General features: G+C 50.0%; 4 protein-coding genes across 9 annotated transcripts; all 4 read right to left on the reverse strand.

Moving 5' to 3' along the window:
• Nucleotides 1-3,483: 3,483 nt before the first annotated feature.
• Nucleotides 3,484-23,940, reverse strand: NCLN (nicalin). 3 transcript variants are annotated; one of them, XM_036282117.1, is made up of 15 exons: nt 23,636-23,940; nt 17,264-17,454; nt 16,244-16,388; nt 14,054-14,148; nt 13,045-13,125; nt 11,165-11,268; nt 9,955-10,043; nt 9,726-9,865; nt 9,110-9,288; nt 7,018-7,105; nt 6,894-6,932; nt 6,650-6,810; nt 5,642-5,695; nt 5,438-5,516; nt 3,484-5,276 (listed from the first exon to the last, which is right to left on the reverse strand). In XM_036282117.1, exons 1-15 carry the CDS (start codon nt 23,817-23,819, stop codon nt 5,217-5,219), a joined length of 1,689 nt encoding a protein of 562 aa, XP_036138010.1. In that variant the 5' UTR covers nt 23,820-23,940; the 3' UTR covers nt 3,484-5,216. The 3 variants fall into 3 exon arrangements, 2 of the variants coding, with proteins under 2 accessions (XP_036138010.1, XP_036138009.1); XM_036282116.1 differs by having other exon boundaries at nt 6,650-6,813; XR_004962037.1 differs by lacking the exon at nt 6,650-6,810.
• A 678-nt stretch (nt 23,941-24,618) lies between these two features.
• S1PR4 (sphingosine-1-phosphate receptor 4) lies at nt 24,619-31,164 on the reverse strand. 2 transcript variants are annotated; one of them, XM_036282119.1, is made up of 2 exons: nt 29,554-31,164; nt 24,619-25,756 (listed from the first exon to the last, which is right to left on the reverse strand). In XM_036282119.1, exon 1 carries the CDS (start codon nt 31,112-31,114, stop codon nt 29,957-29,959), a length of 1,158 nt encoding a protein of 385 aa, XP_036138012.1. In that variant the 5' UTR covers nt 31,115-31,164; the 3' UTR covers nt 24,619-25,756; nt 29,554-29,956. The 2 variants fall into 2 exon arrangements, with proteins under 2 accessions (XP_036138012.1, XP_036138011.1); XM_036282118.1 differs by lacking the exon at nt 24,619-25,756 and adding an exon at nt 27,086-27,610.
• Nucleotides 31,165-40,276: 9,112 nt separating this feature from the next.
• On the reverse strand, nt 40,277-64,916 carry GNA15 (G protein subunit alpha 15). Of its 3 annotated transcripts, none has more exons than XM_036241237.1 (7): nt 64,379-64,916; nt 54,342-54,526; nt 49,425-49,579; nt 48,587-48,715; nt 45,891-46,020; nt 44,604-44,757; nt 40,277-41,592 (listed from the first exon to the last, which is right to left on the reverse strand). In XM_036241237.1, the coding sequence occupies exons 1-7, from the start codon at nt 64,521-64,523 to the stop codon at nt 41,366-41,368; spliced, it is 1,125 nt and encodes a 374-aa protein (XP_036097130.1). In that variant the 5' UTR covers nt 64,524-64,916; the 3' UTR covers nt 40,277-41,365. The 3 variants fall into 3 exon arrangements, with proteins under 3 accessions (XP_036097130.1, XP_036097132.1, XP_036097131.1); XM_036241239.1 differs by lacking the exon at nt 64,379-64,916 and adding an exon at nt 60,442-60,540; XM_036241238.1 differs by lacking the exon at nt 64,379-64,916 and adding an exon at nt 55,264-55,521.
• A 10,094-nt stretch (nt 64,917-75,010) lies between these two features.
• Nucleotides 75,011-102,707, reverse strand: GNA11 (G protein subunit alpha 11). The gene is made up of 7 exons (XM_036241147.1): nt 102,528-102,707; nt 86,258-86,442; nt 83,766-83,920; nt 83,019-83,147; nt 79,809-79,938; nt 79,501-79,654; nt 75,011-77,742 (listed from the first exon to the last, which is right to left on the reverse strand). Exons 1-7 carry the CDS (start codon nt 102,661-102,663, stop codon nt 77,552-77,554), a joined length of 1,080 nt encoding a protein of 359 aa, XP_036097040.1. The 5' UTR covers nt 102,664-102,707; the 3' UTR covers nt 75,011-77,551.
• Nucleotides 102,708-121,487: the final 18,780 nt, after the last annotated feature.

Consider the following 121,487-nt stretch of genomic DNA (forward strand, 5'->3'; position numbering starts at 1 on the left):
GGGAAGAGAAACAAAGGAAGAAATGAAAACATGGACTATATCAAACTAAAAAGATTCTGCACAGCAAAAGAAACAAGCATCAAAATGGAAAGGGAACCCTCTCTATGGGAGACCATCATTGCTGATGATACATCAGATAAGGGGTTAATTTCCAAAATATATAGAGTACTCATACAACTGAACAAAAGGAAGACAAAGAACCCAATTAAAAAATGGGCAGAGGACCTAAATAGACATCTCTCCAAAAATGACATACAAATGGCTAACAGACATGAAAAAATGCTCAACGTCACTAATCATCAGAGAGATGCAAATTAAAACAACTATGAGGTATCACCTCACACCTATCAGAATGGTCACCATAAACAAATCATCAAACAACAAGTGCTGGCGAGGGTGTGGAGAAAAGGGGACTCTAGTGCACTGCTGGTGGGAATGCAGACTGGTGCAGCCACTAAGGAAAACAATATGGTGTTTCCTCAAAAAATTAAAAATTGAACTGCCATTTGACCCAGTGATCCCACTTCTAGGAATATACCCTAAGAAGCCTGAAACACCAATCAGAAAGAATATATGTAACCCTATGTTCATAGCAGCACTATTTACAATTGCTGAGATCGGGAAACAGCCCAAGTGTCCATCAATAGATGAGTGGATAAAAAAAGCTGTGGTACATATACATAATGGAATACTATGCAGCTGTAAGAAAGAAAGATCTCATATACTTTGAGACAACATGGAGAGACCTGGGGAGTATTATCCTAAGTGAAATAAGCCAATCAGAGAAAGATAAATACCACATGATTTCACTTATTTGTGGAATATAATGAACAAAAGAAGCTGACAAACAAAATAGACCCAGAGTCATAGAAATAGGATACAGACAGACAAACCTCAGAAGAGGAGGGTGGGAGAGGAGGGGGAAGAGATAAACCACAGAACTTACATGCATGTACACATAACCATAGACACAGACAACAATACTGGGGGCAGGGGTGGGTGGGATCAGGAGAAGGCGTCAATGGGGGGAAAAGGAGAAACATCTGTAACAAAAAATAAATTAATAAAAAAAAAAAAAAAAAATGACAAGCCCAGCCAGTGTGGCTCAGTGGTTGAGCGTTGACCCATGCAGCAAGAAGTTGCTGGTTTGATTCCCAGTCAGGGTACATGTCAAAGTTGTGGGCCATACCCCCAGTGGGGGCATGCAGGAGGTGGCCAATCAATGTTCTCTCATAGATGTCTCTCTCTCTCTCTCTCTCTCTCTCCCTTCCTCTCTCTCTAAAATCAATTAAAGAAAAAAAGAAAAAGAATGACAAGGAGCCCTGGCTGGTATATCTCAGTTGGATGAGTATCATCCCACACACCAAAGTGTTGCCAGTTCGATTCCCAGTCAGGGTACATACCTGGGTTGTGGATTTGATCCCTGGTTGGGATGTGTACAGGAAGCAACCAATTGATGTTTCTCTCTCTCTCCCTCTCTCTCTAAAATCAATAAAAACATTTTAAAAAAGAATTAAAAAAAACAAAACAAGAATTATAAGAATAGGGACAGTGGATTATACCTTTTTGGGCAGAAGGGGAAGAGACTGAGATGGTTAAGAGAGGTTAACTTGTGTTTTATTGCCTTAAAACAAGCCCTGGGAAGAGATCAAAGTCACTGGTCCCTCTGGGGTCCTGGTGGAGGATGTAGCATCCTCCTCAGAGGATGCCCTTGCCCAAACTGTTTGCTGCCACCAGGCTGATGGGGACCTAAGGTGATGTTCATATGCACCAAGGAAGCCCAAGGAATGATCTCGCACATGTCTGGCACAGGTGGCCTTATTTCATTTAATCTTCATAACCATCCTTGCGAAGAGAATGACCTTTCCAAATACAAGTCAGGCCCATGCTCCTCTCCTTGGGTCACCCCCTTCCCATGGTTCCCCATCACAGAGAATAAAATGCAAACACCTGCCTAGCCAGTGTGGCTCAATTGGTTGAGCATCATCCCATGCACCAAGACGTCACCGGTTTGATTGACAGGCAGGGCATGTGCCCAGATTGTGGGGCTCCATACCCTGTGCAGGAGGCAGCCAATTGATGTTTCTATCTCTCTCCTTCCTCTCTCTAAAAGTCAATAAAAACATGTTTTAAAAAATTTTAATGCCAACATCTCACCAAGGCCCTTTCGAGTGGCCTGACACCTCTTCCCTCTCTGTTCCAGCCACATGGGCCTCTTCACCATTCCTCCAATACACCAGGCACCATCCTGCCCCAGGGTCTTTGCTTGGGTTGTGCCCTCTGCCTGAACCACCGACCCAGATTTCCACACAGCTTAGTCCTTCTTGCCATTCTGATTTCACTCAAAAGCCCCTTCCTCAGGGAGCCATCACTGTCCACCAACCCATCCCCTGGCTATTTTTGTTACATCTAGCTCAGAGGACTGAAGGCCCCATGGTGGCTGGGACAGGGTCTCTTATTGTGGACATGCAGCAGGGGGCCAAATAGTGGCTGACTTCACAGTTGAATGAGACTAATCTGTAATGACATGATTAGTGGTCACCTGGGGACCAGGGCACAGGGAGGTTGCAGAGGGGATGAATGTGGTGATGGCCTCAATGTGGTGATGGCTTCACAGTGCATGTGACACCATGCACATTTGTGTGTGCATCTTCCATGGTCTGCAAAGAGCTATTTAAAAAGATAAATACTAAAGGAGAAAGATCTGTAACAAAAATAAATAAAAATGGATGTCTAACAAAAAATAAAGATACTTAAAAAAACTTTGAGTCCTATTTTCAAAGTAATATTGCATGTACTTATATTCACATATACCCATGTACACTGGGAAGCAGGATGAAAACACATGAGCATGTTGATGGCTGTCATCTCTGCCAACTGGGCTTTCTTTTTCTTGATTACAATCAGTGGGACTGTGTAAAAAAAAGGGAACAGCCTATGAGGAGGTGATGGGCTGATCTTTCCCCTGAAATGTGGGGTTTTATGCAAATCCATGCCAGGCCAAAACCACCTTCCAGCCCTAGTGGAGGAACAGCAGGGGCGGAGATGCTCAGAGCAACCGCCCCCATAAAGTCAGGGCAAGCTGCACACAGTATCCTAGTGGCTGTGCCCAAACCAAGATGTCCCCAGAGCCTGGCCAATGGGAAGGACTTCCACACAGCCTGCTGTTCCCATCTCTCATTGGGTTGAGTGGTATCACCTCAGATTCATGATCCCTGGGAAATTTAGAATGAAACCTTATTTGAAAGACATAATTAGTTGAGATTGTACTGGAGTAGGGTGGGCCCTGAATCCAATGACTGTGACCCTTACTTAGACACACACACAGAAGAGTCTATGAAGGTGAAGTAGACAGGAGCCATATGATCACAAGCCAAGGAATGCCAGAAGCTGGGGGAGCGTGGGGCAGTTCCCCTCACAGTCTGTGAAGAATCAGCCTGCCCAGACTCCCAGGAGCCCCCGGATAGGACACTTGATGCTGATTGTTCGATATGGCTTTATTTTCTGATCGTCCGACTGCATCTCACAACCAGCCTGAGTTTTGAACAGTCAGTAGTCCTGACATGAGGAGCCGCCCTGGGGAGGGAGGACACGCGCAGGGCAACTCCAAATGGTGCACCATCACTGTCACGTGGCGAAGAGTGAGTCCCCTCCATCTCATCCACTTCTCCAACTTGTGGCATGACCCCCAGAAGTGGCCTGGCATTTGGTGAAATCTCTGGAGGAGTCAGTCCACCAGGCAGGGGGGAGAAGGGGAACGAGGCAGAACCTGTGGCCCCCACACTGACCTCTCCCTAGGCCTGGCTTAGTCAACATCCCAGGCCTGGACAGGACAGCCAGGCGTGCCCAGGGATGGAGGGACTGGTCTGGCAAAGATGGGAGGCCAGAGGTGAAGGCAGAGACAAGAGTCCCCGAGGATCCCACTCCCTCCTGCTGGCAGGCTTTGGGGAAGGGCAGCGGCAGGCTGGGAAGAGGGTGGGGAGCCAGCCCTGCCTCTTTAGACCACTTCAGACCTCCATGGCGGGCTGGAGCCCCTTCTTCCCTGTCCTGACCCTCCCCATTAGCACTTAACACTTGCTTGATTATATTGCTCATGAATCAGTACACCTGCATCTCCCTGAGGTCCGTCCAGTGCTGGAGGCCTTCTCCCCACGAGAAGCTCACACTCCACGAGGCACCTGGTTTGTGGGGTGTGGGCTCAGTTGAGGCTCCCATGTTGCCCACACCTTCCCCCTCTGGATCCCACAGTTGCACATTCTTCAGTAAACACTCTCCCTTGACTCCCCCGCCCCCAACATGAACTTAGCTCCCTCAGGACACATCCTCCTTTTCACAGATGAGAAAACAGGCCCAGCTGGGTGAGTGAGTTAGCAGAGGGGCCTGTAGGTCTCCAGCCTGGGGCCTCTCCTCCAGGGCCTCCTCTGCTTCTGGTCCTGGGGCTTCCAAAGGCACCCGGTTCCCCCTTGAGACCAGGGGTTGGGAGCCAGGAGATGACAGAGAACACAGCCTAGGGGATACTGGCGCTCCCTAGGGTGCAATAAGAGGGAGAGGCTAGAGAGGCCCCGGTGGGGGGCGCAGTGAGAGGGAGAGGCTAGAGAGGCCCCGGTGGGGGGCGCAGTGAGAGGGAGAGGCTAGAGAGGCCCCGGTTGGGGGGAACAACCTAAAGGCCTTACAGGAAGGCAACAGAGTGGGGAGGCTTCTGGGTCTTCAGGGCACCAGCTGTCCACTTGGGTTCTGGGAGACATGTGCCTCAGTCCTGGCCCAGGGAAGAGACACAACCTTCTGAGAGAGGAGTTACAATATGGGGACCCAGAGACTGGTGCTGCCCTCTTCAGACAAACGTGAAGAGAATATTCAAGTCACCGAGGGGATGGAGACAGCGTGGAGAACAGATGCAGAGCCAGTGCCAGCCATGGTCAGCATCACAAGCAGGAGTGACCGCAAGGCTGTGCCGGACAAATTTCCCTTCATAGCACAGCTTAGTGCCCTGTGGGTGAAGAGCCATCTCTCGGGCCAGGGGCTTCCCAAGTCTGTGACCTGGCCTAGAACTCCACCGAAAGCTCCTCAAAGGGAGTTCGTAGGACAGAGAAGAGAAAGAATCCCCCAAATCCTCAAGAGCAACACAGAAAAGCTCTGTAATTCGGGGTCTCGGCGAGCCCTGTAGGCCGAGGATGGTGCAGGTGGCAGGCGGGGCCCACGGTGCTGGCTGGACCACGTCATTGTGTCTTGGCCTTCAGGAGCAGTCTCTGAACCGTTTTGTAGAGGAGGTCGAAGTGCTGGGGCAGTGGGAGGGCGCAAGTGAGGTCATGAGTGAAGGCGGGGACAAACCTCACCAAGGAAGTCCCAGGGACCTGTGGAGTCACATGCTTCTGGGCAGGATAGGAGCAAGGACTCGCCTGGCCAGGCCAACCCTCCCACCTGAGTTCCGTAAGCTCACCTGGACCGCTGTGTAGGTCATGCCAAGGTAGGCGCCGATGCAGACTGCCAGGAGCAGGTCAAAAATGGCTGGTTTGACCCTGGAGGGAGAGGAGTCGGGGTCAAGGGAGGATGTGGGGCAAGCCACTCCCTGGCTATCCTGTGGACCACAGTCCCCTGGATGGTAACCCAGTGAGACGAGGGCTCCTGGTCCAGAGCAGCTCACCTGTAGGCATTCATCACCTGCTTCAGCTGGTCGTAGAAGACAAACTCGGGGTCCCTGGGAGAGAGTGTGTTCTCAGTGGACTTGCCCCGACAGCCGGGCCAGTCCTTTGGCCCCCAGACACCAGACCACCCGGAGGTCCCACAAGCCCAGGAACATGGCAGGGAGCACCCTGTGTGTGTGTCTCCTCAAGGATGCTACTGTCCCTCCTGGGAAAGGACTGTTCTTTATTCTGAAGGTCCATCTCTCCTTTTGCTTATTTTGGTGTTAAAACATACTCCTTAAGAGTGAAATACAGAGACTATGGAAACTTTACTGGTCTAAGAAGCATTTGCAGAGAGCAGGTGACCTTGGCCCAGAATCCGAGATGCTGGCTCCAGGGCTGTGGATCCACTGTGAGCCTCAATCTCCGGTCTAGGCGCTCTGTCCCGGGAGTGCCATGACTCAGGAGGAAGGTGGAGGCCAGCAAGGGCAATGAGCAGTCTGGGGGACATCTCCTGCCTGTGGACATCCACAGGTGCCCCTCCTACCACAAGTCCTGAGGTGCCTGCTCAGCCCAACTGGGGAGCCTGGGAGACTTGAGTAGAAAAAAGGATAAAACCTAGGGGGCCACAGTGGGGAGGAGTACCCTAAGGGCAGACAGGGACCCAGGGCAAAGCAACCTGATGCCTAGAGTACAAAAAAAACAGAGGGTGGGCACAGGGCTGCCAAATAAAATATAGGACATCAGTTCTCTGCAGATTCAAATAAACGAGGAATAGACTCTTAGTATAATTATGTCCCCAAAACTGCATGGGATACACTTATACTAAAAAACAATTTGCTGTTTATCTGGAACTCAAATTTAACTGCTATCCTATACTTTTTTATTTAGCATTTTACTTTCCATCCAGTATTTTATTTATTTGCTCAATCTGGCACTGGGGGAGGTGTAGAAGACTTGAGATGAGCATGCTCGCTAGCGAGCTACATTTCCACAAGCTGTGACGGGGCGGGCCGTCTGCGCCTCACCGTTTGTCAGCCTTGATGTGGTGCTGCTTCACCTCCTTCAGATAGCGGCTCAGATAGTGCTCCAATGTGTTGAGGAAAGTGCCATCTTTGTCCACCAACTGGGCAGCCCGGGGCTGGTTGGTGAGCCAGTCCATCACCGAGTCCAGCTGCTCCTGCTGGATCTGCTGCCAGGGACATGGCCATGGTCATGGGACCCCTGCCCACCACTGCCCCAGGGCCCCTGCCCACCCAGCCCAGTGGTTACCATCTGCTCTGTGAAGACAGGCATGTCCGGGGGGGTCCCCTGAAAAGAGGAAGCGACAGGCTTTCAGTCCAAATCCATCTGGTGCACTGGGACAGAAGGCCTGCTGCCACAGTGGGGGCCTCACCTTCTCTGTTAGGTTGTAGATGACTCGAGTCAGGGCCTCTGCAATGAGCCTTGTGTTTCGGGTCAGGGTTTTGGAGTCAACCCGGGACCTTCAAGGGCAGATATGAAAAAAAAAAATCTATGTATATTTGGAATCAGCATCATTTATAATCACCAAAAAGCAAGAGCGATCACATATCTAATGACAATAAAAATAAGAGAAGTTACAGCCTCCTCAGGCAGGGCGGGCACCTCTGCATCTCAGATTCTTTTTTTAATTGTTTCTTTATTGATTTTAGAGAGAGTGAGGAAAGGAAAGAGAGATAGAAACATAGATGAGAGAGAGCATTGATTGGCCATCTCCTGCATGCACCCACTGGGGATCGGGCCCACAACCTGGGCATGTGCCCTGACTGGGAATTGAACCGGAGACCTCTTGGTGCATGGGTCAACGTTCAACCACTGAGCCACACCGGCTGGGCTGCACCTCAGATTCTGGTTTACATGTTGCCCTCCTCGAAAGGCTGCCCAGCGCCCCTGTGGGTTATCTGTAGGTGCAGAGAAGCAGGCCTGCCTCCTTGTTTCTACCTGAAATAACAGGGCCCCTCTGTTTCCTCATCTGGAACATGGGTGGTCAGGGCACCTGCTTCCTTAGGTTGTTAAGGGAATAGTCAATTAACACCCAGCAGTAGGGTAAAATGTCCCCCCAAATCCACACCCACCTGAACCTGGGAACATGACCTGATTTGGAGGATCTTTGCAGATGTAATATTTAGGTACAGGCCACATTAAAGTAGGGTGGCCCTACATCCAATGGTGGGTGACCTTATAAGAGAGAAATGTGTGACAACAGAGGCAGAGATTGGGGTGATACAGCCACATGCCAAGGGACACTGAGGATAGCTGGCAAAACAGACCAGAAAAGAACTTTGGAGGCAAAACGTCAGTGATCCAAATGGGTGTGAGATGCTGGGACCTCCCAGGGAGGGGTGAGTGTGCGTGGGTGGGGGGTGGGGGTGGCCTGGCTTATTCCCTGAGCTCTGTTCCTCTTTCCCTCCAACTCTCCTTTGCTTTTAGTTCCTTCTGTTCTGGAACACCCTTCTCCTGACTCATGTCCTTTGATTTTGGTGCCACCTCCTCTAAGAAGCCCTCCAGCCCCAAGACCAGCCAATGTTCCCGCTGTGCCTGTTCTCTCTCTCTGGGTCTTGTCACCAGGCTGAGCTAGGCCCCATCTAGGACCATCTTCTCATCCCCTGAGCTGACACGTGTCCAGGTAGCTAGGAATATGCCCAGGGTTGGCCAATCAAAGGGCATAGGCAGACTGTCCAGGCTCGGGACTTGGCAGCTGACACCACCATAAAACCCTGTCCCTACTGGAGGCTGACATGCCAGCAGGGGGAATCAATGGGATGTGAGGTCCTAAAACAATGGAAGCCAGAGGTACCCGGTGTCATAGAGAGAGACAAAGTTAAGAAAGGGGTTGGTAGGGAGGGCTCCTAAGGAAGCACAAAGGGCCAGGGAGACAGGGCACAGCTCTCCAGGCTGCAGCACAGCCATGCAAAGGCCGGGTGGCAGAAGCCACAGAGTGAACTGAGGTGCTTAGGGTCTAAGAGTCATGCATAGGCCTGGCCGGTGTGGCTCAGTGGTTAAGCGTTGACCCATGCACCAAGAGGTCGCTGGTTCAATTCTCGGTCAGGGCACTTGCCCAGGTTGTGGGCCTAATCCTCAGTGTGGGGCATGCAGGAGACGGCCAACTGATGTTCTCTCTCATCGATGTTTCTATCTTTCTCCCCCTCTCCCTCCCTCTCCCTAACATCAATAAAGAAAAAAAATGTTTTATAAATAAATAAATAAAAGTCATGTACAGGGGGCGGGGGAAGCCACTTGCTGTGTCCTCCCTGTCCCCAGCGGCCCCTTGCTGAGTTAGCACAGGTGAGCCACACTACTGTTTCTTGAGCTGCCAGGCTAGTGCCAGCCCTTCCCCAACACACATGGCAGGTTCACTTCCTCCAGGCACCCACGTCTACTGCCAGTCCCCCACTACAGAAGAAATGTTTTTGTTCGTAGGGCCCAGATAGCAGGGAGACAGCTATGAGATGAAGGGGAGGCCTCACCGCACATCCATAATGCTGCTGCGCTGGCCATCACGGTGGCTCTCCAGGTGGGACAGGGTGAAGGCAGGCAGCCGGCGGATGGCAAAGCGCTCATGTTCCCAGGCCAGGATGTCCTCTGCCAGGTTGATCTTCTTGTGTACCATCGAGAAACGCACCTCCGGAAATTGGTGAGCAGCTACCTGTGTGGTGTGGCATAATCAGGGAGTCCACCCATTGCCCTGGGGTCCCAACCACACCTCACCAAGTCTGCAGGGGAACACCTCGCACCAAGCTCATTCCACAAATGTTCACACAGGGTCCTGAGAGCCAGGAGGGTCCCATGTTCCTCCCTGAACCTCCCACATTTGGAAATGGAGAAAAACCCACTTGCCTCCCAGAAACCCTGAGGCTCACCCAAGGTCCAAGGGTTTGCAAAGTGCCTGGTCTGATGCCTGGCCAATGGTGAACACTAGCTAACAAGGCACAGTAGGACAGATATCCCAGCCTGGCCCGAGTCCCTTGTGATCTACTGCCGCCCTTGTCAGGGCCTCAGGGGGCTAATCTGTGAAATGGGCACGTGCCTGGCACTGGGTCAAGCTGCTGCCTGGAAGGCTCCCTTGTGCCCAGGGGTACCTACCATCTCCAACTCCCGCAGAAAGGCATGCTGCAGTGTTCCCTCCCTGGGTGGCTTGGACACGTGCAGGTGGAGGCTGTCCCCCCGGCCCACGGTGTCCAGGCAGAGAACGAAAGCCACATTGTCCTGGAGCAGGCTGGAATCTGTGGGAGCAGCAGGAGCTGACCAGGGTAGGGGTAGGGGAACCAGAAGCCCCTGACCCCATATCCTGGGCCAGCTGGGGGCCACTAACCTGTGTGGTCCAGGTTGTCTTCTAACCAGCGCTTGGTCCCCTGATAGTTAAATTTGCCCCCTCCAGAGGCAAAGAACAGGAGATTATACCTGGTGGGGGGAGTGGAGATGTCAGCTTTGGCAGGTAAGTGTCCAGGTCCTCAACAAGGAGGAGGTAGTCTCTCCCAAGTACAAAATCCTGACCAGTCCTTCAAGCAGGGCTCCCCAGTGCCCACTGCTGATATCAGGACCGGGTGAGGGGCCGTCCTTGGCACTACTGTGTATTGAGCATCATCCCTGGCCCCAGCCCACTTGATGCCAGGAATATGCCCGACTGTGACACCCACAGATGTCCCCATACATGGTCCAGTATCCCCTGGGCAGAACAACTACTCCAGAGGCTTCTCTGAGCTCTCAAAACCAGGAGATGACCTGGTTTCAACCGACCAGGAAACAGACCCAGAAAGAAAAAAGTGAAAGGGATTCAGCACTGCTTTTTCCTGCAGTGGGACTGAAGCCAGGGCTGTCACAGGACCACATTCCTGGGCCTCCCTCATCCTCCACCTCACCCATCCCACCAGGGCCACAGCAGTCCTTATAGGAGAGAAAAAGGCACAGAAAGAGAGAGGGCCATGTGAGAAGGAGACAGAGACTGGAGTTACACAGCCACAGCCAAGGAGTTCTGAGGACTGCAGGTAGCTCCCATAAGCTGGGGAGGGCAGGAAGGACCCTGCCCCGGAGCCTTAGTGGGGAGCACGGCCCTATGACAACTTGATCTTGGCCATCTGGCCTCCAAAGCTAGGAACATAGATGTCTACTGTTTCAGCTACTCTGTGTGTGATGCTTGGTGACAGCAGCTCTAGGAGACTGACTCTCACTGAGCCCCTTTTTGCCCCAGGGCAGCACAGTGTGTAGATGAAGAAATCGAGAATGACCTGGCCCAGTGTCCACAGTGTCAAGATAAGGAAACTAGTTTAAGTGACTATTTTTCAAGTGTTTCTATTACTACTTGCAGATGAAAGCGTCCCCAACATCTGCCTGGACTAACAGCAGCTGGGCCTCCTGGGTGGAACTCAGAGGGTGAGTGTGGGAGGGAGCTGGTCCCAGTAGCCCTCAATACACACTGTTATTTCTGGGGTTGGAACTGCATCTGGGCCACGAGGCTCAACTGTAACCAGTGTGGCCCAATCAGCATGCGGCCCCATCCCCTCTCCCACCCAGCCATCACTTACGCAGCATGGGTACGCTTATAGGTGTACAGCCTGGAGAAGAGGCGGGCAAGCTCCAGCAGCACGGAGATGCCACTCCCGTTGGAGTCTGCGCCATGTGACAGCCACTGTGGGCAAGCATGACGAGGTCAGCAGTCACCACGCCAATGGCCACGCACAGTACCTCGTTACCCTCCTCCCACAGCAGTTGCGACCCACTCTGCCCGTGCTGATCTTGTCCCCATTAAGAGCACAACTGGGATGGCTGCCCTCTTCTGCTTAGAACCCCAGAACGACAGCACCTTGACATGCTCAGGGATGAGCACTTGAACACTCAAGGCCCTTCTGAGTCTCCCTGCTCACTGCAACTCTGCCCTGTGCCCAGCAGAGAGCTGTGCCCCCAGTGCTGCCTCAGTCCAGCCTCAGCATGTGCAGGACCTCACATCCTTCACTGTGGGGGGAGTCAATGCAGGTTCCCTCCAGCTGGACCACCAGGCTTCTGAGCCTTGAAAGCCTCCCTCTCCATTCATCCGGATCCTGTGATTGAAAGCAGTACTCCCAATGGGGCAATGACTGGTTCTTGGGGAAATAAAAAATCTTGGATTCCATGGTTTGGGAACCTCCCAAGGTCAGTCCATAAACCAACATAGTGTATCTACAGTATTACAATTCATGGGGAAGGCACAACATGATGCTCAGCAAGAGAAGCCAGACACCAACAGCCACAGTGTGTGATTCCATTTACATCAAATGTCCAGACTGCTAATAAAGATGGGGCTTCTTTTTGGGGTGATAGAACGTTCTGGAATTAGGTAGTGGTGATGTGACTATACTAAAAATCACTGAACTGCATGCTTTAAAAGGGTAAATTATACATTATAGGAAACATATTTCAAAAAAGTATTTAAATTTCAGAGTGAGAAATTAGGACAAAACTGTCAGAAAGGTTTAATGAACGAGTGGAGAAGTGTTCTCTGCTGACGGTACAGGGCCAGCTCTGGGCCCAGCTGGTCCAGGTGTTCTCAAGGATGGCCTTGGCCTTCCAGGCCGTGTGGCCCCTGGACCAGCAGTTACTGGTCTGTGGCACAGTCATGAGCTCACACCAGGCTACAGGGCCACCCTGTTTGGTTCAACTGGTTATTCTTTCAAAGCAAGGCTTTGTTGACAAAGGAAGCAGATTTACCTTTTGGTGTGAGCCCCAATCTCACTGTGCTGGGGGCTCTGAAAACATGGCCCCAGGGATGCCCCAGAATCCACTGAGATCAGCAGCACCTGGAAGTGGATTCTGGGGCTTCCACCACCCTCGCTGACAGGGGACTCCCTGTCCCTAAACTGTCTGTGCAAACACAATTCATCCTATGCTTATGCTCTCCTCCTGGAGTCTGGGACCTCATTTGTGCCAGAGAGAGGGGCCCACGTGATCAGCCCCCCAGTGAGAACTGGGCACTGGCTCTCTATAAGCCCCCTGGGGAGCGCACCTCACACAAACTAAGTGTATCCTGTGGACCCCACCAAGAAGAGGACTGTGGAGCTTGCACCTGGTCCCCACCCTGATCTGCCCCTCACACCTTTCCCCTCAGTTCATTTTGCTCTGTCCTGTCTCTATACAAACCATGGCCATGAGAACGACCACCTGCTGAGTCCTGGGGTCCTCCTGGTGAATTATCAATCAAGTGTCTTGGAGATTCCGACAGACAGCTGGGCCCTGTTTTAGCCTCTGTCTCAGGTTCACAATGACACCCACCCTGCAGGGTCAAGAGGAGCTGAGGTAATGCCTAAAGAGCTCAAAGAGTGGGTGCTGCTCCTCTGACCGCAACTGCTGTCCACAGACAGCCACTTCTGCCTCTGAGCAGTGTGGGAAGAAAGGTGCCCACCCCCCTCCTCCAAGGCAAACGTATACGTACAGGGGCCACTCCAAAGGCGTCATAGTGAGCTACAATGACAATGGTGGGAAGGTCCTCTCCACCCAGCCCCGTCAGCCGCCCCTGTGGAGAGAGACAGTCTGTGAAGTGCCAGCCAGCTGGGGTCCTGACCACCGTAACAGTCTAGGCTGCCCCCACTCGTTGGGAGTGGGGTGGGAGAGTATTTTTAGCTTTGCTGGCTCTATGGTCTGTCATAACTAGTCAGTTATGAGTGATATGTGAACAAATTGACGTGGCTAGGTGCCAATAAAGCTTTATTTATAGAAATAAGCTGAGGGCCAGACTTGGCTGAGGACTGCAGCTTGCAAACCACAGCTCTAGCTACAGGAATCCACTCAATCTTTTTACGGCGTGTTTCTCCCCCTGAAAATCAAGCCCACCTTTCAAAGGCTGAGCTCCAAGCCACTGTTTCGGAAGGCAGAACACTGCTGAGAAGAAACATTGCAGTAAGGAATGGAGCCCCAAGAGCCCCATGGGGTCCAGGTCCCAGCACTGGCTGGAGACAGTGGGAGAGAGGCCAAGCACCCTTACTTCCTCCTTGTCCCCTGCTTCCCATGTGAATACAGTAATGGCAGAGGACTCATGGCAGCACAGACTTTCCAGAACCAAAGGTTATGGCAACCAGATGGACAGGTTGGAACAGAGCTCCAAATGTGAGAAGGGCCCACCAAATCCTCAGTGGCTCCATCTGCTGTGACCCTCTTGGAAAACTGGGCCAACTGCAGCTGAACCTAACCTCTGGGAGTCTGGTAACAAGGTCTCTGGCTAATGCAGGTTTTCTCTGCCCAAATCACCACCATCTCTTATGCAATTTTAAATAACATATTTACCTGATATATTGATTGCTCAGAGGCTGCGGCAGCTTCTCCTCACTGTAAATCAGTCTATTAGCCCTGTTAGCTGCCTTGCCCCTTCCACCCCAGTCTCTGCAGGGTGGCCTGCTCCACCAAGAACCCCTGGGTCTCGGCACAGCAACAGGGCTGGCACTCACCTCCACACTGGTGATGAGCCAGTCACTCACGGCCTTGCTCTGGACCCCGCTGGTGACCATTTGGAAGCCATTGGCGGTGGCAGTGTGGAGCAGCACTGGGGACAGGAGCAGGGAGGGGTGAGTCCAAGGGTTCCCCAACCAGAGCCAGCATCCTCATCACCCCAACACTCTGGACTCTAGGTGGTCAGTCTATCCAAAACTGTATGCAGAACTGACCATGTGAACTAGAATATAAGATGACTAGATATGGAAAAGAGCCTGGGTGTCCAGGATAGAAGGTGGTGAAATAGTCACCCCAACCCCAAGCAGGCAGGAAGTGTCCTTACTCTGCAGGACCCTTAAACCTCCATTCCAAATTTACAGAGGTGCGTACATGCCCTCTGACTAGCTTCCAAAGGACCAGCTCAGCATCCACAAAGACCATCACCCTAGAGGTGACCCAGAAACAAAAGTCCCCCATTGGACAATCACCAGCCCATCCCCAAAGGCCAAAACAGCCTAAGCTCCCAAAGATTTGTAACCCACTAGCTTGTGACCAGACACGAGGTGGTACCCACCTTGCTCAGCGTGAGCAAATGAACCGCTGTGGGCGCTACTTTTTCATTTTTGGCCAGGGACTAAAAACACCCATGAGTTCACCCCATTTCGAGTCTGCTTCTGTTCTTTACGCATTTATAAATACAGTTATAATGTGGGTAAGATATCATCACTGGAGGAAGCTGAGAGAAAGGTGCCCTCAGGAACTGTGATATTTTTGCAACTTCTTAAGTCTTCACATATTCAAAAATAAATGTTATTTCTCAGAAAGACAATTGTGATCAATATTTATGATTTTAAATCCTGTTTTTCTCACTTACCAATATAAAATAAGCATTTTTCCATGCTGTTAAAATTCTACCCTGATGTCATTTTTTTGTTGTTACTCCTCACCTGAGGATATTTTTCCATTAATTTTTAGAAAGAGTGGAAAGAAGGGATGGGGGGAGAGGGAGAGAGAGAAACATCAATGTGAGAGAGACACATCAATTGGCTGCCTCACTCATGCACCTGACCAGGGCTGGGGATTGAACCTGCAACCCAGGTAAGTGCCCTTGACCTGGAATTGAATCCGAGACCCTTTGGTCTGCAGGCCAATGCTCAAACTGCTGAGCCAAACTGGCCAGGGCTACCCCAAAGTCATTTTTAACAGCTGCATAATATTCCACTGAGTAGATTCTTCCCCTCTTCTGCTCTAACTAGAAATTTAGGTCTTTCCAAAAATTCACTCTTCTGCTGCCACAGTGCAGATGGATGATGTCAAGAATTTATCTGGACCAGGGGTTGACAAATTTTTTTTTTCTACAAAGGGCCAGAGAGGAGGCAGTATTTTCTGCTCTGCTCTGCCACTGCCATTCAACTGTGTGGCTGTAGTATGAAAGCCACCATGGATAATACATAAACAAATGAATACAGCTGAGTGGCAATGAAACTTTATTTACACAAATAGGCGACTAAGAACTATAGTTTGCCAACCCCCAATCTAGCGTCCCAGGAGGATCAAACCTTTGCCTAAGCTTAAACACATATTGCCAAACTGTTTCCCCAAGGAGCTGGGCTAAGTCTCCCAGTGTGGACAAGCCCTCCTGCCTTTTCTACTCCTGTCAGCTCTGAATATTTTTTTCCTGTTATACCTGCCATTTCAGTAGGTGAGAATAGAGTGTCAGGAGGATCCTTTTGGCTGAAATTCTTTCACTAATTTTGCTATCTCACTACCAACAGTAAACCACCACTGCTCCCAACTCACCACAGCATCCCTAGTCCATGGGGTAGGAGGAAGTGGGTTTTCTCCTCTCCCTAAGAATGCTGCTGACCCTGACATATTCAGCAGGTAGGATAGAGAAAACTGAACAGATGCCATGCTTTTCATAAACATCCAGGAGGTGAAGACAGGAAACACCTCCCTCTAAATTAGTGGGTCCTAATCTTTTGTTTGTGTGAAAATCAGCAGTGGGGTGAGGTAGGGGTTATAAAATGCAAAGTCCTGGCCCCCAGCCCTTAGACTGACACAGCAGGTCTGGGGCAGGGCCTGGTAACCTGCACTGTTAAATACAGGTGATGTGTTAAGAGTCTCAGAAGTGGCACAATGTGACCCAGTCCTCAACAGGGAAGGCTCCCCATGAACCCACTCTGCTCCTGAAGCCCCCAGCACACCTTCGGCGGCAGAGGCAGAGCCCTGGGAGGCGGAGGCGGCCTGAGTCTGCTCGTAGATTGAGAGCAGAGCCTCATCTTCCACAGCAAAGTACACAGGAACAATGGTCTCCATGGCCAGCATCTCAGGCTCAATCTCCATGAATTGCTGTGGAAGAGACACATGTCTAAGTGACGTATGGCCTTGGGAAGCGGGGTGTGCCCAATGGCTGTCTCTGAAGGGCAGATGGGCCAGGGCCTGAAAGAACACCTCCTCTGAAGCAGCTAACAAGTCTAGGATTGCACCAGAGAAAATGAAACGGCAGGAAATATGACAAAGACAAAGCGATGGGTGAAGTGTGAGGTGTGATGATACCCAGGGGCCTCCTGGATGGTATTAAGCAGGGAGGAAGTGCGCTGGGAGAACAGACGTTGGAGCCAGCTAGGCTGGGGTCAGGTCTGGTGTTACTATGGGCTAGTCCTGCCCTCACTGACCATCATGTCCTCAGCTGTAAGTGGGCAATGGGTGCTGGCTTCCCAAACTAATGGCAGGGACCCATATGGATAGTGGGCATAAACTGTGTGCTGGGCACTGAGCTGGTTTCTGGAAAACTTGAACTCCCCCATCTCACTCAATCCCCACTGCCCCACACTCCCTTCTCATCTGCAAAGCATCTTTATCGCAGACTCTTGGGGGATCCTATCAGACCCAGTTCATTCAAAGCAGACCTCTGCCCCTCAGCACTGCTGACATTGGGGACGGGTCACTCTCTGTGGGGGCCTGTCTTGGGCATTGTGGAGCACCACTGGTCCCACCCACTTGATACCAAAAGCATCCACAGTTGTGACAACCACAGGTGTCCCCTACAGAGTCACTCCAGGGGTATAGGGACCAATGATGAAGGGCAAAAGACACCATCCACTTCCTGAAGGACAAGGGCTCAGGGAGGTGAAATGATTTGCCTCACAGCTGACTCCAAACCTAGTCTTCCTTTTTCCACAGAAGCCTCTAGACCCTGGCAGAAGGTGGGGATGGGGGCTTACCCGAATGACGTCCTGGGGCACAGCGGCCATGGCTCGTGGCAGGATGATGACCACGGCGCCAGCCAACTGCCGCAGGGCCTTCTGGTACTGCTCATAGGAGAAGTCCAGCAGCCGCATGAGCACACAGCGGCGGCTCAGCACATCCGTATCGATGGTTCGTGCCTCCGTGTTGAGCACTGCGTTCCGTGTGCCTATGAGGGAGGGGGAGGGCACTCCCTCAGCAGGGTCCAAAACCCTTGTCTAGAGAACATAGACTCAGGAACCTCCCGAGTCCCACCAGCCCTCTGCCCACGTGACCCGATAAACATCTGCCACGACCAGCATCCCACTTCCCATGAATGTAGTGCCCACTTGAACCCTGGAGAGTCTCAGAGCCTTTTGAGAACCAAATAAAAGCTGAGACCCTTCCCCTTGGACAAATCCACAGGCCTATTCTCCCAAAGCTCCCAGAACCCTGGGGCAAACTCAAACTCTGGGCCTGGCTGACCTGAGCCCGATGGCCCTTTCCCGCCTGCTCTGGCCCCCTCCTGCCAGGCAGCCCCTCCCCTCCAGGGCTCTAAAGTTTCCTTGGTCGTTTCCCTGGGACTTCAGCACCACTTACAATGTTTACAGCTATATATTCCTCAAATTAAACTGGGGTTCCGGGCACAGGGACCTCATTCACTGCAGTGTACAACTGCCACAGCCACTCCTGTCCTGACAGGTTCTTGATGAACACCAGCCAGAACAAATGAACAAACACTAAGTCACCCTAATGAGCCTCAGAAAGCTCCAGACATGCCAGAGTCTCTCCCTCTCAGCACAGTGGACATTAGGGTTGAGTCATTCTCTGTGGGGAGCTGTCCTGGGCACTATGGGGGATTGAGCAGCACCCCTGGCTCCTACCTACTTGATGCCAGGAGCATCCCCAGTTGTGACAGCCATGGATGTCCCTAGACATCACCAGGTGTCCCCTGTGGGCAGTTCCCCGATAGAAACTTCTCGCTGCTCTACACATAATCACTACATTCTGCCCCTCTTCTAAGAGCTGGAGAAAAATCCAGAGACTCAAGGAAGACGGGAGAGGCTGCTGAGTCTCAGCCTGCACGCTGGCCACTCACAAGCTTCCCACAGGCAACTGAATTCCCCACCGCCCGATCTGACCAAAAGTGACAGGTCAGAACTAGCATATCGCAGAAAGCTTCTCTAAGGTCAGCAGGGAGCCCTCGGGCACACAACATGTGAACACTGCAGCTCTGAGAGAGTTCTGCTGGAGAAAAGTGTCCCGAAGAAGCCTTTTTGATGTTAAACGCAGGACTGTGAAGGGGGCGATAACATCTACATACCTCTCCACAGGTGCATGGAACACAGTGGCAGGCCCTTGGGGGCCATTGTACCTTTGGCTGCCCTCTGAACGTGCCTAACCAGATATCAAATCCGCAACCCAGGCATGTGTCCTGACCAAGAATTGAACCAGCAACCGTTCAGTGCACAGGATGACACACAACCAACTGGGCAAGGGGGCCATCTTTTCCAATGGACTGGTGGGTAAGAAGGCCTCAGTCAACCCCCCACTGTCAGGGCCACCTATATGCTGCTAGAAAATTGCCAGAAATCCCGATTCTTATGTCAAATCACCCAATGGTAAGGGCAAACAAGGAGTCCAGAACATTTCACATGCTGCAGGCTGTACCAGACCAAAGCAAGCAAGAAAACCCTAACCACATGAGGTCTGGATGGGGCCCCCAGGGCCTCCAGTTTGAGACCCAAGCAGTGATCACAGAGAAGGACGCAGAGAGGGGTTCTGGCTTCCCCAGGGGAGAAAGCCCTTGAGTTGTCCTGGAGGTGGAAGGAGTTCGGGGGAGGTGCCATCCATGTACTCACAGACACAGACCTATGCTAGTCTATACTAAGCCTCAGGCTCGGGGCCAGAAGCCTAGATCCCTGCCTCCACTTTCCAGGAATGAGCTCTGTGGAAAAAGTGAGAAGGCAGGAGAAGCCTTGCTTCCAATGGAGTGCCCTAAGGGGATGGTGGGAAGAGGAGGCTGGAAGACACAGAAAGGATAGCGTCCCAGGTGGGAATAGGGATGGCCATCTCTGGTGAAGGGGGCCTATGACCAAGGAGTAAAGGTGGGCCAGAGGCTCCCTACCTCTGTGAAACTTTTCTCTGCTTTAGGCAGGGGGAGGGCAGCAAAGACCTTCAAGATGCCCTTGAAGATCTTGGAATGCCCAGAAGACCCACCCTTCATTCCCTACCTGTTTTAGGTCCTCAGCCTGACAGAGACGGCTCAACTGTCAGGTAGGGGCATGAAGGCAGCCTGTGGAGTCTACTGTGTGCATCTTCTCACTGGGCCTGGTACTCCTGCAGGGCAGGAATCAGGACCCCAATTTCCAGAGGGAGGAAGCAAGGCCAGAGAGTGATAAGAGCAAAGCCAGAGACTGTCCCCCAGACTCTGAGCGCCCCAAAAGCAGAGACCATCTTTACTAATGTAAAGTTAAAGCCTGCACAGCCTCCCACACCCCTGCTCTAGACCAGCAGAGGTTCAGGATTGGTGGACAGCATTGAACATCTGGACAGAAGTCACTGGTTCCCACAGTGAGACCAGACCTGAGCAGAGCCTGCTCACTTTTCTATCAAAGGCCAAAGGATCAATCTCCCTGCCTGGCTGGGGCACACCAGCTCTGTCATAACTACTCAGTTCTGCTGTCAGAAACACATCAACTAGAGGGTGTGGCTGTGTGCCAATAAAACTTTATTTACAGTAACGGCTGAAGGGCCAATCACCTCCTAGGGCCTTGTTGAGCAGAGGGTATTGACAGAAATGGGCATGAGTGCTCTGCTAACCACAGTGCACCAGCACACAGCAAGTGCTGTTAAAGCAGCAGTCATCTCAGAAAGGCCAGAGTCCACCTGGTAGGGGGACGAGGCCACACCTGTAGCCCTGTACCTGGTATATTTCCCTCAGCACTATTCACAGCGCAGCACAAAGAGCACACGCCTTTCCTTCCTGGGCAGCTGCCCAGCTCTGTTTCTCAATAGAAATGAACAGGAAGTTGGGAAACGAGGGACCCACAGCCAGGATTGCACCAGAGGTGGGGCGCCTGGGGCATGCGCTCTAGGAGAGGGTATGAAAGACAATGGGGAGAATGCTATCAGCAGTGACCTAGCAGACCAGCTCTCAAAGGCACCACCAGCAAGGAGAGACCTGGGGCTTCTTCTGGCCATACCAGGTCTTCCAGCTGCTGAAGAACAAGCAGCAATGCCTCAGACCCCTGAGGAGTCTCCCCTCCAACAAAGAACTATCCCTCCACAGCACCAATATCCTGCCAGCTTCTCCCCAGGCAGCTATGGTCCGCCCCGCATCTGAGCCAGGGACATCGCAGGGTGTGTGAGGGTGTGAACATGAAAGCCCCACTCACAGGACCTCATCCAAGTTTCTCCAGTCAGGCCTCTGTTTCCCTACTCTGCAGACAAGAATACTTGGCTAAGATGGGTGGGCACCCCACCAGCCCCTCCCAACCACCCTCGGAACCCACCGTCTCTATAGATGCCCCATGTAGGACAGGTATCTAGGTTTTTCACTGGGAGCAACAAAGATGAGGGGGGCCGAGAAGGAGGGCATGTGGGAGGAGATACTAAGTCAGAAAAAAGAACGGGAGGGAATTCCAGGATCAGGAAAGGACTTAGAGAAAGCAGGTAAGAGTCTGGCCAGTGTGGCTCAGTGGCTGAGCATCGACCCATGAACTAAGAGGTTGCCTTAGTTCAATTCCCGGTCAGGACACATGCCCAGGTTGTAGGCCAGGTCCCCAGTGGGGGGCATGCAGGAGGCAGCCAATTGCCCTGGCCAGTTTGGCTCAGCGGTTAGAGCGTCGGCCTGCGGTACAGAGGAGGCAGCCAATCGATGTTCTCTCTCATTGATGTTTCTGTCTCTCTCTCCCTTCCTCTCTCTCTAAAACCAATAAAGAAATAAAAAGAGAGAAAGCAGGGAAGAGGAAAAGAAAGCTGAGGGAAAGGAGAGAGGAGGCCAGGGAGAGAAAAACCTCCCAAGGACCTGCAATCGAGGGAAATGGAGAGCATGGCTCTGCATTCAGAAAGATGGTACCTTGGCACCTGTTTGCTCCACAAATTCAGCCAGCATTTCTTGGGCAGGTTTAGAAGGAAGAGAAGAGGCCACATCAGGTGCAAGGGAGGACAAGGAGGCATCCAGGTTGTCAGAATACTGCTATCTAGGGGCCAGAGAGAGAAGCTGGGTGTGCTGAGAGGGGTAAAACAGGAGGCTCTTAACAAGGCTTCCAAGTGTGAATCATCTGAGTTAGGACAGAATGACAGGGGTGAGTGGAAGGAATGGAGACTCAGGATCTGGAGAAATTGGTGATATAGAGGTTTTAGGATTTGGGCCTTCTGGACTGTGGATCCCTCTGGGAAACCAACAAAAACCCTAGATCAGGATGGCAGCCACCAGGCACATGTGACGGTTTGACTTTATTACAATTAAATAACGCTAAAAATCACCTTATTCTGTTGCATGAGCCACATCTCAAGTGCCCAGTGTCCACCTGTGGCTGGTGGCTCCTGTATCAGTGAAAACACAGAACCCATCGACAGTCACACAAAGTCCCACTGCACGGCACTGGTCAAGACCTTCCTCCAGGAGAATGTCGATGCATAGAAATGTGTCCACAACATTAGGAGCTTCCAGCCCCCAGCCTTACCCCTCCAGAGCCTGACACTTCGGGTTCAGAACCATCACTGAAACCCCTCAGCACTATTTCTCCCCTCAGCACTGGGGCTGGATCACTGAGGCCAGATCGTTCTCTGTGTGGGGCTGTCCTGGGCACTGTGAGGTGTTGAGCAGTATTCCTGGCCCCTACCTACTTGAAGCCAGGAGCACTCCCAGTGTGACAATCATAAAGACATCACCCAATGACCCCGGGGTTGACAACGACTGTTCTAAACAGAAAGAACGTAATTTTGTGAATAGGAGGGATCTGAGAAGAAGTCTAGACATGTCTCCAAAGCCTGAAGCTTTCTAAAGGCCTGGCAAGGGCTGAGGGGGTGGGGGTCAGAGTTCTCCGGACCGTAAGCCGACGCTCTAACCGCTGAGCCAAACCGGCCAGGGCCAGAGTTCTCAAGTTGTGACTGAGATGGTCTAACAGCAGAGGGCAATCTAAAAGATCTAAGGCAGACCCCTCAGAGATGAAGGGACCAGGAGGACTGGAGGGGGGGGTGCTCCTTAATGAGGAAATTAGGCTTTGACTTGGGGGTACCTAAGGTACCAGGCTGGAAGAGAAACCAGAGACCAGAAGGTTCTGAAACAACAGATGCAGCTATAGGGCTGGGAAGAGACAAGGGAATGTGAGATGACTTGGGCCCTGGGGTCAGAACCACTGGCAGGTGAAGCAGGAGTGGGGAACAAGAAGCTGCAGAGGATTCAGGCCCAGGGGTCAGAGACAATACAGAAATCCTAGAGAGGGGGAGCAAGTGGAGTTCCAGGAAGCTGGGGGTGAGGAGGGTAAGCTGAGGGTGTCCCTACCAAGGGAGAGGTCAAGGCATGGGGTCCAAGGGATCCTTAGAAACCTAAAGGAATAGAGACTAAACTGGGGAAGGGGGAAGAGTCTGGCTAAAGAATTGTGAGGGATCCAGCTCATGAGTTGGAACCAGTGAGAGACTAGGACCTGGAGAGAAATGGGCCCTGACATAGGGCCAAGCCTTGGTTGACAACCTGTGCTCTGGAGTCCTGAGAGGAGCAGAATGCGAAGGCTGCACAGAGCACCGAGGTGGTGTGGAGACCAGGGGCTGGTTGGAACACACGTTGGGCGGCTCGCCTGGCAGACCCGGAGATGAGAGGCTCATCTCCAAATCAACCAGGCCAGAGGTTGAAGCTCTGGGCGCAGAGCATGACCCAGGGCTGATGGGCACCAGGGTGGTGTCCAGGGGAGGGGGCCTGGGCAAGGCGACTCTGGTCTAGCTGGTAACTGGAGGTGACCCAGGGGCCTAGGAGCAAGGGGCGCTTGGTCCGGGAATCGGAGGGTTCTGAGACAGGTAGCTCTTGCCAGGGACTGGAGGATGTGGGAGCCAGCGCGAGGTGGGGTCAGGGGGTGGTTCCTGGGGCACTGGGAGGAGAGCTGGGGGCCTAGTAGAGGTCCAGGTATCCAGGCTCTGATTTGCCTGGGTCTAGGTAAGGGTCTGGCAGCTAGATTCCAGCTGGATAGGCCGGAGTGGAGGCTCCTAGAATCCGGGGAGCAGAGACCGGGCTGAGGGAAGAGGGTACCTCAGCTCCGGAAGGCGGAGGACGCCGGGTGGGCCAGAGGCCGACTGGTGGGATGGAGGCCGAGGGAGGCGGGGACCCGGGGACCCGGGGAGGCCCAGAAGGGAGGTCGGGGTCCACGCACCGTAGGGCTGCCCCTGCAGGTCGTACTGCTGCATGCGGTACACGGTGAACTCGTGTGCCGCATCGGCAGCGGGCAGCGGCGGCGCCACCAGCAACAACACGGCGGGCAGGAAGACGATGAAGCCGAGCGGCAGGCACGACGCCTTCAGCATGTTCTCCAGAACCTCGCCCGCTTCCTCCAGCATCCTGGCCAGCGGGGGAGCCGCGCAGAGCGGCGGCGGGAACGGGACGGCGACGAGGACGGGAGGGACAGCGGGGACGGTAAGGACGGCGGCAGCGGCTGCTCCAGCAGATTCACCTCAACATGGGTAGCCGCCGGGGTCCTGCGGACGCTGCGCCGGGCAGTCCGCATCCGCCCTGGGGTCCTGCGGGCACTGCTGCGGACAGCCCCTCTGCCGCGCTGCCTCCTGGGAGGTGTAGTTCTCAGGCGGTGCGCAAAAGCCACCTGGGAGTTGTAGGCTCATTCAGTTACTTCCGAGTGCAGGTTGTGGTGGGCTGTTTGGCTAAACTGCTTAAGCTTCACATAAACTACAAGTGACGGAAATACAGAGCCCTAGACGGTTTGGCTCAGCGTCGCATGTTTAGCTCTTGTCAAGGGCACGTACCTGGTTGCAGGTTGGATCCCTGGTCCCGGTGGGGGTCGCTCGGGAGGCAACCAATGATGTGTCTCGCTCACATCTCTCTCTCTCTCTCTCTCTCTCTCTCTCTCTCTCTCTCTCTCTCTCTCTCTCTCTCTCCCCCTCTTTCTCTCCCTCCCTCTCTGTAAAAAAATATCCCGGGTGAAGATTAATAAAATAAAAGAAAGAAAATACAGAGACTAAAATATTTAACTGTCTTTGCTGTGGAAAAGGGGGAGGTGACTGTGGAGTAGAGCTTAATCTTGCTACTCGAGTGTTGGAAATGAAGGGCGGGGCTTGCCTGGTGCGCTGGGTCTCCTGGGAATTGTAGTCCCATTGAGCAAGCACGGGTGCTCATGGGAGCTGTAGTCTTCCTGGCAAAAATGAGAAAAATCACCTAAAACTTCCAAGGAATGTGGATGCTAAACTCCATGAGGGCAAAGACTTTGATCTGCTTTGTGCATTGCTGTATCCCCGGAACCTAACACAAGGCCTGAAACACAGTGGGTGGGCTACATAATTTTGGGATGAATAAATAAAGAAATTATGGAAGGTTCCTAAAGGGGTGACAAAATGGATTATGGGGCTTGTAGTCTGGAGCCTGAAATTCGTGCAGGGATTGGTGCATACTTATGCTTATTCATTTTGGGGTCATACTCATAGTAAAAATTATTTGTTATTCATCAGAAATTGAAATTTTACTGGGATCCCAAACTTGTATTTTCTAATCTGGCCATCCATCCTAAGAACCCTCTGTCTTGGGGCCAGGGATCTTGAGGAACATGAGTAACTCACCCCTTTGTACAGATGGAAAGACTGAGGTCACAGGGTGAAGAATACAATAGCCCTGGCCCACAACGAGGTGGCATCCCAGGCTCCAATATGGTGGCTTTTGTGCTGAGTAACAGCAATGGGTTCAAGTCCCAGCTCCTCCACTTCCCAGCTGTGTAACCTTGGGCAAGTCACCATCTCTCTGAGCCTCAGTTTCCTCAGCTGCCAAATATAATAAATAATCAAACACTCTCCCACTCCATCCAGGGGTTTGTAATAATTTAATCAGATAATCCACATGTACTGACTCAGAAAGAGGAAAGCATACATGAAGCTCTCAATAAGTGTTGCTGTTAAGAGAATGCACCTATTCGTGTAGCCCCAGGACTGTTGCATGTGCTCTGCCTGCAGAACACTCTCCCCGACTTTTTTGCATGGCTAGCTTCTTACAGAAATGTCGTTGGGCATTTATTAGCTCAGTGTTTGTCACCCCAGCCACAGTGGGACCTTTATGAGGAGAGAAACCAGATTGTTTATATCTAGAACCTCAGTGCCCAAAACAGAGCCTAATACACAGTGGTTAAGTGAACGAATAAGTGAGCAAATGAATGGATGAATAGCGAAAGCTCCAACACACCAGCCAACCCTTCCTAGCCATTCTTCTTCTTCCTCTGCTTCCAGCCAGTTCCCAGGCCTCTCCAGGGAGGCCCTAGGCCTGAGGAGTCAGGAGTGCCCTGGCAGAGCAGGAAAGAGACAAGAAGTCATTCTGGCCCATGTGCTCTTCATCACCAAAAGTTTATTACCTACTCCTTCCATCTGCCCCCCATTCTCCCAGGCCAGGCTATGAAGACACAAGACACACACACACACTCACCCAGAGACAGGTCAAGATAGGGACCTGGACATGGTTCAGACAATGAGACTTAGACCCTAGAGCTGCCCATGCTGCCTCCTCTCCTGAGCTTTGGTTTTTCTGTCTAAAATGTGGAGGTTCAACTATTCTGCTCTGTGGAGATGAAGCCACAGGCAACTCAAAGAATGAAATGGAATATTTGTTCTGAGTTGTCTGAGGAGAAAAGGAAGTGGCATTCATTCATTCATTCATTCATTCATTCATTCATTCAAGAGACAGTAACAAGCTGGGATCAAGACACCACCTGCTTGGCCCTGGACAGTTTGGCTCAGCAGTTAAAGTGTTGGCCCGCAGACCGGAGAGTCCCAGGTTCGGTTCCTGCTAAGGGCACGTACCTCGGTTGCAGTTTGTCCTTGGTCCTGGTTGGGGTCGTGTGGGTGGCAACCACTTGTTGTGTCTCTCTCACATCAATGTTTCTCTCTCTCTCTTCCTCCTTCTCTCCCTCCAGCCCTATCTGATGATAAATGCAAGAATGTCCTAAGGTGAGGATTAAAAAAAAAGAAAGAAAGAAAGAAAGAAAAAGAAACCACCTGCCTGGGTTTGAATCCCAGCTCTGCTGCTTCCCAGCTGTGTGGCCTTGAATAAGTTACCTAACCTTTCTAGGCCTCAGTTTCTCATATATAAAATGGAGTTAATAGAGAGATTTTTGTGAAGATTAAATTAGTTAATACAAAGGTGATTACACAACACCAGATGTCGAGTGATATATAAAGAGTTATTGTTATAATTCATTTAAAAGCATACACATAAGCCTGGCCAGTGTGGCTCAGTGGATTGATCATTGTCCCATGGACTGAGAGGTCTGGGTTTGATTCTTGGTCAGGGCACATGCCTGGGTTGCAGGCTTGGTCCCTAGTACAGGGCATCCGATCAGTGTTTCTCTCTTACATTGATGTTTCTATCTCTCTCTCTTCCTCTCTCTAAAAAAATCAATCAGAACATTTTTTTCCTTATTGATTTTAGAGAGAGTGAGGAAGGGAGAGGAAGAGACGGAAACATCGAAGAGAGAGAACATCAGTTGGCCGCCTCCTGCATGACCCCACTGGGGATTTGGCCCACAACCTGGGCATGTGCCCTGACTGGGAATTGAACCGGCGATCTCTTGGTGCACATGAGTCGATGCTCAACCACTGAGCCACACCGGCTGGACAATAAGAACATATTTTTAATAAATAAATAAATAAATAAATGAATGAATGAATAAAAACATACACATAATAGTTTGAGGGCCTTTTTTGCTTTGAGTTATCAACGTCCCAGGAGGTCAGGGGCTATCGGTGTCATTTGACAGATGAAAAAGCTGAGGTCCATGGTGTTCAGCAGAGTTGGGGAATGGTAATAGGTTACAGACACCTGAGCCATCTAACAAGCAGAAGACAAGGATTCCTTGGGATGATTCAGAGGAGGGCTGGGGTAGGGAAGAAGGAGGGGAAGAGGTTCCCGAGGCTCAGCAGAAGGTGTGCTGTTGAGTTCAGTGCTTCCAAAGCTCCAGGTCACTGAGCATATGATGTATGCTGGGCCCTGTGTCGGGTCCCAGGGACACAGCCGTGACCCCGCCACTACTATGATGTCCATTGTTACATAGCTTGCAATCCAGAGGAGGAGATGGATGCGTGACAGGGGTGATCAGAGCTGCAATGAGACTCACAAGCAGCAGCGGAAGTCCAGAGGAGGCCTAGGGGGGCAAAAATCAGAAGAGACTTCCTGGAGGATATGATGCTAAAGCTGAGACCCAAAGGGAGGGCAGGGCAAATGGAGCAACTAAGCCCTCTCAACACAGGCCCAGCACACAGACCGAGAGTTTTGGGGGTGGCCCAAGCTCCATTTACCCCAAATTCCACCAAGCCCCCACGCTGCCTACTGCTGTCTCTGATAAATACACCTGGAACAGGCATCAGGAAAACATAAGAATTATTCCATCTTATTGTGCACCCAGGTACATGCCAGGAACTCTTTCCAACCATGTCCAACAGAACTTCCCGTGATGAAAACGTTCTGCCTCTACAGTTCCAAAACAGTTGCTGTGAGCCACATGTCACTACTGAGTGCTTGAAATGTGGAAGCATGACTGCTGTCGGTTGAATATATATGTTGAAGTCCTAACCCCCAGGACCTCTGAATGTGACCTTAGACGTAATAGTTAAGGTGAGGTCATACAGGAGTAGGGTGGCCCTGATCCAATATGACCAGTGTCCTTATAAAAAAGAGGAAATTAGGACACACACACACACACACACACACGGAGAACGTCACATGAATAAGAAGGCAGAGATGACAGTAATGTGTCTACAAGCCAAGGGACATTAAAGATTGCCAGCAAACACCAAAATCTAGGAACAGATTCTCCCTCGTGGCCTCAGAAGGAACCAGCCCTGCTGGCACCTTGCTCTCACACTGCACCCCCCAGAACCAGGAGAGAATACACATCTGTGGTTTAAGCCCTCTCATCTATGGTGCTTTGACTCGGCAGCTCCAGCCAATCAATACACTGAGAAACTGAATTTTTAAATTTCCTTTTATTTTAGTTAATGATAAATAGCTGCACATAACTAATGGCTGCTCTATTGAACCGTACGATAAACGGTTTCCAGTCACCACACCCCCATCTTAGGGGGCTGCCCTGAGAATTTGGCAAGACAAGGACAGGAAGACCCTGGCTCAGTCCTGGGAGGGTGGAGAAAGCAAACATTCGACCAGTCAAAGGTGGCCATGTATTGAGGGTGTGCCCCTGCACCGTCCAATATGGCTGTCTCAAGTCCCACAGGCTATTTAAATGCAAACTAATTCAAAGTTCAGGTCTTCAATTTCCCTGGCCACTTACTGAGTGCTCAGTAGCCATGTGGGGTTCCTGTACTGGCTGGTGCAGATGTGAACCTTTCACCATCGCCAGACGTTTTGTGGGACACATGGATGCCACTCACTGTGGCAAGCACTGAGCATGTAACAACAATCTCGTGCTGTGGGTTCTACTTGTTACCAGCCCATTTTACAGATGGGGAAGGGGTGAAGCTGTTCGTGCTAAAAAGAACTCTAGAGAGTAGGTAAGTTTCCCGAGACCAGGAGAACCAGACCACTGCCTTTCTGCTGGCCCCCAGACTGGTTCCCAAAAGATGAAGAGCCCAGAGGTGGAGGAAGCAGTCTGCCACAGAACCAAGATGAGAAATGGGGCAGGAAAGAGGAAGTGAGCGAGAAGGGGCGTATGTCAACTGTCACTGCTTCCCATCCCAGTAGCCTCATAATGCTCAAATATTTTTAGCAAAGTGGTCTGGTCACACACAGGTGTGTGCACACACACAACAGCCTCAGACAAGAGGCCTGCCACACACAGAGATGTCTGTGCATATGCAGAGGCACAGCATATGCTCATGGGCACAACCCACTCTGTACCCCATCTTTCTCTCTCTCTCTCTCTCTCTCTCTCTCTCTCTCTCACACACACACACACACACACACACACTCCACCTGCCCTCAAAACCATACACCCCCACCAAACACACAGACCCAAGGCCTTCCCTGGCCACAGACATGCCTCCTTGCAGATTCCCAGCCACCCCACAGCCCTCATGCTATCGTCCCTCTGCAAAACAATGAATAAGAGGGAGGCGAGACATCTCATACCATCAGTGAACTTCCATGTTGCCAGGGCATCGATCCCACAGTCTGCCCCTCGTCGTCTGGGAGCCCCATTGAGGCCCAGAGAGAAACCAGGATTTCCCCAAAATCACACAGGAACTGGGGCATACATAGTAACCCCATTTGTCCTCATTCCAGGGCGCTGTTTCAATGAGCGGTTGCCTCCTTCTCCGAGGAGACCATGAAACACCCGCTTGGCATCAGCAAACCTGAAGGCTGCAGGGAGGACCAAAGGGCCTTGGGACACCATCCTCTCCATCTGGGTCTGCCTGTTGCCTCCCTACATCTCCCAGGCCCCCGGCCCACCCCTCCTGGGCCTTGTCCAGGCCGGGAGGTGGGCCTGCATGGGTATGCACCTGGAGGGTGGTCCATCTTCCCCTGCTGTAGCTCAGAGGCTCCTTACACTGGAGATGCTAGTCAGGGGCTCCCGCATCCGAAAGCTGAGCGACCGGGAGCCCCGAAAGCTGTCCCTGGGCCGCAGCGAGCTGTCAGTAGTGGAAGCTCCCGAGTGGGCCTCAGCAGCCCGGACCAGGCAGTCCCCAGGCCCTCGCAGGCCCAGCCTGAGGCACCCGCAGCAGAGGAAGCCTAGCACGGCCCGGCACACTTCCCTGCTGCGGAAGGAGTAGATCAGCGGGTTGACAGCCGAGTTCAGCACAGCCAGAGCCAGGATCCAGTCCATGCCCCTCAGGTACTCCTGCGCCCAGATGTTGGAGCCAAAGATGTCGGCCAGTAGCAGACCGAAGAGTGGACCCCAGCAGATCATGAACGCCACCAGGATCATGAGCACTGTGTTGAGCAGCCGGCGGGCCTTGCGACGGAATGGGGGGCGCGAGGCCTTCTGCCCATTGGCCCGCACCACCCTGAAGATGGCCCCATAGAGCACCATGATGGTGGCCAGGATACAGGCAAAGATGACCACACAAAAAAGGATGTAGGCCTTGGAGTAGAGTGGAAGCAGGCTAGAACAGTTCTCGAAGGAGCACACGCAGTTCCAGCCGAGCAGGGGCAGCAGGCCCAGCAGGGTGGCCAGCAGCCAGCACAGCCCAATGAAGCCCAGGACGCGGCCCTTCTTGGTGTCCCCGCTCTCGGCCACCGGCCGCACCATGGTAGCAAAGCGCTCACCAGCAGTGAAAAGCAGGCTGAAGGTGGATGCAGCCAGGGCCATGAAGAGTGTGCCCTCCCGCAGGAACCAGGAGGCTGGTGCCAGGTGGAAGGTGCGAGCCCCGGACAGCAGGATGTTGACCAGGTAGGCCAAGCCAGTGAGCAGGTCACTCAGAGTGATGTTGACCAGGCAGTAGTAGACCCAACGCCGGGACCGCATGCGGGTCACGATGGCCATCAGCACCAGAAGGTTCTCCAGCACCACCAGGCAGCTCATAGCCACAAAAAGTCCCTGCAGGAACCCCAGGCTCCCGTTCTCGGGCTCAGCCCGCCCCACCAGCCGGCCCGAGTGGTTGTAGTGCAGGACAATGAGCTGGCTATGCCCATGGGCTGCCAGCTGCTGGCAGGCCTCAGGGGTCTCCACTGGGGACCCCGTGGCATTCATGGCAGTCCCCCAGGGCAGACTGAGGCCCAGGGTGGCTGGCCCCAGGCAGGGTGGAGCTGCTGTCTTGCCCGATCTTGGTTTCCTGTTATTTGAAATTTCCTGTTATGTTCGAGGTACCCCCAGGGTGAGGGTGAGGCCTGGGTAGGGAGGGGCATCCCAACGGTCCGCTCCCACCCCAGGTCCTTGGAGGCCACTGCAGCTGCTGCTGCTTCAAGACCTCTGCCTTTGTCCCCTTCTGTTCCTCGAAAGCCCACAGGGGTAGGGGCCCCAGAGGGAGAAAAAATGCACCCTCCCAAAGGCACTTGCCACTTTTCCCAGCTAGGTGACTTTTTCCAGGACCTGGCTATTACATCACTATCTCCCCAACTGCTCCAACTGTGCCTGGCACACAGTAGGTGCTTAATAACTGTGTGTCAAGTGACTGCACACACATGAGCATGAGCATGCCGGCCACCTTGTGAAGGTGTGCATCCACCCCATTTTATCCCCACGACAGGGCCGGGATGGACTTGTAGTGCACTTACCCACAGAAGAGAAAACTGAGGCCTAAAGAGGTGGTACCAGCTATCAAGGGTCACACAGTGGGCCCTGGCCAGTTTGGCTCAGCGGTTAGACCGTCGGCCTGCGGTCCAGAGAGACCCAGGTTCGGTTCCCTCTAAGGGCACGTACCTCGGTTGCAGTTTGTCCCCGGCCCTCGATGTGTCCCTTTCACGTCAATGTTTGTCTCTCTCCCGCCTCCCACTCTATCTGAACAAAATTAATAAATAAATACATACATAAATAAATAAAAGAGCTAACATTTAATTTTTTTTAAAAAGGGTCACACCATGGGAGGTGACCACCTACAGACACACAGGGTTCTCCGGGGCCAGGGCTCTCCTTACCAGAATTTTAGGTTGTCTCTTCTGCCCCCTGAGCTGGTCCTACTAGGGGCAGAGCTAGGAACCCCCACCCAAGGCAGCCCCTCACCTTTGAGGAGAAGCGCTCATAGGAAAAATGGGGGCTCACCCCGCCCCCAACCCCACCATGTCCACTTGACTGGGCCCAGGATGACTCAATGTGAGATGGCTGAGGACTGAAGCCTGGGCACCAAGTGGGGATGAAAAGTGGGGGGAGTAGAGCCAGTCCTGGGAGACCTGTGAGGGTAAGGCACAGCCCTGCCCTGGGGTCTCAGGAGGGAGGCAGGCTCCCTTGCCTGGCCCTCAAGGGGCACAGGTATGCTCATAAGAGGCAGGGTAGGCAGGAGATCGGGAGAACAGTCCAGGTGACCATGGCCTCTGACCAACACGTCTCCCTTTGTTCACTGTTCAGCTGTGGGAGCAGGACCATTACAGGGAAGCTCAAACGAGGTGCTGCCTGAGGAGGCGGTAGAACATCTTGTCACTGGAGGTGACCAAGCAATAACGGATCTAAAGGGGTGGTTTTGGGAGGAGAGGCCACACAGGCAGCTATGTAGGCAGCTGGGGTGAGATGGGAAAGGCAGCCAAGTCTTTCCCAGGTACCACCCTGTGCAGTAGGACAGTTGGCTCTCAGGGACCACCTGACTTGGGCGCATAAAAGAGAGACACACTGCATGTTCTGAGGCTAAACCTGTACCCTGGATTGAGTCCTGATCTCAGGCTGAGCCTGGATTCCAGGCTGAGCCCTGATCCCAGACTGAGCCCTGATCCCAGACTGAGCCCTGGTCCTAGACTGAGCCCTGATCCCAGACTGAGCCCTGGTCCTAGACTGAGCTTTGACCCCAGGCTGAACCCTGACCTTGGATGAGTCTTAAACTTACTATGACCCTGACCCATGATCCTGGACCGAGCCCTGATCCCAAGCTGAGCACTGACTCTAATTTATCCCAAACCTCAACTAAACCCCAACCCCAGCTGAGCCCCTGACTCCTGGGCCAGGGAGCAAATTCAGGACTAAAGTACAACGCTGTGAGAGAGCAGCCTGACTAACAAGGCAGAACAATCCATCCCTGACCTCTCCTGTGAATTACTTGCTGCCTGGGAGAAAGGCCATACACACATCATGCCTTATTTAATCTTAAAATGATCTCTGTGCTGTAGAAGAACAAGCCCCCTCTAGAATCTGCCCTGAAACCACAGCTCTAACAATATGCAAGTTCACACACAGAACATTATTATTGTTGTTTGTAAATGACAAATATTAGCACCCCAAATGTCTGTACACGGGAGATAGGCTGATAAATTATGCTGCACCCAGAGCGGAGCACTACGCAGCTGTGAAAAGGAACAAGGATAACCTCTATGAATGAATGGAGTGATTTCCAGGTCATATTATTAAGTGGGGAAAAAAGAACAAAAGAGCCCGGCTGGTGAGGCTCAGTAGTTGAGCGTTGATCCGTGCACCAAGAGGTCACCAGTTCGATTCCTGGTCAGGGCACATGCCCAGGTTGTGGGCCTGATTCCTGGGGGGGAGGGGAGGTATGCAGGAAATGTCCAATCAATGTTCTCTCTCATCGATGTTTCTATCTCTCTCTCCCTCTCCCTTCCTCTCTCTCTAAAATCAATATAGAAGAAGAAGAAAAAAAGAACAAAAAATCTTAGGTCATATGGTACCTTTTGTGTACTAAAGAAGGGAGGATAAAATATACACATATTTGCTTGTTTTTGCAAAACAAACACAGAAGAGAAACCAGTAATCAGAGATTGTTTACCTATGGGTGGGAAGGATTGAAATTAAAAAGAGGGAATGACACCCTCTGAGTGTTCCTTTGCATAGTTTTTTATTTTTTATTTTTTTAATCCTCACCCAAGGACATTTTTCCATTTTTTGCACAGATAGAGTGGGAGGGAGAGAGAGAGAGGGAAACATCGATGTGAAAGGGACACATCGAGTGGCTGCCACCCGCACGACCAACCAGGGCCGGGGACAAACTGCAACCGAGGTACATGCCCTTAGCGGGAACCGAACCCGGGTCTCTCCGGACCGCAGGTGGATGCTCTAACCGCTGAGCCAAACCGGCCAGGGCCCTTTGCATAGTTTTTGAACTCAGTCAATGCTTCCTATAGTCAACAGGAATGGAGAAAAGAACTTTAAGATGGAATAGAAATAGAAATAATTAACATAATTGCATTTCAAATGGAAAACATAACCACACAGAAATAGAAAAGAACCAGTCCATGTAACTTTTGGACATAGTACTTGCTCTAAAGACAAAAGAAACTGCAAAGAGATTTTGAACTTAGTTTAGGAGATTTATTCTGGAGAGTGGTATGTGGGTAGTAATTCTGAAATCATCATGTGGGACAATGTTATGGGACTGAGCACAGTGCAATGGCATTGATATTAAGACCCAGATCTTGCCCTGGCCGGTTTGGTTCAGCGGTTAGAGTGTCAGCCTGCGGACCAAAGAGTCTCAGGTTTGATTCTTGTCAAGGGCACGTCTCTTTTTCACGTCGATGTTTCTCTCTCTCTCTCTCTCCCTCCCTCCCACTCTATCTGAAGATAAAATAGAAACATATCGAATGAGGATTAAAAAAAATTTTTTTTTTAAAAGAGCCAGGTCTTGCCCTTGCCGGTTTGCTCAGCGGTTAGAGCGTTGGCCTGTGGTCTGGAGAGACCCGGGTTCGCTTCCCGCTAAGGGCACGTACCTCGGTTGAGTTTGTCCCTGGCCCTCATTGGGTCGTGCGGGTGGCGACCACTCGATGTGTCCCTTTCACGTCGGTGTTTCTCTGTCTCTCTCTCCCTCCCACTCTATCTGAACAAAATATCAAAAAATGTCCTCGGGTGAGGATAAAAAAAAAAAAAAAGAGCCAGGTCTTCACTCAGAAGGAAGATGTAGATATGGAATGGGAGAATGCAAAAGAACCCCACAGGACTAGACAGGATTGAAAGTGTCAGTGTGGACACTTTCAAGCTGACCCCCAACAAAAATCTGTTTCCTGACTCTGTCCACTGAAACTCCCAAATAGCAATGGAGCATCAAACACATGGATCTTGGCTTCTGAATATCACCCCCTTCAAAAAAAAAAAATGGAGTGAGGCAGAGAGAGTGCAAGATGAGCCTGGAACATGTTTGTGTGTCAGAAAGTAAGAAAGTGCTCCGAGAAGGATGGGTATCTGTCACGAGATGCAGGAGCCAGACTGAGGGGCTGCTGCTGGCCAAACCTGGAGCTATGTGAGCACCAGCAATGAATGATCTTAAAATCAGAGAGACGGGAAGTAGATGGTGGGGGCTGAGGTGTAAGGGAGGGGGAGGGGCAGTTAGTACTTAATGGGGACAGTTTCAATTTTACAAGACGAAAGTTGTGGAAATGGATGGTGTAGATGATTTTGTGATGGGAACCTCTCACAGACACCAGAGAGGTGTTATCAGACAGCACCCTGAGTCGGAGGGAGAGAGCTGTCTCCAGCCTCGATTCTTGTCTTCTTGAATAAATGAATTTACACAAGAGACCTTGGTTGCATTGTGATAAATCCAATTTATTAAAAAAAATGAAAGCATGTACATTTATTAAAGAAGCAAGGCAAGCAAATCTATACATCTGGCTTATGAGGTGCAGATGGGCTCTCATCTAATCTGAAGAGCCAGTAGGGTGGGGGTTTCTGCCTTATATACCCTCCTGTCTATAGGTTTTTTTTGGTTTTTTTTTATCCTCACCCGAGGACATTTTCCCATTTTTTTGTTCAGGTAGAGTGGGAGGGAGAGAGAGGAACAGAGAGAGAGAGAGAAACATCGATGTGAAAGGAACACATTGAGTGGCTGCCACCCGCATGACCGACCAGGGCTGGGGACAAACTGCAACCGAGGTACATGCCCCTAGCAGGAACCGAACCCAGGTCTCTCAGGACCGCAAGTCGACGCTCTAACCGCTGAGCCAAACCGGCCAGGGCTGTCTATAGGTTTTTTGAAAAATTCCTCTGCTAGATATCCTGGTACAGATGAACTCTAGTCTCCTCTTTTCTTTGTTATGGCTTTTCCACAATTTATGAGAAGCACCTGGCAATTAAATCCCAAGACTGTTGTTGGCTTTTCTGTTTACACAGTGGGATGAGATAAAGCTGCGCTCTGATTTGTACTAAGTGGTCTTTGGTTACTGAGAATTTGAATTAGGATTCCTCCTCTTATCTCCTTTCCAATCCCCCTCCACTCCTACATTTTTTTTAGAGGAGGTGTTTAACCCTGTGTTTTTAAGGAAGACCCTGTTCCATGTGACCTGCAAAGCTTTTTGGCTCTGTTTAATTTTCCTGCCTCAGTTTCCCTATTCCACTTAGCTTTCTTTTTAATCCTCACCCGAGGACATTCTTCCATTTATCTTCAGATAGAGTAGAAGGGGGACAGGAGGGGGAGAGAGTAGAAGGGGACAGAGAGAGGGAGATAGAGTAGAAGGGGGACAGAGAGAGGGGAGGAGAGAGAGAGAGAGAGAGAAATGTGAGAGAGACACATCCACTGGTCGCCTCCTGCACGACCCCGACCATGGCTGGGACTGAACCGCAACCCAGGTACATGACTTTGACTGGAATCAAACACAAGACTCTTTGGTCCTTGGGCCGACGCTTAAACTGCTGAGCCAAATTGGCCTGGGCAGATTTTTATATACTTTTTATTTATTTTTAAAAATATGTTTTTATTGTTTTTTTTTTTTTATAGAGGGAGGAAGGGAAAGAGAGATAGAAACATCCATGTGAGAGAAACATGGATGGGCTGCCTCCTCTACACCCCCTACTGAGGACTGGGCCCACCACCCAGGCATGTGCCCTAACCGGGAATCAGCTGAGACCTCTCAGTCCATGGGACGACACTCAATCCACTGAGCCACACTGGCCAGGCTTTTCTAACTTTACATTGTCCTATAACAATTGCACAACAATGTAAATATGCTTAATGCCACTGAATGTTACACTTACAAGGGTTAAAATGGTCAATTTTATGTTGTGTGCATTTTACCACAGTAAAAAAAATTAGAAAGATTTATTTCCCTATGATCCAGTAATTCCACTCTTAGCATTTAGAAAAAAAATTACTCTTTTGTAACCATCATAGCATTAATTGACCCAGGCAATAATCAATAATAAATGCTAAAATTATTGGGTGGAATTTTGTTGGGGAGCAGGATATTTACACAATCTCAAAGTATCTTCCTACAGAGTACATATTAATTACAAAGAGAAAAATATCTTACCCAAGAAACTTGGTGAATGTCGCCTTGACCAAGAGATCTAAGTTAACATCACCAGAAATGCAATAAATAAACATGGCTGGTCTCTTAATATCACACACTGAGGATACATCATTTCTACAATATTTCAAAATATACGCTCTGCATCAGATCATAAGGAGGCATCAGACAAACCCATACTGAGAACATCCCACAGAATAATTGGCCTATACTCTTTGAAAGAGTCAAGGTCATGAAAGGTCATGAAAGTCAAAAAAGGCTAGGGCTGTCTTGTGGTAGGCAGTTAGACAGATATGAGCAGAGCAAGGACAATGGGCCAGGTGAAAAAGGTGACCAGGGCAGAAAGCCCCATATGCCTAGCAAAGAACAGTTGTAGAGTGGGGCCTCATCCCAGGTTGACCTTTCCTCCCCCAGTATATAGCTGGTCATGTGGTTTGGACCCCCTGACCCTTCCTCCCTAGAGATAACATCTAGACCTCTGTTGTATTTCAGCTCCAGGCCCAGAAAAGCAGCAAAACCAGACAAGGGACACCACCTCAGGACCAGCTGCATTGAATAATGACACCCTGCCCTGGAGCCTATCAATCAATCAGTGGAGACCCTGACCCTGAAAGGACACACCTGGACAGCTGCTGCTGTTGTCTACTGAGATTTCCCCCTGGGACCTCCCCTACGCTCTCCACGCCCAAAACCCTTAGGCCAGAGGACCTAGCAGGCTCCCTTGCCTTTTCCTTTCCTCCCCGCCCCCCCACCATGTCGCCGTTACCTTCTTCACTTTTAAGCTCCAAGGGCCCTTCTTATACCTCTATAGCTTGTTTCCTAAGCCCATTTCTTTGGCAAATCACTTCTTCTACCTCTGTGGTTTTCCAAACAAATGTTCTTATAATTGGAATCTTGGCTCTGAATTCTTTCCTAGTCAAAACCCAAGTACTGAAGTTTGTGAACCCAGGTCCGGTCCGACCCTAGCAGTCTAACACCTGGCGCCATTTTTGCTGCCACAACAAAAGAAGATCCAAAATGCATGAAACTAAATGCAATGAGTGGTCCCCAAGTGGATACTAGAAAGGGGGGAAGCTGCTGTAAAAGACAATATTGAGGAAATTTCCGCATGGGCTGTATATTAGATAATATTATTATATCAATGCTGGATTTCCTGAATTTGACTATCGCCCTCTGTTTATATAACAAGTTTTTTTCATAGGAAATACATGGTGCCTTGGAGTAAAGGTGCACGATATATCCCACATACTCTTAAATTATTGAGAAAATTAAGAAAAAGAATGTGTGCATATTCTTTATGGAATACATAATGCACTTTTAGATTTAGTTTACAGAGAACTATAAAGCAAAAGGTTAACCATAGGCAAATCTAGCTCAGGGGTTAGCAAATTTTTTCTGCAAAGGGTCAAAGAGTAAATAATTTCAGCCTTGAGGGCCAGACAGTGTCTACTGAAACTCTGCCCTCCATAGGAAAAGTTACCAGAGACCATATGTAAATTATGGGTGTGGCTGTGTGCCAATAAAACTATTTACAAAAACAGACATACAGCAGATGGTTTGCTGAACCCTGACCTAGATGAAGGGTAGATGGGAATTCATTGCAATAGTTTTATAACTTCTACAGGTTTAAATTATTTTCAAAATAAAAAGATGAGTGAAGAAAACATGGATTTCCTAACTTTGTGGTCAGTGTGCTCTCTGAACACCTCCATTAAAACGGATCAGGGCTCCTTGGAGAAATGGCCGAATGCAGAGCTGGGGCTGCGAAAGTATAGGACAAGAAAAAGGCATCTCACTGTGCCAAAACTAAGTTCTCTTAAGTGGAGAACTTTTAAGATCTCCAAGGTCGTGTCAAGAGGACTGAGGAGCCCACCCAAAGAGGTTCCACAGGCCACAAGCCAAGGGACGCCTGGGGCTATCAGAAGCTGGAAGAGGCAAGAAGGATCCTGCCCTAGAGCTTCAGAGGGAGTGTGGCCCTGCTGCTGCCTTGATCTCAGACTTCTGACCTCCATCACTGGGATGGATACATTTCTGTTGTTTTAAGCCACCCAGTCGGTGGTACTTTGTTACAGCAGCACCAGGAAAAACACCTGACCAGCACTCTTCAAAACTGTCAAGGTCACAAAAACAGGGAATGTCAGAGAAACCATCACAGCCAAAAGGAACTTAAGAAGATATGATGACCAAATGTCATGTGGGGTCCTGGGACTAAAAAAAAAGGATATTAGGAAAAAACTGAGGAAATCTAAATAGAGTATAAATTGTAGTTAATTATGTGTCAATACTGGTTCACTAATTGTCAAAGAAAAGTACCATATTAATGTAAGATGTTAATAGTAGGGGAAATTGGGTGTGGTTTTATAAGGCAACTCTCTCACAATTTTTCTGTAAATCTAACACTATTCTAAAACATAAAGTTTTTTTTTCTTTCTGTCAATCCTCACCCAAGGATATTCTTTCATTGATTTTTAGCTAGAGTGGAAAGGAGAGAAGGGGAGAGAGAGAAACATTGATATGAGAGAGACACATCGATTGGTTGCCTCCTGCACAACCCCGACCAGGGCTGGGGACTGAATCTGCAACCCAGGCAGATGCCCTTGACCAGGAATCTAACCTGCAACCCTTTGGTCCACGGGCTGATGCTCTAACCACTGAGCAACTGGCCAGGGCCATAATGTTTTGTTTTTTAATCCTCACCCGAGGATATTTTTTACATTAATTTTCAGATAGAGCTGAAGGGAGAGGGGGAGGAAGAGAGAGAGAAAGAGAAACATCGATGTGAGAGAGACACATCGATTGCTGGCCACCTGCACAACCCAACCAGGGCCGGAGACAAACTGTAACCGAGGTACATGCCCTTAGCGGGAATGGAACCTGGGACTCTTTGGTCCAGGGGCAATGCTCTTACCGTTGAGTCATACCAGCCAGGGCCATAACATTTTTAAGTAAAAAAAAAAAAAAAAAAGTGTTGAATGAATAGAATCTTGGCTGTGTGACCTCCCAAGTGTAAGACCTTAGTCAAATTCAGTTTCTTCATGCCTCAGCTTTCTCATCTGTAAAATGGGAATGATAAGGCTAGTGCTACATGGGGCATCCCTGAGGATGGTGGGACACCACGGTCTGGCATCAGTGGAGTCATTATCTTCATCTTCATCAGAGATGGGTGGGAGCTGCTGCTGGAATTTGGGGTGAATAGCAACACAAAGTGGACTTAAATAAACCCCCTCTGGGGAGAGAGGTTGGACTCCACGTAATGGCTCAAAGTTCACACTTTCCCTGACAGCTCTGGGCACTGTGCCCAGCACAAAACCTTTTTCCTTCCTTCTCCATGTTTCTATCCCACCTGGGACAGGAGACCTGAGAAGGGACCGCGAGGGGGACAAACACTACACCCCTAAGAAATCACAGGTCTCCAGAATAGCATTTCTTTAATGTCCAACTCACAAGGGGCCCTGCAGGTGAGGGAATAAATACAGTAGGTTTTAAGATGCAGCGCGCCCAGCCCCCAGCCTGGAAAGGAGGGGGATGCCTGTGGGTCTGTTTCCCTCATCTGCAAACCGTAACAGGACTTACTCTGAGTCACGAAGCTCTTAAAGGGGCACCGTTTTCCAGGGGTCTCTTCTCCCAGAAGGGAGGTCTCTAAGCTAGCCAGACCTCAAGCTGGGAGATGCCGTCTTCTGTCCACTAGAGGGCGCCAGAGTCAGGTTCCAGGGCCTGAAGGACAACTGCCCGACCCCTGGGGGTGTGCATCACCCCTAGGGGGTTCCAGACTCCTTTCCAGGAGGGGACACACCGGGAGGTGGGATCCTGAGAGAGCCCCACCCACACAAGTCCTCCATCCCCTGCTCTCCATCTTTTCCTCCACCCTGGGATCCCAAATGGCCTTGTGCTCCCTTTCCGAGGAAGTAAACTGAGTCAAGAGAGGGGATCCCAGGGGCTGTCCTGGAGTGGGGCAGAGGAGGGACAGTGACTAGCCTTCCATGCCCAACTCACTCGTGGTCCTCCCCCACCCGGGCCTGGAGCGACGCGGCGGTCTGGGGCTCTGAGCGCCGGCCCCGCCCGCAGGCCCTGGCTGCCACGCGCTCTTCCGAGCCAGGGGGAGGCGGAGCCTGGGTCACAGCAGGTTGATCTCGTCGAGGTAGCGGGCCAGCACCGAGTCCCGCACGTCCTTGAAGACTTTACGGATGTTCTGCGTGTCCGTGGCGCACGTGTAGTGACTGAAGAGGCGCCGGGAGCGCGAGCCCTTCCCGCTCCCGTCAGCGGCGTCCACACAGCCGTTGTACATGCGGGTGTACATGTCCAGGATGAACCTCTTGGCTGCCTCCGCGTCCTGCTTCGGGCCTACGGGCAGGGGTGAGGGCAGTCAGGGCACAAGACTCCTGAGGCAGGCGGGGACCCTCGCCCCTGGGACCAAGGAGGGCGGGGACTCTAGAGACTCTCTTCCCAACGCGGGCAACTTAGGGCTGCAGGAACCCCAGCCAGCACCCACTACAATTCTAGCAGGTGGATGCCATCTTTTAACTTTCTGGCAGGCCACATGACCTGGGGTGGACCAGTGAACCTCAGCTCTGGGATTCTGATTAGAACTTGTGTTGAAGAGAGACTCCCTTGGGCGGGGGGGGACTTGGAGCTTGCTAGAGGGATGGGAACCGTAGGGATGGGAACCAGAGCTGCAGAGACAGAGGCTGGTGCAGAAGGGGAAACTGAGGCCAAGAAAAGGGGAGCCCTGGTGAGGCACATGGGCCACTGTATTGAAAATACAGCATGAGTTAAGGGCCCAACACTTGGCTCTGCTACTTACTAGTTTGGCTACATGTTAATCCATGTAACCTATGTGAGCCTCAGTTTCCTGGTTTGTAAAATTGGGATCAGAACAGTCCCAGGCCTCCCAGGGTTGAAAACATTAAACGCTATCATGTCCAGGGCTCTGTGCTCAATAATCAGAAAGCGTCATGAGTGTGTGCTATCATTCTTTTTAGAAAGGCAGGTGAGCATAGTGTGTAAGACCTGCCATCTCTAAATCCAGATGGCCTGGGTTGGAATCCTGCCTCTGTCACTCACTGGCTGTATAACTTCTGGCAAGGGACTGTACCTCTCAGTGCCTCGGTTTTCCCATCTCTAGAGTGGTGAGAAGAATGAGTCCTACTGCACAGGGGGTTTTTTGTTTGTTTGTTTTGTTTTGTTTTTTTATCCTCACCCGAGGGCACTTTTTCATTTTTTGTTCACATAGAGCAGGAGAGAGAGAGAGGAAGAGAGAGAGAGAGAGAGAGAGAGAGAGAGAGAGAAATATCGACGTGAAAGGGACACATCGAGTGGCTGCCACCCACACGACCAACCAGGGCCGGGGACAAACTGCAACTGAGGTACATGCTCCTAGCGGGAACTGAACTCGGGTCTCTCTGGACCGCAGGCCGATGTTCTAACCACTGAGCCAAGCTGGCCAGAGCTGAGTGATTATCTTGACCAATAGAATGAGGTGGATGTAACTGTCTGAGGCTAGGTCATGAGCAGAGGTTTCCACCTGGGCTGAAGTCTGGCCATCCTGACACAGCCATGCTATGAGCTAGCCTGGATAAGGATACACCATTGGGGGCAGGGAGAGGGAGAGAAAGAGAAAACAGAGAGGGAGAAGGAGAGAAGGAGAGAGAGAGAGAGTTTTTTGTTTTTTGTTTTTTTTTATCCTCACCTGAGGATATTTTTCCACTTTTTGTACAGATAGAGTGGGAGGGAGAGAGAGAAAGGGAGAGAGAGAGAGAAACATCGACGTGAAGGGACACATCGAGTGGTTGCCACCCACACGACCAACCAGGGCTGGGGACAAACTGCAACCGAGGTATGTGCCCTTAGCGGGAACCGAACCCGGGTCTCTGTGTACCGCAGGCCAACGCTCCAACCGCTGAGCCAAACCGGCCAGGGCGAGAGAGAGAGTTTAAGAAGGAGGAGGAGGAAGGGAGAGGTGGAGGAGCACAGTCACCATACATGTGGTGCAAGAAGCCATCTTGGAAGTGCATCTCTAATCTCAGCCACCCCAGCTGATGACACATGGATCACAGGTGAACAACTGCCTCAACCTTTCCCAAATTCCTCACCCTCATAATCATAAGCAAAGTAAAACTTTGGGAGAATTTGTTACTCATTTGGGATACCTCTAGAGACTCCCTTTACCCTCACAGTGGCACTCTGGGGAAAGTGCTAGCTGATACGTGCCTTCCCTGATTCACCAAAACCTCACGCTCCCTCTGGAAGATACACTACATGGTGCCCAACACTCATTGTACTCCACTCTAGTGGGCCGAGGCCCTTTGCACCTTGAGTTGCACCAAAGATTTGTTCCCAAACTTGTATTCCTCCTGATTAATATGCACTTAATGAGACACTGCACAGATCTATTAGCTATAAGCACAGCATGAAAGAGGCTGGTTGTATCTATGAAAACTGAGCTGTGTGCTTTGGAAAGACTTGTTTGGAGATCAGTCACAGATTTAAAAATAAAAATGCCACCCTGGCTGGTTTGGCTCAGCAGTTAGAGCGTCAGCCCAAGGACCAGAGTCACGAGTTCGATTCTAGTCAAGGGCACGTACCTCAGTTGCGGTTCAGTCCCCGGCCCTGGTGGGGTCGTGTGGGAGGCAACCATTCAGTGTCTCTCTCACATTGATGTTTCTCTCTCTCTCTCCCCCTCCCACTCAAACAGAAGATAAACGGAGAAGTATCCTTGGGTGAGAATTTAAAATCAATAAAATAAAATAAATAAATAAAAATGCCCGGTCACTGTGGCTCAGTGGATTGAGTGTCGTTCCATGGACTGAGAGGTCCCAGTTCCATTCCCAGTCAGGGCACATGCCCAGGTTGGGGGCTCAATTCCCCAGTAGGGGGCGTGCAAGAGGCAACCGATAGATGTTTCTCAAAAAATCAATATAAACATATATATTTTTTTAAATGCTATCTAATTAGGTATAGCTGAGATGACTATGAAAGTTAGAAAAAGAAAAGTTGTCAAAAATCTAAACAGATTCTGGAAATAGTTGTCAACGTCTTCTGGGTATGCTTTATGACAATGACCTCTATCCAGCAGACCCACCTTCACAAGATCTATAATATATGTTTTCTGAGAATCCTCCACGTTAAGCAATTACATTGAGTATGAAGGTATCTGTTATTTTATCCCCATTCTACAGATGGGAAAACTGAGAACAGAGAGAGGTTGGACAGTGGAAGGATCTGAGTCTGGAACTCAGGTCTATCCAATCATATTTGAAACTCCACTGATTCCAGACTGGGGTAGGCCCTGGCTGAGCATCTCTCTCGGGAGCTTCTTTTGGGAGGTAGGATATAGAAAGTTCTAGAACACTTACCCTGGAAACTGGGGAAGTAGGTAGCAAGGTGGGAGGTGGAGATCTTCTCCTCCAGGATGTCGGTTTTGTTGAGAAAGAGGATGACGGATGTGCTTTTGAACCAGGGCAGTTCCAGGATCGTGCCAAACAGGGCCAGACTCTCCTTCATTCTGTTCTGGGTTGGGGGACACAGGCAGTTCATTGCTCAGGTTGGCCAGCTCGACATGAACAGGAGCCCTCCCCCTATGTGAAGATGGGTCTCAGGGGGTGTGGCCAGCTGCCTGTGTGTGCCCAATATGGTTTTGTGCCTCAGCTGGTTTGACTAGTGTTCCCCACATATTCATGTCCACCTGGAATTTCAGAATGTGATCTTATTTGGAAATAGGGTCTTTAAAAATGTAAGTCATTAAGAGGTTATACTGGATGGCCTTAAATCCAATTATTGATGTCCTTATAAAAAGAGGAAATTAGGACACAGCCACCCATATTAGGAGGACATTCTGTGATGATGGAGGCAGAGATGGGATGATGCATCTACAAGCTAAGGAACACCAAGGACCGCCAGGGACACCAGCAGTTGGGAGAACATGGAACATATTCTCCCTCATGGCCCCAAGGAACCAGCCCTGCCAACACCTTGATCTCAGACTGCAGCCTCCAGAACCTGGAGAGAATACTTTTCTGTTGTCTCTGTCGCCCTGTTTGTGGTCATTTGTTATGGCCACCCGAGCAAACTAGAACATGTCACGTGGTTGTATTGGAGTGAGAGCTATGTCAGAACGACCTCAAACTCGTTCTGTCTGATTCAGTCTGAAAGTCAGAATTATAGCACCTTCCTCTCAAATGCCCAAACTGTCTATGTGACACTTTAACCACTAAAAGCATACCTGCCAGAAATAACAGTGCCCGACCTCCATGCTGGATGTTAATAAGGAGAAGAGGTCATAAAAGAAGATTGATCCTCACCAGCATTTCTGAATAAAAGTGTGATATTATTTCCAGGACAGTCTGTGTTGTGCTTCCAGGGGGTCGTGTCTCAGAACATGACTGTCCCTCTGTGTGTGTGTGTGTGTGTGTGTGCGCGCGCGCGCGCACGCGCGTGTGCCACGTGAGTGTTTCTGGCATCACAAATGCTTGTGGATCTGAGTCCTGGGGCTCAATGGTCTGATCATGAAAGAGTGGAAGGTGAGGCTCAAAGCCACACTGGACACACACAGGCCCGCTCAAGCGTGGCACTGGGGCTTGCTGCCCGGCTGCGGGTCCCTGAGCCAATGGGAGGAGGAGAGCAGAGAAGCAGTGGCCCCTCACCTCTTGGTTGTTCTCCTCCAGGCACTGGTCGTATTCGCTCAGCGAGGCCAGGTAGATGAGGGCGATCACGTTCTCAAAGCAGTGGATCCACTTCTTGCGTTCTGACCTCTGGCCCCCGACATCAACAATCCTACCAGAATTGCCCCCTTTCAGAGCTCAGGCTTAGCCAGGACCCCACAACATGGTACCCCAGACCCCACTCTGAGACATGCCAAGATCAAAATGATGAGCAGCAAGAATAGGGGCCAGCCGTTGGGCCCACGCCTCTGTGTGTTATTGCATTTCACCCCCATGGTGTCACTATTACGTCCATTATACAGATGAGGACACTGAGGTGCAGAGAGGAGGAGGGACTTTCCCAAGCTCCTACTGCACTGGGTGGTCTGATTTCTACTCTCATGGTGAAGGACAGCAGGTCGGACACATCTGGAGTCTGCCCTGGTTCTGGCTGGTGGACCCAGAGGAAACTGCAGACCATCTCCACAACTCAAGTTTTCCCACCAGTAAAATGGGGCTGCTATGTTCTGGCTGGCCAGGGGACTGTCCAGTGGCAAGCACCATCCCCTCTCTGTGTGGCCCAAGGAGAGCACCAGGCCTCCACCCCCACACACCACAACAGAAGCACGAACCCTCCTGCCTTCCTGTGCTCCCTTCTAAGAAATGTGGGTCACTGATAACAAGCCCTGCGTCATTTCCCCGGGGATACGACTGTTACTCAGACAGCCAACAGGAAATGCCAGAAGCTTCAGAGCAAGAAGGGACTTGCCCGCTGTACAGGAGGGGTAAGAGGCTAGAGACCAACCCCTCTCATGTGCCAGACTTCCTCAAACCCCCATATCCAGAGTTAGACGTGCGTGCAGTGGTTGAGAGTGGGGCTCTGGAGACTGAGACAGAGCTGGGGTACACTATTTGCCAGCCTCCCAACTCAGAGTCTTAGTTTTCTCTGAGCCCTCACTTCATTGATTAACCTCTCTCCTTAGCCTAAGAACACACTCAAGTCTCCCACCTAAAAATCCCTCCTCAGCCCAGACTTCCCTGTGAATATCCCCAACCTCTACCTTCACTTCTAAACTTTTTTTTTATCCTCACTCGAGGACATTTTTCCATTTTTTGTTCAGATAGAGTGGGAGGGAGAGACAGGAAGAGAGAGAGAGAGCGAAACATCGACATGAAAGGGACACATTGAGTGGCTGCCACCCACACAACCAACCAGGGCTGGGGACAAACTGCTAACCCTTAGCGGGAACCAAACCCAGGTCTCTCTGGACCGCAGGCCGACGCTCTAACCGCTGAGCCAAACTGGCCAGGGCTTCACTTCCAAACTTTTACCCATACATCCACCCATCTATATACATCTATCCACCCACCCACATAACCATCCATTCACTGACCTCTCCGTTTATCTACCCATCTTCCCACCCATCCATCCATCTACCTACCCATGCATCCACCCATCCATCCTCAAATTCATCCTTCCATCTTTCCAGCCATCCTCCCACAATTAGCAACTTCCACTCTGATAGTGATCTCTTCATCACTATGAAGCAGGAGGCTGAAACTCAGCCCCTAACCTTGTGGGACTCTCCATCTAGGGGAGGAAACCCATGGCAAACAGCTAAGTTATTAACCTTCCTGGAAAGGACTGTTGCAGAGGCCAGAGCAGCATGTTTGGGGTGGGGGGAGGTGGTCCAGGGAAGTCAGAGGCTCAACATGGGTGGGTTGATCACAGCCCCTGTCTCCAGGCACCACCCTGCACTCTCCACAGCTCCCTGCCATCAGCCCACAGACACAGAGCTTGCTAAGGTCACTGATGACCCTCTAACTGCTAACCCCAGAAATTGATTCTCCCACTGTATTCTTCCTGACCTCTCCTTGGTCTTTGACACTGACCATCACCCTATCTGGACCTCATCTTGCTGCACCGGCCACCCACAACTCTGTCTTCCAGTTCAAGCCTGTGTGTGTCCAGTCACCACCCAGCTGCCCTAGACCCCTCAGACTCTGTGCCCCAAGGACTTCATCATCTTATCTAATACCACCCATCCTGCTGCTGCCATGGTGGCTCCACCTTCTACCCTGTCACCTTGATGGGAAAACTGGGAGTCACTTTCAAATCCCTGCTCTAATTCCCTCATTCATCTAGCCCTGCCTTTTCTACATCAGAAACATTTCGTGCACCGTTCCCTCATTTCCATCCCCATGGACACTTCCCTGGCCCTTACTAACCCTTCCTGCCTGGACCATGGCTCCTGCCTCCTCCTGACTCTCCGGACCTCTAGTCTTACCCCCTTATTGACCACTAGAGGGATCAGCCTCTGAACTTCCCCAGCCCAAATCCATCCCTCTAGCATCGCTCTGACCACACAGTCTCTGTCTTCTCCTGCACAACAGCCCCTCAAGTGCCAGTGTTAGTGAACTCCTACTCATCCTTCAATGCCCTAATACCAATGTCCCTTCCTCCAGGAAGACCTCCCCTCCCAGAGCTCTGGTGCCTTATTCTAGTCTCTTCCAGGTCCTGATCCTGATTGTATGGGGGGGGGGGGGGGAGCTGGAGGTATCTATATCCAGTTGTGCCTCCTTTAGCCTGGGAACCCCTTGAGGGCTGGGTCTAGGAAACTCCTGCTCATTCCTCAGGGCCCCAGCTGCTTTGCCCCTCCTCCAGGAAGCACTCTCCACTGAGCAGGCTGTGTGCTCACCGCAGGTTGGTTTTCTGTACGGAGAAGCAGTACTCATTGATGCCAGTGGTGGGCATACGGCTGCGAAGCACGTCCTGGGCCGTGGGGATGTAGTCCTCCTCAGTGATGCGCTCCAGGTGCGACAGGTAGCTGGGGAGCAAGGAGCCCTGAGCCTGTTCTTGCAGCCTCCCTTGGCTTCTCAGACCCACCACCCAGGTCCCAGTGAGGGTCCCACTAGGGCAGAGAGCCCCAGGGAGGAGCCAGGATGTCTAGGGTCTGCGGGTGGCCCAGAATACCACCCTGAGGCCATGGGAGCATTGCAAGAAGCAGCTTCACCCTTGGAGTAGCATGATCCCAAGGACAGTGTGACCTCAAGCATACCAACATTGCAGAGGCGCGTCACCTTGGAGAGCTGTCACCAGGAGTGGCATTGGGAGCTATTGATGGCCTAGGAGCAAATCACCCTGAGCACCCAGCGTCATGCTCAGGACACCATCACCAAGTGAAAATGAGCAGCATCACCCCATAAATGGTGTCACCTGGGACAGCATCACCCTAGGAACTGTGTCACTTTGGAAATGACATCACCCCCAAAAAAGGGTCGCCCCAGGGACAACGTTACCCCAGAAAAACCTCACCCGAGGAACACTGTCAACCATCCCACAGCCAGCTCATGCCCAGCAGCCTGTTCCCAAGGTGGGAGCCGGCCACCTGGGACCCCCTCTGTCCAGGTGCAATCCGGGGACTGGGCCTCTGCAGGCTGCGTCTCAGCCTGTAGTTGTGCCCAGTGACCACCTCACCCCCAGTCCCTGCCTCTGGCCCCTGCTCCCCTCACCCACCACTGGGACCCCAGACTTACTACACTGCTGAGTCAAGCAGCTGGAACTCGCGCCGGCGCTCGTAGCAGGCCCGGATGCCGGCGTCACTCCACAGCCACTGCATGGCCACTGCATAGCGCTTCTCAAAAGTGGTCACTTTGTAAGGGTCCTGGCTCATGATCAGGCTGGCATGGTGCTGGAGGGATGGACAAGGCAGGTCAGAGAAGTTTCCCGACATCCCAGCAAGCCCCTTCTCCTCCTTTCTCAGCTGCCTCTCCTTCCGAGCCCATGCACAGCCCTGCACACTCCCACCTCCTCCATTCATTCCTGCATTTCCTCACAGAGCGAGTGCCTGCCCCAGCACTACGGGCCGCAGAGAAACACGTTCCACAGGACACTGGAGATAAAGACCAGGCCCATGTGCCTCCGAAGTGCAGGACACCCCTCCTGTCTTCACAAGCACTGTTTCCTCCACTCCTAGGAGACAAGTCCCTACAGGAGTCCCCCATTGACACATTAGCCTACTGAGGCATGAGAAGCAATCTGCCCAGGTCTCACATCGACGTAGGGCACCAGACAGCCCTAGGGGTAGGGAATGGGTAAGGTCCAGGTGTTTGTGAATAACCCCTGTGTGGTTTGCAGCCTGTTGTGGCTAGGATTTTGTCTCCCACCCATCCTCCGCAAATTCATATGTCTAAGTTCTAACCCCGAGGACCTCAGGGTGTGATTGTATTTGGAGATGGGGGGTCTTTACAGAGGTGATCAAGTTAAAAAGAAGTCATTAGAGTGGGTCCTGATCTAACATATGACTGGTGTCCTTATAGAAAAAGAATAGAGACGACCCTGTGAGGATACAGAGAGAAGAGAGCCATCTGCAAGCCAAGGAGAGAAGCCTGAGGAAAAACAAGGCCCGCCGACACCTTGCTCTCAGACGTCCAGCCTCCAGAATTGTTAAAAATAAATTTCTGGCCCTGGACGGTTTGGCTCAGCGGTTAGAGCGTCGGTCTGCGGTCCAGAGAGACCCGGGTTCAGTTCCCGCTAAGGGCATGTACCTCGGTTGCAGTTTGTCCCGCCCCGGTTGGGGTCATGTGGGTGGCAACCAGTCAATGTGTCTCTCTCACATTGATGTTTCTACCTCTCTTCCTTCCTCTTTCCCTCCCGCTCTATCTGAAGATAAAAATGCAAAAATGTCCTCAGGTGAGAATAAAAAAGAAGACAGAGAGAGAAGGGGAGAGAGAGAGAAAGAGAAACATTGATGTGAGAGAGACACATGGATTGGTTGCCTCCCGCATGACCCTGACCAAGGCTGGGGATAAAACCTGCAACCTAGGTACATGCCCTTGACCAGGAATCAAACCTGAGACCCTTTGGTCTGCAGACGCTCTAATCACCGTGCCAGGGCAGAAATTTTTAAAAATTTAAATTGCATTTATAGTAGTATCAAAAGATAGCAAATACCCAGTAATAAACCTAACAGTAGACATGAAAGTAACAAAGTGCTTATATCCAGAATATACAAAGATTTGCTACAAATCAGTAAACAAACAAACAAACAAACAAAAAAAACTAGGATCTATAATTTTTTTAATTGGGAAAAAAACAAAGAATGGCAAAAGATTTGAACAGTTGCTTCTCAAAAAAGAATATTCAAGTGTCCAAACAATATATAAAAAGGTACACAGGCTCATTATTAAATAGAGCAATGGAAATAAAAACCACAATGAAATGCCAGCAAGCACCCACCAGAATGGCTTAAATGCAGTGTCAGACAACATCAAGTGTTGATTAGGACAGGAAGCAACCAGAACTCTGCATGCTGCTGGTGGGAGTGTGAATTGCTACAATTACTTGGAAAACAGTTTGGTGTCTCCTATATGTCCCTTCTAGGTAGATACCCAACAGAAATATGCAGATGACCCAAATGTTAACAATATTAAAATGGACAAATAAATAAACAGTGGCATACTCTTATGGTGGAAATAAACTATGCCCCCAAAAGATAAATAAATCACAGGTATACTGTACAGTACCAGAAGTCGGACATAAAAGATCAATCCAGAAAGTTTGAGAATTTTAAATGTAGACAACCCATGTATGGCAATGGAAGATGGGATAGTGGTTATCCTTGGGGAAGCCTCCCTCTCATCTATAATACGGGGTAATAGCTGAAAGGGGTTATTGTGAGGATTAAATAATCATATCACCACTGACACCTACTGAGCCCATACTACATTCCAGGCACTGTTTTGAAAGCTTTGGGCATTTTAATTTATCTCATTCTTGTATCAGCCCTGTGAGGTAGGAACCACAGGCCCCCGATCGCTCTTCCAAATCCTTGGAGCATCTCAGATTCACAAATAAGATGCTACCTGATTAATACACGCTCAAAAAAGATTCAACTTTGTCTTTTTTCTGCCTATTGGCTTAGCGGCAACAGACAGTAATGGACCCATTGTTGTCCAGTAACAAAGTAACCTCACACCTGTTAGGTTGGCCATTATAAAAAACAAACAAACAAACAAAAAAAACCCAGCAAGTGTTGGTGAGGATGTGGAGAAATTTTGGAACCTGTGCACTACTGGTAGGAATACAAAATGGTGCAGCCACTGTGGAAAACAATGTGGAGGTTTCTCAAAAAAAATTAAAAATAGGCCCTGGCCGGTTTGGCTCAGCGGTTGAGTGTCAGCCTGCGGACCAGAGACTCCCGGGTTCGGTTCTCGCTAGGGGCACATACCACCAAAAACAAAACAAACAAACAAAAAAAAGCTTAAAAAAGCCCTGGCCGGTTTGGCTCAGCGGTTAGAGCGTCGGCCTGCGGTCCGGAGAGACCCGGGTTCGGTTCCCGCTAAGGGCACGTACTTCGGTTGCAGTTTGTCCCCAGCCCTGGTTGGTCGTGTGGGTGGCAGCCACTCGATGTGTTCCTTTCACATCGATGTTTCTCTCTCTCTCTCTGTTCCTCTCTCTCCCTCCCACTCTGCCTGAACAAAAAAAAAAAATGGGAAAATGTCCTCGGGTGAGGATATTAAAAAAAAAAAAAAAAAAAAAAAAATTAAAAATAGAATCACCAGCCCAGCCGGTGTGGCTCAGTGAACTGAGGTGGTCCCAGGGACTGAGAGGTCCCGGTTTTATTCCCAGTCAGGGTACCTGCCCGGGTTGCTTGATCCCCAGTAGGAGGTGTGCAGGAGGCAGCCGATGAATGTTTCTCTCTCATATCAATGTTGCTATCTCTCTTTCCCTTTCTCTCTCTCTAAAAAATCAATAAAAACATTAAAAAAAAATAGATCATCATATGATCCAGCAATTCCACTTCTGGGTGTTTATCTAAAAAAAAATAAAAAAAGAAAGCATATCTCGAAAAGATATGAGCACCCCCATGTACGTTGCAGCACTATTCTCAAAAGCCAAGATGTAGAAAAAAACCCAAATGTCCATTGACAGATGAATGAATATGAAAATGTGATCCTCCCTGGCTGGTTTGCTCAGTGGTTAGAGTGTCAGCCTGCGGTCCAGAGAGACCCGGGTTCGGTTCCCGCTAAGGGCGTGTACCTCAGTTGCAGTTTATCCTCGGCCCTGGTTGGTCATGCAGGTGGCAGCCACTCGATGTGTCCCTTCCATGTCTATGTTTCTCTCTCTCTCTTCCTCTCTCTCTCCCTCCCACTTTATCTGAACAAAAAATGGAAAAATGTCCTTGGGTGAGGATAAAAAAAAAAAAGAAAATGTGATCCATAAGTGGAATAGTATTCAGCCTTTAAAAAGAAGGAAATTCTTGCCCTGGCTGATTTTGCTCAGTGGTTAGAGCTTCAGGCCAAGGATCTAAGGATCTCAGGTTCGATTCCTAGTCAAGGGAATGTACCCAGGTTGCAGGTTTGATCCCCAACCACAGTCAGGGTCTTGCAGGAGGCAACCAATCAATGTGTCCCTCTCACATCGATGTTTCACTCTCTCTCTCTCCCTACCCTCCTTCCACTCTTCCTAAAAAAAAAAAAAAAAAATCAATGGAAAAAATATCCTCTGGTGAGGATTAACAAAAATATATATATTAAAAAGAAGGAAATTCTTGTAAAGTAGGCAACAACATGAATAAACCTTGAAGACATCACGTTAGGTGAGATAAGCCAGTCACAGAAGCACACATACTGCACGACCCCACTTACACAGGCAGCCAGATAGGCAGACTCAAGGGAACAGAGTAGATCGGGGTTGGGGAGGGGCACACGAAGTTGCTATTCAATGGGCAGAGAGTTTCGGTTGGTAGAATGGATAGTTCTAGAGCTCTGCTGCACAACATCCTTCCTCCAGTTAACACCACACTGTGCACTTAAAATTTGAGAGGGTAGATCTCATGTGGAGTGTTCTTATCACAATAAAATATTTTTTTTAAAAGGTGATGTGGCGCATGAACTGCATAGCAGCCTCTCCCTGCAGTAATCAGTCCATTGTATTAATATTTCCACACGGACAGGCATACAGGCATTGACTCAGGACTCCCATGCCCAAGGGGTCCAAGGATGGAGTCCTGGGGATACACAGGGGACCTGTGAGGCGGGGAGCCTGTTGGTGCGAAGCTGCCTGGAGTGCACGGCAGGATCCCAAGAAACCCCTGGAGGGGGTGTTCTTTTTTTTTTTTTTTTTTATTCCTCACCTGAGGATATTTTCCTACTTATTATCAGATAGAGTGGGAGAGAGGGAGAGAGAGAGACAGAGAGAAACATCGATGTGATAGAGCCACATGGACTGGTTGCCTCCCGCTTGACTCAACCAGGGCCAGGGACAAACCGCATCCGAGGTACGTGCCTTTGGCCGGAATCAAACCCATAACTCTTTGGTCCGCGGGCCAATGCTCTAACTGCTGAGCCAAACCAGCCAGGGCTGGAGTGGGTGTTCTTAACAAGGGCCTGGGTGTCCTAAGGAACCTGCCCCCTAGCGTGGCGCCCACGTAGCAGCCCCAGGATGCTCACCTTGCTCTCAGGCCTGCTGAAGGGGATCTGCAGTTGGTCCATGGCCTCGATCATGGCCCGCATGGACACGAAGATGTTCTGGTAGACCAGCGGCCGGAAGCCCTTGCGGTCCTCCTCCGAGTAGCCAGCGCCGTGGATGATGCGCATCTGCTTGATGAACGTGCTCTTCCCGCTCTCGCCTGGGCCTGCGGGTAGGCCATGGCTCAGTCTCAACCCCAACCTTCTGGGTTCAAATCCCCCTTGACCAAGGCCACACTCTGGGACCCTGCCAAGCATCTTCACAGCCCTCTGCCTCAGTCTCCCTACCTGCACACCCACCATGGACTGCAATAGGCCCTGCCTGCTCAATCAGTGTGAGGGCAAAATGAGTTCACTGTAAGGGGCTCTTAGGAGGTATCTGCAAACCATGGCCCTCAAGCCAAATCCAGTCATGGCCTGTTTATGCACAGCCAGGGAGTTTTTACAGTTTGTATGTATTTTCTGTTTCTGATACTTTCCATGGTTCTGGTTTTTACAATGAAAGAAATAAAAAAAAATTGTTTCATATCACATGAAAATTATGTGAAATTCAGGTTTCAGTGTCTATCAATACAGTTTTATTGGCACACAACCACACCCATTTGTGTTTAAATAATCTATGGCTGTTTTCTCTCTACAATGACAGAGCTGAGTAGTCAGTTAGAAACCCTCTGACGCACAAAGTTGAAAATATTTACTATATGTCTTTTTACAGAAGTTTGTGGACCATAGCTTAGAGCATACTTAGATATAGTAAGAGTTACATTAGTCTTCGCTATTATTATTAGTATCAATGTTTATCATAATTATAATTAATATTAATTGCTATAATAATCTCGGGTAGAGAAATTTCTTTGAAGGAAATAAAATAAGGTAGGTAAATAAAGAGTGTTTTGGTAATTACTATAGCTGAGTGTCAAGGAAGGTCTCTCGATGGAGGTGACGTAGAGTTGAAGGCTGAAAAGGCTGCTCTTGTGCCAAGATTTGAAGGAAGAACATGTCATGCAGAGGGCACAGCCTGTGCAAAGGTCCTGGTGCAGGACTGTCTGGCATGTTGGAAGAAAAATAAAAAGGCCCCGTGTGGCTGGAGAGGAAGAGAGAGAGGAAGTGATGGCAGGGAGGGGATAGGGCAGATCATGCAGGACCTTGTGGGAGGACCTTGGGCTTTTACCCCAAGGAGGTGGAAGTCCTTGAGGGCTATGGACAGGGGAGAAACAGGACCTGACTCAGGTGCTCACATGCACCCTCTGGTGGCTGCCATGGGGAGGACAGGCTGTGGGGTACTAGGGCAGAGGCACTTCTTGCTGGTAGAGGTAAGAAATGGTGGTGTGGACCCAGGAGCTGATGAGAACGGGACATATTTCCGAGATACTTGGGAGACAGAATCAACGGGGTCTTGCTGATGAACAAAAGTGGGGAGAGGGGCCCTTGCGGGGCCAGCTGCAGAACTAACAGGGCCCTTCTGAGAGGGCACTGGGGGACTGCCCAGGTTGTGCACACACAAAGCTGGCCCTGGGGTTGTGATATCAGTTCTGGAATCTTCAAAGGGCCGGGACCAGAAGCTCAAAGACAAAGGCACAGCTCCCTGCTTTCTGAGCTCCAGATCCTCCCTCCTTCTCTGTGCCTCCATTTTCTGTCTGTAAAATGGGTGTGATCGCCAGGCAGGAGGTGCAAGGTTGGAAGGCTCCTCCAACATCTGGTCACCCTTCCTGGCTCCTGGGGGACACAGGTGTGGGGGTTTTTCAGGGACCAGAGGAGGGACTGCTGCAGGAGGAACTGGAAAAGCAGTAAAAAGGGAAGGGGTGGCCTAGTTAGAGCCCAGAAAGAGGAAATGGGAGCACAAGGAGGGGAGCAGGGAGGAGACTGGAGTCTGTGGGAGGCAAAGAGAAGGAGGGTGCTACCTTGCATCACCCCCAGGGGCATCCTGGACCTTGCCCACCTCACCCCCAGCACATCTGAGGGTGACAACTGCAGGTCTGAGGTGGCACCAGGTGTTATAAATTCACTAGAATCGAGGTCTAAGAAAATGAGACACTATTGTGTCTAGACACCAATGTACTAAAGGACATTAGTGGGGACAGTGGGAGAGCTGGCAGATGTGAGTCGGGGTGGCACGGCTCACAGCATTATACCATGCTCATCACCAGCTTTTGGTCATGGTCCCGGGGGTCTTTGTTTTATAGTGAGACTCAAACCCACTGAAATATATAGGGGTAAAAAGGTGTCAGGGCTGCAACTTACAAACAATTCAGAAAAATGAATACATTATGTATTAAATATATAAATGTATAGCAAATACATTATGCTATAATCATGCATTCAATAAATTTTATATATATATACATACCCTTACATGTAGCATATACATATGTGTATATATTTGAGGGAGAAGGACAAAGAAAATGTGGTAAAATGTTAACATTTGCAGCCCTGCCAGCTAGCTCAATTGGTTAGAGCATTGTCCACATAGCCAAGGTTGCAGGTTCGATCCCAGGTCAGGGCACATACAAGAAGCAACCAATGAATGCATAAGTAAGTGGAACAACAAATCGATATTTCTTTCTCTCTTCTCTCTCTCTCAAATCAATAAATTAAAAAGAAAAAAATTGCAGAAGAATCCAGGTGTAACTTTTCTATAAGTCTGAACGCATTTCAAAATAAGTTAAAAATGAAAGAAAAAAAACAAACTCTAGAGCAGCAGTTCTCAACCTGTGGGTCGCAACCCCTTTGAGGGTCGAACGACCCTCTCACAGGGGCCGCCTAAGAAATAACAGTAGCAAAATTACAGTTATGAAGTAGCAATGAAAATAGTTTTATGTTTGGGGGTCACCAAACATAAAGGAACTGTATTAAAGGTCCGGGGCATGAGGAAGGTTGAGAACCGCTGTGTTAGAGCAATCTGAAATGCTGGATTAGATCCTGGAACAACAACAAAAAAAAGGCCTTCATGCCCAGTGTGGCTCAGTGGATTGAGTGTCATCCCATAGACTGAGAGGTCCTGTTTTGATTCCCAGTCAGGGCACATGCCCAGGTTGCGGACTCGATCCCCAGTGAGGGGCATGCATGAGGCAGCCAATCAACGTTTCTCTCTCACATCGATGTTTCTGTCTCTTTCCTTTCTTCTCTCTCTAAAAAAAAAGATCAAATGAAGAAACACACACACATATATATTTTTAAGAGGGCCTTTGTGGAAAAGACAGTCAAATCATCCAACCCACCGACTGGAAGTTAGTTAACAGTGATATGACAGGAAGGGTCCCATGTTAATTCCTCAACTATGACAATGGCACTGCCGTTCTATGACATGAATGTGAGGGAAGCTGCTTAGGAGTAGATGGCAACTCTGTGTACTATCTTGACAACTTTTTGATACATCGAAAATTATTCCCAAATAAGTTTTCTTTAGAAAAAAAAAAACAAAGCACCCACCCAGGTCACCCAGGTCCATATCTAAAGCTCTCCAATGTGGGGCCATGTGTCTCACTTTCTGGAATTTCTTGGATTTTAGGAAGAGGACACTAAATAGTCAGGTTCACTAAATATTCTGGAAGTGAAACATCTGAATGTCACAGTCAGCGATATAAACCCACAGCCTTGCTTCCCATTTAGAAGCCTGGGGAGACCTCCAGTCTGCAGAAGTTTGCCATTAGGAGACGGCAGAGTGGCTGAGCCCGAAGGCCCTTGAGAGCTGAGAGCATGAAGTGCCATCTCACCTGAGCCTCACAGCGAGGGAGGGCCCCCCTTGGCCCCACTTTTCAGGTAGGGAAACTGAGTCCCAGATCTGTTGAGGGGACTGCCTTGGGTCAAATCCAGTTATGTCTGAGTCCAGAGCCCCTGGGCTTTTAAATGATCATACTGGAAGTTCCCCAAATGCTGCTTAAACAATAACAACAACAATATTAATAATAGGCATCATCATAATCACAGTGAGCATGATTTAACTCTTGGCATCTGCTAGGACAGGGGCCAGGGTACTCTGCGTGTCCTCAGTCAGTCCTCATAAGATTCCTGCTGTTTTTCCATTTACAGAGGAGACATGGAGCTCAGAGAGGCGAAGTGCCTTTCCCAGGGTCCCACAGCTAGTGGAGAAGCAGAGGACTAAAGTCAAGCCCTTATGGGTCCTTCACCCACAGAATAGGACATGATCAGTCTGGTGGAACAGAATAGGACATGGCCAATCTGGTGGATGAGGCGTCATCAATATGTCAGTTGACGTGACATTTCTATAGACACTCAGAAACTGGATGGCTCCTCCGGGTGCTTCCAGAGACAACAGTGAGACCTATGGCAAGGGACTGCACCCTCTGACCTCTCTCTTGGTTGCTTTCCAACTGTCAGACCTCAGATCTCCACCAAAAGTATAGAGAACAAAGGTCCCAGGAGGCAACAGTTAACTATGTTGTGATGCACTGATCTTTTTCTCTTCTCTTCCATTTTATTAAAGAAAAACAAATTCTGGTATCCACCCACAACATGGATTTTGTGATTCATGAATGGATCACAACCTGAATTCTGCAAAACATCATGGGTGGAAACCCATCTTTGCAGCCCACGTCTGTCCTGAAGCCACTAAGGGACCTGGACGCTCTCCAGCCCTGGCTCCTGGTCTGCCTCAGGAAACTCCCCACCTGGGGCTGGGGGCTGTGGGGACGGCTGCATCCACTTGGCAGGGCCTTGAAGCCCAGACAGGAAGTGATACTTCCTCCTGGGATGGATGAGGAAGTGTTACTCAACAGACACCCAGAGGAGTGGGCCAAGCCTCGGGCATCACGAGACAGCATGTGGCTTCTGCCACAGGGATGGCACCCCCAGCATCCACCCAGCCCTGGGAAATGGAGTTCCTGGGGTACAGGAGCCAGTCTGGACAGCAGGGAGTAGGGGACAGATGTCTCAGCTTCTATGTCCAGCTCTGGCTCAGACTGGTCACTGACTCAGACCAATGCTGCTACATCCCTGGGCCTCGGTTTCCCCATTTGTCATTGGGGTTCTGTGGCTTTTCTCTCCTGAGGCATATTTACAGAACAAACACACAGACTTGAAACTGGAATTCTAGGTTCTGATCATGGCTGTATCACCTTGGGCAAGTCATTTACCTCTCCGGGCCTTGGTTTCCCCATCTGGGTTTATGGACAGAGCTGGGTTCTTGACTTTTTACCCTCCCTGACATGTGATCACTTCCTGTCAGGGACAGACACTACCCCCTCTCCTTGGCCTTCATCCTCAAAAGGATCAGCAATCCTTCAGGAAAAAATAACTTTTGGAACTGGTCTGTGGTGATGTCTGCATATCTTATGTATTTCATTTTTATGTTGCCTTGGGTCAAGTGAAGGCAGGAGGGCAAGAAATAAAGGTGTGTGACACTTCTTAATATAGATGATCTCAGATTAATCACTAATTAAGGACTAGGTTAGTATTAAGAGTTTTGTTTTACATTATACACTTAATCTTTTTGAGTAATTGTTAAAGTGCCTCATCTGAAGTATTGCTGACCTCATCTATTTATACTTGACAATTTGAGAACGCAGTGAAAGTAATTTCTTATTTGTAAAGCATTGAGCATCAGATTTATATTATTTATGTGACTTTTCTATAACTCAACTGGTTGCATTATACAAACATTCCATTATTATTCGAATTGTAAATGGTGAAAAATGAACGTTTATAGGTAACTGTAACATGTTTCACTATAGGAAGTTTTACAAATAAACATGCATAGTTGACATAATTTAAATTACAAAAAAATAATAATAGCTTTTGGATTTAATTCCTCTTTTCAAGAAGGCAGAGAGGTATGAAGGTGGTCCTCAGGGCAGAGATGAGGGTGCTTGAAACCAGTCCACAGGGCTGTCCACAGGGCAACCATCAGTGCTTGGGGACACAGACAACCTCCTTTCCCCACTCCCATCTCCACACCAGCAAAAAGGACTTCCTGATTTGGGGCTGGCTGTGCAGTGGTCACAGTGGTGTGGGGCAAGAAACCTTCCCAACTCCAGGAAGATAAAGTACAGGTTGGGAAAATTGCCCCTGAATCAGGGTTGAGCTATTCGTTCACTCATTTATAAAGCATGCACTAGACATCTACCGTATGTCAGGTTCACTGTCCTTCTGGGCTAGATGCTGGGGGCACCGGAGTGAATAAGACAGACATGATCCCCACTCTTGCACTGTTTGCTGTATAACTGCAAAGGCAGACAATAAACAAGTAAACACCCAAGAGTGTCAGTAAGTGCGTGCTATAAAGAAAAGTCAAGCAGCCCGGCCGGTGTGGCTCAGTGGTTGAGCGCCGACCCATGGACTGAGAGGTCCCAGTTCGATTCCCGGTCAGGGCACATGCCCAGGTTGTGGACCAAATCCCCAGTGGGGGGGCATACAGGAGGCAGCAGATCAATGTTCTCTCTCATCGATGTTTCTATCTCTCTCTCCCTCTCCTTTCCTCTATCTAAAAATCACTAAAGAAAAATAAATAAATAAATAAAAAAACAAGAAAAGTCAAGCGAAGATGGAGAAGGATGAGGCCATCTATACTGCCACGGAATTCAGGGAAAACTTACCTGTGGAGGTAGCAGTTGAGCTGAGACCTTTCTGGAGTAAGCGTGCCAGCCATGCAAAGGCTTGGTGACACTAAGAAATCTTGACAGGGAGAATAGCAAGTGCAAAGGCCCTGAGGTTCAGATAAATGAACTTGAAATGTGCAAGGAAAGCTCACTAACACTGATAAACATTTAGTCTGATGGATGAAGAAAAAGGACTGAAACAAAGAATTAAAGAAAGCCCTGGCCAACCCCGGCCGGTTTGGCTCAGCGATTAGAGCGTTGGCCTGCGGTCCAGAGAAACTCGGGTTTGGTTCCTGCTAAGGACACCTACCTCGGTTGCAGTTTGTCCCCTGCCCTGGTTGGGTCGTGCGGGAGGCATACACTTGATGTGTCCCTTTCACGTCAATGTTTCTCTCTCTCTCTCTCTCTCTCCTTCCCACTCTATCTGAACAAAAAATGGAAAAATGTCCTCAGGTGAGGATTAAAAATAAATAAATAAAATAGAAAGCCTTAACCAGTTTGGCTCAGCAGTTAGTGTTGGCTCTGATGATCAAAGGGTTGCGAGTTTGATTCCTAGTCAAGGGCATGTACCTGAGTTGCAGGTTCAATCCCCAGCCCCGGATGGGGTTGTGCAGGAGGCAATCAATCGATGTGTCTCTCTCTCCCTCCCTCCCTTCCACTCTATCTAAAAAATCAATGGAAAAATGTCCTCAGGTGAGGACTAATAACAACAAAAAAGAATTAAAGAAGGAACATCACTAAGGATCCTATACTAGCAAAAAGGATGACAAGGGAATGTTATAAACAATGTTATGGCCCTGGCCAGTTTGGCTCAGCAGTTAGAGCCTCGGCCTGTGGACCAGAGAGTTCCAGGTTCAGTTCCAGCTAAGGGCACGTACCTCGGTTGCAGTTCGTCCCCAGTCCCATTTGGGGTTGGAAAGGTGGCGACCAGTCAATGTGTCTCTCTCACATCAATGTTTCTCTCTCTCTCTCTTCCTCCCTTTCTCCCTCCCACTCTATCTGAAGATAAATGCAAAAATGTCCTTGGGTAAGGATAACAAAACAATGCTATGCCCATAAATTTAACAACTTTGAAGAAATGGACAAATCCTTTGAAAGACACTAATAACCAAAGCTCATTAGATAGCTTAAATAGCCCCCTTTATTAAAAATAGTAAGTAATATATTAATATATCACATATATTATTAATATGATAATAGCCTATTAAAGAAATGAAATAGAGATAGATATTAAAGCAGTTAAATTCTTTTTTTTTTTTTTCTTTATTGAATTTAGAGAGAGAGAAAGGGAGAGGGAGAGAGAGATAGAAACATTGATGAAAGAGAACATTGATCGGCTGCCTCCTGCATGCCCCCCACTGGGGATTTGACCCACAACCTGGGCATGTGTCCTGACCAGGAATCAAACTGCGACCTCTTGGTGCATGGGTCGATGTTCAACCACTGAGCAATACTGGCCAGGCAAAGTAGTCAAATTCTTTTTTTTTTTCTTTATTGATTTTAGAGAGAAAGGAAGAGAGAGGGAGAGAGAGATAGAAATGTTGATGAGAGGGAAATTGATTGGCCACCTCCTGCATGCCCCCCACTGGGCATGTGCCCTGACTGGGAATTGAACCAGCAACCTCATGGTGCATGGGTCAACGCTCAACCACTGAGCCACACTGGCCAGGCCAAAGCAGTTAAATTCTTTTTTTTTTTTTTTTTATCCTCACCCGAGGACATTTTTCCATTTTTTGTACAGACAGAGTGGGAGGGAGAGGGAGGAAGGGGGAGAGAGAGAGAAAAATTGACGTGAAGGGACACATCGAGTGGCTGCCACCCGCACGACCAACCAGGGCCGGGGACAAACTGCAACCGAAGTACGTGCCCTTAGCGGGAACCAAACCCGGGTCTCTCCAGATCACAAGCTGACGCTTTAACCGCTGAGCCAAACTGGCCAGGGCAGCAGTTAAATTCTTAATTAAAAACTTTCCAGGCTCAGATAGCTCATTGATGATTTTACCAAATGTTTAAGGAAAACATGAAATATTCAATGAAGAGCAAAGAAGCCAGGTGGCTGCAGCTGAAATATTACAGCTGATAGACAGAGCTGGGGTCTGAGAGGTCAAGAGGGGCCAGAGTTTGAATTTTATGCTATGTCAGATCTTCTTAGAGAAATAGGGGAGGGGGGTTCTTTTTTTTCTCTCACCCAAGGATATTTTTCTACTTATTATCAGATAGAGTGGGAGGGAGGGGGAGAGAAAGAGAGAGAGACAGAGAGAAACATCGATGTGATAGAGCCATATTAACTGGTTGCCTCCCGTATGACCCGACCAGGGTCAGGAACAAATCGCAACCAAGGTACATGTCCTTGACCAGAATCGAACCCGAGACTCATTGGTCTGCGGGCCTGCACTCTAACCGCTGAGCCAAACCGGCCAGGGCGGGGGTTCGGGGGTGGGGGGCGGAATTCTTTTACCTAGTTCAGCAAGAGAGAGCAATGTTAGAAGTTGGAAGTTCCCTCAATTAAGGTGCAATTCCTGGGGGTCCAGTGCTCCCACTCTCTTTTCTCTTTCCAGTCCTAAAAGCTTCCCACTGGATAAGGGAAGAGAGAGGTGACTATACAGCCTCTCTGACCTGGGCCAAGCAGATGTGACTTCAGGACACCTGGGACCTTCCCCAGCCCCCACCCAGGGCTCAGGGAGTCCTGGGAGACCCTCCGAGGCCTGGGCCATACACAGGGCAAAGTGGTTGAGGAGCGAACACATGTGGACAACAAGACTTGAGGTTTCAGAGGTCACAAGCTGCCGCCCTTTAAGTCATCCCTACTCCCTCATTTGGTTTAATTTTCCTCCTCAACCTTCTAGCTTCTAGAAATTATTTTATCTGTTTATTGGTTCACGGGCTTAATGCCTATCTCCCTCACCAGAAGATGAGGTCCATGGAGGCAGGGACAACTTTCATCTCCTTTGCAGCTGTGTCCCCAGGAGTTACTTAATACATCTTGAATATATGAATGAACCGATCAATTACTCAATCAGAACCAACTGACAACACTCTGCCCACAAAACTCATGCTAATAAAACCTCCAGAACCTGGGTCAAACCCTCTGGGCCGGCTGGTGTGCAGGGAGAGAGGAACTGGAGGGCTGGAGGGAACGGAGATGGAGGGAGAGGCCAGGGCTCGCGGGCCTGGGCAGGCGGCAGTCCTGAGCTCATGGTTCCCTTCCCATGACATAGAGCCGGTAGGGCGTGCTGGGCCTGCCAAGCTGGAGCCGGCCCCACCACGCCGCCCCATGGGGCCACCTCCATTCTTGCAGATGCTCTACAAGGTGGCTGGGCCCATGCTTGGATGAGAAACAGGGCCTCTTTGTGCCTCAGTCTTCCCATCCGATATATGGGTTCCCAGCTTCTCTTGTCCCAAGGGGTGCCAGGACCCTCTGCTCCAGCCCTCTTCCCTCTGCCCACCTCCAGGCCCTGGACTCACCCAGAAGCAGCAGCTTCAGCTCGCCTCGATCCCGCTTCTTCTGTTCCAGGAGGATCTTGTTGATCTCCTGGTCAATCCGGGCAGCGGTCTTCTCATCCTCCGTCAGGCACCAGGGGCAGCAGTGCCAGGTCAGCGACCGGGCCATGATTCGGGGCCTCAGAAGGCACAAGGCAGCATGGCCCTGGCCCCTGGGGAGGGTACTCCCACCCTGCCGGCTCCGGGGAGGGCTCCTGTCAGCCAAGAATGAAGGGGCTGCCCTCTTCTTGGGGGTCACCCCCCGGAACCCCCCCCAACTTCCTGGCCTCAGGCACCCAGGCAGCCCAGCTTGAAGAGGCCTGAGTGCCAAGCACAGGGCGGTGGGGGAGGAGGAGGTGCAGAGGCTCAAGGCTCCCCGCCCATCTCCAGACCTGCCCAGCCCGGCCTAACAGGTTGACTGTGGCAGCAAGGAGGAGAGGTGGGTGCCCCTGGGGAGGGTGAGGCAGCTCGAGGGAAGGCCCCACGAAGTCTGGGTCCCAGCAGTTAGCTGGGCCCTCCTTCCTCATTCTGGAGAAGGGGTGGACTCCATCCTCCCGGGGCCCCTGACCCCGCCCTGGCCCGTCCCCGGCCCACCCCCTGCGAGCTGCTCTGAGCCAATTAGGAGCAACCCTCAGAGTGCCGCCCGTGCAGGCAGGGCGGTACCTGCTGTCTGAAGTGCTGGCGTGTAGGGGCTTGTTTCACATGCACATCACCCCAGAGTTACTGCTATTTCCCCCATGTACAGATGAGTAAACTGAGGCACAGATCATGATGGGACTAGACAGGGACCGGAGCCGGCTCTCACCCATGGAGCCCCAGGGTCTAAACACTAACCAGGCAGCTTTGAGGAGGGCCCTTTATTCTTCTGACAAACACTGATCGAGCACCTACTGTGTGCCAGGCATTCTAGTTGCTGCAGAAAACAAAATGACAAAACCCCTCACCCCTCTGCCTAACATTCTAGTTAGAGAGACTAGTGAGGAGAGACTTTTTTTTTTTTTTTTTTAGAGAGAGAGAAAGGATAAAGGAGAGAGAGGGAAACATCAATGTGAGAGAGAAACATCCATCAGTTGTCTCCTGCATGAGCCTACTGGGGATCGAACCTGCAACCTGTTGGTGTACAGGACGATGCTCCAATAAACTGAACCACCCTGCCAGGGCAGAAAATAAATTTTTAAAAAATATTCTAGCCTGTTGGATAGCAATACAGTCTGAGAAAAAAATAAAGTAGAGCAGGGGACTGGAGGTTTGGGGGCTTGAGCTGTCTCTTTACACCAGAAGTCAAGGAAGGTCACACTGACCAGATAGCAGTTGGCACCAGGAGACGTTGAACAGGAAGTCTGGGCTTAGAAAGACCTTGTGAGTCGAACCTGCTGGTCAAGCCCCCCTGCCTTGACTCCCTTAGCCTTTAGGACCCTCAAAGGAGGACAAGGACACAGGGGGTGAATATATGGCTGCTTCCTGAGTCTCACAGCAAAGGGAGATTGCAATTTGTCTCCAATCCAGCAGATCGTGGCCGTTTCTGGGTACAGAATCCCCTTTTGAGAGGTTCTTAAAAGCTCTAGAAAGCTCTGGAACACCACTCCCCCGGTGATACACATAATTCGGGGGCCTCCGGAACCCTCACAGATGGTACTGTCAAGGCTCAGAGAGGGTGAGTGCCTGGGGTCACACAGCAGCAACTGTCACCCCTCCCCCAAGCCCCAACCATCAAGAAGGTGTGGTTTTCTTTGTCGTTGAATATAATAAGTGGCAGATAGGAAGTGTGATAAGGCCCCCACCATCACCCCAGGCAGGTCACTGGGGGAAGCAGGTCCTACCCTACCCACCCATCCACCTGCCCCCAGCAGGATAGCCCTGAGGAGGTCAAGGTGACTTCCCACTGCCAGGCAGGTGAAGAAAAGCAGAAATTGGTCTGGGCTGTGCAGGGCTGGGAGGCCAGTGAAGAACAGAAATAACCAGCTTGGCAAAATGAGAAGGCCAGGCTGAGTCACAGACCAGACAGCGGACGGAAGTGCAGAGAGGCCCGGGAACACGAGAGCCACCCTCTCTAGGCATCTCCCTACTGCCCATTCCCAGCATGTCACAACAGGACCAGGCATCAGGCCCTGGTCTAATGCCTTCCGTGGTTCTCACTGACCTCAGAAAAACCACCCAGCTCCCTTGGTCCCGGCTAGGGCCCAGACTCTGAATTTCTCCAGCTTCAAAACAATTCTCCCTTCCAGTTCCCCAAAAAGGCAAGCGGGTTCCTTTCCACATGCCAGGTGCTGGTGGGGACATTTGTTACACATTAGTTCATTACAGAGTATCAGGGTGAGCTTGTGTGCATGTTCGAAACACACACACACAGAAAACGCACAAAACGTAAATATATAACCTAATCAGTTTTTGTAAACCCTATAGCCACGTGGCCCTATGGTCCCTAGTCAGGCCAAAACTAAGGACATCATCAGCCCCATGAGGGTTCCCAGACATTCTTTCCAACAGGAACTGCCTCCTTCCACCTGCCAGTCACCATTGCTCTGACTTCTACAGTATTTTTATGTTTAAGGGGTACTTTTTGGCAATAAGATTTATTTCATTTTTCATTTTTAAAACTATATGGCATTGTCTTCTCTTTCTTTAGTTTTTGGTTCTATGAGTTTTAACACATGTACAGAGTCATGTAAATTATCAATGAAAGAGTTCACAGAATCTAATTCCCTCCCTGTGAAAAAAAATCCCTCCTTTGTAGGGCCAAATCCTCACCACTGACCCTAGCCCCTGGAAACCATGGATTCACACTTTCTTGCTACAATTTTTATTATTATTTTTTTAATCCTCATCCGAGGACATTTTTCCATTTTTTTGTACAGACAGAGTGGGAGGGAGAGAGAGAGAGGGAAACATCGATGTGAAAGGGACACATCGAGTGGCTGCCACCCGCACGACCAACCAGAGCCGGGGACAAACTGCAACCGAGGTACATGCCCTTAGCAGGAACCGAACCCGGGCCTCTCCGGACCGCAGGCGGACGCTCTAACCGCTGAGCCAAACCGGCCAGGGCTCTTGCTACAATTTTAAAAATCCTTTTGCGAACGAAATATAAATGGAATCACACATGATGTGGCTTCTTTCACTTAGCATTTGGAACATGTCTATGCAGTTGGGTGTATGAGGAGCCCATCCCTTTTGACTGCTGAGTAGTTTTCCATTGTGTGTACATCACCATTTATCCACAAAAGGACATTTGAGTTGTCTCCAACTTGGAGACATCATTGACTAGTGCTGCTATAAACATACATCTTCAGGTGTCATATGAACAATCAGTATTCATTTCTCTTGGATAAATCCCTACAAGTAGGATTGTTGGGTTCTAGGGTAACTGTATGTTTGATTTGGTAAAAAATTGTTGAACAGTTTCCCAAAGTGGCTGTAGTACCATTTTGCATCCACACTAGTGATGTCTAAGAGTTCCAGTTTCCTGCATCCTCACTAGCACTTGGTGTTCCATATTTTAATTTTAGTGAATGGTGTCTTATTGTGGATTTAATCTGCATCTCCCCAATTGATTAATGATGTTGAATATCTTTTCATGTGTTCATATGCCATCCATATCTTCTTTGGTGAAGTGTCTATTCAAATTTTACCATTTATCTTAGCAGGTTGTTTTCCTATTATTGTGTTTTGAGAATTATTTACATATTCTGGATACAAGTCCTTTACTGGGTATGTGGTTTGAAAATATTCTCTCGAGTCTGTGGTTTGGCTTTTCATCCTCTCAACTGTATTCTTTGTGGAGCAAAAGTTTTTAATTTTGATAATGTTCAATTTATCAATTTGTTTCCTTTATGGATTTTGCTTTTGGTGCTGACTATAAGAACTATTTGCCAAACCCAAGGCCATAAAGATGTTTTCTTCTAGGACCTTATATTTAGATCTGTGATCCATTTTGAGTTAATTTTTGTATAGGTCAAGGTTTAAAAAAAAAAAAATATATATATATATACATATATATGTTTTATTTTTAGAGAGAGAGGAAGGGAGAAGGAGACAGAAACATCAATGAGAAAGAAACATCCATTGGCTGCTTCCTACATGCCCCCTCCTGGGGATCGAGCCCGCAGCCTGGGCATGTGCCCTGAATGGGAATAGAACCAGCGACCTCTTGGTGCATGGGATAATTTTCAACCAACTGAGCCACATTAACTGTGCTGTTTCTTTTTTCTATGCATGTAGATATCCATTAGCATCCTTTATTTTATTTTATTTTATTTTATTTTTTATCTACATTTTTTATTATTGACACTATTGCAGATGTCCTCCATTCCCCCCCCCACACACACACGTTGCCCACCTCCACCCACCCCCGCTCCCCTCATTACACTGCGGTCTGTGTCCATGTACTATGCATATATGCTCTTTGGCTAATCCCTTCACCTTCCTTTATTCAGTTCCCCCAACACCCCTCCCCTTTGACATTTGTCAGTCTGAACCATGTATCTCTGCCTCTGGTTCTATTTTGTTCGTCAGCTTATTTTGTTTATTACATTCCACATATTAGTAAAATTATATGGTATTTGTCCTTCTCTGATTAGCTTATTTCACTTAGCATAATAATCTCCAGGCCCATCCATGTGGTCACAAAGGTAAGAGTTTCTGCCCAGCCGGTGTGACTCGGTGGTTGAACATCGACCTGTGCACCAAGAGGTTGCCGGTTCGATTCCCAGTCAGGGCACATGTCCAGTTTGTGGACCAAATCCCCAATGGGGGGCATGCAGGAGGCAGCCAATCGATGTTCTCTCTCATTGATGTTTCTATCTCCCTCTCCTTTCTTCTCTCTCTAAAAAAAAAAATCAATACAGAAAAAAAAATTTTTTTAAAGGTAAGAGTTCCTTCTTTTTTACAGCCAAGTAGTATTCCATTGTGTAAATGTACCACAGCTTTTTTATCCACTCATCAAACCATGGCTACTTGGGCTGTTTCCAGATCTTGGCTATTGAACATAGGGTGCATATATTCTTTCTGATTGGTGTTTTGGGATTCTTAGGATATACTCAGAAGTGAGATCACTGGGTCAAAAGGCAGTTCCATTTTTAATTTTTTGAGTATATGTCATACTGTTTTCCACAGTGGCTGCACCAGTCTGCATTCCCATCAATGTGACAGGTGATACCTCATTGTAGTTTTTTTTATTTTTTATTGTTGACTCTATTACAGATGTCCCCCATTTTAATTTGTATCTCCCTGATGCTTAGTGACCCTGAGTATTTTTTCATGTCTATTGGCCATCTGTATGTCCTCTTTCAAGAAGTGTCTATTCAGGTCCTTTGCCCATTTTAATTGGATTATTTGTCTTCCTGGTGTTGAATTGTATACGTTCTTTATATATTTCAGAGATTAACCCTTTATCAGATGACTCCTTGGCAAATATATTCTGCCATATGGTGGGCTCCCTTTTCGTTTTGTTGGTGGCTACTTTTGTTGTGCAGCTAGAACCCTTAATTGAAAAGACCCGTCCTGCCCTGGCTGGTTTGGCTCAGCGGTTAGAGCGTCAGCCTGCGGTCCAGAGAGACCCGAGTTTGGTTCCTGCTAAGGGCACGTACCTCAGTTGCAGTTTGTCCTGGGCCCTGGTTGGGCCGTGTGGGTGGCAACCACTCGATGTGTCCCTTTCATGTCCATGTTTCTCCCTCTCTCTCTCTCCCGCTCTATCTGAACAAAATATCAAAAAATGTCCTTGGGTGAGGATTAAAAAAAAAAAAAAAAGACTGTCCTTTCTCCAGTGAATTTTGCCAAAAATCATTTTACTGTATTTGTGTATTTGCTTGATGGTTTTGCTTAGATCTTCTGTATTCTTGCTAATATTCTGTCTGCTCATCCTATTGCCTGCTGAGGGGAGTATTGAAGAATAATTGTAGATTTTTCTATTTCTCCTTTTAGTTCTATTATATTTTGTGTGTACACATTTAGATTATTATGTTCTCTGGGTGAATTGATTCTCTTATGCAATGTCCCTCTTTACTTCCTTGCTTTTCTTTATAAATTTACAATCAAATTAAGTAACCCTACACTTTGTATTTATTTTATGCCATTTTTTGAACTTGATATAAATGGGACTGCACAAGATGAATTCTGGTGTCTAGTTTCTGCCTATCACTTGTTATGATTGTGTAATAAATGTACATTGGTGCACAAGGTCGTAGTTCGTTCATTCTCGTTGCCTGATCAGTATTTTCTAGGTTTTAAAAAATTAGATGAGCCCTGGCCGGTTTGGCTCAGTGGTTGGAGCGTCGGCCGGCGGACCAGAGAGTCCGGGTTTCGGTTCCCGCTAGAGACATGTACCAAAAAATAAAAATAAAAAATTAGATGTAATGCACATATTCATCTTTTCATCCATTCTTTTTTTTTTCTTATCAATATCTTTATTTTTTTTAATTGGGTATAATTGACATATATTAGTTTCAGGTGTACAACACAATGATTCAATATTTGTATAGACTGTGAAATGATCACCCCACTAAGTTTACTTAACATCCATAACCACAGTTACACTTTTTTCCTTGTGATGAGAAGTTTTAAGATCTATTTTCTTTGCAACTTTCAAATGTGCGGTACATTACTATGACCTACAGTCACCATGCTGCACTATCATCTCATCTGCTACTGAGGTGCACTTGGTTGAATTCCACTTTGTGGCTGACATGAGCAGGGCAGCTGTGAACATTCGGTCCATGCCTTTTGGTGACCATCTGTACCTTTCTGTGATAAATACTCAATTGTGGAACTGCTGGGTTATACGGTATTTCCCGGATATTAGCTATCTTTTACCAAAGTGTACACACTAATTTATACCTCCACTATCTCTGGGGCGTTTTTTAGAACTGAATTTTATTCCAACCCAAAGATTCTCCTTTATTCAGGAAAGATGCATTCTTGCAGCTTCTCTGTTATTAAAAATGTCCCTCTGTTTAATGAAGAATAGTTACATTTTTCAAAGTATCTCCCACTCCTCAGAGATTATTTGCCACTGAGGGCCACAGTTATGTCCCTCCCTGGGCTCTGCCTTTGGACACAGCCCAGGCCATGGCTCCCACCCACCCCAGGGGTGGCCCAAGGCTGGGGTACAAAGATTCACCCCCTCCTTTTATTAATTGATGAGCTATTTATTTGGATAAGACAAAAAGGTCTCCATCCAGCAATTCCACCTCTGGGTATATATCCAAAAGAACAGAAAGCAGGGACTCAACAGGCATTTGCACACCCGTGTTCACAGCAGCACTATTCACAGTAGCCAAAAGGTGGAAACAGACTACGTGCCCATTGCTGGCCAGCAGGATCGGCTTCCTGAACATAGGACCCTGGCTCAGAAATTTTTTGGTCTTGAAATTCTTCTAATTTTGAAACAAGGACCATGTTTTCTTTTTGCCCCGACCCCACCTTGACGGACAGATCACAGCTGGTGCCAAGACCCAGGGAGCGCTGGCCTACCATCAGGGCAAGGGGCTGACTTCTCCCTGCGGTTTCCCATGTGGAACTGGGATGATGACAGGACCTTCATTTATTGTATGCCGGGTAGAGCCTCCAGGTAGATGGGACAAGAGAGCAGCCCCACAGGGACACGGAGGGCATGAAGTCCAGGTGACGTCCAGGTGCACGGCAGCCTCATCAGGCTCCCTTCCCAAACCGACCTCCCAAATCCAGCTTCCCTCCTGAGCCTTCATTTAGTCCAGCCCCCATCATTTTCCACCTGGAACAGCTCAGTCCCCTCGAACTTAAGAGTTCCTGCCCTTGCGCCCTATAGTCTGTCCTCCCAGAATCAGCCACCAGAGAGCATCTGTGAGCACCTGACTCAGGTCCTGCATCTGTCTCCCCCAGTCTGTCCTTCCCACAGCAGGCCCAAGGAAGTGCCTGTGAGGATCAAGTCAGGTCCTGTTCTTCCTCGCCCACAGCTCTCCGGGGACCTACCTCACTCAGAATAAAACCCTAAGTCCTCTCTGTGACCCACAGGCTCTCCACGACCTGCCCGTCCCTTCCCAGGCCTCACCTCCTCCCTCTCTTCGCTCACTCTGTGTCAGCCACACGGGCCTTCTTGATGTTCCTTCTACACACCAGGTATAATCCTGCCCCATGGCCCTTGCATGGGCTGTTTCCTCTGCCTGGAGAGCCCTTCCCTCCAGTCACAGCCCGACTCCTTCGTGTTTTCTCAGAAAGGCCTTTCCTGGAAAGCCTGTCTGAAGTGGCCACTATTGCTCATCCCACTTCCCTGCTCTGCTTTTTCTGCATAGATTAAGTTATGATGACAAGTACTGCTCTGCCTTTTGCTATATTGGCAATGCCTAGGACAGCGCCTGGCACACAGGAGGCCTTCAAGGTATATCCTGTTGGGGAACCAGTCAATAAAACTGGAGGAGGATGGAGAGAAGTTGGAATCCTGTACACAGCTGGTGGGGATGTGAAATGGGGCAGCTGCCGAGAAAAACAAGAGCAGTTCCTAAACACAGAGTTTCCATATAACCCAGAAATTCCACTTCTGAGTGTTTATCCAATAGAATGCAAACAGGAACTCAGAGATTTGTACACCCATGTTCACAGCATTATCCACAATGGCTAAAATGTGGAAAAAACCCAAGTATCCACGGACCAATGAATGGACAGTGTGGTCCATCCAGACAAGGGAAGGCTATTCAGTTAGAGATGCTGGAAAGACAACCCCCTCATTATAGTGTAAACGAAAGATGTTGTATAGCAGGCTCCCTGCAGTCTTTTTTCCCTTATTTTTTTCTTTTCTGAAATTTTTAATTGTGGTAAAGAGACGTAACATACAATTGGCCATTATAACTTTTTTTTTTTTTATCCTCACCTGAGGACATTTTTCCAATTTTTGTATAGATAGAGTGGGAGGGAGAGAGAGGGAGAGAGAGAGAGAGAGAGAGAGAAACATCGACGTGAAAGAGACACATCGAGTGGCTGCCACCCGCACGACCAACCAGGGCCGGGGACAAACTGCAACCGAAGTACGTGCCCTTAGCGGGAACCAAACCCGGGTCTCTCCGGACCACAGGCCAACGCTCTAACCGCTGAGCCAAACCGGCCAGGGCAACCATTTTTTTTTAATCCTCACCTGAAGACATTTTTCCATTTTTTGTTCAGATAGAGTGGGAGGAAGAGAGAGGAAGAGAGAGAGAGAGAAACATCGATGTGAAAGGGACACATCGAGTGGCTGCCCCCTGCACAATCCAACAGGGCTGGGGACAAACTGCAACCAAGGTACATGCCCTTAGTGGGAACTGAACCCGGGTCTCTCTGGACCACAGGCAGATGCTCTAACCGCTGAGCCAAACTGGCCAGGGCCATCATAACCATTTTTAAGTGCACAGCTCAGCAGCATTAAGTATATTCACATGCTGGTGTTACCATCTCTACCATCCACCTCCAGAACTTTCTCATCTTCCCAAACTGGAACTCTGTCCCCATTAAACACTAACACATTCTGTCACCTGCTACTAATGGACGAACCTTGAGGACATTTTTCCACTTTTTTTTGTTCAGATAGAGTGGGAAGAAGAGAGAAACATCGACGTGAAAGGGACACATCAAGTGGCTGCCACCCACACAACCTAACCAGGGTCAGAGACAAACTGCAGCCGAGGTACGTGCCTTTAGTGGGAACCGAACCCAGGTCTCTCTGGACCGCAGGCCGATGCTCTAACCGCTGAGCCAAACCGGCCAGGGCGAGGACATTTTATACTGTGATATAAGCCAGACACAGAAGGACAAATACTCTGATTCTACTCATAGGAGGTCCCTAGAGAAGTCAGATTCAGAGAGACAAAGTAGATGGTAGGAGCCAGGGAATTAGTGCTTAATGGGGACAAAGTTCCAGTTTGGGAAGATAAGAAAGTTCTGGAGGTGGATGGTGGAGATGGTAACACCACCATGTGAGTATACTTAATGCTGAACTGTGCACTTAAAAATGGTTATGATGGCCAAATGTATGTTGTCTCTTTACAATTAAAAATTTTAGAAAAGGATAACTGAAAAAAAGGCTACAGAGAGCCTGCTGTACAACGTCTTTCATTTACAAGATGGTGGGGGGCTCTCTTCCCAACATCTCTGTGAGCGGCATGTTGGTTCCTCTCCCCAAAAAGGAGGTGCTTCTCTCTTTCTCTCTCTCTCCTTTGATTTGAGAGGAAAGAAGAGTTGTTCCACTTATTCATTCATTGGTTGATTCTTGCGTGTGCTCTCACCGGAGATCGAACCTGCAACCTTGGTGTATCAGGTTGATGCTCTAACAAACCTGGCCAGTGCAGGAGGTACTTCTCTCGAAGGATGCTCCACTTCAAGACAAATGAGCTTGAAGTCAAGGGCCAAGAAAGAGAACCTCAGAGCATGGGTCCTGGTGCCCCAGTCCCAGCCCAGGTCAAAAGGCCGCCCCCAAGGAAGCCATGGCAATGGCTCCCATGAGTTCAGACCCCAGCCTGAAGGTGCCAGGATCCAGGCTAGTCATGGGGAGACCAGACGATACCTTCATGGCCCCTCCACTGCCCCCCACCAATACATGTACCAATAAGCCAGAGAGGCTGCAGTGTTTAGGAACAAGATTTATTCCAATTTAAAACAATTCATTTCAGGAGAAAGATATGAAAAGCCAATTTCCATCAGGTATCTCTGGATTAAGGGGTCAGGGCTCCAACACACTGAGCAGAGCCTGCAATCCCACCCGCCTGGATGGGACAGCCTCTGCCCCAGGTTGGCATTGAGCTAATCGCACCCATTCCCCAGCACACGCAACAATACATGCATTTCAAAGGACAAAAAGTTTAAAAACAGCATTTTATATAATATTCTTTCTTAAATAGGTTAAAGTTTAAATCGTCTGAAATCAGGACTGTGTAATATACAAGTATAACCAACCCGACAGTGTTCACCCCGCCAGCCGGAACAGTTCCTGCACTGCCACTAGGGGGCATTGGCACTAAGATGTCTCTCAGGGAATTGGGTGCTGGGGAATGGGCTGTAGTGCAGGGCGGTCAGACACAGTGGGAGGAGCTGGGAGGCTGGCACGTGAGAGAAAGCATTAGTTCATCAGGGTGAAAATCAAAGACACTGACCGGGTGGGAGCTGAACCTCCCGCCCTGGTTGGCACAGAACTGGTCTTGGATCCCCTGGGGATACAGGGCAGCCCTGCCCTCAGCTACTGGGGTGGGGCCAGGCCTGTGGGGTTCCAGACAGCCCAGGTGGGGGTGGTTTGGCACTCTTGCCACTCTTGGGCTGTGGGATGCTTGGCACACTGCCCCCTCTCTTAGAGGGGTTAAATTTTCAGGTGCCTCCTCACATGCTCATGCCACCCCTCGAGAGCCCAATCCAGTTCCCTTTTTGTGATCTGGACCCTTGAGAGGTGCTAGGACACCGAGATGCCCACACTGTGAAGACCCCAAGTCCTCACACGGGCCCACTGCCAGCAGCACCACCTGCTTCCCTACACTGAGGGTGAGAATGGGGTTATGTTCAACCCTCTCAAGTAGACCATGGCACAAAAAGGACTCTTTGGGAAATTGGCTGAGAAGCTGGGGGTCCCCAGCCCATTCTGCCCCCAGATGGAGCTGATCACCAGGAATGTAATCACCCCTAACTTCTGCCTGTCTTCCGCTCCCCAATGCCCCGAGGCCCTTTGGCTTTGTCCCACTGGTGGGATGGGGAGAGGAGGAAGTAGGGGCCAGTCACCCAGGACTCGCTGTTTGAGTGGGTTGGGTTTTTGTTGTTTCTTTTGTATTTGTTAATGGTCCCCAAAAGGAGCAGCCACACAGAATGCTACTGGAGGGTCCAGGTGTAGAGGGCAGGGCCACCACATTGCTGGCAGTCTGTTCCCCTTCCATTTGTGCAAAACAAAACAAACACTGTAGTGTTCAGTCTGTATCAGATGAAAAGCGACCTCCCTCCCCTCAAAAGACCAGGCCCTGCTTGTACCCTCCCCCTCAGAGTCCCTCTGGGAAGGGGACCCAAGCCAGGCAGCCCATGGCTCTGGCTTGATGTGTGGCCATGGCCTGGAGGCCACCTGGGACTGAGGCACCAGCTGCCGGCTTCCACTCGACCCTCAACAGCTCTGGGCAAAGTGCCCCTGCTGCCTGCTCGATTCCCAGCAGCTCAGGGCACAGGTGTTGGCAAGGGCAGGCGATGATGGCCACCATGCCTGATAATCACCACAGGACTCTCCCTCAACCTCTCTCTTCTTCATGGGAACAGACCTGAGAATATTCTGAAAAACTCCTCAGCCCACAGTCAACACTGTTTCCAATTGGTTACAAAATGGAATGAAAGCAAAAGTGACTCCCATCCATGTGGGCCCTCTCCTGGCTCCAGGCCATGTGGGCTCCCATGGGCACTCTAGCCTGGGTGGAGAGCATGTGACCCTCAGGTACATAGAGACCAGGCCAGGGAGAGCTCCGAGCAGGCCAGATGGCCCTGGAGACAGCCGAGTACTCCCCAAGCCCCAGGGCTCTCAGAGGGTGGTGGGGACCAGGCAACCACCTGAGGCTGAGACAGGGTCCAGAGATATCTCCTTCACTGCAGAGGAGCCCATATACTTTTTGTTTTTCCTTTTTTTTAAAAAAAAAAAAGAAAAAAGAAAGAAAAAAAAAAGGTTAGGCACTTCCCAGGGTGGGCAACAGGGGAAGTCACCCACCCCCACTTCTTGGAGTCCAGTGAGCAAAAACAGCGAAGTTGTGAGGATGGCAATAACTTAAAAAAAGGAAGAAAGAACAGTCACAGTCTCCACATCTCCACGCCAAGGGACCAGGGCCAGCTGGGCGGTTCTGTCCACAGTGGCCCGAAGGTGCAGCCCCAGGGATGTGGGATGAGGGGCTGAGGGAGGTCTGGAGGAGCTGGGGGCAGGGCACTCGCTTGTCTCATCTCCGCTTGTCTCACTTTCTTTTTTTTTTTTTTCCTTTTTTTTTCTAGAAAAAGGCGAGCCACAGTCAAGGCCAGAAAAAGGCAGCCTGTGCCGCTGACAAAAGGTGAGAAGGTGCACGAAATATATAGAAAGAAAGATGTACATCCCCTGATAACTGTGAAATAAAAACCATTTGTTAAAAATATGAAAAAAAAAATTAGCTCCTCTGCGGGCAGAGCCGCTGTCACATCATCACACAGGAGGGCCTGTCCCATGGGCTCTCCACAGGGTCACACCAGGTTGTACTCCTTCAGGTTGAGCTGCAGGATGGTGTCCTTGACGGCCGCAAAGACAAAGCGGATGTTCTCCGTGTCAGTGGCGCAAGTGAAGTGTGAGTAGATGATCTTGTCGCTGTCAGGGTTCAGGTCCACAAACATCTTCAGGATGAACTCCCGGGCAGCCTGCGCGTCCCTCTGCGGCCCTGGGGGAGGTGAAGTGGGTGAGTCAGGCTGGCTCAGACCTGCCATGCAAGGAACGGGTACCAGGGTGCCAGCCACATGGGGCAGTTTATGCCACGGGCTCCTGGCCTGAGATGTACCTGCAAGCAGGTAGTTTTCTGTGTATGGGTGTGCATGGGAGTCTGCAGAGCCCCTCACCCATCTCCACCCACTTGGCCTTAGGCCCCACCCAGCCAGGACCACCACTGCTATGCATACCAGATAATCTCTCTCCTCCAACCTTCCTTCCAGACTCACTTTACCCGATTCCATTCACACTGCACCACAAATACACACCCACATCCAAACACAGGCATGCATCCACACACGTGCACACATATGCCCAGACCTACATGCACACCCACACACACGAACAGCTGCCACCCCAGCCACTACTCCACAGGGCCATACTGGCTGTCCATCCAACTGTCCACATCCTTGCCCAGAGGCTTCTGCCCACGATGTCCATCCTTCCCTGCCTATGGTCTGCACTTACCCTGAAGTCTTGGTCCCCATCTCCTCACTGTTCCCTCCCAGCAAACCTCCTGCTCACCCCCGACCAGAGGGAGTCCCTGAATGCTCCACCCAATACCCATCCCCACCCCCACTCAACAGGCCCAGAGGACTGAGCTCAGAGCCCAACACCCTGACCCCTACCAAACCTCACTCAGGAACCAATGGCCCAGATCACAAGGCCCCACCCATGATTGGTAGGGCTGAACCTGTTGCCCCCAACTTGCAGGCTGGGCACTGTGATTCACAGACAGCAGTCCTTAGGGAGATGTCCCATCCATGATCCCTGCTCTCTTAACAAGCCTGGACAACATGGGCACCACCATTTGCCTTAGAGGGAGGGAGTGACTGAGTGCCCTCGGGTGGACAGCTCCAGCTAATGCGCAAGAGAATGGGGGTCTACAGGACAGGTGGGATGGTCCACACATGTCTCTCTTCCATTAGAAGTTCAGCTGATCCAGGAAGGCGTTGGGACGGTGGTCCTGGGTCCCCTTTATTCCCAGCACCAGGCTCCTCATTATGGCTGGGCCACTGAGCCCACATGAACTTCTCACTCAGTGTGGGCAACCTGGGACAGGCCACTGAATGGGAGACTGGGAGCCGAGCATTACATCGCATCCCTCCTACTGCCGTGCACCAACTACAAGGTGCTTCTTCCCGCAGATGATGTTCCCCCTGTGGACACAAGGCCTTTCTGCCCATCAAATGGTTGGGAAAGCCTTGGCTGGTTTGGCTCAGGGTTGGAGTGTCAGCCCATGGACCAAAGAGTTGCAGGTTCAATTCCAGTCAAGAGCACGGACCTCAGTTGCAGTTCGGTCCCAGGCCCTGGTCAGGGTTGTACGGGAGGCAACCAATTGATGTCTCTCTCTCACATCAATGTTTCTCTCTCCACTCCCCCTACCCCCACTCTATCCTCAAAGTAGAAAAAATATTCTCGGGTGAGGATTTTTTTTAAAATGGTTGAGAGGATTATGGAGGAAGCAATGAGAACATAGCGCTGGGGCCCCAGGAAGCCCTGGACTGCACTAACCATACTCAGGACTGAAGGAACCACCCTCCTGGCTGTCAGATGGACAAGGCCCAAAGAGGGTAAGGGACATGCTAGAGACACCCAGCTTGCCTCCCTGATAGATCCAGTGAGGCTCAGGGGCTCTGGAATGTCTCCCAGTTCTGCAGGGGCCATGCAGGAAGGATGAGGCACAGAGGGGCACAGATCCCCCGAAGCTCACCATCAAACTCAGGGAAATAGTCCACCAGGTGGGAGTACAGGATCTTGTCCTCCAGCAGGTCCTTCTTGTTGAGGAAGAGGATGACCGATGAGTTCTGGAACCAGGGGTAGGTGATGATGGTCCGGAACAGGGCTTTGCTCTCTTCCATGCGGTTCTGTGGAGGGAATGCTCTAGGAACAACGAGGCCCTGGGAGCCGTCCTCAACTGGAGCCCTCAGAAGGGCTGGGGGCTGGTGGGTGGGGGAGCCCTCACCTCCACCCAGGGCCTTCCTCCCTCTGGCAGGCTGAGCACTGGGAGGGGTGTCTTACCTCGTTGTCTGACTCCACCAGCACTTGGTCATATTCACTAAGGGCCACAAGGAACATGATGGATGTCACATTCTCAAAGCAGTGGATCCACTTCCTTCGCTCGGACCTCTGTCCCCCCACATCCACCATCCTGCAGGGGACAGGAATGTCACAGAGGTTCAGTGCCAGGCTTTACAGACAGCACTACTTCCCCCAGCAAACCCCTCCTAACCACCATGGCTGCATCTGCTAGAGCCCTGAGGGTCTCCCAATACATATCAGAGCCAAAAGAGCTCCCAATATCCATTAGAGCCACAAGGGCCCCTCAAAACCTGTTAGATCCCCAATAGCCCCCTAATATCTGATAGAGCCCTAAGAGTACCCCCAAAATATGTCAGAGCCATGAGGACCCCTCATATTTGTGGGAGCCAGGAGAGCCCCTCCATGTCTATGGGAGCCAGCAGAGCCCCCTGGATCTGTGGGAACCAGAATATTGCACAGGCCTCCCATCTGATTCCTCCCCTGACGGGGGCCCTTAGTCTAAAGCACCCAATGGACAGGCACGCGTAGTGGGTGTGAGGTGTGAACCAAGTAGGACCTGCAATGGGCCCACCCTTGGACCCCACATCCTTCATCTGAAAACCCCCTCCCCTCATTGGTCATCATGCAGCATCATCTATATAACACTAGCCCCAGTCTCAACCTCCCCTATAGGGATAGACTGAGGGGTGTTCAGTTGACAGACACGTGTCAGCCGCTGCAAGGGAATGAAGAGACGACTACAGAGAGCAAAGCTGCATGTCCTGTTACTGGGTGAACACAGCAGGCTGCAAAGTTTGCTGTCTATCATGAGAAGCAGGTAAGAAACAACAGGATCAGAAACAAAATGGTGCGGGGAGAAAATGAGAAAGGATATTAGTTACAGGGGTTTTCTTTCTGCTTGTAAATTCCCTAGGGTTTTAACAGTTTTTTGTTTTGTTTTGAAATTATTATTATTATTTTTTTAATTTTTTTTTTTCCTGTATTGATTTTAGAGAAAGAGGGAGAGACAGAAACATCAATGAGAGAAAACATCGACTGGCCGCCTCCTGCATGCCTCCCACTGGGGATAAGGCCCATAATTTGGGCATGTGCCCTGACTGGGAATTAAACCGGCAACCTCTTGGTGCATGGGTCAACGCTCAACCACTAAGCCACACCGGCCGGACTAAAGGGTTTTTTAAAATTGATTTTTAATAGAGAGGAGAATGTCTGTGAGGAAAAAGAGGAGAAACATCTGTAACAAAAATAAATTAATAGCCCTGGCCAGTTGCTCAGTGGTTAGAGAGTCAGCCCACAGACCAGAGAAAAATAAATTAATAAAAAAAACTGATTTTTAAAGAGAGAGAGGCAGGGAGAAGGAGAGAGAGAGAGAGAGAAAGGGAAAGAAAACATCAATGTGAGAGTAAAACATCCGTAGGCTGCCTCCTGCATACCCCCCTACCAGGGATTGAGCTTGTAACCTGGGCATGGGCCTTGACCGAACCAGCAACCTTTTGGTGCACAGAAGATGCCCAACCAACTGAGCCACACCAGCCAGGGTCCCTAGGTGTTTCATAATGAGGAAAGACATTCTATTTTTTTTTTTTTTTTTAATCCTCACCCGAGGATATTTTTCCATTTTTTGTACAGATAGAGTGGGAGGGAGAGAGAGGAAGAGAGAGAGAGAGAGAAACATCGATGTGAAAGGACACATCGAGTGGCTGCCACCCGCACGACCAACCAGGGCCGGGGACAAACTGCAACCGAAGTACATGCCCTTCGCGGGAACCGAACCCGGGTCTCTCCAGACCGCAGGCCGACGCTCTAACCGCTGAGCCAAATCGGCCAGGGCTCTATTTTTATTTTTTAAAATCCTCATCCAAGAATATTTTTCCATTTATCTTCAGATAGACTGGGAGGGACAGAGGGAGGGAGGGAAACATCGACATGAAGAGACATATCAACTGGTTGCCTCCTGCATGACCCCGACTGGGGCTGGGGGTTGAACCACAACTGATGTACGTGCCCTTGACCAGAATCAAACCTGCGACTCTTTGGTCCATGGGGTGATGCTCTAACTGCTGAGCCAAACCAGTCAGGGCAACATTCTATTTATCAAAAGGAATACAAAGGCTTAAGGAAGAGCAGCTTTCAAGCCCTCTAACCTGAATTGGAGAAGGCTGGGGTCCCCACAGCTGCCCCCCACCCCCATATACACACAGTGTGGAAGGTAGGGCTCAGAAAGAAACGGCCCCAGGGAGGGGCTAAGACACAGGCTACACCGCCAAGCCAGCAGAAGCAAATCCACCTGGCAAGGATTTCACAGAGGAGACTCCAGCAAGCACAGGTGGATGATGGACATGCCAGGGTGACTATGAAGGGACAGGAGGATGGTGACGGGCCAAGAGCCCTGTGCTCAAATGCCAGGCACACGATGGCAGCTGCAGCCAATCTGTGTAATGCCATCAGGGACAACTGTGTTTGTCCTTTCTAAAGCGTAAGCCTCCCTGGTACAACTAGTCTAAAACCTGGGCCCCCAGGGGCCAGGTCTCGCTACGAGGTCCCCCCTTTGGGACCAGGCTCATCTCACACATCAGGCCAATCAGGCCCATCATTTGATGACACCTGAGCTCTGATCAGGGCCAGGCCATGAGCTCAGGGGCAAGGCCCCCAGTTTGCCTTCTGTGATCACACAACCAGACAAGTGCATAGGTGGACAAGGGCACAGCTAGACTAGAGGGGCAGAGCTGAACTAGGGACATAGCTGGATGAGGGGGCAGCTGAACAAGAGGAAGGGACATAGTTGGACAAGAGGCCTTCAGGACCCCTCAATTGCCCAATAGCACCCCTGCTTTGGTTGGAACTCCAGACCACCCTCTGCTCCTACACAAATCGCCATCCTTCCTCAACCACAGCCCCACTTTGAAAACCCCAGGAGAAGGCCATCTCCCGCAGGCCACCTCTGGCCAACCCCAAATAGTCACTGGGGCCTGGCTCACTCTGAAACTTGGGGATAGTTACTTATTCATACATCTTATCTCCTGTCCTGGATCAGAAGCTCCCTGAGGGCAAAGGCCAGGATTCAAAGCACCTTTTGCTGCCCCCACAACGGGGGCTCCAGGTCTGGGAACGAACAGCCCTCACAGCAGCCTGTAGAGCCCCAGGCTTCCCCAGAACGCCACCACTCTTGGAAAGCCAGGACACAGGCACCTGAAGATGATGTTCTCCAGGTCAAAAGGGTACTCGATGATGCCGGTGGTGGGCACACGGACCCGCAGCACGTCCTGCTGGGTGGGTAAGTAGCCCGAGGTGGCGATGCGGTCCACATCGGTCAGGTAGCTGCAACAGAGCAGGGACAGGGTTGCTCAGGCTGTGAGAGGAGGGGACATTCTAGCCACCACGGGTCCCCCAAGCAGCCAAGAAGGGCCTGCAGGGGTCTCACAAGCATGGGCTGAAGCAGCCAGGAATACTTAGGACAAGATGGGACAAGGCCTCCCCACCCCCGACCTGGCCTGGAAGGAGCAGGTCATCTGCTGGGTCTCATGGGACAGAAATGATGCTGACCAGGGAGAGACTTTGGAGGGACCCTCCCTAGATGCCCCAGGATGGCCACTCTAGGAAGAGAAAGGCGACCAGCACCAGGGTTTCCAAGAGAGGCTGCTGGGCTGGAGGGGTGACTTTTCAGAAATACGTTTACTATTTTAGGATCATTTTAGATCCACAAAAATGTTTTAGAGACACAACAGAAACTTCCAGCACACACCCACTTTCCCCATCATAAACATCTTCTATTAGTTTAGCGCATCTGTCACAACTAACCAGCCAATATTCACAGTGTCATTAACTGAGTCCACCCTTTTACCAGTTTGCTTCAGTTTCCCCTAATGTCCTTTCTCCTTCCCAGGACCCACGTTCAGACCATTCTCCAGTGGGGTAGGTGGACAACGCCTCACTCACTATTTGGCGGAGTCAGAGAGCTGATACTCTCGCCTCCGGTCGTAGCACTCCTGGATGCCAGGGTCATTCCACAGGGTCTTGATGGCGTTGACGTACCGGTGCTCAAATGTCGTCACCTTTTCCACGTCTACTTCCCGGATCAGGAGCGCATTGGCCTGTGAGGGCAGGAAGGAGAAAAGCCATGGGCTCACCAGCGGCCTAGACACATGGCGCACAGCCTTCATCCTGGGACATGGACACACTCAGCACCCAGACAACCAGAGCTGGAATCATCAACTCAAGTTTCATGTGAACACAAGAGAGAAAGTTACGAGGATGACTGGCTGCAACTGTCCCTCTGCCAGGTCCCAAAGTAACCCCAAGACTGAGGCACCTCAGAGCAGTGCCTGCCTGTTCACAATGTCCTGCTGTATTGGAGGAGGCTTTTGCAGGTAGGGGAGGCGTGTGTAAAAGCTGTACTTAGCTCTGGCCGGTTTGGCTCAGCGGTTAGAGCATCAGCCTGCGGTCCAGAGAGACCTGGGTTCAGTTCCCGCTGAGGGCACGTACCTCAGTTGTAGTTTGTCCCTGACCCTGGTTGGGTCGTGCAGGAGGCAGCCACTCATGTGTCCCTTTCACATCGACGTTTCTCTCCCTCTCTCTTCCTCTCTCTCCCTCCCACTCTATCTGAACAAAAAATGGAAAAATGTCCTCGGGTGAGGAAATAAATAAACAAACAAACAGACAACTAAATAAAATCTGTATTTATAAAAACAGGCTGCAGTTTGCCCCCTTCTGTCCTAGATGCTGATGGTCATCTATGGTCCAAGTGTGAACTGGACTCTGAACTGGGCCTCAGCTGGAAACCAAGACCCAGTGGGCCAGAGGCTCAAGCTGGCTCCATACATTCAGCCTTTCAGCCAGATGGTAGGGCCAGTAGGGGTCCCTGCAAACCTGTGAACTGGAATAAAGGTAAGAACACATCTATCAGAAATCTGGTTAACTGACCTTCTTAAGCCTAAAAGTAAATGGATTCATTTAAGCCACATTTGGACAGATATAAACTCCATGCCATGCATTAGCCCAGCGAACACTTCTGGGTGTGTTAGAAGCCCCTGAAAACAGATCTATGAAAGCAAAGCCAAGGAAGGCCTCTAGTGAGAGCCATGGGTGCACAGCTGGTGGGGCAGCCACTGGAAGAGTGGACTGTCACTAAGTACATGTCCAGGAGAAATGAAAAAAGATGTGCTAATAAAAACTTGTTCACAAATGTTACAGCAACAGGATTCACAAAGGCCAAAAAGTGGGGACAACCAAATGTCCATCAATGGGTAAATGTGGTCCATCCATGCACTGGAATATTACTTGGCCATGAAAAGGATGAAGCACTGACACTTGCTACAACATGAATGAACCTTGAAAACACAATGCTCAGTGATAGAAGCCAAACACAAAAGGCCACATAGTGTGTGATTCCATTTATGCAAAATGTCCAAAACAGGCAAATCCACAGAAATGGGAAGTGGGTTCATGGTTGCCAGAGGCTGGGGAGGGAAATGGAGTGATTGTTAATGAGGACAGAGTATCTTTTTTTAAAATCCTGACCCAAGGATATGTTTATTGATTTTAGAGAGAGAAGAGGGAGAGAGAAGCGGGGAGGTGGGAGGGACATCAATGTGAGAGAGAAACATCGATTGGTTGCCTCTCTTATGCACCCCAACCAGGGATTGAACCTGCAACCTAGATATGTGCTCTGACCAAGAATTGAACCAGCAACCTTTTGGTGTACAGAACGGTGCTCCAACCAACTAAGCCACCCAGCCAGGATGGGACAGGGTATCTTTTTAGGGAGATACAAATGTTCTGGTATTAAATAAAAGTGATGGTACATGATTCTCTGTGACTATGTCAAAAACGAGTTGCACACTTTAATCTGGTTGACTTGTGGTATGTGAACTCCATCTCAACAGAGCTGTTAATTAAAAAAAAAAAAATGCCCAGCTGGTGTGGCCCAGTGGTTGAGCATTGACCCATGGATCAAAAGGTAACCGGTTCAATTCCCGGTCAGAGCACATGCCCAGGTTGTGGGCCCAATCCGATAACCAGTGGGGGGCATGCAGGAGGCAGCTAGTCGATGTTCTCCCTCATCAATGTTTCTATCTCTCCCTTTCCCTTCTTCTCTAAAAAAATCAATAAAGAAAAAACAAACAAACAAAAAAAAAACAATGAGAGGAAAGGGCCTCCTCCATGGGGTCACCAAGATGGCCAGACATGGTTTGTGAAACACCAGGTAGGACAAGGGGCCCTCTGAGGAGATAAGAAACAGGAGTTCTTTTCCTAACCAAGAGGAGCTAACCTGCCGGCTGGCTTCCCAGTGCATAGAATGGGGGCACTAACAGCTACCTGATAGGAGAACCTAGGGTTCCACCAGAAGGTGTGGGCCCAGCAGGGGCCGCCACCATCCCCTGCAGCCCTTGTGCTGCCGGGTAGCACCTCCCCATAGCCTATGGCCTCACCTTGTTCTGCTCATACTTGTATAGGATCTTCAGAGTTTCCATGGCCCGGATCATGGCCTGCATGGCGGTGAAGATGTTCTGGTAGACCAGCTTGGTAAAGCCCCGTTTGTCTTCCTCCGAGTAGCCAGCCCCATGGATGATACGCATCTGCTTAATGAATGTGCTCTTCCCGCTCTCACCTGTGCCTAAAACACAAAACAAGGCCCGGTGAGATAGCTCGGGGACCAAAACCCACACGTTAACAGCTCACCATGTCCCCACTGTGTCCCCACCCAGTACACCAAGACCTGAGTCTCTGGGACACATGCTCCTGGCCCCAGGTGGCTTGTCAGCCCTCAGAGGGAACATGGGACACACATGACCAACAAGGGACCACTTTTGGAAGCACATCCCTGAGATTTACCTTGGTCATCCTCCCACTTGCACCTGTCCTATACAAGAGGAAACTGGGGCTCAGAAAAAGGAAGGACGGTGTCTGCAGGGTGTTTAGCCCCCCAGGCATACAACAGGTAGGTCTGTCCTCCCAAGTGCCCTGCTGGGTAACAGTGACAAGAGGTAAGGGACCACAGCACCAGGTATGAGTCTGCACGGTGTCAGAATTTAACAAGGCCCCAGATGAAGACACAGAGGCCCATAGAAGTTACATGTCTCTCCACCAGATGCCGCCACCTCACCTAGTCAGACTGACTAGTGACCTCTCCCTTGGAGTTTACTCAGCACTTTCCCAAGCCCACCTTAGTTAGATCCCTGTCTAATCTGACAATGCCTGGTGACCTCCCACCGCTCTTCTTCCACAAGTCCCTCCACAACAGTCTCCTTTGGGGCAGGAGTTTGGTATCTGCATCCAAGGCCACAGCAGTAAGGGCCAAGTTGAGTCACAGGGCACAGGATCATTACTTCAAGGTCCTCAGAAGCTCCTTTCTCATTAGCTCCAAATTTGTAACCCAACCTAACATCAAGCCATCCTGAAGCACTTTCCAGCTCTCCCCCATGACTCCACAGCACTGTGTCCCATGTCCACCCAGAGGCCTGGGTGTTGCTCCCCTGCTCTCCCACCACCACTCTCTTTTTTTTTTACCCTCGCCTGAGGACATTTTTCCATTTTTTGTTCAGATAGAGCAGGAGGGAGAGAGAGAGAAACATCCACGTAAAAGGGACACATTGAGTGGCTGCCACCTGCATGACCCAACTAGGGCCGGGGACAAACTGCAACCGAGGTACGTGCCCTTAGCGGGAACTGAACCCGGGTCTCTCTGGACCGCAGGCCAACGCTCTAACCGCTGAGCAAACTGGCCAGGGCTCACATCAGCTCTCTTCTCTCTCTATTCTGGAAATCCTGCTAGTCAGCGCATCACTGAACCACTTTGTGTCTCATTTCTTCCTCAAAAAGCATGAAGGGATACGGCCACCTTACCAGGCTCTTCTAGAGTAAGCACTCAGACCCCCCACCTCAGAGAGGGGAGCACTGAAGCAAGCTCTGCTGCCTGTAAGGATCAAAAAGTAGGAAAACCATAGGAAAAGGGCCACTCGGCTGGCTGTGTCCTCACCTCTGCCTCGAGATGAGGCCCCAGTCTCAGTGCATGCCATTCAACCAGGAGTCGCCATGCCTCCGATCCAGCCTCTGGTCCAACGCAGCCCCTGCTTCAGCCTCTCACCGCCCTGGTCAGCCCACTTTCATGCATCCCCCCACACACACAGGGACAGCAACTGCAGTGGCTTTAATGTGTCCACAAATCTCTGAAAAGCTGAGGCCTCTCACCAACAGCCACGTGAGGAAGCCATCCTGGAAGGGACTCCTCCAGCCCCGGCCAATCGCTTGACTGCAGCCTCATGAGAGACTCTCAGCTAGAACTCTCGGAATCTTCAGAGATAACAAGTGTTTGTGGTTTTCAGCTTCTATGCTTTGAGGTGACTTTATTACACAGCAATAATGTCTAATTTTTAAGAATGTACTGCCTCAGACCCCACTCAATAACAAAGCACAGGTCCTATCTCATGGACTGAACCCCTATGCTCTCTTTTGGGCGCTCAGAACATCCCAAACTTGCCCAAACTCACCCCCCTCTAAACTCATCTTCAGCACTCTCTGTGAGTCACCCATCTGCCCACCTCCATGTGTTTGCCAGAGCTGTGCCTCTGTCCATGGTGCCATCTGCTCACAGCCACCTGTGACCCAGCCTGTGCTCCAGAAAACCCTGAGTCCCAACCAGGAGCTCCACACCCTGGACACTGGGAACTATTACCACCACCTGCAATGGGGAGTCTATGTGCAGGGGTCTGTCACCAGCCTCTGTGACCAGGAGCTCCTGGAGAAGAGACCAATTCCATGGGACCCCCAGTGACCACACTGCCCTACAGCCAAGAGGTCTTCAACCAGCATCCAAGTAACTGACCACAGGCTTACTCAGGAAGACCTGAGTCACAAATGAGACATATTACAAAGCAGGGACCTTGGCTGTAGCTGCCTCTTTCTTTTCTTTTTCTTTTAAATCCTCACCTGAGGCCCTGGCCGGTTTGGCTCAGCGGTTAGAGCGTCAGCCTGCGGTCCTGAGAGACCCTGGTTCGGTTCCCGCTAAGGGCGCGTACCTCGGTTGCAGTTTGTCCCCGGCCCTGGTCGGTCGTGCGGGTGGCAGCCACTCGATGTGTCCCTTTCACGTCAATGTTTCTCTCTCTCTCTCTCTGTTCCTCTCTCTCCCTCCCATTCTACCTGAACAAAAAAAATAAAAAAATAAAAAAATAAATCCTCACCTGAGGACATTTTCCCATTTTTTGTTCAGAAAGAGTGGAAGGGAGAGCGGGGGGGAGAGAAATATCGATGTGAAAGGGACACATCAAGTGGCTGCCACCCACATGACCAACCAGGGCTGGGGACAAACTGCAACCAAGGTACATGCCCTTAGCGGGAACCGAACCCAGGTCTCTCTGGACCACAGGCCGACGCTCTAACCCCTGAGCCAAACCAGCCAGGGCTAGCTGCCTCTTTCTGATACTTTCATCAACGATTTCAGATCCTTTTTGTAATAAATGAATGACTTTGGTTCTGTCATCAAGTGGTAATTACCCCCACACCATCCTGCACCCATTCTACTTCAGAAAATCACCTTGGCCACAAAATGTACAAGAGGCCAAACAACCACTTGCCCCAAACCCACCTGAGTTCCAGGGGCAGGAGGGGGCCTGTGCATATGACCCTATGTCTCTCCAGAGGGATCCATGCTGCCCCTCCCTCACCTCACACTGCAAGGAGGGGCAGGAAGTATGCTAGGAATGTGATTTTTAGTGCATTTTCTGCTTGATCAGGGTCCCCCTTCAGCACTGCTGACAGGTTATTCTCTGGGGAGGGGGTTTCATCCTGGGCACTGCAGGGTGTTAAGCAGCATCCCTGGCCCCCACCCACTCAATGCCAGTAGCATCCCCAGTTATGACAACCATAGATGTCCCCAGATACCACCCAGTGCCTGGTAGGGATGGGATCAACCCCTTTTTTGACAGAGTGCTATTACACAAAGGTAACTGCCTGCCGGTCTGTCTGGAAGGATCTCTCACTAGAAATAGTCAAAAAGGTATAAGAATTAAAGCCAAACAGCCAGATGCAGCCCCACTGGCCAGCACAAAGCCAAGCTAGGCAGGTCCCACACTCTGTCCACGAGCCCTTGTGCTGTCGACGTCACAACTACAGAAGGAAAAACAGCCTCAGCTTTCACGTGAGGATGCTGGGAGGACAAGTGAAGAGTCTGAAAACCAGATCACTGCTCAGACGAGAAAGGAACTGGCCTCACACCAGCTTTAAAAAAAATTTTTTTAAATCCTCACCTGAGGATACTCCTCCATTTATCTCAGATAGAGTGGGAGGGAAGAAGGGAGGGAGGGAAGGAGAGAGAGAGAAACATCGATTAACTGCCAACTAGGGCTGGGGAGGAGCCCCTGACTAGAATCGAACCCGTGACCCACCGGTCTGTGGGCCGACACTCTAACTGCTGAGCCAAACTGGCCAGGGCCACACCAGCTTTTTAAAAATGGAAGTGAAGCCCTGGCCGGTTTGGCTCAGCGGTTAGAGCGTCGACCTCCGGTCCTGAGAGACCCGGGTTCGGTTCCCGCTAAGGGCATGTACCTCGGTTGCAGTTTGTCCCCGGCCCTGGTCGGTCGTGCGGGTGGCAGCCACTCGATGTGTCCCTTTCACGTCAATGTTTCTCTCTCTCTCTCTCTGTTCCTCTCTCTCCCTCCCACTCTACCTGAACAAAAAAATGGGAAAATGTCCTCGGGTGAGGATAAAAAATAAAAATGAAAAATAAATAAAATAAAAATGGAAGTGAAAATGATAATGAGTCTAGTGTGGCTCAGTGGATTGAGCACTGTCCCATGGACTGAGAGATCCCAGTTTGATTCCCAATCAGGGTACATGCCCGGTTGCAGGCTTGATCCCCAGTAGGGGGCATACAAGAGGTTGTCGATGTATGTTTCCCTCTCACATTGATGTTTCTATCTCTCTCTCCCTTCCTCTGTCTCTTAAAAAAAAAAAAAGAGCCCTGGCCAGTTTGGCTCAGCGGTTAGAGTGTCAGCCTGCAGTCCAGAGAGACCAGGGTTCGGTTCCTGCTAAGGGTGCGTACCTCAGTTGCAGTTTGTCCCCGGCCCTGGTTGGGTTGTGGGGGTGGCAGACACTCGATGTGTACCTTTCACATTGATGTTTCTCTCTTTTTCTCTCTTCCTCTCTCTCCCTCCCACTCTATCTGAACAAAAAACATGGGAAAATATCCTCAGGTGAGGATTAAAAAAAAGAAAGAAATGAAAATGATGCCCTGGCCGGTTTGCCTCAGTGGTTAGAGTGTCGGCCTACAGACCAGAGAGTCCCGGGTTTGGTTCCCGTTAAGGGCACGTGCCTCAGTTACAGTATGTCCCCATCCCAGTTGGGGTTGTGTGGGCGGCAACCACTCGATGTATCTCTCTCGCACTGATGTTTCTTGCTCTCTTTCCCTCTCTCTACCTCCTGCTCTATCAGAAGATAAATGCAAAAATGTCCTCGGGTGAGGATAAAATAAAAACAAAAACAAAATGATGAGAGCCCCCCCTCCACAGAGCCTCCAGAGGCGGTACAGGCACATTGGGGGGGGAGGGGTTAGTTACACACACACACCCATACACATACATACACACACACATGCAGCCCATGTCAATCAGCATGTAACACTGCTTGGGCTCTAGAAGAGGGGAGGTATGGGGGATGTGCCTGTGGAAGGGCCCTGAATGCCATCTCACAACTGACGAGAAGCTGCCAGCCCTGGAAGGCATCAGGGGTCCTGGATGAGGTGTGTGGCCCAGGTCACACAGATCTCTTCAAACCCCACAGTCATCTAGTCTGCAAGTCCCTCCATGCTGCAATGACAACAGCTGTAACTGATCTCCACAGGAGGCAAAAGGCACAGAAAAAAAGCACAAGTACGCGAGGTAATAGAGGTGTTAACTCACCTAATTGTGGCAATCATTTCGCAATACATACCTGCTTCAAATCAACACGTTGTGCACCTTAAACTTAAACGTTACATGTCAACTGTGTCTCATTAAAGCAGGGGGTGGGGGAAGCAAAGGGGACACCTCAGGGATAACATGACCTGAGACCTGCAACAGTCAGTGTGGCCATCACTTTTTGAGGAAGAACACAGAAAGGAGGGTGCTGAGGTGGCAGCTGCAGGGAGGGAAGGTCCACTGAAGAGGGCACCACATGTCGCGTGTCGCCTGTGTTCTGGGCCAATAGAGACTGAATGAGATGCCAGTGCCAGTTCTGAGCATGAGCCTCCAAGCCAGGAGCAGTGGCATAGGAAGCAGGAGTAAGCAGGGCCCTCTGCCCTGGAACAGGCCAGGCCCAGCTGACCTGAGAGGAGCTCAGCCACCGATATGCCCAGGGGGTGAGGGACAGATGGGCTCCAGGCCACACAGTGCTGGCCAAAGTAACCTGTTTCTAATGCTCTGGCTGCGGCCTTCATTTTGAGTTGCCTTGTCTCCTGGCCAACTCAGCCACTGTCACATCTTGTCAGCACATGTCACCTGTGACAGAATCTCTGGTCCCAGTATCCCCCACATACCTGACCCAATGTCCACTTTCCCAGAGAAGTCTCTGGTTACAAAGCCTGCCTGGACCTCATGGCCACTCACCCAGTCCACTGCAGACAGCCCAGGGTCCTAGTCAGCTCTGCCCTCCTATCCTCCAACTCATCTGCCCAACCCTCATTAATGCTCCTCCTAGAAGATCTTGTCACACACACCCTTCCAGCTCAAAAACCTTAAACAGTTGTCCCCCTTGGAGAAAAGTAACCCTCTTCTTGGGCAAAAATGTACGAAACACCCATGATCGGGCCTTATCCTGTCCACATGGACTGGTCCACAGCACCCACAACCACGCAGAGGGCAGCTGCTCTAAACCCACACACAAGCGTTCCTGGCAGCTTTACTCATAATGGTCACAAAGTGGCACTGGTCCCAGTGTCCTTCTCCAGGCAGATGGTCACAAACTATGGCCCACCTGTACCCATAGACACTACTCGGCGATGAAAAGAAAGTCCCATGGACACATGCAACGACTGATGGGCTCCACAGAATTATGCCAAGTGGGAAAAAACTCAACCCCAGGAGGCTACATGTCTTCTTATTCCGTTTATAGAACATTTCTGAGACGACACAACTGTAGAGATGGAAGATGGATGGGTGGTTGCCGGGAAGGGCAGGGAGCATGGGTAGAAAAGGGTAATACAAGGGTCCCTGTGGTACTGGAAATGCTAAGGGCCTTGATGGTGGTAGAGGATTCAGGTACTTGCACAGGTGATGACACTGTGAGGAAGTGATGCACATATACTACCTCCCTGTAAGGAAGACGAGTGGTTCCAAGTCCTGGCTGCAGTTAGACCTCAAGTTCATGCCCGCCTCCCTAGTTTCTCGGTAACACAACCAGCCCAGCATTTTGTTTTTTTTTATCCTCACCCGAGGACATTTTTCCATTTTTTGTTCAGATAGAGTGGGAGGGAGAGAGAGAGAGAGAGAGAGAGAGAGAGAGAAACATCGACGTGAAAGGGACACATCGAGTGGCTGCCACCCGCAGGACCAACCAGGGCCGGGGACAAACTGCAACCGAGGTACGTGCCCTTAGAGGGAACCGAACCCAGGTCTCTCTGGACCACAGGCCGGCGCTCTAACTGCTGAGCCAAACCGGCCAGGGCCAGCCTAGCATTTTGCAAGGATGTCTGTGTGCCAGAGCTCCCATAACTGTTCAATACAAACTACCCCATGGGCCCTGGCCAGTTTGGCTCAGCAGTTAGAGCATTGGCCTGCGGTCCGGAGAGACCCAGGTTCAGTTCCCGCTAAGGGCATGTACCTCGGTTGCAGTTTGTCTCCGGCCCTGGTTGGGTCGTGTCGGTGGCAACCACTCGATGTGTCCCTTTCACGTCGATGTTTCTCTCTCTCTCTCTCCCTCTCACTCTATCTGAACAAAATACCAAAAAATGTCCTCGGGTGAGGACTAAAAAAACAACAACAACAAACTACCCCATGGGCCGTTCCCCTCCAACCCTACTGAGCTCCTGGTACGGAAACCCAAATTCAGTTTCCAAGAAACGTCCAGCACCCGACACCCCAGCTGTTCTTTCCAGAGGCCATCCCTGCTGTTTACTCTGTATGTGGTAGGTCTGCAGGTTCCCATTTTCAGCACGCTTAAGACCCACTCCCCAAGAGCAAGGGTCTACCTGTGGCCTCCGGCCTCCCAGCACAGGCCTGCAGGACACCCTCTAGGCACGTTCAGTCCCGCCACCACCAAGAGTCTGAGTGCTGCCTCAGCTGAGACTAACTGAAGAAGAGGAAGAAAACAAGCCCCTCTGTGAGGGAAGGAGGCTGCTGGCCCACCTTTACTAATTGGCAGAGATCTAGGATGGCAGATTAGATTGAAGAAAGTCAGTCTGAGCCCTGGCCGGTTTGGCTCAGCGGTTAGAGCGTCAGCCTGCGGTCCACAGAGACCCGGGTTCGGTTCCTGCTAAGGGCATGTACCTTGGCTGCAGTTTGTCCCCGGCCCTGGTTGGGTCGTGTGGGTGGCGGCCACTCGATGTGTCCCTTTCACATCGATGTTTCTCTCTCTTCCTCTCTCTCCTTCCCGCTCTATCTGAGTAAAAATGTCCTCGGGTGAGGATAAAAAAAAAAAAAGAAAGAAAGTCAGTCTGAGCCCGGAGCCCTTGCAAATACCCACAAATGTGAGAGAGAAAAGGGGTTCAAGCCCCTGCCAGCCACAACATGGAGAGCAGGAAAGACAGCACTTATCTAATATCACCGACAGACTGAGGTACGCAGGCCATCATATCCACAACCCCAGGGACAGGCGGCCACTATCTGGCAATAGACCCTGAGTGTTAAGAGTCAGAAGCTGGGCTTTGGGGCTGCTGCTGGGCTGTCCACCACTCTGGGATGTAAGTAGTGAAGCCAGGAACCCACAGGGTCACAGGGAGGACCAGGCAACAGCATAGCCTGGGACCTGGGCTCCTGGAAACGCAGACTGGAAATGCAACAGGGACCTCGGGCTGTGTCAACAGCTCCAAGATCAAAGAGAGTACAACCTCATGCAGGGAGACTCAGAAACTGCAAAATCCTCATGCAGCTGAGGATAATTATAACATGCTCCTCTCACCCCCATTCATTCGTTCATTCATTCAGCCAGTGGTACAACTATCATCCCACTTCCCACTGGACAGGTGAGGGTACTGAGGCACAAAGAGATTAAGCAGCTTTGCTGAGGTCACAAAGCTGGTAACTATGGGATCTCAAAAGACTCAAGTCTTCTGGCTTCACAACCATAGCAACTCCCCCATCCCAGGACTTCCATTTCTTCTGTTCCACCACCGCTGCCACCACAGAGAAGTGAGAAAATGTAAGCACACTGGAGGAAGTGCTCCTCAGCCAGCTGTGGGGCCACCAGAGAGAGAACACACTAGCAGGCACCTGCACTGATAAGAGACAGGAAGGAAGACAGAAAGCGTGAACCTCTGGACTCATCACAACATTTTATCTCCACACCAAGGCAAGTGAGGCTGACTTCTCCTGCCCAGAGGCCTCCAAAGTGCAATACCCTTTGGTCAGGACATGCCACTTGCTATAACTGAGGCCACTGTGCAATAGCTCAGTGGCAATGGCCAGCTCCACTGTTTCAACATGTTTCTTCTGAGCCCCCACTTTTATCCCCATGTTCTGGGTCTTATGGCAGCACTTTCTGAAGCCCCTAAAGGTCAGGGGACCAGGTGTGATTCCCCAGTCCTACCCACCCCAGCCATCTAGCCCAACTGTGGGTACATGGGCAGGGCTCGGGGACTGGGAGACAGGGAAGAAATGTACCCCACCCACCTAGCCCAGATACTGACATCCTCATCGACTCAGATGAGAGGAACAATGGGGTAGAGATGGTTGCCCCCTGTTCATACACACCCCCCTGGGGTCTCCATGAGGGGTCTGACCTGTCAACTCTTATCCCTTCCAACTCTACAGATAGAGGTCCACAAGCAAACAGACATGACAATAGGAAAGGCAGCTTCCACCAGTTTCAGCTGGAGCCGCTCCTTCAAAGGTACTTATGGTGCAACCACCTCATACAGCACCAACTACGTGGTGGGGATCAGAAAAGAATCCCTGACATCTGAGCTACGGGGACCCTGCAGCAAGACAGAGAAGCCCCGCTCAGTGTCAGAGGAACCGGCCGACCAGTACAGGCAACATGAATAAAAATAACACCGGCCCTGGACAGTTTGGCTCAGTGGTTGGAGCGTTGGCCTGCGGACCAGAGAGTCCTGGGTTCGGTTCCGCTAGGGGCACGTACCAAGAAAATAAAAGAACCAGTTTTTAGCCCTGGTTGGTTTGGCTCAGCGGTTAGCGTGTCAGCCTGCGGACCAGAGAGTCCTGGGTTTGGTTCCTGCTAGGCACACATACCTCGGTGCAATCTGTCCCCGGCCCCGGTTGGGGTTGTGTGGGTGGCAACCACTCAATGTGTCTGTCTCACATCGATGTTTCTCCCCTTCTCTCCTACCCGCTCTATCTGAAGATTCAGATAAATGCAAAAATGTCCTCAGGTGAGGATAAAAAAATAAATAAAACAAAAATACATATAACACCAACCCACCCTGACCGGTTTGGCTCAGTGGTTAGTTAGAGCGTTGGCCCTCGGACCAACAAGTCATGGGTGTGATTCCAGTCAAGAGCATATAACTCAGTTGTGGTTAATCTCCAGTCCTAGTCAGGGTCGTGTGAGAGGCAACTAGTCAATGTGTCCCTTTCAAGTCAATGTTTTTCTCTCTCTCTCCCTCCCTCCCACCCTATCTGAAGATAAATAGAAAAATATCCTCAAGTGAGGAATAAAAAAAGAAAATAACACCAACGTTGCTCCCTAGCTTAATATCCATTACCCCACTTTATCCTCACAATAATCCTAAACTAATGTCATTTCACAGAAGAGAACTCTGAGACTCGAGAGTCACACGGGGAAAGAAACTCCACTCTGGCGCTTTCTAGCACTTCCCAGCCTGGTCCTGGTATGGACACCCATCTCCCAAAGCTAATCCTACAGTTTTTTCTTTGTCCTCACCTGAGGACTTTTTTTTGCATTTATCTTCAGATAGAGCGGGAAGGAGAGAGGAAGAAAAAGAGAGATAGAGAAACATTGATGCGAGAGAGACACATCAACTGGTTGCCTCCCACACAATCCCAACCAGGCCAGGGACAAACTGCAACCGAGGTACGTGGGACCTGAACCTGGGACTCTCTGGTCTGTGGGACAAAGCTCTAACCACTGAGCAAAACCACTGGGCCAGGACTTCCCGCAGCTTTTTAAAAGGGAATTTATGCAAAGAATCCAGTAGAAAGGATAATGACAACAGGACAAAGCTTCTTCTGCTTGCTGAGCACCCACTGTGTGCCACTTCATCCTACCACAGTGCTACAGGGGCAGGGGCACTATTCCCATCCAACAGTTAAAGAAACCAAGCCTGGGAAATATCACTGAGTTACCATGGTCCCAATCCAAAGCAAGCACCTCCCCTGCTGCCTCGCCCTGGCAGGGGGAGGCGGAGATGAGCTCAACCTTCTACAGGGGGGCCTCAGAGAAAAGCAGATGTGACCTGCACCCTGGAGTCCCTTTGTGTCCAGCCAACAGAGCAGAGGGCCACAGGCAGGTAGGTGGCAATGGGGCAGCCTGAGCAGGGAGCCTCACATCTAGGCAAGATGGGGCATCAGGGGGGTGCCAGGTGACTCCCATTCCACTCCCCTAGGGGGACTGAATTCAATCACATATCAGTCACTCAGAACATGTTTCTGAGGACTGCAGGGTTCTGTGCTACATGGCAGTGGGGTGGTCAGAACCTAGAGGTGGGGGATGGTGGAGGAAATGAAAGAGTCATCCTGGCAGGGTGTCAGGCCTACAAATGACCAGGTGCCCTACACAGGGAGTCACAGGACTAAGGGCACAGGGACTCTGAATACCCCCTCCCATGAGCCAGCCACCTGAGGTCTGGAATCCTGGTTCTGTGAGCAGCCTGAGTTCCACCAAAAAATAATCCTGCACATGGATGTTCCAAAAGCCCATGGAAATGTCCTGAATCCCATCCACTGCTCACGGACACCAGGAAGCAGGCCACCCAGGCTTACTGTCACCACTGAACAGGCTGCAGCTATGAGCTGGGAAAGGAGTGCCCTTCGGGGGACCAGAAATGGGACTGCTCCTCCCCACTGCTGTTTAGCTCAGTCCACCCTGCATGGCCCAGAGTCCCAGACGAAATGCACCCACCCCTAGGCCTGGACAGAGAAGAGACAAATGCAGCCCTCTGCCTGGGGTCCTCATATAAGCCCTGTCTGGTTTCCTGCACACCACTCCAAATTCCAGGGCCACAGACAGCGATGACTGCAACGTGCTGTGGGGCTGCACCTAGGAGGACTCTACCACAAGAAGCAGAAAGTGAAACCTGTGGTTAAATGTCTGAGGCCCAGCACTTCCTCCAGTCTTACCGCAGTGACCGGCACAGCTCGGCACACACAGAGCTGAGCCCAGAAGCATGGTCGTCTGTGCAAATGGAGTTCAGTGCCACCTCTGACTCCAGAGCCTGGTAACACACCTGGTGAGGCCATGCTCCAAGAGCCTGCAATACTACCTGTCCTTTGTGGGGAATCGTTCCAGGGGCTCAGCCCTGCAGGTACCATGGGAAGGGGACAGAGCCGCTCCCAGGCACTGGGCATTCTGAGGCTCACAGGGAAACAAGAGGAACAGTGGGGTCTAAGGTCAGTCTGGGCTCCTGAAGCACTTCCAGGGACTGTACCCGGGAAAGCAGACCCTTTTAGCCAAAAACATTTCATTTAATTTTAATTTAAAGCACATTAAGACTCCTGGGGTGGGTCCAGGTCCTTCCATAGCCCCAGGGGAACTGAAGGACTGACAAGAGGCCACCAACAGGCACTTCCTGATCTCTGGATCTGCAGGGGACCCCGCCAGGTCTTTCTGCCAGGAGCCAGTGGCCACACTCTGCTCTGCACCTCAAAGCACTGGGAGGCGCGCCCTTCCCGCCTGAGCTACCACACCCCACGCCAGATTCCGAGACTTTTCACTGCCCTGTGGGGCCCAGAGCTGGCCAACAGGAAGCCTGCGGAACTGACCGCCCTGCTTTATTTAGAAATCCCTGGAGCCACTGGGCTCAGCCTGGCTGGGCCGCTGGGCCGATGAGCCGCTGGGCCGCTGGGCCTCTGGGCCTCTGAAACAGGGCTCCCATGGAAGGCCTCAAGTTTCAAATGGGAAACTTGCGTGAAGGAACAGATAAGGGACCCCCTCAGTGGTTTTCTACCAAATGACAGAAATGCTATGGCAAAGGGCTGTGTTAGCAGTCAGCGGGCCTGCCTGGGATCCCTGCCCCAGAGCTCTGACTGGGCCCCAGGGTTCTGGTCCACAGGATAGGAGAGGGATGCATGCTGTTGGGACCTGCAGCACAGACATACTCGCCATCCTGCTCCCAACCACAGAGAGAACATTGACAAGGACAAAGCCTGGAACATCAAAGCTATGATACTGAAAACCTGTATCTATTCATTCACATGTACACTGTGTGTTGAGTACACACATACATGTGCACACACAGCTTTGGACCCTAGAAACAAAAATATGCACTTTTTCAGCACTCACAAAACATTGACAAAATAATTAAACACTGATTACTACAACAACTCTGCAACACGCATTTTATACTGTGTACTATCATAGGACAAGGGCTCTCAAACAGGGGTAATCCTTTCCCCAAGGCACATGAGGACATCTGCGGTTTTCAGAGTGGGGATGCTCCTGGCATTAAGAGATCGGGGCCAAGTATGCTGCTCAACCCCCCACAGTGCCCAGGATGACTCCCCCACAGAGACTGACCTGGCCCCAATGTCCCCAGTGCCAAAGGGGAGATCCTGCCCCATGAAAAAGAGATGCCTCTTCGAAAAGTTACAAATCAATTTTGAAAAGAAGCTGTGAAGGGAGCACTGGGGACAGAACCCATGAGGTTCCCCAGTCCAAGGGCCAGAGTCCAGCTCCAGGAGCTCCACAGGTCTGTCACTCTTGCCACCAGAATGGGACACTAAAACCCCCACCAGGCTGAGAGGTCCCACAGGTCACATGCCTATAGGCCCAGGGAGACAACAGACCTACATGGTAAAGTGGGCAAGGGTTTCTCCAATGACAGTACTTGCTCCACTTGGTTCCAAACCTAGGTGCCAAGGCAGACACCACCAGAACCTCACAGAAACAAGACCCCCCCCACACAGAGAGATGCCATAAAGGGGTGTAGAAGCTGGCACTCCACTCTGAGCTGCTAAGGGGGTAGAAAGCCCTCAGCCCAGACTGTAGCTGGAAAGCTGTCTGACCCTCAATTTTCTCCCTGCAACATGGGGACAGTCCCCAGCCAGTAGCTGGCTTGCTGGGGATGGGATGAATCCTACAAGCAGGTCAGGCACCGGGCAGAGGGCACTCAGTAAGGATGCCCTCCCTGCATTCTCTGGTCATCAAAGTCCTCCCAGCAAGGGGTCCTCAATCTGGGAGAACAGGTTGCCTAATAATAAGTGTTCCCAGGATTCCCAAAGAGATCCTGGGTCTAAAGCCTGCAGGATCACTGGGTAAGGAGCACCTCAGGGTCAGCCCCCACCCCAGCACACCCCCTGGGTCTCGGCCAGGCACTGTCAGCTATCCTCCTCACATCAGAACCCTTCACCTTGGACCTGTGAGCTCACATTGTCCTCACTGTCTTATCTGATCCCCATGTCTAGAACATAACCTCGAGACAGGTGCCCAAAACCCCTTCGTGCAGGCTGGTAGTGGTGGGCTGGGTGCCCTCTAGGGTCGTACAAGAAGGGAAGAGTGGGACTACAGACAGGTGCCCCTGCAGCTGACTCCCCATGTCTTCAAGCAGGCATTGGACAATTCCAGATCCACTGCAGGGCTCCTGGGGGGCCTCCCAGCCCAGGGAGAATGTAAAGGCATACCAAGGCTGCAGGAGCACAGGACACTGACTTGTGGCCTTGACCCTCACATCAATCTGAAGCCTGGACAGGCTCAAGACAGGCTGCAGGGGGACCTGGAGGCTCACACAACCCCCCATCAAGGATGACTGACGATAATGTTGAGACACTTCTAATTTCTAACCCCCCCTCCCAAAATAAACTCTACTGCCTACTGCTAAAGCCACCTACCACAAAGTCCTTCCAGGTGCCACTCTGATACTTACAAGTTTCCTCCAAATTTTAAGGTTACTCTCTGTCTTTTCTGTAAAGACGGCCTATTGTACAATCTTTAGGTAAACTGGAATGTATATTTGGGGGGGGGGGGGAGGAGAGAGAAGGCATTTCATAAAAGGAAGAACCCTGCAGGCTGCAGAAGCAATGCATTCCAGGAAAGACCGGAAGCCTCCCAAAGGATCACCAGTGCCACTATCCACCATCAGGAGCTCCACATCACCTCCAAACCTTCTCCCTTTCTCCCACCCCAGGCCCATCAAAGTTACCTCTAAGCAGCTTGCAAGCATTTCTAATTTTCCCCACAATCCAGGAATGAAAATGAAGCAGGGCTCATAAAGGGCAGGGCCCAGGTTTCTGTTTTGTAAATGACCTTCTTGCCTTTGACTGCAGAGGTAAGTCCTTCAACAGCCCTTATTTGGGGTGACAACACTTTGCTGACAGCTGGGCCAACTCACTCCCTGCAACAGGTGTGCCCTGGGGAGACAGGAACTCAACAGGAATCTTCCTCTGAGAAGAAGGAGGACCCAGGAGAACCGGCTCCAACCAAGGCAGAAAGAAAAGACTTGGGGAAGGTTGATAAGTTGGCCAGCTCTGAAAACCTGCAAATGATCCTTCAGGGCTCCACCAGCCTCCAGTCAAAACAGAAACCTCCAGATGAGAAGAAAGGTTGTCTTTTCCCTCCACGGTGTGTATCCCTTTCAGGAGAGAAACAGTTTTCCCGAAGGTGGCAGGGAGGCACAGAAATGGCTTGAGAGAATGGGGGTGGGTGGGGGACAGACCCTGAGTGTAGGGAACAGGGCTCCACCTGGTGGGAACTGTCTGAGATGGGATCTTGGGAAGTGAGGGGCACCACGGTGGATTACAGACCAAAGGTCTGGGCCTGAACAGATACTGGGGGCTGCGAACACAGACACTTGGTGGGGTAGAAACAGAGGGCCAGTGTATGCAGGGAGGGGGCTCATCTCGTGAGAAGGGGCAGAGGGCACACCCTCCAGGGTTCTGGGGGCCAGACCTGGACAACGAAAGTAGGGCTGACCCAACAGGAATCAGGGACCTCCTGTGGACAGCACAAATTGACCCTGAGGATCCAGGTCACAAATGTGGACAGCAAAGGCAGGGGCTGACCCCTAGGGTTTCAGAAACTCGACATGGACCACACAGACCGGGGCTGGCTCGGAAGAAACCTGGGACCTCATATGGATAGCACAGTCAGGGGCTTACCCCAAGGCCGCGGACGCCGCTGTGGACAACATGGGCACTGTCTCTGAGGACCAAGCCTCCACCGTGGGCTGTAAGGCAGGGGCTGACCCCCAGGCTCCAGACTCCCGGCGTGGACAGCACCGGCAGGGGCTAACTCCGAGGTCCCAGGCCCTCGCCGTGGACAGCACAGGCAGGGGCTGACCCCCAGGCCCCAGATCCCCCGCGTTGATAGCACCGGCAGCGCCGGCCCCGCCCGGCAGCACACGCACAGTCGGCCGCGGACCCCGGCAGGCCCGGCCCCACTCACCGAGCAGCAGCAGCTTGAGCTCGCGCCGTGCGTCGCGCTTATCCCGCCGCAGCTGCTTCTCGATCTCAGCGTTGATCCGCTTGGACTCCTTCACCTCATCGCTGAGGCAACACGCCATCATGGACTCCAGAGTCATCGTCCCGGCCCCGGCCGCCCGCCGGCCACCCCCGCCGCCGCCCCCCGGCCCGGCCCTCGCCTGGAGCCGCCCCGGCCGCGCCCGCCTGGTCCTCAGTGCTGGCCCCAGGGCCGGCCAGTCCTCTCGGCTGCCTGCGAACACCGGTCCCCCTCGGCCGTACACTCCAGCCCGGCCGCCCTGCGCCCGCGCTGCCGCCGCTACCACCGCCGCCAACCGCAGCCGCCGCGACCGAGCGACAGCGCCGCACAACCTAACCCGCGCGGGCACAGAGCCGACGGGCGGGCGGCACGGCCAATGGGAGGGTGGGGCGGCCCATGCGCCCGCCGCGGGGGCGGGACTAGTGGTGGGGTGGGCGGGGCGGGGCGGGGCGAGGCGGACGCACCCGCGGGTTTGGTTGCGCCAACGTGGGAAGGGGGACGCTCAGCCAGGAGCCAGGCGGGGCCGCCTGGGATTGTGGGAATGCGGCGGACTCGGCCGGCGCGCTCGGTTGCGCTCGGCTCATCTCGCCCCGGGCGACCCGGCTCAGCTAGACAGTGGGAGCCACGGACCCGGCCAATGCGGTCACCGGGCTGTCCCCCGCCCCACGTGACACATTGGGGTCCCAGCCTTCACGGTCTCCCGGGAAGCGCCCTGGCATTGGCTAACCAGAAAGAACCTTCCACTCATCCGTTCTTGGAACAAGCATTAATGGAACGCCTCCTGTATACTGGGCCCCAGGAGGGGGGAGCATTAACACAGCTCCTCCTACATGCCACGTATGCAGAAGCTCTAATGGAATGCCTACTGTGTAGCAGGCATGGACCAAGCATTAATGCAGTACCTGCTATATACCAGGCACACACCAGGCATTAATGTAGCACCTGCTATATCCCAAGTATGGGCCAGACATGAGTGCAGCACCTGCTATCTAACTAGGCATGAACCAAGCATTAATGTAATGCCTGCTATATACCAGAGAGAGCAAAAGCATTAATGCAATACCTGCTATATACCAGGCAGGCAAAAACATTATGGAATGCCTATAGTAAACCAGGCATTAGCGCAATGCCTGCTATATTCCAGGCAGCAAACAAGCATTAATGAAGTGCCTACTGTATACCAAAGGACTTTAAGCCCCTTATACCAACCCTATTACCCTGTTGATATTCTTGAGATCCAACCAAGCCTCTTAATTTACATATAGAGCTCCAAGCTGCTTTCAGCCTGCACCAGCAGACTTGAGTAGTTGCAACAGTCCTAAAATATTTACTGTCTGGCCTCTTACAGAAAGAGACCTAAAATGAAGCCCAAACACACAGGAGTCATTCAATAAATGCCTTCTGAATGATGGAAAAAGAATAAAAGCCTGAAATGTTCATGGTACTGGAAACCCATTTTACAGACAAGGAAACTGAGGTGCCATTACCTCTCCCAGCCCTGACCTGGCTGGACCCCCCACCTCCTCTCCCAACCTGGCTCTGCCCAGATCCCATTACACACCTTCTGAGCTGCACCTTGACACACTGTACTCTCCTTTCCTGAGATAAGGGGTAAGAGAAGGGTCAAAGTCTCCATTTATTAGTTGATTGGGAGAGTGGAAAGATTAGCTCCTTGAAACTCATCTTGGGGACTTCTATCCCCACCTCAGCCAGATTCCTCCCCCCCCCAAAATAGACGAGAGCTCCACTTGAACAAAGAACCTACAACCAGAGAAACAAGAAAAATGTTGTCCAGGGGAGGACATCAGACAGGCCTTCCTAACACGGCTTCCAACCCAGTCATCACCCTGTTGAATTCCTGTCCTCCTAGCCCTTTCACAGACCAAAATAATCCTTTTTATTTATCTCTCTCTTTTTTTTTTTTTTTTTAATCCTCACCCGAGGACATTTTTCCATTTTTTGTACAGATAGAGTGGGAGGGAGAGAGAGGAAGGGAGAGAGAGTGAGAAACATCGATGCGAAGGGACACATCGAGTGGCTGCCACCCGCACGACCAACCAGGGCCGGGGACAAACTGCAACCGAAGTACGTGCCCTTAGCGGGAACCGAACCCGGGTCTCTCTGGACCGCAGGCCGATGCTCTAACTGCTGAGCCAAACTGGCCAGGGCTATTTATCTCTTTACTTATAATATAGCATGTCTATGTCTGTCTTGATCACTGCTATATCTAGAACCTGGCCAGGTACACAATAGGAGCTCAATAAATATTGAAGGAAAGAATGGATGAGTAATTTATTGTTTGCAAACATGGTTTGCTATCCATATCCATCACTGGACTGCGAGCTCCAGGTGGGCAGTGAACATGTGTGCCTTGGTCACCATGGGGCCCCCCATGTCCAGCACAGAGCCCTGGGCCTCTCCTCTCCTCCAGCAACACTCCTGTGTGCCAGGTGCTAGACTGGATAGTGACAAGTGCAATCAGTCAACCATGTGTTTGAGTTCCATGTGTCCAGAGAACTTTGTCCATCTTGTTCTCTGTGGCATCCCCAGGGCCTGAAACACTACCTGGCATACATAAAATGCTCAATAAAATCTGTGAAATCAATGAAGGAACCCAGCTTTCTTGGGTGTTTCTTCTCTTTCTCTACAGTAAAAAATAATAATTATACTTTCTTCCCTTCTTCCCTTATCTGCTCTTTCTCTTTGCTGTGATTGGCCTCCATCTCATACAAGACTTAAAGTTCGGGATCGAATCTTATTTCTGCTGCTGACTCTAGTGTCGACAGTAGGTGGTGACTTAACTTCCTTTGGTCTGTTTCCCCATCTATAAAGTAGGCATAATATTAGTTGTTTGTTTGTTTGTTTTTTTATCCTCACCCAAGAACATTTTTTCGTTTTTTGTTCAGATAGAGTGAGAGGGAGAGAGAGGAAGAGAGTAAGAAACATCGACGTGAAAGGGACACATCGAGTGGTTGCCACCCGCATGACCCAACCAGGGCCGGGGACAAACTGCAACCGAGGTACATGCCCTTAGCGGGAACCAAACCCGGGTCTCTCTGGACTGCAGGCCGACGCTCTAACCGCTGAGCCAAACCAGCCAGGGCTAGTTTTTTTTACAATATATATATTTTTAATTATTGACAGTTTATAGATATCCCCCATTCCCCGCCTTTGCCCTCCTCTACCTAGCCCCTGCCCCACCCCAGGCCTTCACCCTACTATTATCTGCGTCCATGGGCTATGCACATAAGTTATTTGGTTAATCTCTTCCTGTCCCCCCAACCCCCCCCTCTGAGATCTGTCAGTCTGTTTCATGTATCCATGCCTCTGGACCTATTCTGTTCATCAGTTTATTTTGTTCATTAGATTCCACGTATAAGTGAGATCATGTGATTATATTAGTTTTTGTTTTGTTTTGCAGAGAGCTGTTATAAATAGCCAATGAGATAGTTCTTGTGAAGTACACAGTAAAAGCTTACTGTTTGCTTAAATACATATTTAAATACTAGGGGACAGGGTAGGTAACCTTTAGGATGGCCCCCAGTGAGCCTCACTGCCTGGCATTCATGGCCTTGTATAATTTGCCTCCTGTCTAGGATGTAGGTTGAATTTAGTGTTATACTTTTAACAAATAGGATATGGCAGATGTGACTTCAAAGTTAGATTATGAAATGTTTTTGGCTTACATCTTGGGTTCCCTCTTGCTTGCTATATACCAAGGACACACCAGGCATTATAGCAGTCTACAGAAGTCTAGGCTATCCTCCTGGAGAGTCATATGTGGTAGAACTGAGGCCTCCTGCCAACAACCATGTGAGGGAGCCATTTTGGAATTGGCTCCTCCAGTCTTGGTCAAACCTTTAGAAGAGGCAGCTCTAGCCAACAACTTGAATGCAGCCTCATGAGAGACCCCAGTCCAGAACCATCCAGCTAAGTCACTTCCAAATTCCTAACCCTGAGAAACTGTGTAAGATAATAAATGTTTACTGTTTTAAAGCACCATGTTTAGGGGTGATTCCTTACACAGAAATCGTTAACTAATACATGCACCCAAGAGAAATAAAAGCACATGTCCACACAGATGTTCTTAGCAGCTTGATTGATAACATTCCCAAACTGGTAGCAACAGAAATAAACGTCCACCAACAGGTGAGTGGAATAAACAAACTGTGGTCAACCCAGACACTAGAATATTATTAAGCCATGAAAAGGGAAAACTCCACAACAATATGAAGGAATAATCAATGCTGAAAGAAGGCAGCCACAGAGGATGTACAGTACTGTATGATTCCATTTATAGAAAGTTCTGAAAAATGTCAACTACAGAAGTCTATTGTAACTGAAAGTAGATTGCTGGCTGCCTGGGGATAGGGGTGGGGGACAGGGAGGGCTGAAGGAAACTTTTGGGGATGATGGAAATGTTAGTTCACTATTGTGACTGTGCCCATGGTTGCACGGGGGTAGGCATATGACAAAAATCATCAAATTGTATATTTTAAATGAGCAGTTGTTGCATGTCAATTAAACCTCAATAAAGCTGTAATAAAAAGAAATGTCCCAAGAGGTGGTACTTTTAAAGTATATAGGTGTTTAATAAATATTTAAATGTTTAAAAAGACACTGAAATGGGCAGGCAGTGTGGGGACTGCAGTTAAGGGCAGGGAAACAAATCAGGTGGGAGAAGAGTTAGTGCATTCATGTATTCCCCCAAGTAATTATTTATTATTAAATATCATCTGTGACACCCCCTCCCAGCAGCAGCTCTGCCCTGGGCATTGGGGGAAGAAGTGAGCAGGGAGCAGACCAGCATGGAGTATCTTGTCATCTCATCCACTCACTAGGTGCCTACTATGAGCCAGGAGCTGGGTGGGCACTGGGAAGGCCTCCAGTGAGTGATATGTGGAAACTGAAGCCCACAGAGAGATGGTGAACTGGCCCCCGGACCCAGCCAGCTGTAAAGGCTGACTCTGCCTTCCCCACCCCACAGGTGCAGAGAGACAAAGTCCACTCATAGCTGCCACACCTTGATATCTGAGAGGCCTGAACTCCTGGCTTCTGGGTCTTCTCACCTTCTCCCAAAGACATTGGTCTCCATGCCTTGAGGAGTTAGATTTTATGAGGGGGTTCAGGAGCCAGGAACAAGGCCATTTTCTAGCACAGAACTGAGAGCAAAGGTGAGTGCGGCCCAGCGCTGGAGGCAGGCAGGACAGAGGGGCACCTGGGATCAAAGTGCCAGCCCTGGAGTCAGGCAGCAGATTCCACAGCACTGAAGTCCCTGCCCTTCTCCAGGCCTCATAACTGAAAACGGAGTGCTCACTGCCTCCCCCTGTAAAGAAAATCAGTGATACCTTGTGGACACAGTATCAGAGGAACTGGATCCTGATCCTACCTATGCCTCCATCACTGTCCCCAATCTGCAATCAGAGAGAATATTTATTTGTTTCCTTTTATTTTTAGTTTCTCAAAGATGGTATGATCCAAGAAGACTGAGGGGTCTGGGTCTGTCTGGGTCATGGTTTTGTTCTTAGCACCCAAACCCTGAGCCTGGCCTATAGTAGGCACTCATGAATGTTGGTTGCACAGCTCCATAAACATTAGCTTTTGCTCTTTACCAAAAAAAAAAAGATATACAAATGGCCAAGAAGCACTTAGGAAAAAGCAAATTAAAAGCACAGTGAGATACAGTTAGACCAGAATGACTAATGTGAAAGAGTCTGACCACACTAAGAGCTGGTGAAAATAGAGGGCAACTGGAACCCTTATTCCCACCTGGTAGGAATGCAAAATGGAAAACCACGTGGCAGGTTTTCAAAAGGTTAAACACATACCTACTGTTGGCTCTAGCCATTTCATTCCTAGATATTTACCCAATAGAAATGAAAATGTATCTCCATACAAAGATTTGCACACAGATGCTCAGAGCAGTCTCATTTTGAGTAGCTAGTAGACTGTCTGGTTCTCATCCCACATATACTTGCCCTCCACCCACTGGCTATGTGACTTTCAGAAAGTGGCTGTCCCTATCTGAGTCCCTGTTTCTGCATCTTTTAAAATGGGGTGATGATAAAAATGTCCATATACTAATAAGCACATGAAAAAATGCTCTGCACATAGTAGATACCCAGTAAATGTTGGTTTGTGTGAGTAAAAAAAAAAATGACCAACATTGTTAGTCATCAGGAAAATGCAAATCAGAATCACAGTGAGATAACATTCAACATCCACTAGGATGGCTAGAGTAAAAAAGACAAATAATAACAAATGTTGGCAAGGATATGAAGAAAACAAGTGTTCAAACAAAAAACTTACACATGAATGTTCACAGCAACATTATTCGTAACAGCCAAAAAGTGGGAACAACCCAAGTGTCCACTGATAGGTGAATAGATAAACAAAATGTGTCCATCCACATTGAACCCTGGACCCAGAATGCACTGTAATATTAGACAGCCATGAAAGGGAGTGAAGCACTGACACGTGATACATTATGGAGAAGCCATGATACAAAAGGCTATGTAGTGTGTGATGCCACTTATATGAAATGTTCAGAACAGGCAAATACACAGAGACAGAAAGTGGATTAGTGGTTGCCAGGGACTTGGGGAGGAGATGGTGAGTGACTATCTGACAGGGACAGGATTTCTTTTTGGGGTGATGGAATATGCAATAATTAGTGGTAATGGCAGCACAACATCTTAAATATACTAAAACCCACTGAATTGTATACTTTAAAATAATAAATTTCCTGGCCAGTTTGCTCAATGGTTAGAGCATCGACCTGCAGACCAAAGAGTTGTGGGTTTGATTCCCAGTCCAGGGCATGTACCTCAGTTGCAGGTTTGATCCCCAGCCCCTGTCAGGGTTGTGCAGGAGGCAACCAATCGATGTGTCTCTCTCCATTGACATTTTTCTCTCTCTGTCTCTCTTTTTCTCTCCCACTCTATCTGAAAAGTGTCCTCGGTGAGGACTAAAAAAATGATAAATTTGATATATGAACTACATCTCAAAAAATAAGTAAATTATATGAAAAAATTCCCACATAGGCTGGCACACATAAGATACTCAATAAATGCTCAGGATTATTATTATAATGAGCTGTACAGAAATAACAGAGCCAGTTTTTCATTCAACAAACATTTATTGAGCACCTACTGTGTGTTAGCCACAGTTCTAGGAACTGGGGACACAGCAATGAGAAATCAGACAAAAAAATCCTGCCTTACTGGCATTCTAAGTGGGGGCAGACAGATGACAAACACATATAAATAACTAAAATATATAGGGTATTAGATAGAAGTAATGGTAAAGAGAAGAAAATAAAGCAGAGTAGGGGGCTTGGGAAAGGGATGAAATTTTAGATACAGGGATTAGAAAGGGACTCTCTGAGGAAGTGAGCAAGGCATTGGTATATCTACAAGAAGAGCAACCCAGGCAAAGGACACAGCCCCTGCAAAGGTCCTGGGGCAGGACAGAGCCTGGTGTGATAGAGGGACACATATAGATGGAGCAGAGTGAGCAAGGGAGAGAAAGGGAGGAGGTAATGGAAGGGAGGAGATGGGAACAGATGGTGTAGGACCTTATAAAGGGCAGGGAGGCCTGAGGTTTTTACCCTCAAGGAGATGGGGTCCCTGGAGGGCAGTGGACAGAGGCGGGACATGACTTGGGTGCTCACAGGAGCCCTCTGATGGCTGCTAATGGGAAGACAGGCTGTGGTGGTGGGGCGAGGGTGGGAGCTGGAGAACCAGGGCGGAGGGGACTGCGCTGGTCCACAGTAGATGATGGAGGCTGTGGGAATGGAGAGAAGTGGGCTGATCAGTAATAGCCCAGACTTCGCACTCACAATTTCTGGGTTTAAATACCAGCTCCGCCCTGGTCGGTTTGGCTCAGCGGTTAGAGCGTCAGCCTGTGGTCCAGAGAGACCTGGGTTCAGTTCCCGCTAAGGGCACGTACCTCGGTTGCAGTTTGTCCCCGGCCCTGGTTGGGTCGTGCGGGTGGCAGCCACTCGATGTGTCCCTTTCACGTTGATGTTTCTCTCTCTCTCTCTCTCTCTCTCTCTCTCTCTCTCTCTCTCTCTCTCCCCTCCCGCTCTATCTGAACAAAAATATGAAAAAATGTCCTCGGGTGAGGATAAAAAATAAAAAAAATAAAAAAATAAATCCCAGCTCCATGAGGTTGAGCTATAACCTTGAGGCAGTGATTCAACCTTTCTCCATTTCCTTTTTTGTAAAATAGAGATACTATGTAACAGTTACCTACCTCAGAGGGTTTAATTTATGCAAAATGCTTAAAACAAGGCCTGGTACACAGTAAACAGTCCATGAGTGTTGGGTTTTGTTATAATAATAATTATTATTGTTTATTATTCCAGTGAGGCAGCTGTCAACGATGATTCTCACCTGACTGTGATTATGTCCTACCAAAAGACAGTCAGTAATGTCGGTGACATTTTTGATTGTCACTACTGAGGGTAATCCTGTAATCTAGTGAATGGGGTCCAGGAATGCTGCTCAATACCCCACAGTGCCCAGGATGTCCCCCTACAGAGAGTGACCCAGCCCAAGTACAGAGGGGTGCTCTGGACTAGAATGTCTCAGGGCTGCGCGGTGTCCAGCACAGTGCCTGGCCCAGGGTGGGTACTTCCCAAGCACCTGCAAGCTGAGGGATGCTGTAGCACCCTTAGCTCAGCTTGTGCCCAAGTTGCTGGATCCTGGGACACACTGCCCCCGTGTGGACAGTCATGGAACTGTGCCCGTGGGCCAGTGGACGCAGAGCGGCCTGCCTCTCCTGACCTAAGGGAGGGTCTCCACACAGCACTGCCTACCAGCACTTTCTACCAAGATGGCACTATTCTAGTTTGGGGTTGTTGACATGCCAGCTGCTTGTGGCCACTGAGCCCTTGAGATGTGTGCGCCAGGGCAACAAAGGAACTCAATTTTTTCATTTTAATTAATTTACTTTTTTTTTTAAATCTTCACTGGAGGACATTTTTCCATTTTTTTTGTTCAGATAGAGTGGGAGGGAGAAAGAGGAAGAGAGAGAGAAAGAAATATCAACGAGAAAGGGACATATTGAGTGGCTGCCACCCGCATGACCCAACCAGGGCCAGGGACAAACTGCAACCAAGGTACATGCCCTTATCGGGAACCGAACCTGGGCTTCTCGGGACCGCAGGCCGATGCTCTAACCACTGAGCCAAACTGGCCAGGGCTTAATTTACATTTAAATACAAATAGCCCTACGTGCTCCTAGGTGACCAGGCTGAAAAGCCCAGTTTGTAGAAAAAGCAGCTACTGCCCTGACCAGTTTGGCTCAGCGGTTAGAGTGTCGGCCCGCAGACCAGAGAGACCCGGGTTCGGTTTCCATTAAGGGCACGTACCTCGGTTGCAGTTTGTCCCTGGCCCCGGTTGGGGTCCTGTGGGTGGCAACCAGCCGATATTTCTCTCTCTCTTCCTCCCTCTCTCCTTCCACTCTATCTGAACATAAATGCAAAAGTGTCCCTGAGTGAGGATAAAAAATTTAAAAAATTAAAAAAAAAAAGAAAGAAAGAAAGAAAGAAAAAGCAGCTATTCATCCTTGGGTTGTGGTGTGGGTTGGTGGGTATGTTTGTTTTTATGATCATTTTAAAAATTAATATAAAGCCCCGCCGGTGTGGCTCAGTGGTTGAGCGTCGACCCATGCACCAAGAGATCACCGGTTCTATTCCCAGTCAGGGCACCTACCCAGGTTGTGGGCCCAATACCCAGTGGGGGGCATGCAGGAGGCAGCCAATCAATGTCCTCTCTCATCGATGTTTCTATCTCTCTCTCTCTCTCTCTCCATTTCCTCCTCTACAATCAATAAAGAAAAATTTTTTTTAATTAATATATATCAAGTGCTTACTGGCTTCAGCCCGTGTTCTGAGCTCTTTATTCCCATCCACTCAAGTCTTTGACTCAAGTACTTTACACAAGTAGGTACCAACATTATGGCCATTTTATAGAAGAAGAAACTAAGGGTCAGAGAGGACAGCTGCCCAAATGTTCTTACTCTGTGCTAAACCCCAGCTAAGGAGTTGTCATGTCTGATTATTTTCCACCCTCACAACTTTCTGGAACTGTTAGGACTCCTGTTTTGCAGATGGGGAAACTGAGGCTCAGACAGAGAATGTACCTTGGTTGCCATCACTCAGTGAGCAGAATGCCAGAGTAAGAATTTGAACCCACATCTCTCTATTAACAATGAACCTAAACTGCCTCCCTGGAGTGGTTTGCAGTGTTGGGTCTGGGGAAGGTTGGGGAGATAGATTCATGCAGGACTGAGAACTAGTCAGACTTGAGTCTGAATCTTATGTCTGTCAATTTCTGGCTGTGTGATCTTAGGAGAGTGACTTGCCCTCTCTGGGCCTCTGGGTCTCCTTGGCTACAGCAACTTGCTCCTGGGGCTATTCTGGGGATTAAATTACATAACTCCTTGTCTTAGTGTGCTCAAGCTGCCATAACTAAATGCCATAGATTGGGTGGCTTAAACAACCAAAATTTATTTTCTCACGGTTCTGGAGACTGGAAGTCTAAGACCAAGGTGCCAGCAGAGTCAGTGGCTCGTGAGGGTGTTCTTCTTGGCCTGCAGGTGGCTGCCTTTTCACTGTGTCCTCATATAATGGAGAGAGAGATCTGGTCTCCTCTTCTTATAAGGACATTAATCCCACCCAGCTGAAGCCCCAAGACCTACAGACACGTGTACAGAGCCACACGCCCACCAGTTGCAAAGCCACTGCAGGCACTTGGCCCTTGGATGTCTCAGGAGAGGCAGCAAGGGCCTCTGGAGGGCAGGCCAGGTGGGCAGCCACACCTCCTTGCTCCCCAAATGTACCAAGGTATCCTCAGAGACACTCCCACTGAAGATATTCTCCTAATCACCAAGCCTAATTATTGCACAGCACCAGGGAAATGCTGGGAACACCTTTTAAAGGTCTTTAAACACCCCAACAGAAGCTCCTGGCCCTGCCAATGCCAAGTTCCCAAGGCACAGCTGGAATCTCCAAGGAGAAGAAGAAAAGGAAAAATAAAAATAAAACACATTAATTGTCAAGCACAGCCCTAAGTCTGGGTGACAAGGCTCAGAGACTTGGGTGCCCAGCCCCTCTAGGCTGGGGAGCCTCCAGCCAGGCCATGCTCTCTCTGAGCCTCTACTGAGCCCATTTGCAAAATGGATTATTATTAAATGAATGGATACGTGAAGAAGACTTAGTACAGTTCCCAGCACATAGGAGGCCCTTGCCATCAGCATCATCATTATTGCTGTTTGTTGTTTTTCTTTCCTGGATTTTACGAATCACAGAAAGAACACGGGAGGACCACAGGAACAAGGGAGCTGTTCTCCCCACTGCAGGGCAGGACTCGAGAGAGACTAGTGAGGTGTCTCTGGGGCTAATAACTAGTGCTGGCGAGGATTTGGAAAAATTAGAACCCTCAGGCATTGCTGATGGGAATGAAAAATGGAGCAGCTGCTGTGGAAAACAATCTGGCGGTTCCTCCAAGGTGAAACCAAGTTTCCATCTGACTTAGCAATTCTACTCCTAGGTATCCACCCAGGAGAAATAAAAACCTATGTTCACATGAAAAATTGTACATAAATATTTACAGCAGCTTTATTCATAATAGGCAAAAGATGGAAACAACCCAAACGTTCATCAGCTTATGAATGGATAGATAAAATGTGATATATCTATATCTATATGAATATTATGCAGCCATTAAAAGGAGTGAAGCACTGACACTCATTGCAACGTGGACAAACCTTGACTGTGTGACGCGCTGTGAAAGAAGCCAGGCAAAAAAGGCCACACAGTGTGTTCTTCCATTTATGTGAAATGTCCAGAACGGGCAAATCTAGACAGAAAGTGGATTCATGGTTGCTGAGGGCGAGGGCGAGGGCGAGGGATGGGGAGTGACTGTTAGGACTGTTAATGGGGATGGGACTTCTTTTTGGAGTACTGAATGAATGAAATAAGCCAGTCACAAAAGGACAAATACTTTGTGAATTCCACTCTAGAACATCCCTAGATGAATCACATCCATAGAGACAGAAACTAGATGGTGGAAGCCAGAAGCTAGAGGAAGAGGGTGAGGGTTAGTGTTTAACGGGGACAGAGTTTCAGTTTGGGAAGATGAAAAAGTTCTGGAGATGGATGGTGGAGATGGTTGTAAAACAGTGTGAATATATTTATTTATTTATTTATTTATTTTAGTCCTCACCCAAGGATATTTTTCCATTTTATCAGACAGAGTGGGAGGGAAGGAGAGAAAGATAGAGAGAGCGGAAGAGAGCCCTGGCCGGTTTTGCTCAGCGGTTAGAGCGTCGGCCTGAGGTACAGAGAGAGAGCGGAAGAGAGAGAAACATTCATGTGAGAGGGACACATCGACTGGTTGCCTCCCATGCAACCTGACCGAAACAGGGCTGGGGACAAACCGAAACCAAGGTACATGCCCTTGACTGGAATCAAACCCGCGACTCATTAGTCCACAGGCCAACACTCTAACCACTGAGCCAAACCGGCCAGGGCCAATGTGAATGTATTTAAAGTCATTGAACTGTGCACTTAGAAATGGTTAAGGTGGAGGTGCCCCGCTCAAGGTTCCAGTGCCAGGAAGAGAAGTCACCATAACTTCTGGCTGGAAAAACCAGCGGGAACTGAGGCTCAGGGAGGCTGAAGCGGCTGGAGCCCCAGGCAGCTCCCTAAAGGGCCCACGGGCAAACTTACCGGACTCTCTCCCTCTAAGCTTGGAGGGGAGGCAGCTCGAGGGGCACCAGAGTCATACAGGGAAGAACTGAGCTGTTTGGCACTGGAGCGAGGGCTGGAGAGGGGGCTTTCTCCGGGACAAACGTGCTGTCAGAGGCCTTTGTTCCTTTGGTGAGCCCTTCCCTGGGGCAGCAGACAGCAGTCATATCTGGGACTCCAGCAACCTGGCTCACGCTGGTAGCCCCGCCCTGGTGACTCCCTGAGGCCCCACCCCGCCCAACCCAACTTTCAAGCCCACCCAAGCTGTTGCCACTTGCTTAACCATAGGATTGGCCGGTCTTGGATCCTGCTTCAGGTTTTTCCTAAATTCTGTCAAACGAGCAGCATCTGGTCTCAGCTAGCCCCATACCTCTCATTAAGGAATACACTGAAACAAACACAGGGAGGTAGCCAAAATGAGGAGACAAAGAAACAGGTCCCAAATGAAAGAACAGAACAAAACCCTAGGAAAAGAACTAAGCAAAATGGAGATAAGCAACCTAACAGATGCTGAGTTCAAAATACTGCTTATAAGGATGCTCAATGAACTTAGTGAGAACCTCAGTGAACTTAGGGAGGGCCTCAAGAGCATAAAAAAGGACCAGTCAGAAATCATGGGTACACAGTTAGAATTGAAGGAGGCATTAACTGAAATAAAGAATAATTTACACAGCTTCAATAATAGAGTACGTAAATCCAAGGAGCAAACCATCAATTTGGAATATAAGGAAGCAAAAAAATGCCCAATCAGAACAGCAAAAAGAAAAAGAATCCAAAAAAATGAGGATAGTGTAAGGAGCCTCTGGGACAACTTCAAGCGTGCCAACATTCGCATCTTGGGGGTGCCAGAAGGAGAAGAGCGAGAACAAGAAATCGAAAACCTGTTTGAAACAATAATGGCAGAAAACTTTCCTAACTTGGTGAAGGAAACAGACATACAAGTCCAGGAAGCACAGAGAGTCCCAAACAAGATGAACCCCAAGAGGCCCACACCAAGACACATCATCATCAAAATGCAAAGGTTCAAGACAAAGACAGAATCTTAAAAGCAGCAAGAGAAAGGCAGCTAGTTACCTACAAGGGAGTTCCCATTAGGCTGTCAGCTGATTTCTCAAAAGAAACTTTGCAGGCCAGAAGGGAGTGGCAAGAAATATTCAGAGTGATGAAAAGCAAGAACCTACAACCAAGATTACTCTATCCTGCAAAGCTGTCATTTAGAATCGATGGACATATAAAAACTTTCCCAGACAAGAAAAAGTTAGAGGAGTTCATCACCACCAAACTGTTATTATATGAAATGATGAAGGGTCTTTTTGAAGAAAAAGATAAAATGTATGAACAAACAAAATGGCAATGAATACATATCTATCAACAGTGGAATCTACAAACAAAATGAACAGGTAGAACAGAAACATTCTCATAGATACAGAGAACATTTTGTTGGTTGCCAGTTGGGAGGGGGGTTGGGGGAATGGGTAAAAAAGGGGAAGGGATTAAGAAGTACAAATTCATTGCTAGACTGACAAACCTCAAAGGGAAAGGGGTTGGGGGGGAGTGGGAAGAAATAAACCAAAGAACTTATATGCATAACCAATGGACACAGACAATAGTGTGGGAAAAGGTGGGAAGGGGGCAGGAGTGGGGAGGAGGGGGCCAATGGGGGGAAAATGTGGAACATCTGTAATACATTTTACATCCAACAATAAAGATTAAAAAAAAAAAAGACACTATTATAGAATATAAATATTAGATCTGAACCATATATGAAGAAAATAAATACAAGGCTACTGAAAAAAAAAGAAAGAAATGGTTAAGGTGGTAAATTGTATTTATCTACGCATCTGTCAATGGACACTTGTTTCCACTTTTGACTGTTGTGAATAATGCTGCTACCAACATCAGTATACAAATATCTGTTTGAGTTGCTGCTTTTAATGCTTTGTGGTATACACCTAGGAGTGGAATTGCTGGTCATACGGTAATTCTACGTTCAACTTTTTGAAGAACTGCCATTCTGTTTCCCATAGCAGCTGCCCATTTTTCATTCCCACCAGCCGTGCACAAAGGCTCCAATTTCTCTACAAAAAATATTGTTTTCCATTAAAAATTTTTTTTTCTTTATTGATTTTAAAGAGAGAGGAAGGGAGAGGGAGAGACACAGAAACATCGATGAGAGAGAACATCGACTGGCTGCCTCCTGCATGCCCCCCATTGAGGATCAGGCCCACAACCTGGGCATGTGCCCTGATTGGGAATCGAACTGGTGACCTCTTGGTGCATGGGTCAACGCTCAACCACGGAGCCACACCGGCTGGGATGTTTGTCAATTTTTATTATAAGCATCTTCATGCATGTGAAGTGGCATCTCATTGTGACTTTGATTTGCACCTCCCTAATAATTAGCAATGTTGAGCATCTTGGCCATATTTTGTCTTTTTTGGAGAACTATCTGTTCAAATCCTTTGCCCAGTCTTGAATTGGGTTGTTTGTTTTGCTGTTGCTGAGGTGTAGGAGTTCTTTACATGTCTTTATGCTCAGAATGGAACATAATGGACCCTGCTTAGATACAGGATTTGCAACTATTTTCTCCCACTCTGAGCTGTCGTTTCCTTCTCATAATGACGTCCTTCGATGCACACGTGTTCTTAATTTCGATGAAGTTCTGTGTGTCTACTTTTCCCTTCCTTGAAATTTTTGTGGGCTTTTGACAGGGTTCTCGAACTTGATTTAGCCAAAACAGAACTAGCAAGCTACCCTGCACACCATCTCTCAGGCCCGCCCCCAGCACGAGGGCTCTGCCCTCCATCCTTGCCACCGCTCCATATCACCATCAGTGCTAACCACCACCCTGCTGAATCTTGCTTGTTTCGGGGCCCCTTCCCTCCCCACCTGGCCCCCACCCTTGTGGAGCCTCCACCCCGTCTCCACTGCCCCACTTCCTCTATGCTCCATGAGGCTTTTCCTATCAGGGTTATGGTATCCACTAGACCCAGCCCAAGTCCCATGGCACTTTTAGGGGCCTGTAACATGTTTAAATTTCTTTTAAAATTGGAAACCCGCTCTGGCCGGTTTGGCTCAGCGCATTGGCCAGCGGACCAATGAATCGTGGATTCGATTCCGGTCAAGGACACATACCTTGATTGCCACCAGCCCTGGTTGGGGTCGTGCAGTCAGCAGTCACTCTATGTGTCCCTTTCACGTCGATATCTCTCTCTCTCTCTCTCTCTCTCTCTCTCTCTCTCTCTCTCTCTTCCTCTCTCTCCCTCCCACTCTGTCTGAACAGAAAAAGTGGAAAAATGTCCTCAGGTGAGAATAAAAATAAATAAATAAAATTGGAAGCCCACCCTGGCCGTTTTGGCTCAGTGGTTGGAGTGTTGGCCCATGGACCAAAGAGTCTCGGGTTCAATTCCCAGTCAAGGGCATGTACCTGGGTTGCAGATTCCATCTCCAGCCCCGGTTGAGGTCGTGTGGGAGGCAACCAGATGTGTTTCTCTCACGTCGATGTTTCTCTCTCTCTTCCCTTCCACTCCCCCCCTTCCACTCTATCTAAAAAAAAAATCAATGGAAAAATATCCTTAGGTGAGGATTAAACAAACAAAAAATCTCAAATCAGATCACGTTGCCTTCTTTTGAAGGCACAAACCTTTCATGGCTCCCCAGCACCCTCTGAATGAATGCAGAGTCCAAGGCCCTGGTGGTCTGCCCCTTCGTGCTTACCATCTCCTCTCTTCTCTATCGCTTGTCCACTCCCCCTCTAGCCTCCTCTGTGGTCCCCAGTCTCAGAAGCTTTGTCCCCTCCCCTGGGCCTTTGAACCTGCAGTTTTCTCCAGCTGAATCAGTTGTTGCTTAGGTAACCCCCACATCATTCATTTTAGGGGAGGCCCTCCAGGACGATCCTCTGAACCCCAAGGCCTCCAGCCAAGGTCAGGTTCCTTGGTGAAAACTCTCCTGAAAAGGAACTCCTCCACTTCTCCCAAATTGTCATTTGGCTTCCTAATACGGCATCAAGGTCTCTCCCTCTTTGCAATGGTGATGTTGGGCCGGGTCACTCTCTGGGGGGGACCGTCCTGGGTACTGTGGAGTGTCAAGAAGCATCCCTGGTCCCCACCCACTAGATGACAGGAACACTGCCTCAGTGTGACAACAGATGTCCCCAGATATTGGGAAATGTCTCCTGGGGACAGAATCACTCCTGGTTGGGAACCACATTCGAGTGGCAATCAGATAAATGCCTGCCTCCCCAGCTATGCTTGCACCTGTCCCGCCATCCCTTCCCGGGACATCAAGGCACATACTCGAGGCAGAATGGACAGCACTAGTCAGCCATGTCCCAGGAATGGAGCTGCATCGGCTGAAAGAGCAGATCTCAGTACAGCTGTGCAAAGGACTGATTTATATCCCCCCCAAATCTCCGTGTTGATGCCCTAAACCCCAATATGATTGTATCTAAAAGCTTTTAGATGAGGCTTTTAGGAGGTAAGCTTAAATGAGGTTGTAAGAGTAGGGCCCTAATCTGATAGCACTGGTGTCTTTATAAAAAGAGGAAGAGAGAAAAAAATCTCTCTACAACACTCACAAAAGAAAGGCCACTGGAGGACAGCAATAAGGCGGCCATCTGCAAGCCAGGAAGAGCATTCTCACCAGAAACAGAATCCACTGCCACCTTGATCTTGGACTTCCCAGCCTCCAGAACTGTGGGAAATAAATGTTTATTGTTTAGAAGCCGCCAGGTCTGTGGTGTTTGGTTATGGCCGCCTGAGCTGACTCAGCTGCATTCTGCTTTGACTGGGCAGCCTAATCCTGACAAAGATAATTTTCATATCAACCGAGATTCATTGAGCAGCTACTGTATGATAAGAGCTGTGCAGGGAATGAAAAAGACTAAATCCCTGCCTTGCACAGCTGACACTCTAGTGGGGACAATAAGCACATAAATGGAAATATAAAGACAGAGATATTATTTTTAAGAGAAATATAGAAGGGTGAGTGAATGGATAATAGGACATTTTAGCAAGGTCCACAACAGCCTGTCTGAGGAAGTAATATCTGAACTGGAGGAAGTGAGGGGACAGCTAGAGGAAGATCCTGCAAGGCAAAGAGCACAGCCCAGGCAAAGGCCCCGAGACAGTCTAAGGCCTAGTGTGTTGGAGGAACAGAGAAGAGGCCTGTGTGGCTGGAGCAAAGTGAACAAGGAGGAGAGAGAGAAAGTGAGGGTAGGGAAGGGATGGGAACAGGTTGCACAGGGCCATGTGGGCCAAGGAGAGGACCTGGGCTTTTACCACAAGGGAAGTGGGAGCCCTGGAGGGCTGTAGGCAGAGGAGGGATGGGATCTAAGTCAAGATTTGAAAGCCTATCAGCTCTGCAAGGGGAGAGATTTTGGTCCTCCCTGGTCACTGCTGTCAGCCTCCACTTAGAATCATACTTGGCACACAGTAGGTGCAATAAATGTTTACTGAGAGAATGAATGAATAGTAGTTTCATTGGGGGTGGAGAGAGGGGGCAGGGATCAAGAACAGTAAAATCACATGGTTCCTGGTCACCCAGCCAGGTTATGGCAGGCCAGGGGCTGAACCCAGAGCTGGACAGCTGAGGCCCCAGCTCCGCCAGACCTATCAGAGGGAGTCCCCGTGCCCGAATGGTGGCCACCTGTTTCTTCCCCTGCCTGTGATTAATGGCCATGCAGCCCCATCCATCACTTGCCAGCCAGCGCCTAGCTCTGCCCGGGAGGCCCTGGGGCCCAGCACTCATTTGTAAGCAGGCGGCCAGGCTGGTCTCAGATGGTTGGTGACATGAGACAGATCCCTGCTTCAATTTGGCCCCAGATGTGGCCCTGAGAACCCCAGGGGGAGGAAAGACCAGGATGTGGACCAAAGGGGTTGGGAATGAGTAGGGTCTGAGGGATATGGAATGGCAGCCACCCAGACAGTAAGGTCTTAGAAAGCCCTGATTCTCCTCAAATTAATTACATAATCAAAACTGTTCCCTTCTTGGTCGCAGAGTTCCACTCTGCCTTTCCTTCTGCCACTGTGTTCTGTTCTTTCTACTCCCAAAAGAAGTTCCTTGGCACAGTGGGCCCAGCCCAGCCTGCCCCTCTCCTGAACCTCAGTTTGGGCATCCCCTGATCTACTGGCCTCTCTCCTTCCCACCAC

Source organism: Molossus molossus, unplaced genomic scaffold (genome assembly GCF_014108415.1).
Source record: "Molossus molossus isolate mMolMol1 unplaced genomic scaffold, mMolMol1.p scaffold_m16_p_4, whole genome shotgun sequence".
NCBI lineage: Eukaryota > Metazoa > Chordata > Mammalia > Chiroptera > Molossidae > Molossus > Molossus molossus.

Bases quoted from the DNA above. Each gene is read 5' to 3' on its own strand.
- NCLN (XM_036282116.1), bottom strand. From the start codon at position 23,819: ATGCTGGAGGAAGCGGGCGAGGTTCTGGAGAACATGCTGAAGGCGTCG. The intron at 11,269-13,044 runs GTACGTATACGT...GCTTGCCCACAG, and splicing joins ACGCCTTTGGAGTGGCCCCT to TGGCTGTCACATGGCGCAGA. The intron at 5,517-5,641 runs GTGAGCTGCTCT...CTCTCCCTCCAG, and splicing joins CAGGTGATGAATGCCTACAG to GGTCAAACCAGCCATTTTTG.
- S1PR4 (XM_036282119.1), bottom strand. From the start codon at position 31,114: ATGAATGCCACGGGGTCCCCAGTGGAGACCCCTGAGGCCTGCCAGCAG.
- GNA15 (XM_036241237.1), bottom strand. From the start codon at position 64,523: ATGGCCCGGTCGCTGACCTGGCACTGCTGCCCCTGGTGCCTGACGGAG. The intron at 54,527-64,378 runs GTGAGTCCAGGG...GCCTACCCGCAG, and splicing joins GCTGAAGCTGCTGCTTCTGG to GCCCAGGCGAGAGCGGGAAG. The intron at 48,716-49,424 runs GTAAGTCTGGGG...CTTGCTCCCCAG, and splicing joins CTGCTTGACTCAGCAGTGTA to CTACCTGTCGCACCTGGAGC.
- GNA11 (XM_036241147.1), bottom strand. From the start codon at position 102,663: ATGACTCTGGAGTCCATGATGGCGTGTTGCCTCAGCGATGAGGTGAAG. The intron at 79,655-79,808 runs GTAAGACACCCC...TTCCCTCCACAG, and splicing joins TGGTGGAGTCAGACAACGAG to AACCGCATGGAAGAGAGCAA. The intron at 77,743-79,500 runs GTGAGCTTCGGG...CACCTCCCCCAG, and splicing joins CTATTTCCCTGAGTTTGATG to GGCCGCAGAGGGACGCGCAG.